General features: G+C 55.8%; 8 protein-coding genes across 14 annotated transcripts; 4 read left to right on the forward strand and 4 right to left on the reverse strand.

Moving 5' to 3' along the window:
* Positions 1–6,802: 6,802 nt before the first annotated feature.
* On the forward strand, positions 6,803–19,515 carry COX5A (cytochrome c oxidase subunit 5A). Its single transcript, XM_075535644.1, has 5 exons — positions 6,803–6,960; positions 14,327–14,443; positions 15,548–15,669; positions 16,986–17,109; positions 19,350–19,515. The coding sequence occupies exons 1-4, from the start codon at positions 6,864–6,866 to the stop codon at positions 17,097–17,099; spliced, it is 450 nt and encodes a 149-aa protein (XP_075391759.1). The 5' UTR covers positions 6,803–6,863; the 3' UTR covers positions 17,100–17,109; positions 19,350–19,515.
* An 8,992-nt stretch (positions 19,516–28,507) lies between these two features.
* On the forward strand, positions 28,508–33,148 carry FAM219B (family with sequence similarity 219 member B). Of its 2 annotated transcripts, none has more exons than XM_075535248.1 (5): positions 28,508–28,735; positions 28,837–28,924; positions 29,519–29,596; positions 29,962–30,010; positions 31,196–33,148. In XM_075535248.1, the coding sequence occupies exons 1-5, from the start codon at positions 28,519–28,521 to the stop codon at positions 31,361–31,363; spliced, it is 600 nt and encodes a 199-aa protein (XP_075391363.1). In that variant the 5' UTR covers positions 28,508–28,518; the 3' UTR covers positions 31,364–33,148. The 2 variants fall into 2 exon arrangements, with proteins under 2 accessions (XP_075391363.1, XP_075391364.1); XM_075535249.1 differs by having other exon boundaries at positions 31,199–33,148.
* A 1,017-nt stretch (positions 33,149–34,165) lies between these two features.
* On the reverse strand, positions 34,166–43,404 carry MPI (mannose phosphate isomerase). Of its 4 annotated transcripts, none has more exons than XM_075535246.1 (8): positions 43,313–43,404; positions 39,767–39,894; positions 38,928–39,157; positions 38,082–38,223; positions 37,609–37,791; positions 35,846–36,019; positions 35,067–35,275; positions 34,166–34,861 (listed from the first exon to the last, which is right to left on the reverse strand). In XM_075535246.1, exons 3-8 carry the CDS (start codon positions 39,120–39,122, stop codon positions 34,640–34,642), a joined length of 1,125 nt encoding a protein of 374 aa, XP_075391361.1. In that variant the 5' UTR covers positions 39,123–39,157; positions 39,767–39,894; positions 43,313–43,404; the 3' UTR covers positions 34,166–34,639. The 4 variants fall into 4 exon arrangements, with proteins under 4 accessions (XP_075391361.1, XP_075391360.1, XP_075391359.1 ...); XM_075535245.1 differs by having other exon boundaries at positions 38,928–39,128; positions 43,313–43,401; XM_075535244.1 differs by lacking the exon at positions 43,313–43,404 and adding an exon at positions 40,374–40,450 and having other exon boundaries at positions 38,928–39,128.
* Positions 43,405–43,498: 94 nt separating this feature from the next.
* SCAMP2 (secretory carrier membrane protein 2) lies at positions 43,499–62,882 on the forward strand. Its single transcript, XM_075535265.1, has 9 exons — positions 43,499–43,642; positions 54,857–54,925; positions 55,245–55,343; positions 56,764–56,881; positions 57,362–57,490; positions 58,165–58,324; positions 59,082–59,183; positions 61,264–61,384; positions 61,543–62,882. Exons 1-9 carry the CDS (start codon positions 43,586–43,588, stop codon positions 61,675–61,677), a joined length of 990 nt encoding a protein of 329 aa, XP_075391380.1. The 5' UTR covers positions 43,499–43,585; the 3' UTR covers positions 61,678–62,882.
* A 385-nt stretch (positions 62,883–63,267) lies between these two features.
* On the forward strand, positions 63,268–70,821 carry ULK3 (unc-51 like kinase 3). Of its 2 annotated transcripts, XM_075535642.1 has the most exons (16): positions 63,268–63,418; positions 64,254–64,394; positions 64,477–64,597; positions 66,305–66,409; positions 67,017–67,160; positions 67,367–67,449; positions 67,730–67,885; positions 67,991–68,096; positions 68,236–68,276; positions 68,522–68,624; positions 68,704–68,768; positions 68,857–68,935; positions 69,085–69,125; positions 69,399–69,446; positions 69,634–69,700; positions 69,808–70,821. In XM_075535642.1, exons 1-16 carry the CDS (start codon positions 63,317–63,319, stop codon positions 69,822–69,824), a joined length of 1,419 nt encoding a protein of 472 aa, XP_075391757.1. In that variant the 5' UTR covers positions 63,268–63,316; the 3' UTR covers positions 69,825–70,821. The 2 variants fall into 2 exon arrangements, 1 of the variants encoding a protein (XP_075391757.1); XR_012780645.1 differs by lacking the exon at positions 68,857–68,935.
* Positions 70,822–76,585: 5,764 nt separating this feature from the next.
* CPLX3 (complexin 3) lies at positions 76,586–80,184 on the reverse strand. Its single transcript, XM_075536031.1, has 3 exons — positions 80,021–80,184; positions 78,659–78,746; positions 76,586–76,804 (listed from the first exon to the last, which is right to left on the reverse strand). Exons 1-3 carry the CDS (start codon positions 80,182–80,184, stop codon positions 76,586–76,588), a joined length of 471 nt encoding a protein of 156 aa, XP_075392146.1.
* A 1,311-nt stretch (positions 80,185–81,495) lies between these two features.
* Positions 81,496–92,140, reverse strand: LMAN1L (lectin, mannose binding 1 like). The gene is made up of 13 exons (XM_075536046.1): positions 91,966–92,140; positions 89,524–89,678; positions 89,296–89,403; positions 89,137–89,195; positions 87,485–87,584; positions 86,669–86,789; positions 85,944–85,999; positions 85,318–85,452; positions 84,867–85,016; positions 83,888–83,955; positions 83,159–83,282; positions 82,498–82,625; positions 81,496–81,625 (listed from the first exon to the last, which is right to left on the reverse strand). The coding sequence occupies exons 1-13, from the start codon at positions 92,138–92,140 to the stop codon at positions 81,496–81,498; spliced, it is 1,509 nt and encodes a 502-aa protein (XP_075392161.1).
* A 5,447-nt stretch (positions 92,141–97,587) lies between these two features.
* Positions 97,588–115,696, reverse strand: CSK (C-terminal Src kinase). 2 transcript variants are annotated; one of them, XM_075535507.1, is made up of 13 exons: positions 115,231–115,696; positions 102,125–102,204; positions 101,742–101,855; positions 101,533–101,645; positions 100,928–101,147; positions 100,188–100,281; positions 99,965–100,030; positions 99,776–99,875; positions 99,601–99,691; positions 99,136–99,209; positions 98,848–99,043; positions 98,646–98,732; positions 97,588–98,459 (listed from the first exon to the last, which is right to left on the reverse strand). In XM_075535507.1, the coding sequence occupies exons 2-13, from the start codon at positions 102,137–102,139 to the stop codon at positions 98,277–98,279; spliced, it is 1,353 nt and encodes a 450-aa protein (XP_075391622.1). In that variant the 5' UTR covers positions 102,140–102,204; positions 115,231–115,696; the 3' UTR covers positions 97,588–98,276. The 2 variants fall into 2 exon arrangements, with proteins under 2 accessions (XP_075391622.1, XP_075391623.1); XM_075535508.1 differs by lacking the exon at positions 115,231–115,696 and adding an exon at positions 108,827–108,848.
* Between the last annotated feature and the right edge of the window lie 20,490 nt (positions 115,697–136,186).

Below are 136,186 nucleotides of genomic sequence, written 5' to 3' on the forward strand. Positions count from 1 at the left end.
TTAGCTAGGTGGGGGTGGGGGAGAACGCAGATTGCCTGGGAGGAACAACAGACTACCAGGATCTGACAATCGGAGGAGGGAGGGGCCTGGGAAGATGCATTATAATATGATCTCCGGGTGATTCTGACAATCAAATAGCTCTGGTGGTGCTGTGGGTCAGGTGATGGGCAGCTGCTAACCACAAGGTCAACCGTTCACGCTCCCACAGCTGCTCGAAGGGAGAAAGATGAGACGGTCGACTTCCATAACGATTTATAGTCTCAGAAACGTCAAGGAACAGTTCTGCTCTGTCCTACAGGGTCTCCAGGAAGATGGGCTTACGAGCTGCCCCCTAGAGATGACACTGGGAGGAGTTACGAGGGAAGACCCCTTAGGAGAACAGCTATTGGGGTGGTCCTCAACCTTCCTAATGCCAAGACGCTTTCATACAGTTCCTCACGTGGTGGGGACCCCCCAACCATAACATTATTTTCATTGCTACTTCATCACTGTCATTTTGCTACTGTGATGAAACCTCATGTAAATATCTGATCTGCAGGATGTATTTTCATTGTTACAAATTGAACATCATTAAAGCATAGCGATTCATCACAAAACAATATGTAATCATATATTATGAAATATTTATTTCTAATGACAAATCAATGAAATGTTGTCTTGAAGCGTGGTGTAGCATGGGTAACAGTCTTCACACCAGGTACTCATCTGCGGATGTATCTGCATGTGGATGGACCCGCCTGGAGGCGGATAGAGGAGCGGTGTCTCAGTTCCTAAGACCATCGGAAAGATGTGTTTTCCGATGGTCTTAGGCGACCCCTGTGAAAGGGTCGTTCAACCCCCAAAGGCTTTGCGACCCACAGGTTGAGAACTACTGAGATATTGGATTCCAGGCATGAAATATTCTAGCCCAGATTCCTGTTTTCTGACAGGATAAAGATAAAGATAGATCTATCGGTAGATTTAAAACGACATATAAATGGACACGGAGAAATGGGAGCCCTCAAACTCACACATTGCTGGTGGAAAGATATGGTGGTCCCTTTGGAGACCATTAGGCTAAGCAGAAAGGCAAACCCACTGCCACCCAGTTGATTCCAACTCAGCAACCCTAGCTAGTTTCTTAGACAGGGTTCTTCTCCTGAGGAAGGACTGAGGGGTTCGAACCACTGGCCTTGAGGTTAGGAGACCAATGCTCACCCCACAGCACACGTGACCATGTGACACTGCTAGGGACACACCAACATAATATAAAGCATGTATCTTCACACAAATGTATACATGAATGTTCTTCTCAACCCGACTGAAAGCAGCCTCCACCAAATAGAAAAACTCAAACGCCCATCAGCTGATGAATGGATGAAAAAAATGAACACATATTCTGCCACTGTAAAAGGACTGAAGGATTGGCTCATGTAGGAATGTGCATGAACCTGGAGGACATTGTGCTAAGTACAGCAAGAAGGCAGGACACAAAGGCCAAGGTGGTATAATGCCACGTATCTGAGATGTCCAGGACCCATCGATCCATAACGGCAGCAAGTAGATTCGTGGTTGCCTAACAGCCACCAGGGCTCCTGGGACTAGTTGTATCAGGGGAATTGGGAGTAGCTGCTAGTGGACGTGGAGTTTCTGTTCAGGGTGCTGAAGTTATTCTGAAATTCAATAACAGTGAAGTGACGCAGCCTCGGCTGATTGCCCTAAGCCACTGAATGGTACACCTTTGAAAGCACACTGAATTTTCCAGGGGATGAATGATACCTTAACTAAAATTATATTATCTATTGATTTCCTGATCATAATAACTTAGAAATTGCAAAACAAAAAACCACACCCCCAAAACCAGCCATCAAAAAGCCTATCAACAAAATTCAAAGAACCCCTGTTACAATAGTTTCCGAAACTCAACTGACTGCCATAGAGTCTATTCCTACTCAAAGCAAACCATGGGAGTCCTGGTGGCATAGTGGGTTCCTGTTGGCTTGCTAGCCACAAGGTTAGCGGTTCAAGGCCACCAGCTATCTACTCTCATACATATTTACAGTCTCAGAAACCCACAGGGGATGTTCTACTCTGTTTTAGAGGGTCTCTGTGAGTTACAATCCCTTCGGTCTCGGTTTGAAAATTCAAAACGAACACACTTTAATACGCTGTGTCTCTCTCCAGACTTTTTTTTCTGTGCACAGAAAAGCGTGGTGTTAAAAAATCATGATAAAATGGGTTCTTCCTGGATTACAAAGTGCCTTTTTAAAATTTCATCTTTGTCATAAGCATCTTTAACAATGGACCAGCTCCTCATCTTGTTTTTTCTCTCTTTTTCTGACAGTTGCCCTCTAGTGGTGCAATGGTTAAGTTCTGGGCTGCTAAGCAGAGGTGGAGGTGTTAGAATTTCCCGAGGAACCCTTGGGAAAAAAGACCTGGGAATGTGGCTCCTGTTAATAGGTGAGCCTAGGAAGCCCAGTGGGGCAGTTCTGCTCTGCCCTACAGGGGTCGCTATGAATCCGCATTGACTGAACGGCACACAATGAGTGCTCCACTGTTCTGGTTGGGGGTGTTGTGAGAAATGTAACAAAGGAACATCCCTACGTGTTGACATTGTGGGAGTGAAGCGTGGCAGGAAAGAGTACCATGAGAGCCCCCGTCCTACCCTTATTTGATGACCTCCCCACAGGGTCAGCTGTGGGAGCTGCCTCCTGCCAGTCCTCTCCCCGGATGGATTCCCAGGTGACTTCACTGTATGTGTGTGCCCCCTCCACGCTTTGACCTTTATTCACAGCCTGCTCTGCCCCGGGAAAAGAACCTCCGGCAATATCCAACTGTGGAAGGCAACCCCATAGGGGCCCAGAAACGGAATGTGGGGTCGCAAAACATTTAGCAACCATAAAAGGCTTCTGGATGCAGAGCACAACGACACAAACTTAATTCAAAGTCAAGCGCAAAATGAACCTGAGGTGTCTCTGGTGGCTTTTGCCTGTGTTGCAGACTCCCCGGAGTAAGGAGTTTTTCAAAGTAGCCAGTGAAGTAGTTAGTTTATTGTGCCAACCTGGCTGATAAACACATGTGGGGTTAATTGAAGGGCAGAGGGATAAATGACTTGGTGAGCCTCACATTTCTGGTTCTCATGTTTCTTGCTTTCTGATGGTTGGACCAGGGTGCAGCTGCCTTAGCCAGTTCCCTGCTTCAGCTGGCAAGGCTCACTTCTTGCAAGATATCCCTGAGGAGAAGCCACATGGACCTACCCTGATGCAGCCCGGGGTTGCTGGAGAGCCGTGTGGTGCTGAGATGCTTACACATTCACTGACTTGGCTTTCCTCCTGCAGTTGGCGTCATAGTGTATGTTTTGTGAGATGGAGGAGGACTTTGTAGATTGGTTTCAGACATATGGGTTAATGTTGGACTTGTGGGCTTGGGCAGTACTGGGTAGGGATGTTTCTTGCTGTGTACTTAACCTTTATATAAAACTCTCTGTTCCTCATGAATTTATGTGAATTTGTTTCTCTAAAGTACCCAGACGAACACAGACAGGGTTTGAGAAGCGCCGACCTGGAGAACAACGTTCCCTGCTGATTGAGCCCTGACTTTGCCATCCATGTCATGGTGTTGGACAGAAAGCACCTCATGTAACCTTTCCAAGAGTCTATTCAGCTGATGACATTGTAATTCCCATTTTATAGATGAGAAATCCAGGGTCAAAATCATGGGAGTCACTTTCTGGAGGGCAGATGGCGCAGGGGCGTGCCATTCTCGCAGTGCTCCCTCTTACTCGATTCCGTTGGCAGACCAGTCTGGTGGTGAGATTCCCCATCACTGGAGGTGCTCCAGTAGGGTGGCACAGGAGATTAAAAAAAAAAAAAAGTAGCGTCAGTCAGACTAAGGGTTTCAGTGGCCACTTCCAGCCTGGTAATGGCAGGATTCATGCAGACCAGCGAAGATGGCGATAGTGTGCCTTGCATGTGAACCTTTACAAGAAATTCAATAGAGCAACAGGTCCTTCTTGGTGCTCCTAAGGTGCCCAGAGGTGCCATGCCACACAAGATAATTGGCTCCGCACCACTTGCCCGGGCGGAGGCGCTGTCCTGCAGCAGGAAGCTGATAGGTGAAGCACCTGGTGGTGGTAAATATCCCAGAAGCACCATATGTACAAATGTGCTTGATACAATTGATGTACAGATTGTTATAAGAGCTCCCAATAAAATGATTTATAAAGTAAAGAGAAAGAGAGAGCTTTAGATCAAGAGGTAGTTATACATCAAGCCAACATCCCAGCAGTGGTAGTTACATAATCTGGTGTCAATTTAAGACTATTAAGAGTGAAGGGGTATGGGGAGGGAGGGGGGAAAAAAAAAAGAGGACCTGATGCAAGGGGCTTAAGTGGAGAGCAAATGCCTTGAGAATGATTGTGGCAGGGAATGTATGGATGTGCTTTATACAATTGATGTATGTATATGTATGGATTGTGGTAAGAGTTGTTTGAGTCCCTAATAAAATGTAAAAGAAGAAAAGAGAAAAAAATTATTAGGGCAAAGACTGTACAGATGTGCTTTATACAATTGAGGTATGTATATGTATGAACTGTGAAAAGAATTGTATCATCCCCAATAAATTGTTAAAATAAATAAATAAATAAATAAATAAAAATATAGCTCCTAGAAAAATTGAAGAAAAAAAAAGAGTGAAGGGGTGGAGTTTAGCCTGTCAATCAGGTTGCAGGTTGATGACCTCATTTGGAGGTGCTATGGAGATAAATAGCTTACTGGAGGCCAGACTCACCCTCCCTTGAGACATTCCTGTTGATAAGCCACATGGACTTACATTGATGGAGCCAGAACCCATGGAGACCCATGCCAATACTGAGATACTCCCACCACCACTGGATCCACAAGACTTTTCACCCACTGGCCTGTGATCTTCCTGAATTCTGGGTCATTTAATGTGTTGCGTGAGTTTGAAGAGGAATTTATAGACTGGTATTAGACATATAAGCTAATATCAGACTTATAGACTTGATTTGAACTGGACTGGGAGGTTTTCTTAATATACAATTACTCTATTATAAGGCTCTTTCTTATACACTTATGAGTGTCTCTGGATTTGTTTTTCTAGTCAACCCGGACTAACACACCAGGCCAGTCCAGATCAAGTCCCTAAGTCTGGATACTAGTCCATAAATCCCTCTTCAGACTCACACAGTCACACACAATGAGCAGAATGGAGGAAAATCACATGCCAGTGAATGCAAAGTCTGTAGATCCAATGGTGGTGGACACATGTCCAGGGCTCTGGCTGACATCAGCATGGCTTGAAGTGGCTTGTGAACAGGAAGGTGAAACAGGACTCCCTCTTTTTCCATGCCTCTCTACCAAGCATGTTGTCTTTTTCCAGATGTTTAAAAGTCAGAATTGACACGACAGCAATGGGTGTGGGTTTTAAACATCATCCCGAGGTTCTAGTCTTGGAGATTTGAGAAATATTCATTGAACTGCAAACAAGTCAAAGCTTCCAAGGATGTCCTTTGATTGGATTGATGGGAAGGGGTTAGGGCAGGTACTTTTGAAAAGTTTTATCCTTTCCTCAGGCATAGCAGCATAGGTCTTAAACTGTACTGCTAACGGCAAGGTCAGCAGTTTGAAATGGCAGATGAGATTCTCTACAGGCGAATGAGGTATTCTACTCCATAAAGAGTTAACCCTCTCAGAAACCCAAAGGGGCAGTTCTGTCCTGCCCTACAGAGCCACTCTGTGACATTCAGTGTGGAAAAGCCACACTGCTAAGGATGCAGAGGAGGGGGGCAGCTGCTGACCCCTTAGGGCGAGGACCAGGAATGAAGAGGGGCCGGATATTTCCATGCCACCTTTCCGTAGTGGTCACAGGCTTAGAGAATGAATGACATATCAAGATGAATGAGACTTTCTCATCAATTCAGGCCTGGGGAAAGTGTCTTAGTACCTGCTCAGGGGCTCAAAGTCACGCTGTACTTCGGAGACCAGGTTAGATGGAAGCAGTTTAACACTGGATCAACCCCATTTCAGAGTGTGCTGCTGCCCATCCAAACCCTTATGCAAGGAATAAGGGTGGGGTTTGGCATTGGGATGTGGTACAAAGTGCAAGCAACGGTATTTCTAAGCCTGTCTCCATATTTGCAAAGGGAACTGTTTGGACCAATTTTTTAATGCTTGCAGGTTTGTGATAGCAGGATAGTTGGTTGCAAAGTCTCTCAGGTGTTAAGTAGTGTTTTTTCCAATTGTTTCCGTATTTTCTACTCGAACCTTGGTGGTAAGCAAAGAAGTGTTCTTTTTTTTAAGATCATTTTATTGGGGGCTCTTATAACAATCTATACATTAAATGTGTCAAGCACACTTGTACATATGTTGCCATCATTATTTTCTAAACATTTACGTTCTATTTGAGCCCTTGGTATCAGCTCCTCATTTTACCCTGCCTTCCCCATCCCACTCTCATAACCCTAAGAAGTGTTCATACTATCATTTGTCGCCATTATCGCTATCGTTTCTTTTTTCAGGAGATACGAGTAGCCCTCCGAGTTGGCCTCGAACCCTACACGACCATCAATAGCACCCTCCTCCAGTTCTTTGCCTCCTGCCATCCTGGCTCTACGGTGGCCGTCGCAGGTCACGCGACCTGGAACGGCCGGAGGGCGCGGCGGCCTGGTTTGTCCGCAACGAGCCGCCGTAGCCCGCTACGGCTGCGAGGCCCCTCCCGCGGAGCGCGAGAGCCGCAGTGGGCGGGCCCGTACGCTCCGCCCGCCGTGCGTCGCTGCGTGAGCCCCGCCCCCGCGAGCTCGGGAACGTCCGCGCGCTCACACCCGGCTTCCCTTCAGCTTTCGCCAGCGTGCCGCCATCGCCGTCATGCTGGGCGCTGCTCTCCAACGCTGCGCCGCCGCGGCCGCCCGGGCCGGCCCTCGAGGCTTTCGGCACGCCGTCCAGGCCCCCGGCCCCGCCGCCGGTAAGGCACCCCGCGCCGGCTCCTGCCCGCGCCCGCGTGTCCTTGCGGTGACCTGGCCCCCGCCGCCATTCGAGGGCAGGCTCCCCCCGCGGCCTAAGTCCTCCCCTTAGGGCCGGCGGTGACCGCGGGCCCTCTATCGCGGCCGCCCCGACTTGTGGGGACTCGGGGACGCGCCCCCGAACCTCCCCTCAGCGCGATTTGGTGGCGCGGGCACCGCGGACCGTTCAGGGTCGGGCGGAGTGCGGCGCGGGCGCTGCGCTTCCGGGCACTCGCGAGCCTTCGGTGCCCGCCGGGCTCCTGCGGCGTGCGGGGAAGGGACGCGTCCCGGCGCCGGCCGCGTGGTCACCTGGCCCGGAGTGGCCGCCACTGGCCTGCAGCGCCCGGGCGAAGGTGACATTGAGCCAGCGGGCGCGGCGTTCCGGGTGGGGGCGGGGTGGCCCCTCTTGGACCCGGGCACCGTCGCCCTGGCCGTCTCGAGGGCACAGTAAGTTACCGTGTGAAGGAGACGCCCGGTGCCTCCAAGGCAGCGTTTCTTTGGGCGCGCGTTTTCCGGGTGTCACCTTCACAGCGGGTTGCGCGTCGCTTTCTATGTCTGGAGGCGGATTCACACGTTTCCTGACAACTGGATGCTGCTGAGACGTCGTGCGATGGGAATGTTATCGTTTGCGGGGCCGCGGATCTAGTAGGACACTGGGGTCTCCCAGCCCGGGGGAGCTTCGTGGGGTGCTTTTCTTGAACGGTTTCGAAGCCAGGCTACTGCAGTGAGGACGTGCGCCGCTCACTCCCGTCTTGTGTTTTGCCTTTCCGTTAGAGATCCGCGCCCCGATTGCACATACCATCCTTTGTAAGGGCCCTCCGATCTTGGCGCGTGACCGCACATTTAAACATCCCGGGAGCTCCGAACAAAGCTGTCGGTTTCCTTTCCTTGGCTGTGGGGGGTGTTTTGTTAGACTCTGCAGCACCGACCGCGTAGGATTGCTCTGAGGCAGGTAGTTAGTGGTGGGGGGTGTGCAGTGTTTTTTGTTGTTTGGTTTTCACTCGATTTAAACGTCTTCTATTTATCACACACACACTCTTTTTTTTTTAAACATTTTATTAGGGGCTCATACAACTCTTATCAAAATCCATACATATACATACATCAATTGTATAAAGCACATCTGTACATTCTTTGCCCTAATCATTTTCTTTCTTTTTTTACATTTTTTTTCTTTTTTTACATTTTATAGGGACTCACACAACTCTTATTACAATCCATACATATACATACATCAATTGTATAAAGCACATCCATACATTCCCTGCCCCAATCATTCTCAAAGCATTCACTCTCACACACACACTCTTGAGACTAGGGTGCATCCTTAAGACCCCGAGGGCCATTTTTACAGAAGAGGAAATTGAGGCCCACCTTGGAAAATTAGCATTCTTTCTTTTCTTAGCCACTGTTAGGTTTGACCCATCGTGGTGTTTTTCAGCATTCCCCCCCCCTTTAATTGTTAAGCTATTGAATTAAAAAAAATTTTTTTTCAGGTAGATTTTGGGAGTCGTTTTTGTTGCAGGTGGAGAAAACGTGTTTGGCAACTTTTAAAAGATCCCTCTTTTTTTAACATTTCTCTCTTGGGGTGTCCCATTGACCAGGCTAAGTGAAACCGATGGGATTTAATTGCCACAAGGAGGCAGTATTGATTACAAGAAGTGGTAGCTACTTTCTGTTACTTGGACCTCCTTAAGCCTCAAGTGTCTCACCTTGAAACTTGGGATCATATTTGGTAATCATATCAGTTTCATAAGTAATACAGTTTAACACCTGACACATCTGAAAAGGCTCAAGAGTGCCTATTTGCTCTATTATACTGTTACATTTTTGCATATCATAGATTTGGGACTTACCACTGCAGGGCTGGAGACATTCTAGTCACTTGGGAACGCCGAAGGACTAAGCTCCTTGACTGAAGCTCTCAGAATTCAAATGATAGCAGGTAGACTTGACAAAGTGGTCTAGGGGAATGGACCTGAGGACTCTGGTTTGCTATACTTAATAACAACTGAAATTCCCCTTTGTTCCGGGAAGCCTTCAACTGTAAATTGGATTGTTTTCCAATAACTAGATGATGATGGTTTTAATTAATGGCTGAGTTCTTTAGTCAGTCATTAAAACCTGCACCTGGCCCCCATCTACCTACCCCAAGAGCAGCGCAGAGGGATACCTGCAAGGGGGTAGGAGTTTGTAAGCCAAGCAGCTCAATAACCTTGCTTTGGAACCTGTCAATGTGCCCTTCACAGTCCTTCCTTCTCGCTTGCCTAGTTGCCCTCAGACAAGTGGCCCAATGACTGTTATGAAAACTTTCAATGTCCTGTAGCGGGAGATCTCAGGTGGATAAATGAAATCTCTGAAGTTGTGCAGTAATGTTTTGTGAAAGGAAGGTTATGTATCTGACTTGTTTTTTTTTTCTAATAATTTTATTGGGGGATCTTACAGATTTTATAACAATCCATTCAGTGATATTAGCACACTTGTACATACGTTGCCATCAACATTTCCAAAACAATTTCTTTCTACTTGAGCCCTTGTGATCAGCTCCTCTTTTTTCCCCTCTCTCCCTACCCTCCCTCATGAAACCTTGATCAATTATGTATTATTATTGTTCATGAGTGTCTTACATTATCTGTTGTCTCCCTTCACTCACCTTTCTATTATTCATCCCCCCCCACCTCGGTGGGGAGGGGCTATATACTGACTTGGTTTTTAGACAGAGCTAACCAAAACTGAAGCGCACTGCCTTTGACTCAATTCCAACTCACAGTGACCTTATACAGGAGTTTCAAGGCCTGTCAGCCTTTGCTGGAGCAGAGAGTCTCATTTGGAGCAACTGGTGGGTTTGAACCACTGACCCTGTGGTTAGCATCCAGTTTTTATGAGCTCCTTCTAGGTAAAACAGTGAGGGGGAATGGGGAACATTAGCTAATGTCCATAAAACAGATGTTCACATTTTCCCAGATGCATCTTATTTTTACTTAAATAAAAATTGATCTGCAGAGATTCCACTCAGGATCAATCATATGCTAGAATGCTGTTCTAAGAGACGTATCTCTGTCCGAAGCTGTCCTAAAGGCCAGTTGGTTCTTTGGTTTTCTCGGTGTGTTTTTATCTTTATTGAGGTATGATCCACGTACAGTAAACTGTACTGTTTATAATGTTAGTTTGAACAAAGGTTACACCCATGTGACTGTTGTGGTCCATTGCTGTTGGGTCATGTGCCTTGTGAGACCAGAGAGCTGCCCCAGAGGGTTTCCAGGAAAAAAGACAGTCACAACATTAGTGATGAAGTAGCAACAAAAAATAATGTTATGGTTGGGGGTCACCACAATATGAGGAACTGTATGAGAGGGTCGAGGCAGTAGGAAGATTGAGAATCACTGGGTTAGAGGGTTGTTTATACTTTGCTTTCTGACATATTACATGTGAGTATTTTGTGTTGTAAGATTTATTAAATATACACGCAGTTTTGATTAAACATCTTCACTTTTCCGAAATGTTGCGGTCTAGAGAGCCATTCTTTTCCTGGCCTTAGAAGGGAAACCATGTGGGCTTCCGGTCCACTTCTGTACTGGTCCACTGCATTCTGGACTTGGGTGGAGGCCTCCTGGAGGTCTCTGCAAAGATTGGAACTTGTGCTGAGCTCCCATGGAACTAATTATAGGTATTTTGTTATGGCCTTAGGATAAATTAAGTATAACAAGACGTACCGTATATACTTGAGTATAAGCCAACCCGAATCTCTGCTGAGGCACCTAATTTTACCACAAAAACTGCATTCAAAATGTGCTGGGAAACTCGGCTTATACTTGAGTGTATGTGGGATAAGTTTCAGGGTGCTTTATTTTTACACCAAGTAGCTCTGGTGGCGTAGTGGTTATGCACCAAGCTGCTAGCCACACGGTGAGCCATTTGAACCCACCAGTTGCTGCTCAGGATAAAGATAAGATTGTCTACTCCTCTCAAGATTTTAACGGCTCAGAAACCTGACGGGCAGTTCTGCTGTCATGAGTCACAAATGACTTGTTGTTAGTGAGTTTATTTTTATAAATTAAGATTTCTATAAGAGGAGATTGATCTTTATAGTGACCATTTATTGAATACCTACCAGGTGACAAGTCCTATGTATGATTTTGCCTATTGATACACACAATATACATAATACACATAAAGGTTTTTGGTATTTACATTTTAGGGAGGAAACAAACGAGCTAATTTCCCAAAAAAAATAGTGATAGAGTAAAGTGTCTGAGCAGCTTGTGTGTGCTGCTTCCGGACACCCGTGGGCAAATCCTGTTCCCTCATCCTGTTTGAGAGGCTGTTGACAGGAACCCTAATTCCCCAGTCCCCGTTCGGCAAAAGGAAAAATGGAAAGGTTTCTTGTAGGGATCACAAATGGCATGTTGACCAGAGCAAAAACTAAAGACCAGAAGAAGCCATTTTCCTTGTGTTATTAAATTCAAATATCTCACTTAGAAATCATATAGCGCCTGTTTGTTTGCTTCCAGTAGAAGTACTTGGGGGTACCCCCCCCCAAACAACAGAATTTCTCCCCAAAAGCTATGTATTTAAATATTTTTAATAAAACAACCATATCACCTTCAAAGTACTCTCATGACAATACATTTGTTACATCTGTGATTCTAGTCTTGGAAACATTTTCAAGCTCAACTCATCTGTTTGAATGGCTGACAACACCTCCATTGTTTTTGTTTTTGTTTTTCCCTTCACCCCTTCTACATCATCAAATCACTGTCCTTTCATGTCCCTCTTCATCTGTGAAAACAGAAAAGTCGTTGGAGTAAGGTGTGTGGGGCAAGAAAGGCATGCTATTTTTTGCCAAAAACTGGTGCCCTGAGATGGCTGTGTGAGCAGGAGCATTGTCATGGTGGCAAAACCAGCCTCATGTCTGCCACAAGTCAGGCCTTTTTTGTCATACACTGTTATGCAATCTTTTCAGAACCTTCAAATAGAAAGCTCAAATAGCAGTCTGACCTGCTGGAATGAATTCCAAATGTACTAAGAATCTACATTTTTGTCCATTCAGGAAGTTGACAGATGTCCAGAACGAGGTTTGTCATCAATCAGCATTTCACCTTTTTTGAAAGGAGAAAACCACCTGTACACATTAGAGCTGCCCTTATAAGCTGTGCTCAACATCACAACAGTTTCTGCCACACACTGTTCTCTTAAATTGGTCATCACAAAAGTTGAGGGTCAGGCGAAACTGCTTTTATGAAAAAAAAATCACTGAGCAGAGAGAACCAGGTGCTTTAACGGAGAGTGAGTTGCTGGATGCTTGCCTGGCAGGAAAAATGCATGGGGCAAAAGCTCTGCCCAGCAGACTGGTTTTTATTGGGGAGCTACCCCCTTGTAGGTCAGAGGCCACGTTCCCCCTTAGGGTATAAGCTGTGGGGAGAAGACATAGTTTGATATGGTGTATCTAAAATAGCCATTGCTTTTTGTGAGAAAGTAATTTCTTTTGAAATAGAAATTAATGGAGAGCATTAAGATTTTTAACAAGTTAATCATGAAAGTATTACACATTTGTTTAAAAGCTAACTTAGACTTTATTTTTTAATTGGTAGTTAATACTCTGCTTATAAAAATGCAGGCAATCTGGGAAGTGTTTTCAGAAAGTTTTCTCCTAAAGGTAGCCACTGTTAATGAAAGTGAATCAAAAAGTCTTCTCCCAGTGAAATTGTTAGCAGTCTTAAGCTAGCATTAGACACTAAGGAAAATAGACACATACGTAGTATTTCCTTTGCTTAATTTTAAAGATATATTTCATATCATACCATAAGGCTTATTTCACTTGCACTACCTGAATAATTTCCCTACTATGACATATGATAGTAAGGTAAAAAGTATTTGTACATCGCTGAAGACAAAATGAGTGCTTAAGCAAATGTGGTGAAGAAAGGTGGTGGTACCTGGCTGTCAAAAGATAGTGTCTGGAGTCTTACAGGCTTGAAGGTAAACAAGCGACCATCTAGCTGAGAAGCAACAAAGTCCACATGGAAGAAGCACACCAGCCTGCGTGATCATGAGATGTGGATAGGATCAGGTATCAGGCACCTAAGACCCAGAACAAAAAAATTATATTGTGAATGAGGGGGAATGCGCAGTGGAGACCCAAAGCCCATCTGTAGAAAACTGGACATCCCCTTACAGAAGGGAAGGGTCACAAGGAAGAGATGAACCAGTTGGTGCAGTATAGCACCGTTGAAACATACAAGTTTCCTCTAGTTCTTTCATGCTTCCCCCCACCCCCACACTATCATGACCCCAATTCTACCTATATTCATATCCTACATTGTCTGCTGTCTCCCTTCACCCATGTTAGGGTTGTTCATCTCCCCCCGGGGGGGTTCGGGGGGGGGTGGTTATACATCAATCTTTGTGATCAGTTCCCTCTCACTTCCCCTTCTCCTCCCACCTTCCCCTTCCCCTTCCCCTCATGGTTTTGGAACTCCCATTACTGCTCCTGAGGGGATTACCTATCCTGGATTCGAGTGTTGAGAGCTGTTGACTGGATGTGAGGTAGAACTGGGGTCATGATAGTTGGCGAAGATGGGGGGAGCATTAAAGAACTAGAGGAATGTTGTGTGTTTTGTCGGTGCTATACTGCACCCTGGCTGGCTACCCCTTTCCTTGTGACCCTTCTGTGAGGGAATGTCCAAATGTCTACAGGTGGGCTCTGGGGCTTCTGATAGCTGATCCTGTTGACACCTCATGATCACACAGGCTGGTGTGCTTCTTCCATGTGGACTTTGTTGCTTCTCGGCTAGATGGCTGCTTGTGTATCTTCAGGCCTTTAAGACCCCAAATGCTGTATCTTGTAATAGCTGGGGACTATCTACTTTTTTCACCACATTTGCTTATGCACCCATTTTGTCATCAGCGATCATGTCAGGAAGGCAGATTGGCAGATTGTCACAAAATGGCAGATTATTAGAACGAGGTATTCTTGGGTTGAGGGAGGACTTGAGTAGAGGCCCAATGTCGTCAGCTACCTCAATGCTTAACATATAAATACGTGCACATAGGCCTATCTTCCTAGCGTTGTATATTATATATTTACATATGTACAGGCCTGTACTTACACCTCTGTACATGTCTTCTCAGGCAGCTAGGTTCTTGAGAGAACGTGTGCGCAGCCATCCCCTGTCCACAGAGTAGTGTTCGTGTCTCCCTGTGCGTGTGTGAGCTGGAACCAGAGAGACTACCATTGGGCTTGCCTGGATACAGTTGGTTCACAGTTGAATGCATTACATAACACAAGTACTAATTTGTACATTGAGTGTTTTGTTTTCTTCATTGCAGCTGTCCAGTCACTTCGCTGCTACTCCCATGGGTCTCACGAGACAGATGAGGAGTTTGATGCTCGCTGGGTGACATACTTTAACAAGCCGAATATCGATGCCTGGGAATTGCGCAAAGGTAACTAGAACGTGGCCATACTTCTCAGTTTTGGTATGGAAGCAGGAATTTCTGGGTAGTCTTCCACTACGTTCTCGAAAACTTGCGTCACAGAGGCTGACTTCCGTGGTGCAGCACCCGGCTAGAGAAGTGTGTGGCTTCTGTTGTAGGTGCTTCCTGTCGGGCAGGGTTTTAATGACTTTTCCCTGCAGGTAATTCTTTGGGGAAAGAGAACTGCCCCGGGCATTTTAGGCTGTCTAGTAGTATCTGACCTCTACCCACGAGAGGTCATTGGCATCCCCTTCCCAACTTGTAGCAGTGTGAAATGTAGCCAACATTGCCAAAAGTCCCCGGGATCTCCCCGGGCTGACAGCTGTTCCTGTGATGTTACAGGAAGAAGGGTTCACCATATTTTATATTTTTCAGATAATTTACATAAATGATCATTTGGCAGTGATTTGAGGTCTTGTTTTCATTCTTGGTTCAGATTTGCCTTGCCCCGTAAACATCCAGTTTTAAGTAAGCTGGGAACCTATCTTTCCTAAGTTGTAAATGCTTATTGAACATAGCATTCTGGAAGACCAGTTCCTAGTTTTAAGCGTGCGAGGATGCTGCCACTGTGACTACACTAACGCTTTGTTTACAGGTGCCCGTGCCCTTTGTTTAATCTTCCAGAATAAATAAAAGCAGGAACCCAACCGCTTCCAGCTTCTGCAGAAAACGCAACGACTGTTTTGCTGCACCCACAGAAATGTTTAATCATCTTGAGTAGAAGTCATGAAAAGAAGAGCAATTCTGCCTTCCCATTAACAGAATCTTAAATTTTAAGATGTGTCATTTTGCACAGAGCCAAAAGTAATCAGACCCAGTCGTTTTCTGCTTGAATGTCCTGAGTCTGTTCTCTGATGTTTCTCTGTAACATCTCCCGATGCCCTCACTCGTCTCATTAACGCCCCGTAAGCATTTCTCGGTGCTACAGTTCCCGCCTTGCCTTCCGAGTTAGAGATGGGAGTTGAAAAGGCCCTTTGTGAAGAGAAATGAACCCATGGTGGTGAGCATGGTGTTTGCACGTAGGTTCGGATAGTGTCACAAGTTAACACGGCTTCTCTTTTCCTGACTTCACAGGGATGAACACACTGGTTGGTTATGATCTGGTCCCAGAGCCCAAAATCATCGATGCTGCTTTGCGAGCATGCAGACGGCTCAACGATTTTGCTAGTGCCGTTCGCATCCTAGAGGTCGTTAAGGTCAGTGGGCGAGTTCATGCTGACGTTGTCCGGGAAGTTTGCTGCTTTTACATTGGTCGGCATCAGCCCTCACGGAGCTTACGATCGTGCACGATACTATTTGGCTTAGTAATTTCATTTTAGAATTTATTTTACGTAATTAAGGATGTCCACTGAATATCCACAGGGATGTTCAGCTTTCTGCTGTATGAGACTTGAAGGTCAGCCGTCAAACTCAGACTGTCTGGTCCCATAAAGATCTACAAAGCCTTGGAAACTATGCTGTGTATAGAGTCACTGTGAATCTGATCAATTTGATGGCAATTTTTGTGGTTTGCGGCTATTGGGTGTACTGTAACATGATTAAAAAGTGTAAAAAATGACCAAAAGTGACAGACACAAAGTGAGCACACACAGTTGGAAAACTGATGCTAGTAGTCTCATTGAAAGCAGGGTTGTCACAGCCTTCGTTTTATTTAAAGCAGTCTCAGCTAATCTCAATAAGATGAGGTGTGCTTGTAAGGATTTTATTTATCTATTATTAAATTGAGGAGACCTAGAATATCCTAAAGGCAGAATAGCAGCTTGACACTTTTTAGTTCATTTGCCTTTTTAATTGTTACCCTGGAGGAACCATGGGACAGTACAGGTTTAACTGTGTGTATGCCCTAGTGAGTTTTCTTACAAACCTCCCTGTCCCAACATACTTTGTCTCCAAGCACCGCTCTGCGTGAAGAAAGGGCGAGTGAAAGAAACTCAAGTCTGTGTGGTGACACTGCCGTATCTCCAGTGGGTAAGGCAGCGAACACTGGGAGGTAATTCAGTTAGGGCCTCAAATTGGAGGCAGATTTTAAAAACTTCCTGTGTTAATTTAATTACTCCTGAAGCCTGCTGTGCACATTTAATTACCTTCACGAAATTCTGTCATCACCGTCTTCTATTCCAGTAGCTTAAGGCTTTAAAATGTGGGGGGAGGGGGGAAAATGAGGAGCTGATGCCAGGGGCTTTAGTGGAGAGCAAATGTTTTGAGAATGATGAGGGCAATGACTGTACAGATGTGCTTTACACACTTGATGTGTGTATAGATTGTGATAAGAGTTGTATGAGCCCCTGATAAAATGATTTTTTTAAAAAAAGGACTTTAAAATGTTTTTCATTCTCAAAAGTGTGTCGGGTACCTACCTTGAATTATTCCTAAATAACTTACCCTCTTTATCGAACGGATGTGTTGACTTACAAGTGGGTAATCTATATTGGCCTCTGCATATTTAAATTCATTTTTGTTAGTAGACACAGCTTTTCAAAGAGCTAAATGTGAATTTTCTCTCTGCCATCAGGACAAAGCAGGACCTCATAAAGAAATCTATCCCTATGTCATCCAGGAACTTAGACCAACTTTAAACGAACTGGGAATCTCCACTCCAGAGGAACTGGGCCTTGACAAAGTGTAAACGCCCACAGGTGAGCAAGCGTGGCCGCGTGGTCGCCGGTGTTCTCAGACGGTGAAAGGCCTTACATGTTTTTGTCACAGTAGTGCCATGAGTGTAGTACCAGTGATGTTAAACGTAAGGAGCTGGTTTTTCTTGGAATTTTTGTTAATTGTCCTCTTACTGGTATAGAGACAAGAAAAGCCTCCTTAGTACAGACTTAGAGTACAATAGAGAATACTATACTGAACCCATAAACCTACAGCCAGGTTTTCAGGTGGTATTTTGCCATATTTCCTCTAGTTACATTCCTCCCCTCAAAGTGCCTCACTTCAGATAGTACCCAAGCCCTCTGTACCCCTGTACCAGGGAGTTGGCAGACGTTAAGGGATGGAATTAGACATGTTTATTGTGAATATTTTAATTTTTCTAGTTATTTTTAATAGCCAGTTTATGTTGTTGGGGACTCTCTGTAGAAAGACAAATTAAATCATGAAAAGAGTCACAGGCTTGTTCAGGAAGGCAGTGAAGTAAGATGCAGAAAATCCTTTGTACATAAGCAGCAGCTCAAAGTTTCTTTAATAAATACTTACGTGGTTGATGTAGCTCTGATTACATGCCTGGCATTGTCTTAAGCTCTGTTACGGTAAGTATTAATGGATTTCATCCTTGTAACAGCCCTGTGAGGTAGTTACTGTTTATAGTTACTCCCATCTAACTGATGAGACAACTGTGACACTTTGTCAGGTAGGCCATCTATCAAAACGCAGCCACCGAGTCACTCCCAGCTCCCAGCAACCCCGCAGGACAGCGTGGCACTGCCTCCGTGGGTTCCAAGGCTGTCCTCGCACAGCTAGTGGTGAGGCCTGCACGTGAGTCCAGGCAGGATGGGTCCACAGTCGCTCCTCCTCACTACTCTTGGCTTCCTGTGTGCACATGTCGTTCATTAGGCTTAGTAGGGGGGTTGCTTTCTGGGACCAGAAGAGGAGGTTTACTTTTAGACTAGCTTTTAAAGGTTTCAATGAAATTATTTAAGTTGCTAATATTAACTCCCTCACAAAATCAAGAGGCAATCAGCCTTGTTAGGGTATTGCTAGTGAATACCCTTTGAAATACTTATTTTTAAAAACTTGGAATTCCAAGAATCTCTGCACTCAGTCTTCCTACTTGTGGTTAGAGGAACTGAGCAAATAGGTACCGGGCTCTGCCTTTTCAAGTTTGCTTTTGGAATAGGGCTTGCTTCATTCCCCCAAATAGCTCATCTTGTAATAAATGGGAGCTGTGTGTATGTGTGTGATTGGTGATTTAAGAGAAAACTAGGTCTTCTAAATACAGTATGTCCTAGTTACTTTAAGCTCAGATGTATGGTTTACATTCCCAAATGTACTGAATGGTTATCTAATCTTTTGGACTTCATCTTTATTATGTCCATTATTCCCAGGAGTCCAGAAGATCTTTGTTATGCCTATAATGACATTTTATGTCCTTAAAACACAAGACATTGCTCCTTGTTTGGGGCCAGACAAGAACGGCCCCATGAGGACCAGTGGTTTCAATGAAAAGATCACAAAGCCTGCGGATGGGCTGTAGACTTGGAGGCCATGTCTGATCCTTTCTGGCTGCAGGGGGAGGAAGAGAATCTAGCTCCACCGCAGCCCACGCTGACTGCTACAATGCAGAGATCAGGCATGCCTCCTCCCACAGCTCTCTTCCTTTCCGCCGGGTGCCATGATGTGTTGCAGTGACCACACAGAGCTCACAGACAGCTTTGCAATCATGGAGGGTTATTAGCCCCACGTCGGGATCAGAAAACAGTAATGACACAGTTCCTGGGCCATAGTACTCCTCTCCTCAGCCAGCAGCCCAGCCTTTCTCTCTGCTGGCTGTCTCAGGGGATCTCCTTGCTTCCCCCGTTAGTCTCTGTGGGGCATGCCTCTGCTCCTCAGCCACTTCAGGCAGGGAATCCGAACATGCTCTGCTTGGTGGCTCTTCTTCCTGGATGTTCCTACTTGTGAGCAGATGCTCTTATACATAGGGGAATGGCCACCCAGACTGACCACTCCCTCGCATAGTCCCACCAAATCATTTGCCGCAAGTTGGAGACATGGATAGAAGAGCCATGTTAAATGTCGCTTCACCACAGTAGGCAAGACTGAGTCATAAAGGGGTAGTGCTGTCCCGCCCCCATTGGCGAGAAGCACTAAAGAAGGCTGTTGATTGGTAACATCTCTGCCTTTATTCTTTCCCAACTAACTCTTTTTTTCTCTCTTACAGGTGGGCTTCCCAAGGATTTATTGGTATTGCTACTTGCTTGTCAACAGTCACCTGGAAATACTGAAAATAACATAATTACCTTTTTGAACCCGTTTTCCTTTATTGAGTACCAAACCATGTAAGAATAACTTGTGTCTTAATAAAAGGGAAACGAGTTTCAACTGAAGTTAAATATTGTGCTGTGTGTTTGAATTGAGAACCAGGAAATGAAACTCCACAGGGGGCCCATCAGAGTCATGGCCTTGTTGCTCAGTGAGCTGAGCAAACCACTTTAATTCTAGAAAGCATGGACCCAGCCCAGCGTTATCCAGTTGATTCCAACCCGTAGCGACCCTCTAAGACAGAACTGCTCCAGCCAGTTTCCAAAACAGACAGACCACCACTCTTCCTTCTCCCACTGTGTGCCTGCTGGGTTCAGGACCTTGGGTCTTCCAGATTGCAACCCAGTGTTGTAAGCAGCGTGACACCAGGGCCCCTCTGACGTGGACATCTGGGGTGTGGGCATAGTAGGGGGCTCTGGTAAGTGATGTGGTAATACTTGTTGCCAGTGCCAGGAACTGGCTGGGGAAGAAATCAGATTGTATACCTCTCCCACACAGGTGACAGGTTTAAACATCACTGAGGTAGTTGGCAGGTGTACTGTGCTGTACCGAGCCAGCCCCTGTGATTGTGTGTGCCTCCACTAGTCCCCGTGCCTCCCTTCCTTCTCAGCAGCGTAGTCTCAGCCCAGGACCCCACTGTGGACATAGCTTCACTTCTTGAGATGCTTAGTAAACACACAAATCGCGTTTTATTTTAGAAGTTCCACAGTGCTGGAAATCAGCTGCTAATGCTGCGACCCTTTCATACAGTTCCTCATGTAGTGACCCCCCAACCACAAAATTATTTTCGTTGCTACTTTATCACTGTAATTTTGCTACTGTTAGGAGTCGGGTGACCGCTGTGAACCCCTGAGAACCGCTGTGCCAGATGAAGGTTTGGTCCGAGTGACTTCTAGCATAGCCCATTTCAACTGCAGCGTCAGGTGATAGAGACTCATAATCTGTTGAATGGAGATGTCTTCCCTCCTGAAGTCATTTCGGAAATTATTAGTAAGATTAAATTCAGTAAGGTTTTACCACTGTAAAGCTGATCCCCGCCCCCTTGCTGGTTTTGAAGTGGCAATGCGGCGGCCGCCTCGCTGTGTTCATGTGTAGTTGGAGACCGCCGCTCTTCAGTCTGCAGTCTTCTTGGCTTTGTCTAGCACTGGGTCCTGTCGTCCACGTGTTATGATTCCCAGCTTGCTAACCACATACTGGACATCACCCAGAAGTTAATTCTTGTATGAAGTAGCTGGCCTTTTGGGTGGGTGGATTTTATTAACGGCTTTTATGTACGTCCCACCAGTAAGGCCTGCCTGCAGGTTTATTCCTTCAGGACAGGGTCGAATGCCCCCCCTGGGTCTCTGGGGTTAAATCTATGAAGGAGCAGACAGCCTCAGCTTTCTCTTTCAGAGGGGCTATTGGGTTCTAACAGCTGACCTCATTTACATACTTAACCACATTTAAATCTAATTTACAAGGTCTGAAACAACTCCTATAGCTAGTTGAAAGCTCCCATTGGTTTGTAGTGCAAAGGGAAAACGTGAGAGTAAGCAAATGTTCTCAAGGTCATAGAAGGTAGGGAGGGACCACAGGTTCATAATTGTCTGAGGCACATAGTGCTGTGATGATCTTCATGTGAGTGGGGAGACCAGTCCCTCACACCATCACGGGCCCAGCAAGCGCAACTGTACTTAAAATACATATATATATATATAAAGATTATAGTAAAGTCAGAGAATAAGAGAGATAGATGGTAAAATAAAGGATTCAGACACATTTCATGGTAGCATGCTCACTTCCTGGATGGCCATGATCTCAGCAGCCAGGTCTGCACACAGCGAGGGAAGAGGAGACTGGGGGAGGGGGGACAAGGCCGGAGAGAGCATCTTTATTGTTTTGGACTGTGTAGGTAGTCATAGACATGCATATTCAGTAGTTCCATACGTCACAAGATGGGTGATAGTCACAGTAAAGTCCCTGAGCTCACAGGTAAGGAAACCCAATACCTGCACTGGGGGAAGGCAGTGAGGGCTGATGGGTGCCCCCGTGGGAGGAGATAATCAAAGGTCTCCCTCTACAGGGAGACAACCATGTGCTCACATGAAGGCAGCAAAGCTGTTGGGGGAGAGTGCAGGGATGACAGTGGTCGGCTTTATCAAACATCTACCAAGCCTTGTACCGTGAGCCATGGAGGTACAAGGGGAGCCAGAGGGAGGGCGGCAAGTTAGGCAGTTGTAACATCAGGTTGATTTGGATACATCTTTAGCTTTGTGGATTTTCATGCCCAATCAAGATGTCTTCGAGGAAGTAGATGGCAAACTGTCCATAGTTGAAAGAAAAGGATGCTTTCACTGCCTTAACTTCGGTGGATAGGCTTCCGCCCTAACAACAGGTCCAGCTCTTCTTTCCCAAGATGCCAAGCAACCAGTAGCTTGACATTGCTTTATTGGTAGTCTGTTTGCAAAGGAGGGAGCTTCAAAGATCTGTGGAAAACTAGAATTCAAAGATAATGGAATTTTCACATGGACTTTCAGATACCTCCTTGTGTACATTTTTTGGTGGGGGTGGCTCAACCCTTTGAAAATAAGTTGCTAGCAGTCCTTCACCTTAAACAGCAGCAGACAAATATTCAAAAGTTAGGAGATTCTCTACAGAACCACAAGGAGCCTGCCTTCAGATTTCCTCAGCTACAATGCTGGCTTTGTAACCAGCAAGCAAGCCAGGAGCAGACTACACTTGGTGGTTTTTATTGCATTCACCATTGCCAGTGAATCAATTTGGCTCAAACTGACGGTCGAACTCCCTCCCCTCTTCCCCTTCCCCCACACCTCTGCCCCATGGATTTGGAGACTAAAGCTTTATGGGAGCAGCCAGCCACATCTTTCTCCTGTGAAGTGCCTATCAAGTCTGAACGCCACCCACCTTGTGGTCCAGTGCTTAATCTGCCTCAAGGGTGCTTTTGTATGCCCCTCCCTCTCACTGAGTTCAGAACAGCTGCCCACCACCTTTTGTCTCCTGTGGTTTCTGAAGCGCAGGTAAGGTTGTGTCGTAGGGTTCCTTCCAGTCTAAATCCACTTGTGTTAACCCCATGTGCCAATTCTGACTCCAGGTGGCCCTGCAGGGCACTGTAGAGCTGCCCCTGTCATGTCTGAGGCTGTGTGATTCTTCAGAGAAGTGAGAACGCCAACTCGACCCATTACAACATTCGACCTGATCCTCTGCCAGCCCATGATCAGTTGCTTGGGTTGTCTGTGAGTATGGGGGTTTTTTAATGGCTGGTTTTAGGAAGGGGATCACCAGGCCTTTTATCCATCTCCGTCTGGAAGCTTCTGAAACCTGTCCAACACCAGCCTCCAGAGCAAGACATGACCAGTGGGTGGTGACAGCTGAGCCGCCATGTTCTCTCCTTTGTAGAAGGGAGTTAAATATTTTGGCAAGAAGAGTACATAGATGATGTGAATTACACAAGGGCAAGCCAAAGCATTAGGAGCGCTGGGGATGCTGTGGGGTAGACACTGGCCTGCTGACTACAAGGGCTTTCCTCTGAGAATTTCATTGGGCAGCCCTTCCATCCGCCCTCTGGCCTTGATCCTGCCCCTTCAGACTTGTTGCTTGCCTAAGGAGAACATGATTCTTGTTTGTTTTTACAAAGGGGGACATGATTTGACTCCTTTGAAAGATCCCAGCTCTGTTGTTTGAGGGGCGTCAATAGAAGATTGTAGATTGGAGGAAGCGTTAATGACATGGAAATACAAGTACAGACACCGAGATGCAGACAGGTTGAGGAACAATAGCTCCCATATCAGTGTTTTTGCTTAATAAAGGTTGCTATGGTTTTGAGGAGATGCTGTTGGACTTACCTCTGTCTCCTTAAAAGGTGCATAATGCCAGTTCTATCTTTATATTGGATCCACCCACCAGGGGATGAAAGGCTGCCCGGAGGTGGGAAATGGTGTTCGCATCCCACTTACCCACTGGCGCCATCGCTGTGGACGTCATCCGCCTACCTGTCAGGTTACAGTGAACATGAGAGATGAGTAAGCCTGTGTCTAATTGTGGTTGTGCTTGGGAAAGCAGCTTAGAGACCTGGCCATCCTTTCCTAAGCTTGACTACTTGCCACTGTAGTTTCGCTCCCTTAGCAACACAAGGTGTGTACCTGTGTGTTCACAGAAGCATTGTCAGGCTGCCGCCTCGTTTTGTTTTCATTGATGGGACGGAGGAAGTGGGGTTGAACCACAGACAAGCAGCTCTGTGCATGGCCTGGCTCTCCACCACTGCAGCCATGCCTTTCCCTCTGCCTGGCTTTCCCCCAGCCTCTTGTCTCTGGAATTAACCCTGCACACTCTGGAAACCCGAAGAATGCCATTTAAGATACACGAGACAGTGGTTTAAATCAGGACAGGCTTTTGAGGCCGACACAGACTCAATGTTGCAACGTTGTGTCTTTGGGCAAGTGAGTTTTAGCCCCTGTGAACCTCGGTTTCTCACATGTGAGGTGAGCTTGCCAGTGCCCCAGAAGCATGTGCAGGCTGGGAAATACCTCTCCCCTAAGAGGGAAGCAACATGGACTACATGGGGGCCCCAAAGGTCTGCTGCCTCAATGATCTGTGCTCTGCCAGTAGGGGAGAAATGGGGTGTCCTGGGGCTGAAACCAAGCTGGTGAGACGAGGCCCTCTGAAATGGACAGGTCGGAGGAGAGTGGTAGAAGAGCAATTTACTGCGCCTCCCAAGCCCACCTGCTTCCTGATGTGGACAAACTAGAATTCTCAACTGAGGATGGGAACCAGGACCAAGGAAGGTTAGGGGATTGGGACTCCCAAGAACGGAAGCCAAGGATGTGACTATTCACTGGGTAAGAGGACCCTAAAGCTAGGGTGACAGTCTTTGCCCTATCATCCCCCCTTGCCCCGCCCCCAGACTGACAACTCCATCACTGAGAAAGAAGAAAAGACTGGGACTCAGGCATGGGAGGTGTTTTGCCTAGTCCACAGGACCTGTCACTTAGAGACGAATAAAACCTTTACAGGGGAGGCTGGGGCTGCGCACCAGGAGTGAGGAAGAGGGTGGTGTGCCCTGTGCGCTGTGATGCTTGCTCTAGAGCTTCGTCCCCTTGCAGCAATGTTTTCTTATTTGGGGCAGAGATGTCATTTGCTTCTCACAGTTTCCTAGTGTGTTAGTCTGGGTAGACTAGAGAAACGAATTCATTGACACTCGTATGTATCTAAGAAAGAGCTTTATAATTGAATATTGAGAAAGCATCCCAAATCAAGTCCATAAGTCCAGTATTAACCCATATGGCTGATACCAATCTATAAAGTCCTCTTCAGACTCATGAGATACATGCAATGATGCGGAATGCAGGAGAATCAAGGCCAGTGGGTTGGAGGTCTTGTGGATCCAGTGGCGTTGCAAGCATCTCAGTGTTGGCAGGGGTCTCAACGTGGCTTCTCCAGCTCTGGAGGTCGGGTTCAACAGGGTCCACGTGGCTTCTCCAGCTCCCAGGGCGTAGCGTTGCGTGTCTTTTCAGTAGAGCATCTCTCAGGGAGTGAGCAGAGAGCAGTGTCTCCCGCCTCCAAGGAGGAAATAACAGGAATTCCCAGAATTCTCAGGAGAAGGCCATGCCCACACAGAGGCCTCATTGGTTACATCTTCATTGACGGGCCAGGCTCCACCCCTTCGTTTATAATACTCTCAAATTGACACCAGATTATGTAACTACCACACCTAGTGAACCTAATACATGGCAAAGAACTCCCCAGGACAGGAGGGTGATCAAAATTTCTTCTGGAGTCCCTAATAAAATGTAAAAAAAGAAAAGAGAAAAAAATGATTAGGGCAAAGACTGTACAGATGTGCTTTGTACAATTGATGTATGTATATGTATGAACTGTGATAAGAATTGTATGAGCCCCAATAAATTGTTAAAAAAAAATTTCTTCTGGAACAAAAAGTTTGGACCACCTAACATCTGAGATGCCTGCTGGACACAAAGATGATTTCAGTTAAAAATCAAAGGGTCGGTGGAGCAGGTAGGACATTCATTCACGTGATAGTACTGTGATCATGACTTTGGGTTAAAATCGGAATTCAAAATGATTAGTTAGTGTGCCCTTGGGTAGTCAGTGTCAACTGAGAGAGTGGTAACTACATTCTTTGACCTCTGTGAGGTTTATAACACCCTATTTTACACAAATAATGCATGTCATTACATTGCCATGCTCCCTCTCCCTGCAAGATAATCTATAACCCGGCTAACGTTCGTTTTCTGAATAGCAGCACTTGTGTGAAAATGTAGTAAATTGGTTACCATGTCTTCAACACGTAGCATATGCCAGGCACCATTCGAAGCACTTTATAATTTAACCTCACAATAATTGCATTCAAGTCAAAATCCGTGGCCACCTCATGGAGATCTAGAGCTATGTGTGTGAAGAGTAAACTGCTGCTTACTCGGAAGTAGATCACCAGGCCTTGCTTCCGGGGATACCCTGGGCGGACTCAAACTTCCAAACTTTGGGCTAGCAACCAACCCAAGCCAAACTCATTCCAATCCAGGTATTCTGACACAGTGTCCCTAGAGGACAGGGTAGAACTTCCCTTCGAGTTCCCAAGACTAAGTATGGGAGTAGAAAGCATCTTTCTCCCAAGAAGTGGGAGATGGTTTGGAACTGCTGACCGTGGCTCTTTGGGCCACCAACTGAGTGTCTTAACCTGTTGCACCCCTTAGGGAAGTCCCCATTTCATGGCTAAAGAGCTGGATAAGATACCGAGGTTAACAGTCATTGATAGAGAAAGATCTAAATAATAATAATCTGGTTTGGGAGGGGGAGAGCAAACTTTTCAAACTATTGTTTCAAGTTCTGGCCATTTTGGGCTGACAGGTGGGTTTTGAGCACGTTTTCTTGGGTCCTAGGGGAGGCCTTCATGAGTTTGCTAGTGAATACACCAAGCCTAAATAACATCGTTGGGTGTCAGGAATAACTGCCCTCTTTCCTGGGAGGTTATGAGTTGTAAATAGGAAGTTGATCGGTGAGGTTTCTGGAGGGGGTAAGAAGACCTCGGTTCTTGGCTTCCTACAAGAAAGAATTCACGCCGCAGTCTGTTTTGTAATCCAAGTGAGTTTTTATGAAGGACGGGAGGTTTCAGGCTTCATAGTCTCAAAAAGAGAAGCGCGCTGGGCTCACAGGTGGTCACGAGCAACCTTGTCAAACAGCGTACCCACACGTGGAGAACGGAGGCTGGAGAGCGCCCGGCACACAGGAGCAGGGTCAGAGAGAGAAGGGTGAGTCCCCTCTGAGTGTGAGTGGGGTCAGATGGTGAGGAGAGAGGCTGTGGACCCGGGTAGGGCGCTGTTGAAGGTATTGATTGGTTGACCCCATTGGGTGAATTAAGCCCACCTGGGCCTAGTTTGGGCTGCCCAGGTGTACCACCCAACCTGGCTTGGGGTCTGACTTGGAGCATGCTCAGTTTGGGGTGGGGGTGATGTCTTCCTAGGTGGTCAATCTAGGGGGCCTGTACAGGCATGGGAGGGATGGCCCGTCGCTGTCTCTAGCTACCTAACAGAGCCACCTGAGTCAGTATTTCTAGAGGTCAAAGACAGCCATTGGTGAGGTCGGCCCCACACGGAAGGGTTCCTTTATGTTCCTGGTGTTTCACAGGCTCCAACCGAAGTCTTTATCTCGCGCTAGTTGGCGGGAAATGGGGAACTAACAACTAACAAGAAGGAAAACGTTCTGAAATTGATTGTGGTGACAGTTGGTTAACCCTTCATATGATTGTACTATTCAACTATATGGTATGTAAAAGCAAAAAAATGATTTATCTTGCTTAAAAGACATCATTCTGGGAGGGGGGAGCAGAGGGGGGGAGGAATGAGGAGCTGATACCCAGGGCTTAAGCGGAGAGCAAATGTTTTGAGAATGATGAGGGCAACGAATGTGCAATGTGCTTGACACAATGGAGGAATGGATGGTGTTAAGAGTTGTAATGAGCCCCCAATAAAATGATTAAAAAAAAGACATTCCACTCCCAGGTGTGGGTGGCCCTGGGAGCCCTAAATTCTATTCTACTAAAGACATCGTCCCAGCACAGGCTCTGTGTGGCTTAGGGCTGCTGACCGGCCCTGTGGCGGCCTCCTGAGATTTGGCGGTTCTCGCAAGGATGCAGGGCGGTTTTCCAGGCGCCCCGAGCACATCCCATGGGGGTCAAACAAGTCAAGAGCCTGCCACAGCTCCCAGGCCTGCCACACACAGACTCCGCGTCCTTTTCACCCTGCTTTCCAGGCCCTTTTTCGTCCCTTGTCACCGAAGGGTGGTGGCACGGGTCCCATTCTAAGATGTGCAAACTGGCCTTGGGGGGTTCAGGCCTCGCCCAGAGACCTCAGGCGCCACGTGCGGTGTGGGGAGAATGGGCGCTGGCGCTCCACGGGAGGACCTGGGCCTCCCTCGAGGCCCTTGACCTCTGCGGCCTGCTGACCACAGCCCCGTCCTCGTCCGGCCACTTTCCGCTCGAGTCGGGGTCCCCCGCGCGGGTCCAGCTGTGGACACTCAGCATTGGCGCGGACAGCAAAAGCGAGCTGGCGTTTAAGACCAGTTGGCGTCCCTTCCACCACCACGGCCTCGAGTCCACGCTGCCTCACAGCGACCCGGTGGGGTTACTGCGACCGACGTTTCTTGGGTGTCCGTCCCCACGTCCGTTTCCAACGGCTGACCTCGGGGTTCGCAGCCCAGCGCCCCAGGTCTCGCCGGCTTTCCGTAAAGACCCGTGTTTGCGTTTCAACCAGAGACGGAGCACTCCCGGGGCCACACTCGGATGCCGGCTCACGGGGTCAGTCCAGCCGGGAACAGGCGCTGACCACTAGTGCACACCGCGGAGAAGGAAGGCTCGCCCCGCTGGAGCGGGGGGCGGGGCCGGAAAGAGCCGCGTCGCGCCTGCGCACAGCCATCTCGCTAAGGGGGCGTCGGCTTCCCGCAGTGCGAGGGCGCCTGCGCTGTAGGGCGTGGCCTCGCTCCGGGGGCGTGACCGCGCGGTCAGGGGCGTGGCCGCGCGTCGGGGTGGGGCCGCGCGTCGGGGGCGGGGCCGGGCCATGGCGACCGCGGAGCCTGCGGCGCGCGCTGTGCGAGCATCGGCTCAGAGACCCCGGCCCGGCCGCACCCCAGACCGCGCGGCCGGCGCTGCGGGGCCGCCTTCTGGTAGAAGCGGCGGCGTTGGGCCGGCCCGGCAGGGCGAGCGGACGCCCGCGGCCGTCGAGAAGCGGGGCCCGTACACGGTGACGCGCGCGCCCTCCATCCAGGCCAAGCTGCGTGAGTGCGGCCCGGTGGGGAGGCCGGGCGGGCTGCGGCGGCCCGGGGCGGGCGCTCGGCGGAGCGGGCGGGAGCCCTCTGACCGGCCCCTTCGATTCCAGAGAAGCACCGGGACCTGGCCAAGGCCATTCTGCGGAGGAAAGGCATGCTGGGCGCCTCGCCGAACTGCGCCGACGCTCCTGGGAAAAGGTCTCCGCAGACGCCGCCCCTCTGCGCCCCGCAGCGCGGAGGCGGCCTGGGTCCTCGGGTGGGGGGCCCAGAGAGATGCCCTCGTTTAAGGACAGCGAGGGTCTCGCTTTAAGATGACAAGGGGCGCTCCCTGGCCTTCAGTATGCGAATATTCGGGCCGGGCTCTGGAATAAGGGGCCTCGAGGTCAGCGCATCCATCCCAGCACCGTCCAAGGGCGCGTCTGGCGGGGCCTCGTCACCGCTGCCCCGTGGGAATAAATAGCCCGTTGTGTGTTTCCAGGGCACAGCAGGTTCCGCAGAGCCGGGTAGGACGTTATCCAGTGCCGCTGCCTCTAACCGACAGATGAGAGCTGGACCTCAGACTAAGGACTTGCTCTTTCTCTCTGCCTTTTATAAATGCCTGACGGCAGGACTTCAGGGCCCCGCCAGTGCTCCTGCAAAGGGGGGTGTGCTTTCCCCGGGCGAGGGAGGAGCTGCAGGCGGCAGGCGGCAGGAGGCAAGTCGGAGCAGTGTGGGCAGCTCTGTTCCCTGACAATCCCCGTGACATGCCTGTGCTTTCTCCTCTCTGCTTGTCTTTCCTGACCTTCCACGCAGCTCAGTGAAATTTAACAAGGGCTACACGGCTCTTAGCCAGAGTCCAGACGAAAACCTGGTGTCCCTGGACTCCGACAGGTCAGTGCTCCGTGCGAAATGCCCCTCGGGAGGCTAGAGGAACTCCGACACCAGGCTGCTTGGTGCCTGTGCTGGTTCCTGGTCTCCGCCTTGGCTCTTGATGTATGTCCCAGGCCTGCCCTCTTTTGACTACGAGCCCTTCCTGGGTGGCTTGGGTAGAGTCTACGGGTGACTCTTGGGTGTGGTGCACCCATGCTTGAGGGAGTCGCCTCCTGTGCATTGCTGGGGAGAGGGACTCCCGCCCCTGCCTGAGCTGAGAGAGGAGCTCTTTGCTCTTGCTCCACCTGCCCCCCAGGCCCCTGGGCATGCTCCACCCTTAGAGCTGTTCCCCCCAGGCCTCCCTGATCTATTTCCTCTTCTCCTAGCGATGGGGAGCTCGAGTCCCGCTACTCCTCCGGGTATTCCTCCGCCGAGGTGAGTCCAGAGCACCTTTCTGGGCAGGGCCAGACTGACGCTGCCTGTCCATGCTGTATGCCAGCCTGTTCTCCCACCTCCCACACTGCCCTCTTCCCCCAGCAGGGGTACAGGTCTCTTAGGAAGGCTGGGGAAAGCCCACGTGACCATAGACCACAAACTGGAAGGGACTTCACAAGTTTTTAAAGCAATCTCCTTGAGACAGCCCAGCCACGTTTCTTAATCTCTGCCCGCTCAGATGCCCTGGTGCTATAGGGGTACACATTGGGCTGTAACCTCAAGGGGAACAGTTTAAAACCACCAGCAGAGGTTTTCTCCTCTCATAAAGCAACCTCCTGCCCGTCCTCACCCCACACACACTCCCCCCCCCCCCCCCAGGAATTACTTTTAGAAAATTCCATGGATTTGAAATCCCTTCTGGGCCTGGTTCCACTGTTCCTAGGCCCCTTCTCCACTGTTAACAGCCAACCTAGTCTCCCTTCTTCTGATTGGCTTCTTTCTGAGGTCAGCATTCCTGCCCCTCTCCCACCCACCCTCCAGCCAAGCTTGCTTCCTTCCTGGCCCGGCAGCTTGTTCCATCTGTGGGAATGCAGCCCCAGCAACTCCTGGGCTGGCCTGGTGGCCATTGGCAGATGTGGAGTGCTGGGGACAGGGCTCTCTACCACGTCTTCTTCCCTGGTCTAACCCTCTGCTGCCCTCTGGAGTTTCTGCCAAAGGGAACAGGGCCAAGTGTGTAAATTGTGTGAAAACCAAGGAAAGAAAGCGTAGCTGAGAACAGGAGGCAGCCTCACACGGTTCCCAGCCTTCATACCTTCTTGGTGCCCAAGGGAAACTGGCAGAGCCAGGCTGACAAGTTCCCCAGCCCTGCTGACACTGAAGGATAGCATGTGGAAACTGCCCCTCACCCTGTGCCATTGTTATCCCCAGATAAGAACCAGCCTGGATTCCCAGAGGGGAAGGGAAGGTCAGGGCATTGACTTTCCTATGATCTGGAATCTGATCTTTGAGTCAGAAGCCTCAGGGTTTAGCGACAGAAGCGGGTCAGCCACCGTGCAGCCCAGGCAGTAGGGAAAAGGTGGCCCTCCCTCCCATGGGCCAGGCAGGCCTGGGGTGGCAGCGGGGGTCGGGATGGGGTGGCACATAGACCCCCAAGCCCTGGTGCCCTGCCCCCTTCTGCTCTTCCAGCAGGTGAACCAGGAAGTGAGCCGGCAGCTGCTCCGGGATGGGTACCATCTGGATGAGATCCCAGATGATGAGGACTTGGACCTGATTCCCCCCAAGCCCATGGCCTCCTCGGCTTGCTCCTGCTGCTGGTGCTGTCTGGGAGACGCATCCTCCTGCACCCTGCAGTAGCTGAAACCCCAACGCCGGGGGCCTGCAGAGGCCTGGAGGCCCTTCATGATTCCAAGTTTGTGGTGGGGACACTACCCCGCCAGCCCCACACTCACTGGGGCACAGAGACTCCCCCAGACAGGTCAGCGACCCACAGAGCCCTTGTCTGGTGCTGCTCGGGCCAGGGGCCCCACCTGGTCCACAGTGGAGTCTGCTGTTTCCCTCGTCTGCTCGAACAACATGGAGAAGCCCCTTGAATAACAGAAGACGGAGGACTTTGGGTTCTTGTGGGTGACAGAGTGGCTAAGAAAACACCCGCAGACATCGTGACCGGTATTTATCCATCCTTAGACTCGGGGCCAGCAACAGCGAGAACCAAAGCAGCCTTTGTGCCTAGGCTGGCTGGACAGTGGCCCCCGGGGGCTGACAGCAGGGAGTTTGGGAAAGGGATTTGATTACTAGGGACCAGATCAGGAACCCCCGGCCCAAATTGTGTCCTCTAGCGAAGGAAGAGGGCCGGCCACGCGCCTGCGGTTTTTGTGGTCACCAGGAGAGGGAGCTGCAGGGAGCATGCTGGTACAGTTGTGTTGCTTTGGCCAAGACTGAGGCTCAGAGGATGAGGAGGGGGGACTAAGGCAGCTCCCCCCAGCACAGGGCCATCTTGTCTTCAACCCTCCTGACCCCTTAGCCAGCAGGGGGCTACTTTCCAGGGCAGCAGAGCCTCTCAGGCTTCCCTGAGTGCTGGGCCTTGAGGATTTGCTTTCCGGTGGCTTCCCCTTTGCCTCACCCAGGATTGAGGGTTTTCAGGCCAAGAGGTATGGCCATCTAAGTGGGCCCCTGCAAAAGGGTGCTTTATGTCCTGCGGTGGCTATGAGGCATGGGCTTCTTATTCTGGTGCACGGGATCTAATTGGAAAACTGACTAAGCCAGATAAATGGGGCCTTGTCCTTGCCAGACCACTGTCCCCAGAGGGGTGACCCTATCAGTGCTTGCCTGGCCCCTATCTTTGTTCTTTGCTCAAATTGGGGGAGGTGGAGGGGCTGTAGGTACCCAGGGGGGGCTGACCTACATGACTACCTGACCACTCCACTGCACCAGGGAGGGGCCAGAGACAGGTCAGCCCAGGAGTCGGGAAGGCAGCTAGGCGCTTATTCCGTTCTGGACTAGGGCCCCATGCTCAGCCTCTGAAGCTGTGGAGCACACCTCCATCCTGACCACCTGGCCCTTGCTCAGGGACCATCTCCAGGCAGAGGTGGAGAGGTGCACCTGAGGACAGAGCTCATGGAAGACTGAGCTAGAGAGGAACAAGTGTGGAAGCCACGTCTCCTGGGGTGGGGGTGGGGAAAGCTACCTAGGGCTCAGCTGCTGTGGGTGAAGGGAGAGCAAGACCCCCAGACCAAGGCCCTCTGGGCACCGTGGCTGTAATAACGCAGGTGTTGGGCTGGAGCGGTCCCTGGCGAGGGTGTCGCAGAGCCTGCTGACCCCATGTGGGAGGCATTTCCTGTGTGGGCTAAGCTGCAGGACCCGGAAGCTGACTACAGCCAGCCAGGTGGAATGGTTCGTTCTTTGGGGCCAACTGTCACAGGTCCAAATACCAACCAAAAAGGCACCAAGGTGCCCAGAGCCAAACTGCCTTAATTCAGGGTGCTGGGTGTCCCACAGGGGAGCCCCCCGGGGAGAAGGGGGGCACCTGAGCTGACTTGACGGAGGAGGCGGCAGTTAACGTTTACATAGGATCCCACGGCAGCCTGGCTCACCCTGAGCTCTGTGAGTTGATGAGAATAAACGCCATCATGCGGCAAGAGCCTGGTGTAGCTGTCGCAGTGGTCATTGTTGCTTCTGCACGCAGCCTGTCGCCCGGCTGCAGCCACTGCGGGGGAAAGCCCGGCTCTCACGCCGGCCGGCCGCAGAGATCCTAACGGACACCCGGCGGGCCTGCTTCACAGGCAGGTAGACATTGCACATCACTTTTCTCTCTAGATGGGCCCTGGTGATAGACCCTTTCCCGGCTGTCACCTGCTATTGTGTCCACTCTGATCGCCAGCAGCTCTCTGGGTCAGGGTGGATGCCCCTGGGGGTTCCCAGACAACTTCACAGAGTGGGAAGCCGCAGCGGGCAGCTGGCAGTGTCGTGAGCAGCTCAGTGCACGCAGCGCTGTGCCAGGCAGCCCTTTGTCTTAAAGCTAAAAGACTTTTGGAGGCTAAACCAAAACCGACGGCTGGCCAGAATTCGCTGAAGCCTGTTTTCTGGAGCTCTGCTATACGAGAGCTCCACAAGGACCATTCAGACCCCACAGGACGGAGCCAGTGGCCTTGGTCTCCTGTCTGGGGTGAGTCGATCAAGGCCAGACCCTGGCAGTCACAGCCAGCTGTGCACCACATGCCAAGGTGCCGTCCATCCTTGGAGAGTGGACGTATGAAGAGGAGACACCTGGGGACCCCCTGCCGGCTCAAGAAAAGGCCATCCTACAAAGACTGTCTTCAGAAAGGGTTGACACGTTGGTGAAGGGGTCAGGTCAGATAGCTTCCGCTTTGCAGGGCATTCTGTCTCTGGCAGCTACTCAGCTTGAATGGAGCCAGTGGCTGGACGAGTGGGTGGGTGGGGCCAGCCAGACAGGTGCCAATCCTGTTGTCAGAGCCAATGAGACACGGGACAGTTGCCCACTGTACTGTCTGCAGCCCTGCTTGTAAGTTTACCGTCTAAGACAGACACTGCTCTCCGGCCCTGACACTCCTTCCCGATAAAAGGACTCTCAGGTCTGTCCCGCCCACCCTCAGGGAGCCTTGGGAGCAAGAAGAAAGCAAAGAGGTGCCACCCAGGGAGAGCTTTCGGCTCACTTCAGGGTCTGAGACAGCTGAGGCAGAATGCTCTTCTGCCTGCAGCCTCCACACCAGAGCTCTTTAATAATTGCTTGACACAGTAAGTGGGCGGTGGTGATGGTGGGCACACTAGTGCACAGCCCTGCTCACCTGCTCTGCTGCTGCTGGGAAGTGGGCAGCCCAGAGCCAGACCCCAGCTCACCAGTGTTCATGACCTAGCCTCATCTTGCCATAGATCATGCGGTCACCTGGTGACATGGGCTGGGGCAGAGCCCAGGTGAGTCTGGCTCAAGAGTGGTAAGAACACAAGCGACTGTTGGTCCTTAGTCGTACCCCCTCAAAGAGGATGATTCAGTCTGGGGCATTCAGTGTCTTTACCTACCCCCACCCCCACCTCCACCCCCATAGTATACTTGGAGAGCGCTGGGCCTTGGGGGGCAGGGCTGGCCCAGACGCGGGGCACCTGCCCAGGCAAAGGCTACTGTAGCAGACAGCAGGCTCGGAACATCAGCAGGTCCTGGGGCACCGTCAGCTTCAGCAAGACGCTCTCGTTGGCCCCAATGAAGAGCACTCCTCCGCGCTGCAGGGGGATGGGTACCTGGACTGTGGGTGTGCTGGCTGTGACTGTCCCCTGCACCACCAGTAGGATGCTGGCAGAATCCAGTGCCAAGACCTTGTATTCCGTGACAGAACCAGGCACCTGGGCAGGAAGCAATGTGAAGATGGTGTACCAGACTCCTCTCAGCCCACAGGGGCCCAAACCAACTCCAAGGGCCACTCCCTCCCCGACTGCTCAGGCTCTGGTCAGCATGGGGCCGCCTCTGACCATGCAGCCTGACCAGGCAACCTGCACATCTCGGCCCCTGCCAGGGTTCCTCGTGCCATCGACACGGGCATCCACTCACCTCCATCCTCATCACGGCGAAGTCGGGCACTGGCGGGGCGTAGATGAACAGGCACGGGTCTTCGGGACTGCGTGTGGGCGGAAAGAGCCTGTCCTTGCTGGGCGTTGGGGTGTAGTTGAGCATCTCACACAGGGTAGGCACGTCGATGAACTTGGGCGTCAGGCCGGCGCGCACCGTGTTGTCAGAACAGGCCATGCACTCCACGCAGTCTGGAGAGGAGAGTCGGCGCGCGCTGAGTGGGAGCGCACCCGGAGGGCTGGGCCCCTCCCCCTGGGCTCCACAAAGCACAAACTGCTGCCTGTCTTAGCTTTCTCGCTGGAGAAGGGGCCAGGAAAGGCAGATGCCACGTTCCAATGCCAGGTAACGGTACCTGCTGTCGTCAGGAGGCAAGTTAGCCCTTGGGGCAGCCTCAAACTCCCCCCGGACTATTCTCCCATGGAATCCCGGGCATGCGCATATAAGCAGCCAGGGGTCAGAGCTGGGCAGCCTTCTGCGGTCATGCAACCACCTCTGGGTGAACGGCCGGGTGAAGTGGAAGGAGAATCATCAGCCTTGAGCGTGGGATGGCTGAGGCCGACCCATGCCTCCTCCTCCTGGAGGCCCCACCATTGAGCATCCGGGCCCAACACCAAGCTGGCCCACAGCAGGCTCCTTGTGGGCCGCTCCCCCCACTGACCCCAGGGATCCTAGACCAGGCCCTTCAAAGGGGAAAAGTTTGTCTCCCCCTCCCTTTGGGCCTCTTTGGGAAACAAGGCCTGAGGGGATACCCTGCAGCTTACCTCCTTTCAGGTAGGCGTGGGGCACATTGGCCTCCAGAAACATGGCTTCCCCCGGCTTCAAGGTGAGCAGGTTCAGGAGGTAGATGGCAAAGCAGCCGATGTCCCCTGGGTACTGCTGATGTAGCTCCAGCAAGAGCTCTCCACAGACATCTTCCATGTTGTTCCCAGCGGCCACTGAGGGTCACAAAGGGCCCAGAGGCCACATAGCAACCCCATGGTGCTTGCTCACAGAGCTGCTGTGCCCTGGGGGACCAGGGCTCCCTGGCTACGAATCCCTGTGCCTGCACAGGTCCAGGGGTCCCAGTGGGCCTGTTGCAACCACACCCCCAAACTTGAGAAGTCTTAACTTTTCTTGATCATCTAGACTGAATAGATGGCCCTTGTCCCCCCATCACATCCTAGACTACACTAATCAGCACAAGAGTCTGGAGTGGTCATAGAATGGGGTTTCTCAGCCTTGGCACCACTGACCCTCGGGTCTGGGTCATTATCATTGGACGTTGTCCTGGACCGTGAGCAATGTTTAGCGCCCTGGTCTCTAACCCATGAGATACCGACAGCAGTTGTAACAACCAACTAATTGTCAGTGTTCCTAGAGCGGGTGGCTCCCCTGTGGTTGAGGACCATTGTTCTAGGGGCTGAAAACCTAGTTTGGGAGGTAACCCCCAAACAGTTCCATATAACCCACCAACCGTCCTCATCAGTCCAGGAGCTCGCTACTTGATTTGACCACGGCATGTCCAATGGCCCAACCAACCAGCATGGCTGGTCACCTCACTTGCAGGAAGTCCTGGAGCCTAACCAGGGTGGGGTTGGGCTCAGCTTGGACTGCAGTGTGGATTGAAGGTGTCTTGGAGGGCAATGGTGGTGGATGGGAGGTGCTTTGTGTGGAGGAGCTGTGTGTGAGGGTACAAGAACCAGCAGCTTGGGGCTCGGAGGGGTCAGTCTGCATCCTGAGACTTGCTGAAAGCCCATTCTTCGAGGCCTGGGGGCACATGCGGGGACTGGGGGTGCAGGTCACTGGCCTGGTGAAAAACCCCGTTTAACAAGTGTACACATCAAGGTAGATTGATGAGTGCCAGGGGCTACCCCTCATATGAGCAGGGGGGTCCCACCCCAGAACTTGGGGCGGGGCGATCAGTTCTCATGTGAGTCCATGAAGCTCTAAGGGAGAGGCACCCAGGCAGAGAAGATGAAGATGACATACAGAGCCCATTAGTGGAAAAGAAAGTTTTGATGGCCTCAGGATAAGCAGGACAGACCTCCAGGGCCTTCTGGAGGGGGCACTGGGGTGGCCGAGCTAAGGAGCGTAGCGCCTTCCTCTTCCGGACCCCTTCCTCTCAATGATGGGAGCTGGTCCTGCCTTCGGTTCCCCACTGCAGGTGTCCAGTCAAGCCAGAACCACAGGTGACGTGACCACCGTCAGGGTCAACTGCTATTCTTTACTCAGCTAGCACAAGGTTGGGCACTTAGTAGGTATTCATGGAAAGGTCTCCTGTTTGAGAACTCTGGGCACGAGGCCTTTGGAGAAAAGGGGTATCCCGTGCTTTTCCTAGCCCCCAAATGTGGCCCATTTAGCTGGAGCAGCCACGGAGCTCAAGGATGTCTAGGTGGGAAGGCAGTTACCGTCTCCCAGGCCGGTCCACAAAAGAGAAGGAACGAAATGCTAAGTCATCGATACTGGATCCAATTGAGTGTCCTATGCCAGGGGGTTCGGGCTCGGGCACTGCGCCCAGCCCCCCAAGGCCTATGACCATGCCCACCTTGCTGGGAGATCCGCTTCACCAACAGGTTGAGCTGCTCCACTACCACCTTCTTCTCGCTCTTCATCAGGTGGGAGAAACAGGTGCACAGAGCCGAGGCCACAGCCTGGGTGTCGAGGTCCAAGCTCTGCTTCAGCTGCATGGCCGCGTGATCGCCGACCAAGAACTGGAATTCGGGCACCCCTGCAAGAAGGCGGGGTCCAGAGTCTCACCAGAAATGGCCAGATGGCAGTGGCTCAAGGGAGGCATCGGAGCAGGCCGCCCCATCCCATCCCATCCCTGCACGCAGGGCTAATGCGACTACACTAACCAGTGATGGCTGGCTCACCACTGGCCCTGTGTAACCCCCACTGGAGCCTGTCCCTCTGGCTCTCAGAGCTGCTCCATTTCTGGGGCATTTGGCCTCTGTTCTCAGCCATCGCTCCCACTCCCCACACATACCAGACCCGACCCGAACGTCCCCGGGACCTTACTCTTCAGAAAGGTCACGATCTCCTCGATTGGCCGGAAACCACACAAGCCCTGAAAGGAGGTGAGGGCAATGGCCATCTCGGGCTTGTGGTTGGCGTCAGGGTAGTGCTCTGGAGCCTGGAGGTGCAGCTTCTCCGCCCGCTCCTGTGGGGTGGCCAGGGTACAGTACCACCTTGTCCTGCCAGCCCCTGCTTCCACCCTGCCCAGTCGCCAGATGGCAGTGACTTCCTGACCCTGGCAACGAGCCCAGACCTGATGCGGAACTCGGGGTTTGGTCCGCCCAGGGCAGGGAGGGCTGGGGCAGACTTAAGAGGTCTGGCCTAAGAATCAGGAAACCCAGCCACCAGGCCAAGTTCCAACATGAGCTCTATGACTTTGGGCCAACCTCTCCCCTCTCTGGGTTTCTGCCCATCGAGAAAGGAGAGGTTTGGACAGAGAGTGGCTTGAGTGGTGACTCAGGGCTTGTGCAGAAAGACACCATAGAAATACTGCTGTGCCAACAGCTAGGTACCTGCTCCACCCTGGAGGTGAACTCTGAGAGAACCGAGAGGCAAGTTGGTGGATGCAGATGAACGAACCTGGGTTGGCTGAGGGCAGCTGAGAATAAGCCGCCTAGGAATGAGCTTGGAAGAGCTTGCCACATACAGGCGGATCAGCTAGCTCCATAAGCCCAGCTGGCCAGAATGTCACCTCGTATCTGGCCTTGAAGAGCTAAATTGGGAGTTGTCAGGTCTGAATTTAGCTTTGGGTGGAGCCTGACGTGGGCAGGATCAAAGCAGCAGAAGCCAGGAAATGGCCATGGCCTAAGCCCTTTGTCCTGACCTCTGTGGCCCACCCCACTCCGGTACCTTGTCAGGATGGGCCTGGATGGACAGGGCGGTTTTCACTGATAGCACTTTGAAGAGGAAGGGTAGCTGGCCTTTAAAAGTGTCCTTGACCTTGGACCCCAAGCAGTCCTGGTTCTCAGCAATCCACTGGCCTAGGGTCTTCTGTGAGATGCGGTTGTCAAGGATCTTGGCATCCCCCCGGGGATGGGTTCCCATCCATAGCTGGAAAGGGAAACACCTTGCGAGGAAAGCTGCAGAATATAGCATCACGCAGCTGCCTGCCCCTGCCAATCACTCCCTCCTCCCCACAGGGCAGCTCCCCAGTCCTAGGGCAGGGACCCCAAGCCTGTTCACACTGGGGTGGTCGCCAACTTACAAGGAAGGAGGCAGCGGGGCTCAAGAGCACCCAGAGCTAGGAGACCCAGACTCAAGTCCAGGCCCTGCCCTCCAACCAGCTGTGGGGGCGAAGCCTCCCTCCTCTGGTCTCCCTTTCTTCCTCTAGCCAGTGAGGAGCATGACACCGGCACCGGCCAGGTCACAGCTGTGAGGGGTTCACATGCCTTCACTGCAGAAGCAAAGCTAATCTCTCCACTCCATGGGCAGCAGAAGGGAACGTTTCAGATGAATAAAAACGCAAAGTGGTCAAAGTCAATATTTTAATGGGCGCAGAGTGTGTACCCAAGCTGAATTAGATTTCCAGGTGACCAAGGAGTTCGGAGTACTCTGGGGAGAAGGGGGACAAGCAAGAATCCCCCCTCATCACCTCCCGTTTGTCCGTCTGCACTGATGTGAGGAGCCAAGCGGGGTCTCTCTGCCTTGCCCACTCCCCAGCACATCCTAGGATCGGCCTCCAGGCTCACCTCTGCATACGGCTTGTCCTCAGAGATGCGGGCCAGTGGGTCACTGCTGGCCAGCAGCAGGGCGACCTCGCTGTTGGATCCTAACTTCCCCCAGGCGTACTGCTGTACCACACAGGAAAGTGGGAACACTGCGGACAGACAGGGGTCAAGCTCAACTCCACTCCTCGGGCCGGACCCCAAGGTCCTGCGGACAAGCTGAGTCTCACTGCGCGGAGGGTCAACTAGCAGGCTTGCGAATTGGCCGGTGGCAGCGTTCTGGAGCTAGGCAAGCCTCCAGATTGCCAGCGGGAGAAGCGCCGGCAACTATCAGCTGCGGACTTGTGCCAACGCGGGGAGAACGGGGTACCCATCCCACAGCATCCTGTCTTGGAGGAGCGGGGTCCCCTTCCCTGAGACTCGCCCTCACCCCCCCCCCCCGCCCCTAAATCCCTCTCCCGGAGAAGGCACTAAAGGACCTCTCCTGGTCGCAGGTTCTCTCTCCATCTCCTAACAGGCACCCATGGGTCTTCCAGGAGCGGGGTGAGCCCGACCTGGCCAACCAGGCCTGGGGGCGTCCTCAGGATGCGACCCACTCCCACGGTAGCCAGCACCCCGATTCTCCGCTCACCTCGTTGAGCTGCCATCCTGGTAACCCCGAGACCAGCTTTCCCACAGCACACGTACGCTCTCCCGGCACCACCTGCGGTCCCGGAGCCCAGAGCTTCATGGGAAATGTAGTTCTTGGAGGACACCCGGACGCAGCCACGCCCCCACCACTGACGACGGCGCCCTCCGAACGCAGGGCTCTTTCTGGCCCCTCTGCCCAATCTTAGCTATCAGTATTAACTCGTTTACCCCTTCATCCAACACACGTTTATTGAAAGTGGCAAAAATCGACTAGAGAGGAAGAGCATGACTTGAGAAGCGCCCGCTCTGCCTTCTTTGGAGATTCCATTCTAGAGCGGGAAGAAGACAGGCGAGGCAACTCAGTGCCATCAAGGGGACTCTGGGTCATGGGCCTGATAGGGCGGAGCTCCCCTTGTGCATTTCCACGACTGGTACGTTTCACGGGCCCAGGAATCCTCATCGTTCTCCCACAAAGCAACTGGTGGTTTTGAACTGTTGACCTCCTCATAGGTCCAAGGGAGGCCCACCACCACCAGGGCTCCTAGCATGTTGAAAGGTGGTGAGTGGAATGGTGCAATGCCAGGGGGGGGTGAGAAGCTGCTCAAAGGATGTGTGCTTCCATGAGGTGAGACTTGAGGAAAGTATGGAGGTGCAAAGGAAGATGCAAACAAACAAACAAACAAAAACAACAAAGAGCAGCTAGGAAACCCAGGAATGTGCCTGTCATGGTGAAAGTGCCTGTCATGATGATGTGTGGCTAGGGTGAGTCAGCAGCTGTGGGGCGGAGGTAGTGAGCAAGGCAGAGAGGACTTGTTGGGGCTTTGCCCTGAGTAGCTCAGTCAGTAGAGGCTGTGTTCAAATCACTGCTTATATCTAAGAGGGAGCTCAGGAGTGCTTGACTGACTGCAAATGCCATCTGCGAGGCCCGTAGCCGCTCTGAGCTTGACCCTTTCCTCCTGTAAAACGGGAGTCCTAGTGCAGGCCTTGCAGACCTGTGTGAGGGTGAGATGGGGTGAAGTGTGGTGCTGCCAGCTAGTCTGCACTCTGATCTTCCTGCCCTAAGTGCTGGGGAGGCGGAGAACGCCGTTTCCTCTTCCAGGCTGAACTGCTCCAGGAAAACACACACACACACACACACACACACACACACACACGTCTGGGAGACCCATTTGGAGCTCAGCAAGGGGAAGTGTGCAGGCCCCTGGTGCTGGGACTTGACTATGGAGTAATCTTGTTACATCCGATGGAGAAAGGCTGTCTCCTCCTGCCCTCTGACAGACGCCTAGGCAGAGGGCAGGCAGTGGGAAGGCCCCAGAAACACAGGGGCCACAGTCCTGTTTTTGTACCCCACTCAAGAGTCCCCACTGATTCCCACAGCCTCTAGGACACCTGTTGCCCTGGGGGAAGAAAAGGGGGGTGCTATTTGCTCTATAATCTTCACTCCAGATGGGGACCTCCACTTTCCCTGAGGTTCCCAGCTTAATAAATCAGTCCATCCTGCAACAATAACAACAGAAGGTTTCACCACATACAAAGGAAGGGCAAAATGACACACAAAAATCTCCAAACTGTGCAGCTCGCCTGTGTCTCCTGTTGTGAACTACCTCGCCCACTTCGTCATTCATTGGCTGTCCTTGGCAGACGCGCATCCTGGGAGAAGAATGGCTAGCTAAGGCACAAGGGTTTCTCCGCAAGGCCCATATGCAAGGCCCGTAGCCTCTCTGAGCTTGAATCTTTCTTCCTCTGTAAAGTGGGAGTCATAACACAGGCCTTGCTGACTTGTTGAGATGGGGTGCTATGGGGTACTGTTGTCACATGACGACCACCACCACCACCGAAATCAGGAGGAGGCTCGTTTCCACATGGTATCCCAACACAGGAGACTGCAGATGGATGAGGGAATAGACACCCCACTCTTACATACACCCCCCAAAAATACACCCTAAGGGAAACTCGTGTTTGAGAACCTCCATCTTCCCATCGCTACCCCTCACTCCTTTATCTTTAGCAGAATCACACCTTACCGCCTAGTGATGACCCACTTTCCTACTCACTGCCATCAAGTGGACCGTGACCCTATAGGACAGGGTAGATCTGCCCCTGTGGGTTTCCGAGAATGGTAACTTTGCGGCAGTAGAAAGCCCTGTCTTTCTCCCAGAGCAATACAAGGGGAAGGGAGAATTAGCAGTCTTATAGGAGTATCAGTCCCAGGTAGGAATGACAGCAGAGAAGAACAAAGAGAGTAAGTATGTGGGGGCTCTCAGGAGCCTGGGTGGCCCACCAGTCTCTGGTGCAGTCACAGGGTGTTGGGAAGACCTGATGATCTGGTTCTGCAAAGATTACTGCTCAGGAAACCCTCGGGACCTGCTCTGCTGGGTCACACGGAGGCAGCGGTGTGACTGACTCAGGCAGTGGATCAGCCATCTCCCTCAGGGCTGAAGGCGCCTTTGCTTCACTCTCATGCAGGTTCAGGTCCCAGCTCAGGCCTGCCACCTCTCTGGGCCCAGGGATCCTCACCCTGAAATGGGGACACTTGCTGACATCAGGGGGCTCAGCTCCTAGGGTCAGCTGCAGGGTCCTGTGTTTCTCTCGGAGAGTAAGAAGCATCCTAGGAGCCTCCTGCTCAGCCACCATCACCAGATCCCGTTCCTAAGTCCTCCGGAGGCCTCTCAGCGAAGGAACTCCAGCCCTCGCTGCAGAAATAGGCTCCCACTGCCGAGGGTCTGTCTACTTCCCCGGGACATTCCCTCACTCAGCAAGGAGGGGTTCGGTGGAGTGGGGTTCTAGGCTCCTGGCTCTAAGCTCTCTCCCTAAGCCCCACTATCCTCAGGGTCTACAGGTTCTGGGAGCAGCGCCCACTTTCCCATCTTGGCGTCCAGGAAGTGAAGGGGCTGTTTCCTGCCCCATTTGGGCGCGTGCACGAGCACGTGAGACACAGACCTTGAACCGATCAGACTGGGGGTAGGGGGGTGGGTTCCAGCTACGCTCCAGGTTCCCCGGTCTCTCGGTGCCAGTAGCTGCCCGCGACCGTGATTCCGCGGCGACCTGGGCGTGGGGGCGGGGCCTAGTCTGTGACGTCACGGGACACGCCTCCTCCCGGAGGACGCTGCGCCTGCGCCTGAACGACCGCCGGGCTCCCGGAAGTGCAGGGTCTCCGCCGAGCGCGCCGCCGGGTCTGGGTGCCAGGAGCTTGCCCGACGGCCCCCGACCGCCATGTCGGCCTTCGACACCAACCCTTTCGCGGACCCAGTGGACGTAAACCCCTTCCAGGTAGATCGTCCGACTGACACCTCGTTCTGGGGCCCCGGGCTGCCGCTCGGGCCTCCGTCGCCCGAACCCGGGGACGTGGCGTAGGAGGGACGGGCGGTCTGCCCAATGGCACAGGAGGGGACTTCGAGGGCTGCCTATCGTTGCGTGTGGGAGGCGGGACTGCGGCAGGTGGCTTCGAGAAGGGCCGGGTCGCGGCAGCCGGGAATGGGCCGGGGTGGGTGAGGTGGGTGTCTTCTCGCCACCAGGCCGTAACTCCGTTCGCTGAGGGATCCGGAGATGGCCCCAGAGTCAGGGAGAGAGGCGACCTCGGCTGAGGGGGGAATGTTGCTTCCGTATCTCGCAGCTTAGGGGAGATGCCTGCCTTGAGACACCTTTGGAGAGGGGGGTGACGGGGACTCGATGAGGTGGGAGCCGTAGGTGGAGCGCAGGCTTTTCCCACGTCTCAGTTTCATCAGAGGCCCCCACCTCTCCCCAGCAGCCATTAGCGTGTAGCACATAGAAAAAAGAAAAAACAAAACTTCGATCGAGTCAATGCCGACTCATAGCCACCCAGAGGACAGGGTAGAACTGCCCTTGTGGGCTCCCCACACTTACTGTTTGCCGAGCAGAAAGCCCCGTCTCTCTCCCGCAGCAGCGTATAGGAAAGCCCCTACCATGGTCAGAAACAGAAGGGTGGGAGGGGAGCCCAGCCTGAAGGATGGCCTTGGCGAGCCTCCCACCCCGTGGGCTGGGGTCCAGCTTTGGATTGGGGTTTTGACCAGATCAGGGCGGGAAGAGAAATGAGGGGGCTCCCAGGATCGTCTCAAAGCACAAATAACACTGGCCTGACCTGTGTGTGTGTGTGTGTGTGTGTGTGTGTGTGTGTGTGTGTGTGTGTGTGTGTGACATACTGGCCTATGAGCTGGTCTGACCTTTGAACCAAACCATCAAGGAAGAGAGCATTTCCTACTTAAAACCCAAACCCTTGTTGGCTCTGAAATGTGAGCACCGGGGCCCCTCTGTTCTCTTTCTATGCTGAAGGGCTGGGTTTCCTGTTAGCCCCTAAGCTCCTCGTGCCCCCTGCATCTTCTCCAATGGGAAGCTTGCTGGTGCTGACTGGTGTTTCATGAACCCCACGGTTTCCTCAGTCAGGTTGCCACCAGGCACGTTATTTTGCTCGTGGGGGCCTTTATTTTGGTCACTGGCAGCTTCAAAGTTGCCCGCAGATGTAGGGGAGGCCCTTGGTGGGATCCTTGCTGTGTGTCAAAGCTTGAGCTTGTCCACCTTGAGTCTCCCAGAGGGACCCGATGAAACAGAGAGGAGACTGAGCCAACAATGAACCCAAGAAAGTACAAGCAAGACGAAAAGGTTCTAAAATCCATAGTGGGGGTCATTGTGCGACTCCTCACTGTGATTGATCTGTTGAATTGTTCGGTATGTGAACTATATGACAATAAAGCTTGAAAAAATGAAGATGAAAAAGAAGGGAGGACTCATCTGATTCTATGTGAACAGGGCATTGAAAGCAGCCTGCGTCTTTCTTGGCCTCAAGGTGACTGCTCCAGCGGGCACCCCGGGCAGTTTTTGGTATCTTGTTCCCTGTAGCATCAGGGGAGGCAGCGCATTCCTCCTCGTAACTTAATGCTTCTTGACCGAACCTTTGCAAGGACCTTGGCTCTGACATAAGGCCGTCCTCTCCAGGAGCTGTGCAGAAAGAACATTTGCATTTTTTCCTCTAGCGGCTTCTGGAAACTGTTTTGCTGTGGTTACAAAACTCTGATACCAGAGTTTGGGTTTTACAAAGGCTGTCGGTAGCTTTGGGGGTATGTGTGATGATCTGCCCCCCCCCACTCCCACCCCTGCCCCTGCAGAATCAGGAATGAAATGTCTGCTATCTGACAGCAGTCACCGTTGTGGGACTGAGTTCTGACCCAAATTAGTAGGCGCTTGAAAGTCGCAAACCACATCCCCAGCCCCAGAAATGATTGTGCAAACTCCTCTGGTAGCAGTAACTTCTGCATTCCGGCAGACACTCTTTCTGTCCGGCAGACACTCTTTCTGTCCGGCAGCCCAGGATCTGGCCCGGCAGGAAGCAGCTGTGAGCCCATGAACAGCAGCAGCATCTGGGAGGGGTCACGTGTAGGAAACAGAGGGCTGGCAGCCTACAGTCCTGGCCTGGGTTTTCCTCTCGGTCATGGAGGGAAAGCAGTAGCTTTGGACTTGAAGCCCCTGAGCTCCTTCTGCTGTCAGGCTGCCCTCCATCTCCTTGAGATGGTTGGGTCTGCTTCCCTGGGGCTACGGGCAGCGGCCACCCTTGGGTGGCTGGGTGTGAAGTCAGCTTCATTTACCCAGGGTGTTGGCACAGAGCTCAGGATCCAGCTGAGGAACTGTCACCGGAAGCAGCCTTCCAAGCAAAAGCAATTGTTCTTCCCTTCACCCCACGGGCTCACAGCTGCTTCCTGCCCTGGGGCGGGCCTCCCGAATTATTGTAACCCCTATCGCTTAGAGACAAGGACAAGGAAATCGAAGTCACCAGCTAATTGGCCACAGGCTGGGGCCCAGACTGACTTCTCATTCCCAGGCTGGAGCTGTGTTCATAAGCGTTTTGGAAGCCCAGCTGTTGGTCCGAAACTTCCTTGGGGCTATTTCAGGCCAGGGGCGAATGCACCACCGAGGTCCTCACACATATTCTTGAAACCACCCGAGTAGAGGTCGCGGTGTGCGTAACACTTGCTCAGTTATTTTTACCCCTGTGTATGCATGCAAGGCCAAGAATTCTAAACCCCCAGCCACTCCAAGGGGAAAAGACCAGACTTTCTACTCCCATAAAACGTGAGTCTCAGAAGCCCACAGGGCGAGTCCTGCCCTGTTCTATAGGTTTGTTATGGTCAGAGTTGACTCCGTGTCAGTGAGTTTGCTCTGTGTGTGTATGATGGAATAGTATAGGCTTCGTTGTGCTCTTTAAAGACACTGCTGCCAGCAGCATGTGCTATCAACTAGGTTGACTCACAGTAGTCCGGAAAGTTGCTCCAGGGGTCTGTGGGACCCACCAGTGACGCCACTTTTCTTGGAGATTGACAAAGCCTGCTAGTTTGTGAAAGGATTTGAGAGATCAGACATTTGTTCGACTTTTTTGACCGGACATTTCTCAAAGTTACTCAACCCCAGAAGCTTCTTTTTGCTGACTCTAGTTATTGCCTCTCAAACCCAAGCTCCCTGCCCTCGAGTCCATTCCAACTGAGGAACACCAGGCGCCCGCCCTGGGGGTGTAGTGAGCTACACCGTGGGCTGTGAACTGCAAGGTCAGCAGTTCAAATTCACCAGCTGATCCTCAGGAGAAAGCTGAGGCTCTCCGTCTTGAAACCCGCAGGAGTAGTTCTACGCTGTCTTATGGGGTCACTGTTAGATGGGAGCTTTTGTGAGTTCATTCCTAGAGTGACTTTAAGGTTAACTCCTTATCTCTGTTCTTTCCTAACCCCCCCCCCACTTTCCCTGATCCGCCATCCCTTCTCCCCACCCTGGGGTCATGTGCCTTGGCAACTGTGGTTCTTGTAAACATTGCTGCCGAGGAAGGGGACCGAGACTGGGGAGTTGTCACCAGAGGCTTCCCAGCCTCCTCGGAGGAAGCAGGAAATCATTAGCCAAGTGTTAGGATTTCATAATCTACCCCAGCACGCCCTCGCCCTTCTCTTACTTTACAGCGCAAGGCTTTGGCCCCTGTGGACGTAACCCCTCTCTGCTCTGGACTGTGGGATCCCTGGCGATGAGTGGTTGAACGAACACTCAGCTGCAAATCAAAGGGTTGGGGGTTCAAACCTACCAGCCCCTCTTCAAGCCTTGGGCCAACGATGAGGCTGTGTGCTTTCATAGGGTCTGCAGCCCTGAGTGGTGCTGTGGGCGGCCCTGTGCTGTCCTGCGGGATCACCACACACCTTTGTCAGCTCGAGGGCAGCAGTTGGGTTTGCTTCCCTTTGGACCCGTTACAGGATTTCTCTCGCAGCCTTGCTGGGAGGTGAGAGGGTGGCAAGGGGTGTACTGTCCCTCTCATTACCCCACAAGAAATCAGGCTGCCCGGGAAAATACCCGCAGGCTTTCTTTCTGGGAGTGTCTGTCCCACGATCTCAGGGGGCAGCCTGGACCAGGTCCTTGACAAGGGCAGCCCATCAGGGTCCCTGAGTCGCCAAATCACACGCTATCACTTTCACACGCTGCCTCCTTGCAGTTCAAAGATAAGCTCAGTGGGCTGGCTGCTTCCCGAGATTTCTCTCTCCAGTAGGAGGAGAAAGTGGGGGCAGAGACATGGTTGGGGTGTGGCAAAGTCCCTGCAGTTTCCTGCACAGACGCTCAAAACACCAAACTGACAACTTTGCCGGGGTGTTGACTGACTCATGACAACGCCCTGCGGGTCAGAATAGAACGGACAGCGCTCACTGCCTGAATGTGTGGGTGCAGACCACCAGGCCTTTCTCCCGAGGCACTTCCGGGTTGCTTTGAACCCTCGCCCAGGGACATCTGCACAGACATTCCACCAAACCAGACTCACTGGCGGCCTGACAGGACAGGATAGAACTGCCCCTGTGGGGTTCCGAGACTCTAACTCTGTTTGGGAGCAGAAAGTCTCACCCTCATCCCTCGGAGCGGCTGTTGGTTTCAAACTACCAACCTTTCAGTTAGGATCCCAACACTTAACCCACTACACAACCAGGCCTCTTTCACAGACACTCAAGGCCTTGTGTCTTTCCCAGAAAGGGTCAACTCCAGCCTTATGGGAGCTGTGAGGATTCTCGAAAGCACCAGACAGACCTGGTATTGAACTTGACCCGGAGCAAGCGCATTGTCTCAAGACATTTGAAAATGGCAAGGTTCGTGTTGTTTGACACTGGCTCGGGACAGCTGCCCTGGGGACCCAGGTCTTCCTGCCTTTCTCTCGGCTTTGGGCAGAGACATGGAGCCAGGCCAGCTGTGAGAGACAGCTGCCCTCTGAAGGTCCCCTGCCAGGAAGCTTCTTTTGGAGCCACCTGGCTCGGGGTAGACCTGTGTTCAGAGCGATGGTAATGATTAACCAGGACAAACAAGGGCTAGTGCCACCCGCTACACGAAGACTGCTCTCCGCTGCGAGGTATCCCTCAGAGATGCACACATGTTTCACTGGGTGAGGGGCATCGGAGTGGGCGGTGGCCTGCCCGAGCTGTGCCCATGGCCAGAGGGCAGAGAAAATGCTCCCTGGTAACTACAAAGCTGCGTGAGCCGGGTCAGCCGGCCACAGCGAGGGGTCCAAGGGGGCCCAGAAAGGGCTGGACCGAGAGAGGAGAGGAAGCCTGGGGAGGGAGGTGGTGGAAGAGGGGATTTCGGTGATGGAGCACCAAGAACAGAAAGTCGATCCTGCATGCCTGCCTGCACTGTACTGCCGCCCCCACAGCCTCCCCTCTCGCCCTCCGACTCCCGGTTCTCTTTGGGAGCCACGAGCCTGGGCCTGGGCCTCATCTGCAACGCTGCCCACCTTGGCTGCTGCGGTAGCATCAAGGACTCCCTGTCCTCCACTGAGGGGTGTCCCTGAATTCTTTCCCCTGTGGGCCGGTCTCACACCAGCAGGTCAGAACCCAACACCCCCCGCAGCTCCTTTCTCCTCCCTCAAAGCCTTACAGTCTTGGAAACTCCCCGGGGCGGTTCTTTGCGAGCAGGAGTGGACTGGACAGCCGCGAGTCTGGTCTTTGCGTCTGCACGCGCCCCCTTGCTTGTGTGCTGCCCCTTCTTGCCCTGCTTCCCCTCTCCTCTGTACTCTCCGGGTTTCCAGGGGAGGAGCTAAGGCTTTTCTGCGGTGCCCTGGTTCCAGGGTTCAGGGTGGAGTGGTTTGTTTAGGGAGCAGGCTGATGACAAGCTGAGAGGAGATGGCGAGGGGCAGGGACCGGGCCTGGGGCGACCTCCAGAGCCAAGGCGGGAGGTCATTCTCCAACAGTTTTACACATCATGGTCTGTGGAAGGGGCCCGGGGTACATGCTGCTGTTTGATGGGTTCTCACGCTCCATTTTAAAAAAAGAGAGACAGAGAAATAGCAATATACATAACACAACCACGTGGAAAATGTGGGAGACAAAATGCATCATGTATCTGAGGACAAGTGAAAACACAAGCATCGCTTCTGGGCTTCCAGCTCCTAGCTTGGTGCCCCCACCCCCACACGTGTAAGGGAGTCTGCCGTCAGCGGGTGACTGCCAATGCACCCCCTCCCTGAGATGCCGCGCGTCCTTGGGACCTTCCAGAGAAAGGTCCCATCACAACTGTGCCTTCCGTGGGGATCTACCGGGCCAGTTCCACTCCGGGTCGAGAGCTCCGCTCAGAAGGTTACAGCGATTGTGTCTGGGCATTCCAGAGGGGTCAGCCCCACCGGACACCCCCAGGGGCTTGTAGTGCAGAAGATGTAAGAAAAGGACAGCCATGTTGCTGAGCAGGGAGCTTCCCCAGGGGGTCTTCTCACCTGCTTGCTCCTCGGACCAGAAAGACAAACGCTGGGAAGCCTCACCCACCCACCCCTTAGCCCTGTACGTGGTGTCTCCAAACTCCACCCCTAAAGGGAATGTGATCTGAGTCCCGGGGGCCAGGCGTCTGCGGGGAGGGCTTGGAGACTTGGCGCCTTCAGAAGCGTGCCCACGTGAAGGAGGGTATGCTGTGAGGCAGGAGCTTCACGTGTTGACGATACTTGTTCAGGAAAGGCGTCTGAGTTCTGCAACAGGTCTCTGTGGCTTGCCCTTGTAGCGGTTTCATTGGCGCTCCATCCACACGTCATACAATTCAATAGTTCCGTCCCACCCAGAAGAATTGTACCATCATGCCCACAATTGATCTGAAAACAGTTTCTTCTTCCTGCTCCTCATTCTTCCTCGTGTAATAATTTTTCACCCTTGGATAACTCTGCTAGTTGTTTGCCACAGTTGCGTTGCTGTGTGTTCCTGTTGGTCTTCTTGTCCCTCCACCTGCGTGCTTTTTACAAAATTATCTTTTGATGTAACAAAGCCTTTCAGGTTTTGTTGCGTGGCCTTCCGAGCTTTGCGCTTTTCTTGGCTCTTTAAGCCATCAAGGGTTATGGGCATGTGCAGAACGTCCTTGTGCTCACTGCTGCTGAGATTGGAGCTGTCTCCGTCCCGCAGCCCCAGTGACGGTAAAGGAGCCCTGGATACCTTTGCAGACTGGTTTTGTCACATTCCCTCAAGGTAGATGCGCAGGTCCCCCGTCAGAGCCCCCAGGGGGACCGGGGCTCTGTGTGCTGGGGACAGTTGCCCTGTCCCGTTCTGCATTACATAGCCTCATCTCCACAGCACGTAAGAGCTCTCACACGTTCCAGAGAGAATGGCTGATGAGGTATTTCTTGAGCTTGCAAGATGGGGAGGACACGCAGCAGCCACAGAGAGCCCAGGGCCTCCCCCGTCTCTGTTACCTCACCCAGCTAGATGGGAATGTGCCCTGGCCCCGAGCCTGCCACGCTCACCTCCTCCTGCCTCCCTCACCGCCCTCCGCAGTGCCTGCGGTCACTGTCCTCTGCGCCCCACAGCCTGGCCCCCAGCACACTTGTCTGGCCTTCCAGGTGGTGACTCCAAGGAGCAAAAGCTGGGCCCTGTTTTCCCATGGCGTCCTACGAGGCCGTATGTCACTGCTATTGAATGAGAGGAACAGCTCGAGGGAGCTTTTTCTTCGTCAGGAACCCAGGAAAGGGCGCTGTCCCACCTGAGTCCTTCGGGCCCTGAGCGGGTCTAGGGTACTTCTCTTGGGTAGGTGAAACTTACCCCTCCTCTGCCCTCCCCTTTAAACAGCGGCCTGGCCCACATAAGAGCCGCGTGATGCTTGCTGAGTAGGAGAACATGCAATGCTGTTGACTTCCTATTTGTGACGGCGTGAAAGCAGATGGGCCCCACCCAGGCCTGTCACCGGGGTCCACATTCACAGGCCCTCTCCAGCTGTCTCATCAGGGAGGTTCCCAAGGACCAGATCTTGGAAGGACAGCCAGCCAGATGGAGCAGCAGTCATTGTCATGGCCACACTCACTGTTGCTCCCAGTCCCCCAGAGCACCTTCCTTTGACTGGGCACCTCCCGTGGCTTTGGAGTATCAGATTGGCAATCGTGTGTCCTTGGAGATGGAATCTGAATCTGCTCTCACTGCCCCTGTCATGTGGGGGCACAAGCTTGCCCTGGTGTTCCTCCCTCACCGGGCGGCTGTGAGATTGAATAAAAAGGAGCTGCAGTGCCTTTGCTGATGAAGATCCAAGATTGCAGCCTTCGGTGGGAATTATAATTCAGTGTCAGGGAAACCAAAATCCTCACCACTGGACCAGGAGGGAACGATGACAAACAGAAAAGAGGGGGATTGTCAAGATTTCATCCTGCCTGGATCCACAGTCCATGGAGGCCACAGACGAGTGGTCACACATGCACCGCACTGGGCGGACGTCCTCAACGTGTTGAACAGCAAGGTGTCAGCTTGAGGCCTCAGGTGTCCCTGACACAAGCATGGCAGTTGTCAGTCCCTCGCACGCATGTTGGATATTGAATAAGGAAGACCTAAGACGAGTGGACACATGTGAACCCTGGTGCTGGCCAGTGCCGCGGACTCCCAGAAGAACAAAGAGTACAACCAGAATGTTTCTTTGAAGCGAGGACGGCGAGACTCTCCTCGTGTCTGGAGAGACAGCCTGGGCAGCGGCCATCATGCTTGGTGCATCAAGGGGCAGTGGAGAGAGAGAGAGGCCAGGGCAGAGATGGGTCGGCACAGTGGCTGCAATGTTGGGTCCAAACAGAGCAGCTGTGAGGACGGTGCCGGAGCGGGCAGCCTTTCCTCTGTTGCACAGAGGGTCGTCATGGGTCGGAACCAGCTCGCTGGTCTGACGAGCCTTTCTCAGCGAGATTCCTCCTCTGTGCCAGGGAGCACAGACACAGACCAGCACGGTGGTTTTCTTAGCCCTCCAGGATGGGGTGGAGCTTGCCCACTGCTAGAGGCACAAAGGAGAAGTGAGTTCATCCCAGCCTAGGGCTGCTTCAAGGCAGGGAGGGTGCGTCCCCCTGAGGCCGGGAGAACACGGACACTGTGGCCAGGTGTGGTGAGCCCGGCACATGGGCGACTCTCCATAAGTGTCCGCTCTCTTGTCCGCATGAAGCCACCCACATCCTTTAGAAAGTCCTCATGGCCTCAGACAGGGGCTACCCACACCCGACGGAGTCCTCTAGGCTCCTGTTCCCAAGCGAGTGGCTTCTGGTCCTGAGGCCGCGGAGAGGAGGAGGAGGGGCCTCTCCCTTTATCAGTGCCTGGCGCTTGCTGGGCAGAGCGGCTAGAGAAAGCAGAGGAGGGCCTCCCTGCACAGACAGGCCCCCAGGGCCACACGGACGGACTAGGCACCCCGATGCATTGACTGCCAGTGGTTGCTAACTTGCCCGTGGAGACAGGCCTTGATCCTGGCGAGGGGCCCAGGGGCCAAGTCTTGAAGACTCTAGAAAAAGGAGGGGAGAGCAGTGTGGACAAGGATAGGCAGCTCCATGCTTCCCTCAAGCCTCCAGAACACACACACACACACACACACACACACACACACACACACGCTAATAGTAAAAGAAATAGCATCTCACCATGGGCCTGGACGAGGCGCACCTTGGCCTGTGTGTTTCTGCCAGCACTTGAAACTGCTACAGGAGCCTGCTGTCCCTCCTGTGGTGACTCAGACTCAGTAACTTGTTCCCAGGCTGGCCGGTCTAATTTCACTGACTTCGGCTCACACACTTGCCTGCGTCCGCTCTGCTGAGTCTAAAGGGGAACAGATATGGAGCCCCATGCGGTCCTCGAGGGAGGCCACCCCATATTCTGGGGAGGCAACTCATGTTGAATCGACATACCACCTCAGGCCAGCCCCTGGTGGCCTTCCAGCCTCACCTTGTCACTGGAAGCCACCCAAGCAGGGAGACTGGCTGCTAGGGAGGGCGTGCCTTTGAGGCCTTCTGCAGGAGAGCTTGGTGGGAGTGGGGGCTTTCTCCCAGAAACGGGCAGTAAGGTCTGGGCAAGGCTGGGCTCTGGGACTTGGGGCCCAGGCAGTTAGTATGTGAAGATGGGGAACCCCAAACCCCATGATCGTCAAGTCAATCCTAAGTCATTAACACCTTCACAGGACAGACTAGAACTGCTCCCAGAGGGCTCCCAAGGCCATGCATCTTTATGGCAGCGGACTGCCTCGTTTTCTTCCCAAGAGTGGCTGGTGGGTTTGAACCCCCAGCCTTTTGGTTCGCAGCTGAGTGCTCCGCGACTGCACCACTGGTGCCCTCAGGGTGGAGAGGAGGCGCTCCCACCTGGAGGCCTGGGACAAGGTACCTCCCCCATGGCACGTGGGACGTCCCCGCCTGTGGTGAGGGCTCTGTGGCATGACCATGTGTCTGAGACCCGGGGTGCCATCCTGGTGGAGGTACTGCTGGCCCTGAGGGAGCAAGGTGCCCAGAACCGGGGGGTGCACCCTTCCAGAGCCCTGAGGCTGGGGTTGGCAGAATCCTTCGCAGCTGGGGAGCTGGCCCTGAACCCTCTGCCTGTACCATCCAGCCCAGCAGGAAGGCCACCTGGCTGAAGAGGGTGGCCGGGAGCCCCCTGCAAGCCCTGGGCCAGAAAGCCTGTCCTCAAGTGGGGATCCAGAAGAGACTGTGTCCTGAGGACATTGTCACACTTGAAGAGCAGGCAGGGCCCCAGGAGCGGGAACTCCGGGACAAGAGCATGGTTCCGGGTTCCCTTGGAGCCCTTGGCTTCCCTGCTCAGGGCCAGTGGGCAGCAGCCATTGACTCCAGAGCCTGGAGCTGCCCATAAAGAACAAGTCCACGCTTTCTGTCAGGGAGCAGAGATGAAACCTTACAGGAAGGTTATGAAGTGAAGAGCAAGTCTTCAGCCCCCACCCCACCCCTGCCCCCTCTCCCACCTAAACAGACAAACCACAAACTGCCATCCACTGCTGGGAGGTAAGCCCCGGGCCTTTGGGCTCTGCGAGGGCCTGACAGGAGCTCATGGTGTCCATTCCCAGCCTCCTTCACAGTGTAAAGCCGGCTCTGGGCTCCTGGGAGGGCAGCAGGGCTGAACCCCCGCCCCCTTTCCCAAGAGGGAGAAGAGATGAGAGCTCTGGTGTGGCACCCTCAGGGGAAGCTGTCAGTGGCCTGCCTGCGGACCCCAGGAGGGATCTGCCTCCCCTCAGTGTCTAAAGACTGCTTTTCCCCCGGCTTCTCAGGATCCCTCTGTGACGCAGCTGACCAATGCCCCGCAGGGTGGCCTGGCTGAATTCAACCCCTTCTCAGAGGTTGGTGAGCATGCGCCCTCTGGGTCCCTGGGCCTGGGCCCCTGGGTAGTGCAGGCATCTCTGAGACACTAGAGGTCTTCACGGAGACAGAGCCCTGAAAGGGACAGTCCTTAGGTGACCTTGGGGGTGGGAGTGAGCGGGAAGAAGTCACCACAGCCTCCCAGTAGGAGCCGTGACCCGGGGCCCTCTCTAAGCAGAGAAGCCTGGCTGGACTCGGCACAGCCCAGGAATGCCCGGTGGGTCAGCAGCTAGCCTGGAGGGAGGGAGGTTTCCAGCCCTGGAACTAGACTTCTCTCCCTGATCTGATTGCCCCACACAGGCAAATGCAGCAACCACGGTGCCCGTCACACAGCCGCCTGGGGGCTCACAGCCAGCAGTTCTGCAGCCATCGGTGGATCCAGCCCAGCCCACCCCCCAGGTACTGTTGCCCTCTCCAGCGAGGGAAGCACCTAGACCAGCAGCCGTGCCGAGGCTGGGGGTGGGCAGAGAGCTCCCCTTCAAGAGACACTGACATGTTTAAAGTGGAGGGAGGGACTGCCTAATGCCCCACCCCCAAATCCCCCACCACCACTATAGCAAAAGCTCCCCAACCGGCTGCGCCCCTGGAGTCTTCAGAAGAGAGCTCGGGGCTCTGTTAAACCGCCCCAGCATCGGCTAGGCTAGAGCCTAGGCCTTGTTCTCTCCTGCTGAGGGCGCGGGCTCTCTTCCGCCTCTGCCTCCTGCATTCCTGCCTGCCTTCCTCTCCTGTGTCCTCTTGCTCCATCCACCGCCTTGCTACCCTCCCCATGGCCCTCCTGGTCTGGGGGGATGAGACCCACAGGGAGTTGTGTATTGCAGCTCCTGCTTAGACAGGCCAGCAGGTTCCTGCCCGCCAGCTTCCTGGCAGGGAGCGAGGTGTCAGAGAGGCAGACGCTGCTAGGAGGAGATAGTGTTCTCAGAGACAGCTACACGCGAAAGCTTTCGAAGGTAGGCCAAGTGTAGATGACATAAGGGAGGGTGACTGGAACCTCCCATGTGGGCAGGGCTTAGACCTTAGTGGGCCCCTGGAGGCTCCCCAGGAGGCACACTTTCGCTGTCACCCTACAAACTGATGTTTGATGTATTCTCTTCAGAAATAGCTAGATCATTCTTCAAGAGAACCCAGTACAAGCAGCTGTAGCCTCCCTTAGACGCAGGGCCCTGGGTTGGAACTCCGGGCTCCTGGGCCACTTCTGTCCAGCTTCTCTTAGTGACCGTACCCAGAGCCCTGCTCAGCCTGGAGAACACAGAATGTTGGGGCTCAACCTGCGGGTGCTGAGAGCCAGGCAGGGCAAGGCCATGCCTCAGGGGCTGCCCTGGGCAGAAGCCAGACCCAGCTCAGGCTCAGGTAGCCCTCAGTGCTTCCCAGGGGCAGAGCAGGGGTGCTTAAATACAAACCCCCAGCTCAGGGCCTCTTGACCACCTTCAGGGGTCCTCTTCCCTCCCCACTAACTGCTTTGCACATCTCTCTGTCACACTCGGCCTCCCCCATCCCCACCCCCAGGCTCTTCAAGGGATGCTTGGGTCTTGGTTTCTGGCTACAGGCTGGACCCTTGGGAGGTCCCTTTCTATTTGCTGTTACCCTGGAGGTCACTGTAGCTGGACGGTGTTAGCAGCTACCTAGCCTAGTGCTCCTGTCTCAGGCTCAGGGGTGAAGGGAGCAGGGGAGGCGGAGAGAAGACTCTCATGATTCTAAGGGGCCAGAGGTATGCCCTTCCTGTGGGAAACTGGTTCCCAAGATGCTCTGGTGGGCCTGGGATGCCCTGCCAGGCTGACATTGACCCTCTCGCGTCTGCTCCATCCCCTGGCCGTCCCTGCAGGCTGTGGCCTCTGCAGCCCAGGCAGGCCTGCTTCGGCAACAGGAGGAGCTGGACAGGAAGGCTGCCGAGCTGGATCGCAAGGAGCGGGAGCTGCAGAACACCGTGGCCAACTTGCACGGTCAGGGGTCGACGGGCTCCCTTGCGGGGCTGGGCTGGGAGAGATTCTGGAGTCCTACAGAGAAGGCCCTGCTAGCACCCACGCCCCATGACAGACACCTTGTCCCTGGGCAGCCTCGCAGAGTTGCCTGAGCTCCTGACTGACTGTGCTGGCCAGCAGTATGGTAGTCCTGAAGGGTGGTGGGAAGGGGGGCTGGGGGGTTCTTTTCCCAGCTCTAAACTTCTGTGATGGAGTGAGGGGCTGACCCCAAATGCCCTGCCTGTTGACATGCTCTGGGCTGCTTGTTAATCACAGAAGTCGCCAAAGCTATTTCACCCTTCGTGTTACACAGTGTCATGCGGCTGTGGTCCCTGCTCCCCTCCATGCCCTGGCAGGACCCCATGCCCTAGTCTCGGAGCCCTGGTTTGGCCCCTAAACCAGGCCAAGGAGTGTGCGCTCAATGCTACCTGCGCCCCATCTTCACTCTCTCTCTGCGCACAGTGAGGGAGAACAACTGGCCGCCCCTGCCCTCCTGGTGCCCCATCAAGCCCTGCTTCTACCAGGACTTCTCCACCGAGATCCCCGCCGACTACCAGCGCATATGCAAGATGCTCTACTACCTCTGGATGTGTGAGTCCTGCCCCGGCGCCAGGTGACGGGGGCTGCGCTTGGAGCTTTTGTTCTCAGGCCGCTCCTGTACTTCGGGGGTGTAGGGGGTTTCCTTCCCACTCCCGCTGACCACAGCCGGCCAGGTGCCTACTGCCAGCCCTGGAGCGGCCCCACCAGAGCAGTGCATGCCACATCTTGCGGGGAGGAGGGATGCAGCTTAGCTAGATGAGCCTCCTGTGCAGTCCTGGTACCAGGCGGGGCCCCCTCACAAGGTTCATGGGAAAACAGAATAAAAAGGCAGCGGAATTTCTCCGTGACTTTCTTGGAGCCGCCTCCTCTGAAGGCCTCCTCTCCTCGGCTCAGAGGCACTGGGGGAACGAAGAAGGCTTCCTATCGCTGTGCTGTGAGCCGACAGGGACAGGAAAAAGAGGGGCTGAGCAGTCCAGGGTTCCCTGGCACCCCGTGCCCCCTCAACACCCAGCTTCCCCAGCCCTTCCTAGAAACTGGGTTTGGCACCTGGTCTTGACAGCCCCCAAACCCAAGTTTTGGAGGGTGACACTGCGGAGGGCCACCTGCTGTTTCTGCAGCTGCTGCCATTGCCTAGACCCCTCTGCCTCCCCAGGGGGTGGTTTGACGTGGGGGATCCTTCAGCCAGCCACCCTGGTGCCAGCCCCTCTCTCCCTGCCTCCCCACAGTGCACTCAGTGACGCTGTTCCTGAACCTGCTGGCCTGCCTGGCCCGGTTCACAGCCGACGCCTCCAAGGGAGTGGACTTTGGCCTCTCCATCTTGTGGTTTCTGATCTTCACCCCCTGTGCCTTCCTGTGTTGGTACCGGCCCATCTACAAGGCCTTCAGGTGGGTGGGCAGGGACCACGGTGGGCAGGTGGGGATCGCAGGTAGCCCTCGCAGTCCTGGAGCAGAAAAGAAGGGTGAGGAAATCCACCTTCCCCTTCGCATCCAGGGCCAGCACGCACCAGGCCCAGGAGCCTGTCCTCACTTCTCGGGGCTCCCACCCCCTAAGGGAGGCCCTGGGTGTGCTTCGCCAGGGAGCCAGCACACTGCTCCCAGGGACCGGTCTGTCCCTCTCACCAACCAGGTGCCTCTCTGCCTCCCCACGTTCATGAGGCCACCTGGAAGCCCCCAAGGGCTTCTGGAATTGGACCTCAGAGATGATTTGTCCAGGCCTGGGAGGCCATGAGACCTGAGAAGAGGGGGCGGGGCGGCAGCAGGACCATCTCAGACACTGCACAGGGGCCCTGGGTTCAAAGCTGCAGCTGCAATCATCGCCTGACCCTACTTCCTCCCTGCATGTTGGGGTTCCTTCAACTAGTCTGCCCTGGTCCCAGCCCTCTTCTCCCTTTAAGGGTCCTGCCTGGTGTTCCTCAGGCCCCAACTAGCTTTGCCTCCACCCAGCCCTATGGTTTTATTATTCGAGATTCAGGCTGTTAGCTCAGTTGTGGCAGTTTTGCTCCCATCATGCAGTGCAAATTGATGCTCTGGGGGATGGGGGTTCCACGGTTGTCCTGTGGGGAGCGGCTCGGGCACTCTGATTGGCAGGCAGGGAGGCAGGCCCAGGCCCCGAGTGACGTATCATTTCCTGCTCTCTCCACAGGTCGGACAACTCTTTCAGCTTCTTCGTGTTCTTCTTTATATTTTTCTGTCAAATAGGGATCTACATCATCCAGCTGGTCGGCCTCCCTGGGCTGGGTAACAGGTGAGGCCTGGGGTCGACAGAGGGACTTAGGCTTTCACCGGGGGCCCAGCCTCTCTTGCCATCCTGCCCCCAGCCCTGCCCACCCACCCACCCACCATGCACCCAATGGTGGGCCAGGCCCCATTGTTGCTCACTAGCAGCCACTTACTGGATTGCCTCACTCCCACTTTCACACTTGACTGCCTCCGCTCCCTACCCTCCTGTTTCCGCAGGCCCCACACAAGTGCTGGGACTCTTGTCAGCATCACTGTGTGTCGGAATCGGCCGCACGCAATGGGTTCTTGGTCTTTGGTTTTGGTTTTCTGACTCAAGAGATGGAGCCAGAGCCTTCTCCCGAGAGGCTGCTTAAGTGGCTTGAGCGCTTCAGTTCTTAGCTCAGAGAAGAGAACTGACAACGGATGTTTTCCTTCGTGCCCGGAGCACAGGGATCCTTGCTCCTGTTTGAAAGCCTGAGCCTGGCAGGACCACCTGGTTTGAGTCCCCTCCCTCCACCACATGGAGAGCCTGACTCACCTGCCCACCCTCCCTCCCTCCAGCCTTTCCTCTCACCTTGCCTTGCTGGCCCGGCCCGTTCTCGCTGACCCATGACCTCATTCCATCGCTCACAAGATCTTGGTAGACCGGCTGTGTATATGATTCATAGCTGCTGATTGCCTCTTGGCGGGGAGTCAGGGCGTGGGTTCTGGTTCTGCCTCGGTCCTTCCCGGCTAGCCTGGGTGCGCTCTGCAGACTCCGCCTCCTCGGGCCATTCTAGAGCCTTCCATGACTGTTTTCTCACTTCACTCCTAGCACCCAGGAAATGGGCAGGTCATAAATGAATGCTCTCATTCCCTCCTCTTTGTCGCCACCTCCGCCGGGGCACACACTGCACTGCTTGTGTCTGACTCTTCTCTGCCGAGCGCCCCATGGTTGGGGTCCCCCATGGTTGGCCGGTGTCCGTGTGTGCTTCCTGTTTATGGCCACACAGTATTCTGCTGTGCAGATGTGCCCGTTTCTCATCATTGTGTTTCTCCATTCACTAACTAATTTTTATTTTTAATAAGTCATTTTATTGGGGCTCTTACAGCTCCTCTAACAGTCTATACATCCTTGGTGTCAAGCACATTTATACATATGTTGCCATCATCCTTTTAAAACATTTTCTGCTTCAGTCCTTGGTATCAGCTCCTTCTCTTTTTCCTCCCTCAACCACCTACCCTCCCTTGTGAACCCTTGATAAATTGTAAATTATTATTTTCATATCTTACACTGTCCGCTGTCTCCCTTCACCTATGTTTCTGTTTATCTCCCTGGGCGTGGGGGTTATACGTCGTTCATTGCAACCGATTCCCCCTACCCTCATGGTATCGCTACTCCCATTACTGTACCTGAGGGGTTTATCTGTCCTGGATTCTGTGTGTTGAGAGCTCTTATCTGTACCATTGTACATGCTCTGGTCTAGCTGGATTTGCAAGGTAGAGCTGGAGTCATGATAGTGGGGGGAGGAAGCATTAGAGAACTAGAGTGTTGTGTTTCGTCGGTGCTACACTGCACCCTGGCTGGCTCATCCCTTCCTTGTGTCCTTTCTGTGAGGGGAAGTCCAGTTGTCTACAGATGGGCTTTGGGTCTCCACTCCAGCCCCCCTCATTCACATTGACATGATTATTTTGGGGCTTCTGATGTCTGATATCTGATCCTGTTCACATCTTGTGGTCACTCGGGCTGGTGTGCTTCTTCCATGTGGGCTTTGTTTCTTCTCAGCTAGATGGCTGCTTGTTTATCTTCAAGACTTTAAGACCCCAGAAGCTATATATTTTAATAGCCGGGCACTGTCAGCTTTCTTCACATTTACTTATGCACCCATTTTGTGTTCAGCAATCATGTTGGGAAGGTGAGCATCACAGAATGCCAAGTTACTAGAACAAAGTGTTCTTGCATTGATCCAAGCCAGCTCCGAGGCCCCACATGCTCCTGGAGGCCAAGGACCTCTTGGCCCTGGGCTCAGGGCTGGCAGAGAGTGCTCAAGTGTTGGGCCAGCTGCAGCAGCCATTCAGAGGGGAGTCCACTTGTCCCCTCTGGCCTTCCTCCCCACCCCCTGTAGTGGTTGGATCGCAGCCGTGTCTACACTGAAGCTTGACCCCCTGCCCGTGTCGATCATCATGATGGTGGTGGCTGGCTTCTTCACCCTCTGCGCTGTGCTCGCCATCCTGCTTCTGAAGCGGGTGAGTTGGGTGACGCAGGCCTCTCCGGCGGCAGTGGGGGCTGCTGTCTCCCACCGGGCTGGGGCCTCCTGGGCCTGGGAATGTCAGGGGCTTCCTCCCAAGCTCTGGGTGGGGGTGAGTAGGCTTAGGAGGCTCACCTGGATGCTGCTCTCCTGCAGGTGCACTCCCTGTACCGCCGGACGGGGGCCAGCTTTCAGCAGGCCCAGGAGGAATTTTCCCAGGGCATCTTCAGCAACAGGACCTTCCGCAGTGCTGCCTCGTCCGCTGCTCGGGGAACCTTCCAGGGGAATTAGCCCTCCCGGCTCGCTCTCCTCCCTCTGCCCCAGCCTCTTCCCACCTGCCTTTGGGAGCCGCATTTTCCAGGGGTGCCTTAGGTGGTGGTGTACCCTCCCCTCCTAGACCTGAGAGGGACTGGCCCTGGCTCTTCCGCCTTCCTCAGCAGTCAGCTCTCCCTTCCACCTGAGGGGAGGTGACAGGGGAAAGGGACGTATTTTTACATGAGAAGGAAAAAAAAGGGTTTTTTCCCTGGTGGTGGTTTGAGAGGGTTCTGTTTTCTCTTTGGAAGCAGTGGAACTAAGTTTATACATACACCTCAACACCACCACCCCCAACACACACACACACACACACACACACCACAGCCCCCAACACACACACACCACACACACACACACCACAGCCCCCAACACACACACCACAGCCCCCTACGCGCACACAACACACACACACACACACACACCACAGCCCCCTACGCGCGCACACACACACTTGGACCACCCTGCTGGAATTTGACCCAGGCTGTGGTCTGCTTCCTTCCCGCCCGGCTGGGTGGCCTTTCAAGGGCTTCACTTAGGAGGAGCTGCAGATTGGGCAGGTGGTCTGCTCTGCCCCCCAGGGTGCTTCCAGAGCCTCCAGCCTGGTCACCCGGCCTCGCCTAGCTCATTGATCCACAGCCTTCTAGGCCCACTTTGTGCCCCGGGCCCTCCCTGGAGCCCCTCCTGCCTGAAGCGTACTGAATGTGCAGTGGTTTGGGACCTAGGGGTGGGAGGGGAGGGACAGCGGAGGACACAATCCCAGGCCCTGCTGGCCTCTGGCAGTCTTCTGGGAGGGGAGGGTCCGCCTGTCTCGGTGTGGTTTGTGGGAAGGCTTCTCATGGGGAACAGCTCCCATTTGCTTTGGTCTCAGATTGTGCTCCCACACCCATCAGCAATATCCATCTTGGGAACCCTTGGGGAGAGCAGGTCAGCCAATCTGGGACTGCACCCTGCAGGGTCTACCCAGGTCACCTTGACCTCCCCGTGGGCATTCCCCAGGAGGTGTGGCACTGCTCAGGGTATGGCTGAGGGCCCTGCTGCCCCAGGGGCCTGGGGCTCACCCTGAGGCTCTAGAGCCCCCGAATAGGGATGGCAGTGATGACGGTTTTGTAAGCCTCCCCCCATGTACAGATGTATATGTTTTATCTCAGATTTTGTGCTTAAATAAAGACATTTTCAGACAAGACTGGCCCTGATGCTTGGCGGACTTGGGGAGGGTGGGCGTGGTTTTAAGGGGTGGGGCGGCCATCAACGACTGGGTGGGGGTGGGGGGGTCACCGCGCCTCTATCTGCCCCCTGGCCCGGGTGCCATGGCAGGTAGTGTTAATACCCTCTTCCAAACGCCCGTTCCTACCGCAAACATAGTCCAGATCTGTACTGGGTGGGGCGGGGTGCAAGGAGGCCAGTTTCTGCCAGGGGGCACTCCCAGGGTGGCCTGGTCTGCCGGCCTCGGCTGACCTGCGCTGGGTGGACGCTGCGTGGGGGCACTGCGTGGAGAGGAGCCTGCGATGCCGGCGGGCGGCGCTGGGGGCGGTGTGGAGGCGCCCGCCTCGCTGCGGCCGGAACCCGGCGCCGGCAACCAGGAAGCAGCAGCGGGGGCGGGCGCGGGGCGGCCGGCATGGCGGGGCCCGGCTGGGGCCCCCCGCGGCTGGACGGCTACATCCTTACCGAGCGGCTGGGCAGTGGCACGTATGCCACGGTGTACAAGGCCTACGCCAAGGTGAGTGCGGGGGCGCGGCGCCCCGGGGTGCGGCTCCCACCCCCCCCCCCCCGACTGGCTCCCTGCGCGACGCTGGAATTGGGGCGCACGGGAGAATTAAGAGCCCGGCTGGGGGCTGGGTGGGAAGCAGAAGAGGTTGCCCACAGCTGGAGAGCGTTTAACTGGAGCGCGCAGCCCCGCGCCTCCGACTGACCCTCCAGGGAGAAGGTCGGAGCTGACCGCCACCCCCAGGCCTGAACAACAAACGCACCAACACACACGCCCGTTCTGCCCGGAGAGGCAGGTGGCCATCCTTGCAGGGCTGGAGACCTGGACCGAGAGCCTCGGTGGCCGTGGCCGAGGACAAGCGCAAGACGAGGATTGGGTTCTGCGTGCACCCAGAGAAGGCTAGGACAGGTTTCCAGAAGCTTGGACCCAGTTGGGCAGAAACAGGGCAGTCGGAGGACACTTAGTGGCTCGCCTGGTGGGAGCGTTGGAATACGGTGACTTTATTGGAACAGAGAGCTGAACATGGGAGAGAGAACATGGGGCTGGTTGGGAGGCTTGGGAGTCTGAAGCCTCAGGCTGAGTAGGAACACTGGTATGCTGGCCTGGCGTGGGAGCCTGGTGCCTGCTGTTGGGTAAGCGTTGGACGCTAACCCCAGGGTCATTGGGTCAGACACCCCAGCTGGTCTGTCAAGATGTACAGCCGCAGACACGCTCTATAGCTGTAAGTTGGGATGGACAGAATGGCTGTGGGTCTGGGGGCCTTGGTCAGAGGGCAGCAAAGTCTTTCCAGCTTGGCATGTGCTTGGCCCCCTTCAAGGCAGGGCCCCCACATCTCATGTCCTTCCAGAAAGACACCCGGGAGGTGGTTGCCGTCAAGTGTGTGGCCAAGAAGAGTCTGAACAAGGCGTCGGTGGAAAACCTGCTGACAGAGATCGAGATCCTGAAGGACATCCGGCACCCCCACATCGTGCAGCTGAAAGACTTCCAGGTGCGAACCCCGGCCGCAGTCACCCCCCCAGAGGGGTGTGGGAGGGACCCCGGTGTCAGGTGGCCTCTCCTTCTAACCACAGTGGGACAGTGATAACATCTACCTCATCATGGAGTTCTGTGCAGGCGGCGACCTGTCTCGCTTCATCCATGCCCGCCGGATTCTGCCGGAGAAGGTGGCTCGAGTCTTCCTGCAGCAGTTAGGTCAGCGCCTCAGCCCTGCCCCAGGTTTTCCGCCCTCCCACCCACCTGCCCCAGGCGTGGCACCTTGGCATGGTCTCCCTTCCTGAGTTTTGGCTTCATCTTTCCCGGGGGCCCAGCTGGGAGAGGACCAGGATGAGGGCCCCCCATCTTCAGGGGGGTGTGGTCATCCAGGCTTCTGCATGCAGAGCATAGTCTGAAGGATCTCATAGACCAGGGGCTCTCAAGCTTCCTCATGCCACGAACCTTTCATACAGTTCCTCATGTGGTGGTGACCCCCCCACCGTAAAATTATTTTTGTTGGTACTTCATCACTGTAATTTTGCTACTGTGATGAATCAGGTGACCCCTGTGAAAGGTTTGTTTGACCCCCTAAGGGGTCACGGCCCACAGGTTGAGAACCGCTGACCTAGGTGCATGGCAGGGAGGTGGGGGGGGAGGTGGGGGGCTTACAACAAAGAATAGGCAAAGACAAGGTTCTGAAGTGAATTATGGTGGTGACTATACAACTCTTCCTGAGAGGGTGAGTGGGCGCAGTGTACGATAGGTGAAGTGCGCACCAATAAATCGGTTTAAATTAATCACAGGGATAAGGTGGGTTCAAAGAAAGAGGGCGCGCTGCCATTGGCATGATACAAGACCCCCCCTGCAGGAACTGTCGGGCCGCCAATGTGCTAGGGAAGTTGGGAGCTATTGCAGGAGCTCAAGTGGAGGACGCACACAGGGACTGTGGAGTGTGGGCACATCAGCCAGGTGGTAGATGCTGGACAGACTAGAACAGAGCAAGGCTTAGGTCAGGGAGGGAGCAGAGGTGCAGATGAGGCGTCCAGACTGAGTGCTAGATAATGGGGGTCTGGGGAGGGAACCCACTCCCATTAGGTTGACTGACTCACAGCAACCCTATGGGTCAGAAAACTGCTCCATCAGGGTTTTCAAGACTCAACCTTTAGGGAAGTAGACTGCCTCGTCTTTTTCTCAGAGAGCGGCTGGTGGGCTTGAACTCTCAACCTTTTAGTGAGGAGCTCGATGCTTACCTCACTGTGCCACAGGTGGTCTTTCCGGGAAGGGAGATGCCTTGAAAATGTGAGTGCTTCCCCCAGGTCCCGAGGAAAATCAGCTTGATGAGAAACTGCAAAGTGAGCGTCCATGCGGTCAGTGGGGGAAGGGCAGCTCGTTGACAATGGTGTGCTTGTTTGGTGCAAGACTTCTCGACCATCCGCAGACCCACGACCAAGTATTTCGCTTGGCTCGCCACACTGCTTCTTCTCTGTTGACCTTGGAGGAAGATACAGTCAGACCTTGTAGTTTCTGGGCATTTTGTGGAGTAGAATTCAGAACGGGGGCGAGGGGTCAGTCCCAGAGCCTCCTTGGTTGTGGGACAGTCTGGTAATGAGTCCTGAGGGAGCGAAACCAGGAGAGCCGTGGGAGGTCTGAGAGCCGGGAATCCGCTTGAGGGCCCCACGTGTTCTGCCAAGGGAGGAGGAAGATCTTAAAAGTGCTGGGAGGGCGCATGGGGACAGAGAGCTTGGGAGGGGACGGAAAAGCGGAGCAGGAACTCTTCACTGAGAGTGGCATCAGTCTGGTGCGAACGCTGGGCCACTGAGGCCGGAAGCAGGGCAGTGTGTGCTGAAAGAGGCTCCGGGAAGCCGACTGAGGCAGGTGGGAGTCGGGCCCTGTGACCTCTCTCTCCCCTTGGGTCCTGCTCCGCAGCTAGTGCCCTGCAGTTCCTGCAGGGACGGAACATCTCTCACCTGGATCTGAAGCCACAGAACATTCTGCTGAGCTCCTTGGAGAAGCCCCACCTGAAACTGGCAGGTGTGCCTCTGGGACAGCAGGGAGGAAGGGAGGAGGTTGGGAGGGGAGTTGCTGGGCAGACAGGGAGCCCTTCTTGCTGAGTCACCTAACAGTGGGCAGTCGGGCCGAGTCACCGGCCGGGAGAGCCTTTTTCTGGCCACCCAGTCTCTGTGTCAGCGGTGTAATAACAGTGGGGTTGGGGTTCAGCTTGGGGTCAGGATTGAAGGCTCTGATTGTGATCCCGTCTGTAGCAGGGCAGGGCATGAGGGTGGGAGGCAAAGGCCCCCTGGTTGTGCCTGGTCACTGAAGTTGAATATTCGCCTCGAGGTTGGAGACCAGAGGGCATGGCATCGACCGGGCTTAGTCGGGGGCAGGGAAGGAGTGTTCTAATCCTCAGCCAGGGCTGCTCCACGTCGCCGTGTGATCAGGGGGCTTCCTGGGGAAGGGGCGCCCGAGGGGCTATGCAGAAGGGAGCCTGTCCACCTGGAGAAGACCTGGGGGCCATTCCAGGGGAGAGAGAGGAACCGGCCTGAGTGGAGGCTGGGGAGTATGGAGGAGGTGCCCAGGGCCGAGGCACTGGAGGCCAGGCGCGGAGGCAGCTGAGCTCTGCGCCGGCCTCCTGCCGCAGACTTCGGCTTCGCACAGCACATGTCCCCGTGGGACGAGAAACACGTGCTCCGAGGCTCCCCGCTCTACATGGCCCCGGAGATGGTGTGCCGGCGGCAGTACGATGCCCGCGTGGACCTGTGGTCCGTGGGGGTCATCCTCTACGGTAAGTGCTCCGGGCCCTGCGCCCCGCCCCTGGGGCTGTACACTACGTCTGTCCTCGGGCAAGGCCGCCCCTAACGGGCTCCAGGGAAAGCTCTCAGCCCCCTCCAGGGCCCCAAGCTTGGAGGGGCACCTGGCCCTATCCCTGGGAGCGGGCCCCGCCAGGTGTGACTCTGCCTCCATCAGTCTCTGCCCTGTTCCCGTCTGCAGAAGCTCTATTTGGGCAGCCTCCCTTTGCCTCCAAGTCCTTCTCGGAGCTGGAAGAGAAGATCCGTAGTAACCGGGTTATCGAGGTAGAAACCGGGTTATCGAGGTAGAAACCGGGTTATCGAGGTAGAAACCGGGTTATCGTGGTGGGTGTTGGGGGGTTGGCCCTGAGGTTGGAGACCTCACGTGCCTCCCTGTCTCTGACTGGTGTGCAGGTTCCTGGCGCACAGGGCCTGCCCCCCAGAGAACTGCATTGTGGGGACAAAGCCCAGGCAGGGGGCCTGGGGGGCCCTCAGGGGTCTCACCTTGGGACTGGGGCGGTGGTGAGTCACCAGAGCCCACAGGATCTCTGGCCCGGCCCTGCAGCTCCCCCTGCGGCCCCCGCTCTCCCGGGACTGCCGGGACTTGCTGCAGCGGCTCCTGGAGCGGGACCCCGGGCGCCGTATCTCCTTCAAGGACTTCTTCGCCCATCCCTGGGTGGACCTGGAGCACATGCCCAGCGGGGAGAGCCTGGCGAGAGCGGTGAGCAGGCGGAGGCTGGGGTCTTCCTGTCCTCCTTGAGTGTGTGTGGCGGGCGGGGGCGGGTTCTAAGAGGCGGCCCCGCCCTCTGGTCTACCTGTCCCCCAGGCTGCCCTGGTGGTGCAGGCTGTGAAGAAGGATCAGGAAGGCGAAGCGGCGGCCGCCTTGTCCCTCTACTGCCAGGCTCTGGACTTCTTCGTGCCGGCCCTGCACTGTGAGTCCCGGACCCGGGGGTCCGCCGGCTCGGCCCTTCTGGAGGGCAGGCCCAGAACTCAGTGCCTTGGGGGCCCTGCAGGGCTGGGAGTGGGGCAGGGCCCCTCCCAGGCTCCTCACCTGAACTCCACCTTCTGCAGATGAGGTGGATGTCCAGCGGAAGGAGACAATTAAGGCAAAGGTGGGTGAGTGAGAGGCACCCCCTCCCTTGAGTGGAAGGGTTGGGGAGGTCCAGGGACCCAGTGGCCAGCTCAGAGTTGGAGAGCTGAGGGGGGGTCCTGCCAGCCCCAGTTCCCCCTGGCACAGTTCCATCATAGGGCAGCACCTGAGGAGGCCGTGGAGAGGACTCGGCGTTGGTGCTGTGAGCGGGGCTTGTGGGGGTATTGGGGGTGGGGCCATCGCCTTTAGCCCCTCCCCCTCCTGCAGGTGGGGCAGTATGTGTCCCGGGCTGAGGAGCTCAAAGCCATCGTGTCCTCCTCGAATCAGGCCCTGCTGAGACAGGGAACTTCCACCCGAGACCTGCTCAGAGGTAAGCCCCGGTCCCCCGCTGACCCACCATGCCCCCGAGGCTGCACCCCTCACCCTGAGCCTCTGTACCCTTGTCTCAGAAATGGCCCGGGACAAGCCGCGCCTCTTGGCTGCCCTGGAACTAGCTTCAGCTGCCCTGGCCAAGGTGGGTGCCCTGTGGCGGGAGTCTGGGTGGGGCAGGGAGAGTGGGATCCTGGTCAGGCTCTGAGCAGCCCGGGTCCGTGTGGCTGCAGGAGGAGGAGGCTGGCGGGGAGCAGGATGCCCTAGACCTGTACCAGCACAGCCTGGGAGAGCTGCTGCTGCTGCTGGCCGGTGAGGCCCCTCCGCCGGAGCCCCGCCCTCACCAGCCTCGCCCCTACGGCCCAGCCCTGGCCAGCCCCGCCTCTGCCACCCTGCCCACCCCTGTCCAGCCTCACTCCAGCTCTAGACACCCTGCCCTCACCAGCCCTATCTCTCTACAGCGGAGCCCCCGGGCCGGAGGCGGGAGCTGCTTCACACTGAGGTGCCCTCTGGGGTTGGGAGGGTGGGGGTGCCTTCTCTTTCCCTTTCACTCTGTGGGGACCTCCTCAGGGTACCCCAAGACTGGGAGTCAGACCTCCCAGACTTGGTCAGGGTGCTCAGACATCAGGGCCATGGGACCCCAACACTGAAAGTTGGCTTCCTTCAGCGGACTCAGCTGGGGAGCCGTTCCCAGGGCCGGGAAGGTTCTGGAAAGTTCCAGGGCGGAGGAGCAGGCCTTCTGTCCCACACTCATGGCCGTGCCTTCCCTTGGCAGGTTCAGGACCTCATGGCTCGAGCGGAATACCTGAAGGAGCAGGTCAAGGTGCGGGCACCGGGCTGTCCCCGGAAGAGGGTTGGTGGGTTCTGCATGTGCCCCACCACCCTGGGTGTCTCCCTTCCCGGCCCTGTCTGCCCTTCATGCTCCTGCTTGCTCACTGGCTGATGGCAGTGGCCTTGGTCCTGGGCCTGGCTGCCATTCAACCCCGCGCTTCCGCGTGTTTGTCCAACAGATGAGGGAATCCCGCTGGGCAGCAGAGACGCTGGACAAGGAGGGGCTGTCGGAGTCAGTTCGCAGCTGTGAGTCCTGCTCTGGGGTCTGAGCCTTCTCCCAGGCTGGGGCGGGTCTGGGGAGGCTTAGGCTCTGCCAGAGTCCCAACTGACCCACCACCTTGTCCCCCGCACAGCGTGCAGCCTACAGTGACACCCGTCTGGAATTGAGGGGCTCATGCCACCCTCATCCCGGCTAGCCAGAAACTGTGGCCTGCTGCAGCATCCTGGGGAGCAGGCTTGCTGGGCGGGAGCCCATACTTGAGAGTCCCCAGTCTTCCTAACCCCCACCTTGTGGGCTGGGAGCCCTGGGTCTTGGCCCCGAGGGTGAGGGCCCAGTACTCCTGGGACAGCGTTTTCGTGTGACCTTGACTTTGGAAGTTGAAGACTCACTGGGCTCTGAGCCTGTCTATCTGTCTGAGCCCCCACCCCAGGGAAATGACAGCATTTCTGAGAAGAACTGGGGCCCTCTGGGGGTTTGGGTGCTGGCCCTGCCCTGTTAGCAGCCAGCATCCCACATTCCCATCCCACCCCTGCCTGGATTCCTGGGGGCTCTTATTCCAACTCTCTTACCTCCTCCCACTGGAACGGGGCACCCAGACCCCTCAGGGACCACCTACCCACAGTGTCTCCTCAGCCTCATAGGGCTCCCCAGTCTTCCTGGGAGCTGACCCTTACCCACCACCTTGGAAGTTTGAAACAATCGAAGCACGACAAGAATGTTGTATATATAGGAGCGGGCAGGTCTGAGAAACTCAGGTTTGGTTCCTGTCCTGGCCCCAAGAGCACCAGGGGAGGGGTCCTCGTTCTCCCCCCTCGGACTTCCTGCTGGCCATGAAGCTGGCCCTGTGCTGGACTTGGGGCCTGCAAGGGAGGATCGTGGGAGCTGCCTGACCCACCCTTTACCTGCAGGAGAATCCGCTTGGAGGTCTAGGGTCTAGGCCCAATTCTGCCCCCCTCTTTGGGCCTGGTCCCCCACCTCTACAGGGGACACTGAGTGACCTGGAGCAGATTGTACACAGCTGGGGCTGCCACCCCAAAGTCCAGCGCCTGGGTGGCTTCTCACCCGTGTGCCCTCGCTTGCCCTCCAGGGAGACCGGGTGTTAAGACTGTATGTAATTCATGGTTTCTTTATGAAATTATTTTCTGTACTGGTCCTTTTCTTCTTTGCTGGGGAGGCAGGAGAGGTCGCCCCTGGTCACAGGCCAGGGGGGCCCCCGGGAAAGCTGGGTAACCTGGGGGAGGACTGGGTGGTAAGGCGATGGTCACATCGGCCCCCTGCCCTCAGGCTGGGGGTATCAGGAGAGGCAGGCTGACCCATGCCACCCTGACCATCTAAGGGTGCGGCAGGAGAACATAAGGGGGTTGGGAGTCCTGAGCTCAGCCCCTCCCCTCTGCAGTTGTCACAGGGTCCTGTGCCTGGGTCTAAGCGTCTGTGTACACTGACCAAATGCCCCTCTTCCCAACCACGGCTCCCCTGGCTCCCACCTCTTGTCCTGGGCCCGAGGTCAGCAGTGGGCCGAAGTAGAGAGAAGGGCATCCTTTGAGGGCCCTCATTCCTCCCCACCACACCCCAGGTTTTGATCGGAACAGTGCTTGCTGGGAGCTCCCCTGGGACTTAGGGGAGGGGGCCCACACCCCTGGGCAGCCACCCTTTGTCCACAGCAGCCACACACAGAGATGCCGAGTTTGCCGTGCACAGAATGGCTTCCAGAAGGCTGCTGACCTCCCTGGAGGCCTTGGCCTGGCCACTAGAGGTGGTGTGGAGAGTGAGAGCCAGAGGCCTGGAGGAGCCAGTCAGCTGCCAAGCATACGTTGGGCCTGGAGGCGGGGGACTGCGGAGTAACCCCAATTTCTTCCTCCCTCTCTAAAGTGAGAATGGGGATAATAAGCCCCTTGCAATCTAGGAGGAATGGATTCGGAATAGCCCAGTGTGATGTTCCGGTCCCAGGAGAGGAACGAACTTCAGACCTTAGCTGTGGAGGCTGCGTGGAAGAGCCTGGGTGGGACCGGAGAGGACTTGAGGGGCGGGAGGACGAAGACCAAGCTGGCAGGAGGATGGTCGAACAGAGGTTGGCTGGCAGACCCCATTTACACAGAAGCACCTTTCCTGTGGATGCGAAGATCTGCAGAGTCGCGTGCACAGTTGCTGCACATTTTGACCCCCCTCCTCTATTACCGTGCCCTCAATGGGCCCTCCCTTCTCCCATGCCTCTCGCTCTCTGAACTCTGCCTCTGGGTCAGTCCCGCCCTGTGGGTCTCAAGTGATTGACTGTTGGAAGTGGTGCAAATCTCCCTGACACACCTGCTGATTGTTGACTGAAAACTGAGCCCACGTCCAGACTTGATGGGGTCCCAGAGACTGACCAGTAAGCCTGCATATCCCACACTTTTTGTGACATCCCCCCATTGCTGCCTTGGAAGAGGGCCTGAAATTCTTGCACATCTGGGGGGGGGGGGGCCGAATGGGCCAGGGAAGGCCTGGAAGCCGAGGCTGGAGAGGGCTCCCTGGGCAGCCACTAGATGAGCTCCAGGCTGTGTCTCCGCCTGCTCACCTGCCAGAGATGAAGCCATCCTGCCTGGGGGGCGCTAGGGGACTGGGTTCGCTCTCCCAAGGGCTCCTGTCTCCCAGTAGCAGAGACCACTGTCATCCAGCTGAGATTCCAACTCACGGTGACACTGTAGGACCTGGTAGAACTGCCCCTGTGGGGTTCTGAGACTGACTCAGCATGGGAGAAGAAAGTTATACTTTCCTTCGTGGGCCCAGTGTTAGGGTGGGGTGGGGTGGTCCACCTCTCAGTTGGCACTTTGAAAGTGCCCAGAGCAGGGTTTAGGCCCACCAGAAAGGCTTCCTGTGCCCAGCCCTTGTTCTGCTCTCTCCTCCCAAGCCCAGAACCAGCACTGGGTCATGCCTGAGCCTGAGTCTTCCCTGTCTCCCAAGAGGCAGCCCTGGGTCCTGGAGTCGTGCTGGGAGCTTGAGAGAGCAGGCTGGACTCTGGAGCCAGCCCGGGGGGGTCCGGATCCGGGAGGGAGGGAGGGAGGACACAGACTCTTGGTTCCTCCTGGCGGCCTCAAGACAGCCTGCTGTCTCAGCTGTCCCTGAGAGGAGAGGGCCCACCCCCGTGGAGAACTCACAGCCACACGCAGACCCTCAACACCCCTCAGTCACACAAACACGGACGCTAACGGGCCAGGAGCACCCAGAAACATCAAAAGCCGTGTGTGTGCTGCCAACTGAAAGGTTGGCAGTTCAAACCCGCCAGCCTCTGGGAGGAAGCAGAAGCAGTCTGCTGTAAAGAGCCTTGGAAACCTGGTGAGCCCAGGTCCCCCCATCCTGCAAGGTTCCTGAGAGGGAACTGGCTCAGCGGCCTTGGGGACAGGGTGATTGGTTTGCTGCTGAGACAGCCACAACACCCAGACACAGCTCTGGCTAACTCCAGCCTTGGTGCCACGGCTTCCCAGACACGGTCAAGTCCACAGGCGCCCGCGCTGGCTCAGGCCTCCGATTCCGTCAGGCTGTGCCTGCTGGGTGGGCACAGTGGCTCCCCTGCTCCAATTATGAGGGGAGAGGGCAGGGGCCCCCAGCCTCACCAGCGCTGTGTACCAGCTGGGTCGTAGGCACTGCCAGCGCTCGGGCTCAGCAAATGAACGTCCCCCAGATGTCCCCGGTGCTTGCCTGGGGCCTTCAGTGTCAGAGGAGGGACCATCTGGCTGTTGGGGGAAGGGAGATCTGCCCTGCTCCCTGTTCACCCTCCCCACTCCTCGGGGGCCAGCTGGACTCAGGAAAGGCAGTTGCTTTCAGCCTGAGCTGGAGGCTCCTTGGGCCAGGCCAGGCTGGGCACCAATCCCCCTTGAAATGCCCTTTTACAGAGCCCGAGGTGGGGGACAGACAGGGAACAAGTCAGAGTGTGTGCAGACTGGGGTCCTAGGCCTGTCTCATCCATTATCACCCCCCCCCCCCCCCCGCCGAACATTCCCAGTGTCCTCTGGGGAGGAGAGAGGCTCAGGGAGGGGAGGGTCTGGGAGACAAATGCCTTTCCCGCAGCAGAGTGCTCTAACTCGGGGTGCTGGGGACTGCGGGAGGGAAGTCTTGGGGGCCAGTGGCTCTCTGAGGCCCCTCGCATCACACTGAGGGGAGCAAGCGGTCGTCTGCTGGGCGGTGGGCACACTGCGGCTCAAGAGCCCCATGTGGCTCTGCGGTGAGATTGGAAATGGCGCGAGCCTCGTGCCATCTTCAGACCACGGTGATTCCAGTGTGTGAAAACCCGTTGATGGCTCTCAGCTCATCCTTACGTTGCCGCGAGAGGCGGGCCTGGCTCTTCGGTCTCAAAAGCGTGCCGACCCCCAATCTAGCAGATCCAGAAATGGAGTCAGGAAGGAAGGGTGTGAGGTGGCTTCCCACACCCTGGAGCTTGTGGGCAGGCACAAAAGAGGGTCCCTCCTTCAGCCATGTCAGCCTCCAGCTGAGCCCACGGGTGCAGCTCCGAGCCCGGAATGCGGCAGAGAAGATGGGACACGGGTGGCCAGAAACCCATGGAGCAGAAGGATGGAAGGAAGGGGAGGCCACAGCTTGGGGGAAGGAGGCGAGACCAGTCATCCATGGACCTGCACCTTCCCTGCTTGCCCATCTCTGCCAGGCCCAGAGCCACCTCCACTCCATTCCAGTCCTGGTTTGGGCAGGCGGGGGCTTTCCGGGGCTCCCCTCTCCTCCCCTGGAGCCCGTGAGTGCTCGCTGAGAATGGGTGTCCGGCACAACCACTGAGGAGAGAGACCTGTCCACTCACATTAGGCAGAAGGTCCCCAGAGGGGGCAGTGCTGATGTGGACCTTGCTGCTGACCGCTAAGGGAGTCCACGGCACCCCCCTCACCCCGCCCAGCCTGAGGCCCTGACTCTGGTCTCCTCTAGCACTGGAAAGGTCAGGGGGTGGTTTTACTCAGTGGCCACCAGGCCCTTCCCTGGGTGCTTAGGAGAGCAAGACAACAGGGCAGCACAGCCACAGGCCTGGCCTTCTCCCTTCTAATGCCTCGCCCTCTCTCTTGGCCTTCTACCTGTCCCACTTCACATGACCTACTAGGTAGGTTTCATGTTCCTTGTCCCTTGTTTACAAAGGAGGCCACCTGGGGAGTTTGCTGTTGAAACCAAACCTTCCAATGGCCCTCCTGCCTGGCAGTGTTGGCTGCCTTCCCCACAGGCTTGGGCAGGGGGGGGTAGGATGGGCGGGGGTGGGGGGAGAGCAGGGTCAGGCCTCAGCCTGCCTTCTCCTGCCCCAGCCCAGGGGTGGCTGGCTTCCTGATGAGCAGGATGAGGTTTGTTCCCAGGAGGTTACAGGCCCAGGGAGGGCTGCAGCACAGCGGCTCTGCCTGCTCTTAATACACCCTGCAGGTGCGAGCTGGGAAGGGCAGATAGGTACAGGTTCCAGGGACAGCTGCCCTCAAGCCCTATCTTCCCCTCCGGAGGGCTCAGCGGCCCCATCCCCCCTTCCCAGGTACATCCCCGCCAGCTGGCTGCCTGGAGCCCTCCACCAAAGAAGCCCTGGTGTCATAGTGGGTTATGTGTTGGGCTACTAACTGCCAGTTCAGCAGTTCAAAACCACCAGCCGCTCTTCAGGAGACAGACGAGGCTGTGTGCTCTTGTAAAGATTTACAGCCTCAGAGACCCAAAGGGACAGTTTTGCCCTGTCCTCTAGAGTTGCTGGCAGAACTGACTTGCTGGCAGTGAGCAGAGGCTGGGCCAGGAGCTCAGGCTGGGCAGAGGCCCCGCCCACCCTCCCCAGGGCACTTCCTGTCACCCAATCCTGAGTCATCGCAACCTTAGAGGAGGACGGGGTAGAACTTCCCTTTTGGGTCTCAGACTGTAACTCTTTATGGGATTAGAAAGCCTCGTCTTTCTCCTGAGGAATGCCCCGGGGGGTTTCAAACTGCTGAGCTTGAGGTTAGCAGCCCAGCGCTTAACTACTGCACCACCAGGCTCCTCCCCAGGGCAATCTCATGGGTCGGCAGCGGAGGGGGGTGTCCCCTGAAACCACTTCCGCATCCAGCACAGGATTTCTGCAGCTCTGGGTTAGGGCACCCTTCCAAGTGGAGGGATGGGTGGGGCATGAACCTCCAACCTCCCGGAGGTCAGTAAAAATGAGAAAGCAAAGCACATCATTTGGAGCTTTTATTTTTCACTGGGCTGGGAGAGGAGACCCCAGGCTCTGGAATCCAGAGACAGGAATGGAGCAGAAATGGGCTGGGCACTGGGCCCAGAAAAGGCTGGGGCTGCTGTTCCATGCCAGCTTCCTCCCTGGTCCCTGGCCCCTCCCACAGCACCACTCAGCCCCCAAGAGCTGCAGCCATGCCAGGAAAGGAGGGTGGGGTCGGGTCTGAGAAAGACCTAGCTCATCATCATTTTACAGATGATCAATTGAGCCCCTAGAGAGCAGTGGCTTCCAAGACCAGGGAAGGTAGACACAAACACTCAGGACTCATGTCCACCCAGTCACCTCTGCATGTCTCTGACTGGTGTCTCGAGGAGCTGTGTGTGTGTGTGTGCGTGTGTGTGTGCGTGTATGTGTGTGTGTGTAAGGATTCCTCTTTGGCTCCTGTCTCTCCACACTGGCGTTTTTGTCCCTCTACATGACTCTTTGTGGGTGTACCTGTGGGCAGGTACCTGGGGCCACAGTCAGGATTGGGACTATTCCTACAGGCTTGGGGCGCCTCCCCAGGGTGAATGGAGGGGCCATTGTAAAGAACAGGGCCTTGGCTCCCAGTTGGGAGGGAGGCACAGTTGAGAAGGGTCCTGGGGCCGGGGTGGACCTGGGAAAACAAAACCCAAGATGGGCTGTGGGTCCCTGGGTGTGAGACATACTCCTAGTCCTCGTGGGCGCCTAGCCGTCCTGTCAGCCCGTGGGCAACCCCAGGGACACGGTCACATCACATGATGTGGCACTTCTCAGCCGACTGCTTGAGGTCCCCCAGCGTGGCCTGGGCCTTGTCCTTGAGTGAGCCAATGTCCAGGCCCGGGAGGCTGGCCAGCTGCCCGAGGACGGAGGCGCTCTCCTCCTCTGTGTCCTCCTCAATCATCTTGGCCAGCTCCATGGGCAGCTCCACGTCCCCACCGGCCAGCTGGATCTGGCTCTCATCTGTCTCGTTCTGAAGAGAAGATGGGGATGGGGTGGGGCATGGAGCGGGGGTGGAGGTCTGTGAGCACCCAGAGTGGGCAGGGCCACAGGGAGGACTGTGAGCTCGCCCCCACCTCCACACCCAGGAGCAAGCTTAAAAGGGAAGATGGGAAAACCCTCCATCCCTCACACGCACTTCTGATCGACCTTGCGTCACGCTGCGGTATGAAAGGCCAGCACAGGACCGAACACCCGCTGTCGCTGTCTGCCGTCACCCATGCCACACGCTCACCCTGTGTCCTTAGCTCCCCTTCAGGGATCCTGGTGGCACGGTGGCTCAGAGCTTGGCTGCTTACTGAAAAAGGTTGGTGCTTACGACCCGCCCGGCAGAACCACAGCAGAGAGACCCCGTGATGACCTGCGCCCATCAAGACTGCGGCCCAGGACACCCCAGGGGACAGTTCGACTCTGTCACATGCATGGGGCCACTGTAAGTGGAATATTGACTTCACAGCACCTGACAACACACCACACCTATTCATCGACCATCTATTACAGGTATCTATTACAGAGCTCATTGTTTTCAAGTCACCCATGAATCCTGGGAGGTGAGTCGTATTCTCTCCATTTATATGTCCATGTGTGTAATCAAAAAACTCAAAACTCACAGCCATCGAGTCATAGGACCCTCTAGGACAGAGTAACATTGCCCATGTGAATTCTCAAGACGGAAATCTCTATGGAGTTAGAGAACCCCGTCTTCTTCCTATGGTGGTTTCGAACTGCTGGCTTTTGCTCCCCGTTGTGGCACCAGGGCTCCTGGTACAAAGCAGAGGCTCCCACCCATTATTGACGCAGGTAACTTATCCAAGGTCACACGACCAGGCCGTAGCGAAGAACTCCTGTCACAATTCCAACAGCGGTGCTGGTTCCTGGCAGGGCCTGGTGTTTCCTTGTCCCTGGGGGAGGAGGGCCAGGGGCTTTCCACCCAGTGTCCTGCTCAGTGGCATCCAAGTCCTCCCTTTGGGCTGCTCCAATGGCAGGAGCTGTGCCACTCACACGCCTTAGCAAGCAGGCGTCTGAGAAGTGACTCTGTTCCTAGCTGGACATAACTCAGTAACATCCCAGAAAAGAAGACCTTCTGGGCCAGCTTCCCTTTGAGGGACTCCCAAAAAGACTGGCACCCTGAGGGGGAGACAAGGCAACCCACACAGTGCCCAAGGATCTGCTCTCCTGATGCAAGCGTAAGTTCAAGGTCCGGAGGGCCCTATCAGGCTGCTTCCATTTCCCCTCAGAGCCTAGCTCCGCTCTGGACACATAAGTAACGCTCAGGAGTGGAGTTGAGAACTTGAGGGGGACAGAGCGGACTCACAAGCCTGTCTGGCACTGCAGTAAGTGCCACAGGGAGCATGGTGACCCCAGGAAGCATTTGGCACCACTCACTGGCTGACTTAGTCAAGTCCCTTAATTTCTCGGTTTCCCCGCCTGTAGATGTGGTGGCATCCGCCTGGTCATGTTATTTGGGGAGAGGGGAGGGTGTGAAGGGCAAATGTCTGGCACAGCAGAGGGTGCTAAAGGCCCTCTCTCCCCCTTCCTGCCTCTCCCGCGTGTTCGGAAGCCTCACTTGCACTCACCCGGGCAGTCAGATCTCTTGTCTTCCAAAGGCCTGAGGGGAGGACTGGGGAGCGTAGACCTGGCTCTAGGCACCCCTACCCTCACCCCCACAGCACCAAGCCCTCAGTTAACCATGAGTGGCTGGGTGAATGAATGCAGGAGTGGGTGAGAGAGGGTTAAACTCTGCTCCCTGTGAACCTGACAGGCTGAGGACTGGGGGTTCCTGAGTGAGCAAATAGTCCAGGGCAGCCTCCATTCCTGGCCCGCTTACCTTGGGCAACCGGTATTTGTCACGGAAGTGGCTCCGCAGCGTCGCCCTCTCGGCTTTCCTGTGTGTGAACTGGGCATCCCGCTCCATCCTGGCGGGGAACATGGGGAGGGGGGCAGAGTCACCCCAGGCAGGGAGAAGGAACAGAGCTTGCCGGAGGGAGAGGAACAGAATGGAGGCGGACCCACTAGGGAGGACAGGTGGGTGTCTGTGCCCTGACCACAGGCGGAGCCCCTCCACTGGGTCGTCCACTGTGTCAGGAGGGCAGGTCCTTCCTGGGGGGGGCACTATCATTTTTGCAGCCTCCTCCCCCAGCACAGCACCCTTTGTGGTCCTCCCACCCACCACTGGATGGAGTTGGCTGTATGGGGTGGTGGGAGGATGTCTTTCCATATAATTCTCTCTGCAGACCCTAATAGATATCCTTCTGGGACTCTGACTTGGTCTGTTTGCCCCTACCCTTGCCAGGCTGTGGAGGGTGGGGGAAAGTAATTGGGGCAGACTTGGGTTCCAGTCTTCTCTCCACTACCACTTTCTGTTTGTCCTTGGGTAAGTCCCTTCCTCCCTGTTCTGTAAATGAAGATAATAGTTTGCAACTCCAAGCACGGTTGTGAGGATTAGGAGAGAATGATGGCTTACAATGATGAGGGTCCCCCAGGTGCCAGGTGCTGTTATAGAAAGAAGACACTTCATCCTATAACAAATATAGGACGTGTGCATTATGGAGCCAGCCTCCTTGGCAGTGCAAACGGTGTCATGATCTCAGCTGTCAACCTAAAATGTTTGCAATTCGGGTTCCCCCAGGGGCATCGTGGGAGAAAGCCCTGGTCCTTTGCTCATGAAAAATCAGTCATGGAAAAGGCTGCTCTGACCCACGTGGGGTCACCAGAGTTTGAGGTCACTCAGGGGCCCTGATCTTTGAAAATTCGTATCTAAATGTATTATTAATTTTTTAATGTGGTAATAACATCCTCATTCTGCAGGAAAGGAAACAGGAGCAGCAAAGCCAGCCACTTGTCCAAAGTCACCCATGTCACAGGCAGTCAGATCTGAGCCTAGGTAACCCCAACTCCGCCCCCACACAAGTAGGTACCCATATACCTACGAGAGTCCCTATGGTGACTCAAAGTGCTAACCCTAGGGTCCCTAGTTGGAAGAACCAGGTGACTAGGACCAGAGAGGATTAAGGGATTACTTGTTTCATCACAAACGCACATGCTGCCAACCCCTACCCCGCCCCCCCATCCCGGGCCCTGTCACCCCTGCCCCCACTCCCTCTGCGTTGCAGGCTGAGAGTGAACCGGAGAGGAGGGGACGCAGGCAGGCCGGGGCTCCGCTCTGTGGGTAGAAAAGGGGCGCACTCACTTGTCTTCCAGCAGTTGCTTCTGGTATTCTTCATACTCCTCCCTGGTCATGCCCTGAGCTTCGGCCGCCGACTTCTCCCCGCCCCCCTTGTCTTCGCCGCCCCCCAGGCTTCCGGTGAGGTTCTTCAGCTGACCGCCCACCATGGTCTTCACCATGAACGCCATGGTCGTCGCCAGCACCAGCGCTGCACAGGGCACCAGATAGCACGAGCCCGGTAGCAGCACGCCCGCGCCGACTTCAGCACTGGCTCTCGGGGACAGCTCCCGCCGGCCAGCGCTCCACTCTCTGCGCCGCGCCCTGCCCACCCCACCCGCGTGCCATCCGGGCCCCGCCCCACCTCCACAAACCCCTCCTCATGGGGGCGGGGGGCATGCACGGGGCTGAGAAGGCTGGACTACGTGCCCGCTCTCCACTCCCGCCTCCCCCACGTGCCTCCTTCCACGCCAAGCTGCGCCCGCCGCTGGGCACTGCTGGCAGTATTAGGGCAGCGGGGATGGGGTCACTCCCCAGAGGAACGGGCTTCGTGAAAACGCGCTTAGAGGCCCTTTTCCTACCTTCCCCTCACTTCCCAGCCTCATGTTCTCATGTGCCAACCTGGTGGAGGGATAAATGGCTCAGTGAGCCTCCCTTTCAGGGTGCAGCTGCCTTAGCCAGTTACCTGCTTCACCTGGGAAGGCTCACTTCCTGCAAGACATCTCCAAGGAGAAGCCACATGGACCTACCCCGATGCACCCCTGGGTGCTAGAGCAGCCGCGTGGAGACCCCTGCCAATGCTGAGATGCTTACACGTTCACTGATTTAGCTTTCCTCCTGCAGTCAGCATCATAGTGTGTGTTTTGTGAGATGGAGGAGGTCTTTGTGGATTAGTGTCAGACATATGGGTTAATGTTGGACTTGTGGGCTTGGGCAGCACTGGGTTAGGATGTTTTCTTGATGTGCACTTAACCTTTATATAAAACTCTCTCTTATACATGAGTTTCTGTGGATGTGTTTCTCTAAAGTACCCAGACTAAGACAGCCGGAAAGAGCACTGAGAGGCAGTACTCTCACTTCCAGATACATTTAGGGACAGAATTGTGTACAAGTGTGACCCTTTCCCCTCCCCTCTCTACCCCCACCCCCTGCCCCAGGACCATAGTCCAAGGTTCAAAGCTATCTGGGTTTCTTGGAGGTCAGTGAGTTCTTGGCCTCCTTCCTTGTAGCTTGGTGCCCACTCCCAGGCTACCTGCCCAGAGGAGGCAGAGAGAGTCCACAGAGCGGAGGTAAGTGAGCAGATGAAAGCAGAAGGCAGGAACGTTACATTTAATACGCTGGGAGTGCCTCCGGAGGAAGCTATGGTAAGAACTGGCCTCCCAGAGGGGACGGAGCAGAGGACACCTTGAAGGTACAATTGACGGAGTTTTCCATGCACCCCACCCCCACATCTGCTTCCCAGTGAGAAGTGGGCATCACCTGCCCTTGCATGGTGTACCCAGTCATGCGTGTGTGCTTCGGGAGAGGGACTGCCTCCGCAGGACCCCCAGAGCCCTGGGGATGTGGGGTGCAGGGCCCAGACGAAGGCTGCCTGTGGACAAACAGCTCTGAAGGATCTTGTCCAGCTCCTGCCTGTTGCCAGAGAAGGAAACAGTCACGGGCTCCCAGCCTTGGAGGCTAAGCCTCCCACGATTGCCCCCCGTCCCCGCCATTCCCTGCCTTCCCTGTGCAGAGACTTTCTAAGGGTCCCCTGGCCTGCCACGGCACATCCCTGACTGTCCGGTTGCTCCAGACTTACTGTCTACCCCACTTTCCTGAACACGTAAGCTTGGGATAAGTCTGTCCTCCTTCCCTCTGCCGGACTCCTCACCCGGAAGGCCAGTTCCTCTCCCTCTCTGCCTTTAGAACTTCACCTCTCTTCTGAGACTGCTCCAGCCCACACGGTCTTGAAATTCCAGTAACCAAGTCTGAGAGCCCCCTTCCCGGGGCCCATAGCACACCCCACATCTCTAAGTGTTCTATGCATTCATCAAACGCCCACCAAGCCATGGTAGCTATCTTCCCATCTCCGTAATTCTCTGCCTAGATGTTTCTCTAGGTACCATATTTTTTCCATGCCTTTTCTCTCGCTGTCCCCTCTGCCTCAAAGCTCCTGCCTATCTTGTCAGGCTGGAGAACTCCTACCCTCCTTAATGACCCGTATCAAGTTTCTCTTCCAGATCTATTCCCAGAGCCACCCCAAGCTCCAGCCAGATGCCTTTCCTGCAGCCCCTGTCACGGCATCGACCGTAGACAGTGTGGTGCTCGGTTCCTTGCGAGTGAGCTGGTCAGTGATGCCGAGGGAAAGGATAGGTCTAGCCTGAGCTCTGCTCCTTGCCAGCTGGTGGACGGGGCAGGTCCTCCCTGGGCCTCGGTGTCCCCTCTCTTACATAAGAATGACTGTCATGCTGCCCAGAACTGGAGATGCTGGGCAGGTGTCGAGAGTTTGGTCTGGGATGGCCCACCTGAAGTGCACATAGCTGAAGAAGCCGACAGTCTGGACCAGGAGGAAGAACAGAAAGAAGCCGGACCGCAGGCATGAGGAGGCCCCCAGCGGCCGGCGAGGTGAGCGGGGAGCCTTGGTTGGTGCTTTCTGAAAGGGAACAGTGTAAGCTCAGCTTCTTAGCCAGCAGTGGCAGTGGGGGAAAGTTATGGACGCTGGGCCATGTGTGGGCTGGGTCTGCCTCCCCCAGGCTCGGGAGGTCTGGCTCTCATCCAGGGAACGTGGGGACGGGCCGAGTGCAAAGCTGTCTCCCCTCTCATGGCCCCATCTGGGGATCACTTGGGGGCCACGGGCAAGGGCAAGATGGGTCAGAGGGCGGTACTGGCATCACCACTGAGTTCTGAATGCTCTGGGCTCAGATCTGGTCATTGTGCATGGAGGGAATTGGACCAAGTGGTCTCGAGGTCATGCTGATGCTAAATCTGAAAGCTGGGACTCTCCAGAGTTCAGCTCTGGGTCCCTGGATGCATATGTGTGCACGCACACACAGACACACACAGAGACTCCGGTGTAGCTGGCAGGCGGCGGGGGCGGGGGGGGGCAGGAGGTACGTGGGCTGCGGCAGGGCTAGATGAAGAGTGGCCAGCGGTCCTCATACTCCCCCAACCCTTGTCTCCTCTCACCGCCAGGTCCCAAAGGTCCTTCTGCAAGAGGCTCAGGATCTGGCTCAGCTCTGAGAAGTGATGCTTGGTGCCCACTGGCAGGTAGAACCCCCGGGTGCCTGAGGCCATGCGGGCGGCTGCAACCCTGGCACCGGGGGCAAGGAGGATGGGTTGCGCCCGCTCGGACTACACCCCAACAGCCCAACCTTTTCCCACAAGGCTCTCTCATAAGGACCCTACTCGGGGATTGGTCTTTTCACCCCAAGTCCTCCCCCTGGGTCTGGGGACAGCTTTTGCTTCAGGCAAGATGCCCCTAAAGTTGCCTGTCTCTGCCCCAGTGTCCCCTGGCCTCTGCATCCCTCCCCAGACCCCAGGGGACTCGGCTCCAATCCTGCCTCCAAATACCACCTGACAAGTCTGGATAGGGATGTGCTGGTGGCGGGAGTTGGGAACAGATTAGGCTGTAGCCATATCCTCCAACCTAAAGACCCCGTGTCCATAGCAGGAAGGGGACCCCTCCCCTTGGGCTCCCTGGGGAGTTCCAGAGCTCTGGGTCGAGGGAGACATTGGGAGGCTCCGGTAAGGGTGAGAGAAAGTCAGGGCTGTCCTCTCCAACTAGACATGCACTTGATGGAATTAAATTCATCCAGCCCATCCCCTGTTGCTCAGAAAATGAAGGGCCCACGGAGAGGCCTGTTCCCCCTTCTCCAGCACCTCCCCCCACCCCCCTGCTTCACCCTGCACCCTTACCTCATCTCCTGCAGGTCCCTGAGTAGAGTCTGCTGCCCATGGAGCAGGGCACGGACCTGGGCAGTGTCCTGCAGGAGAGCCAGCCTCTGCTTTAGGGCCCAGGGCCCAGCCCTCCTCTCCATCCCCAGAGACAAAGACAGTCCAACCTGAACAGGGGGCCTCCCCAAGGACCGGGGACCCAGTGAGTTGATTGAACCCACATTCATGGGGGCCTCGGAGAGTGGCTGCAGCCCACCTCCCATACAATGTCCATTTTCCTTTCCCAGCCTAGTGCTCTCTCATTCCTTGTCCCTAGGCCATGGCCATAGGGGGAACCCCACTAACTAGACAGCCCCTGATGCCTGAGGCCCTGTTTTGCTGGGTGACCCAGACGGGAGGCTGAGATACGGCAGGAGGGCATCCTGAGCGTGGAGATAGGATCAGAGGCTCTGGCATACAGCCCCCACCCTGCTCTCCACTCTAGCAGCCCAGCCTAAGCCGCTTTGGCCTGAGGACACCAGATTAAAACCTAAAGCTGTCAGAGCCCAGCAATGCCCAGGAGAGCCGCTAGCCGCCTCTGCCCAGTCTAACTCAGGCAGCACTGGGCCTCAGGGCCTGAGTCCCTGGAGGAGGCCTGGGCATGTCGGTGGCGATGAGATGAGGATTCTGGTGCATCTGAGCATTAAGCACACCACACGTAATCACACAGGGAGCTACGTGCAAAATCAGCACCTGGTCTGTTTCTGTCCTGTGTAGACTCAGGTCCAGATGCCCGGCGTTCCCCCCGCCTCTCCCAGGGCTCCGAGGGCATCTGCCCACCCCTGATCCTGATCCTGTCAGGTCCACCTGTCCTGCCACCAGCGGCCTCTCCCCACAGTCCCCCTGGCCCCCCAGACTGTGGGAGACTAGCTGCGTGTGGAGAGAAGGCAGCTCCTGCTTCTCCTGGAAGAAGGGAGATGCCCGTACAATGTTTGCTCCAGTTGTCCAAGCGGCCACTCACCCACTCTCCCCCGGCTGTGGCCCCATCTAGGGACCCTGCTTGCTCCCTCCATTGCCTCCCAGCCTGGTCCAGATGCTCAGAGAGGCCCTGGAGAGCGTGCAGGATCCGGCTGTGTCTGCCTAGCATCTCCTCCGGGTCAAAGTGCTTTTCCTCTGTGGAGGGGAGTGGGGGCGGGGCAAGGGCAGGGGTAGAACGGTGACAGGCAGCCTTGGGGGCTGGACACTAGGGCTAACCTTGGGGGCTTCCTGGAGAAGGGGCCCAGAGAGGTGTGGTTCTAGCCTCCAAGTCCCTTACCTAGACCCATGCGCTAGGGCAAGGAGAGGAGGGATCCCAGTGCTGCTTGGATCCGGGCCGCTGAGCTCAGGCCTCCCCCTCTGCCCCGGGTACCCCATGCCAGGCTTTAAGGGAGGAGGGTCCTCCCGTACCACCTGTTCACTTCTCGGGTTCCCACACCTTCATCCTGGACTTCAGGATCTGGCTTTGAAATGATGTCCCCCGTAGTGCCCAGTGCCAGCCTTGCCCGAAGCTCTTCCAGCTGCCTGGCCAGGCAGCGCTGTTCCTCCCCTCGGATGGGCTCGGCGTCAGCCTGGAGGAGAATGACAACAGTTCAGGCTAGCTATGGGGAAGATCGATCTGGGGGTGAGGGCAGCCCCCATTCCCAGAGGCCCTGAGCACCGCTGGTCCCCATGCCTGCTCGGACTCCAGGCCTTTGTGTGAACAGTTCCTTTGCTAAGATCCTTCCGGCTGTATCTCCAGCTCCGAGTCCCTGACCCCTGGCAGGTCAGGGCCTTCCTGCGTGGCCCCTCATCCCCCTGTGCCCCTCCCCACCCGACCCTGAACCCCAGCCAGCTGAGGAAGGCCCGTAGCACAGTGCCTGGCTCCAGAGTCCCTCTGCCCTGAGCACTGCCCTGCACTGGCCAGGCCTGGCGGAGCTCAGAGGCCAGGGGCTAGCGGACACACTGACAGGTCTGAGAGCCCCTGGCCTGAGCAAGCAGACTGAAGAGGACAGAACTGTCCCTGGGCTGCGCCTCCTCCACCACCACCACCCTCCCTCAGCAGGCCTGGAGCTGGCATCACCTCTGGACCCGGCTCCCTCAGACTGAAGGTCAGGAAGGCCAGGACATCATGGTCATCTGGAGGGGGAACAGAAAGCAGGTGCAACTAGCCCCGCCCTGCCCCCCTAGCAGCCCCTCCTGCAGCCCTGGCCTCAGGCCCCTTCAGCCCAGGGAATCTCAGGCTCGTCTCTCAGGGAAGGTGCATGGGGACCAGGAGAGGCGTGTCTGGGGTCTCCCACAGCCCAGGTGGGCACCCGGTGAGTGGCTGTTGCCTTGACAGCAGACCCCATGACATCTTCATCCCCAGGGGCACGGCTGTTCCTGGCAGAAGCAGCCACACAACCACCACCTCCTGGACTGACCCTGACCCTGACCTTGCTACAATCCTCCTCCAAAGTCTCCCATGGCTCCTACATCCCAGGTCTAAAGGCCCAGGGACTGGCACCCCTCTGCCTGCAGCCCTCTCAGCCTCATGGCCCCTCCATCAGACCCCGGCATCTGTTCATTCCCCATCTGTCCCTCTTCCATTGCCCCCATCCCCCAGCCTGAGACACCTGAGGGGCCAGACTGACCTCAGAGGTGCTGGAATTGGACCTCATTTGAGACACTTCACGGAGCTATGACCTGCCTGGCTCACACAGCAAGGAGCAGCCAACTCCACACCCAGAGCTCCTTAGCCGATGAGCTTAGGATGGCTCCGGAGGCACCTCTGCTTTTACTTGCCCTGCAGGGTAGGTAGGCCCTTACCTGCCAGGGTGCTGGTGGAGGCCGAGATGCCAAAGAAACCTCCAGAGGCCAAAGGTAGGGGTCCCACATTGACACACACCTCCTCTGGGTCACTGGGAGTGAGCCCCCGGCTCACGGACACCTGGGGGCGTGGAGGGAGGGAGGGAGTCCCTAGGTCATCGGGTCTTGTCCCCTCTCTCCATTATTGTGACCACTGCCCTGGCGTAGGCTCTCGGCACCATGTTCTATGGGGACTTTTGTAAGAACTTCTTACCTGGTGTCCCTACCTCCAGGCCAGGTCTGTTTAATACAGCGGTTCTCAGCCTGTGGGTCGAGACCCCTTTGGGGGTCGGATGACCCTTTTACGGGGGTCGCTCGATTCATAAGAGGAGCAACATGACAGTGATGAAGTAGCAAGAAAAAAAAGTTATGGTTGGGGGTCGCCACGTGGTGAGGATCTGTATGAAAGGGTCGTGGCATGAGGGAGGGTGAGAACCACTGCCCTCGGTGGAAGAGTGCGTCCCTGGAGCCCAGCACATGGGATACACCCACTGTGACTCCAGCTCCCTGGCCTGAAGGGGTGCGGGCAGTGGGCATGTGCATGCTAAGTGTGCAGGTTCACATGCAATTAGCAAATCCATCCCTTTGGCCTGTCCGTGCCAGGACCCCACATGGTATGGGGACTTGTGTGTGTGTGTCTGGGGCCCCATCTGGTGACCCAGGCACTCGCTTGTCTATGGAAGTCATGTGCACTCACACCAAACAATACCTGGGAGGCCCTCTAATCCCCTGCCCCACCCTGCCCCAACCACAGCTGAAGCCAGAGGGGTGACTCACACGCAGCCTCTGCCCCCAGTAGGTGATCCGTGCTCTGAAGGGGTGTGGCCGGTTCCTGAAGTCCTGGTAGCAGGAACCCAGCACCTGGCTGGCTCCATCCCTGCAGATACTCAGAATCCAGCCAGGCCACCTGGGGCCCAGGCTGCTCTGCCCAGACCTGCAGTTCCACCCTGCTCCCCACCGCACAGCCTGGCCCGGTGTCTCCTTGCCTCAGTCTTCCGTTCCCCTAGCACAGCGGTTCTCACCCTGTGGGTTGCGACCCCTTTGGGGGTTGAACGGCTTTTTCACAGGGGTCTCCTAAGACCATTGGAAACACATAAATATTTCCCAATATATAATTACATTTGTTTTGTGATTAATCGCTATGCTTTAATTATGTTCAATTTGTGATAATGAAAATACATCCTGCCTATCAGATATTTACATGTCAATTCATCACAGTAGCAAAATGACAGTGATGAAGTAGCAACAGAAATAATGTGATGGTCGGGGGTCACCACCACATGAGGAACTCGCGGCATGAGGAAGGTTAAGAGCCACTGATCTAGCAGAAGAGAGCACAGGAAAGCGAGGCCTGCCTGTCTGAGCCATGGGACTGGGAGTTTGCAGAGAAGAGGGGTCAGGGCTTCTTGCGACCTTTCCCTAGGGGGACAGAGGCCTGGATCAATGTTCAAGTGGAGGGGGCCTTCATCAAGGCCCGCCATCTCTTCTCTTCCACTTCAAGGCCCCCTGCGCCTCTGGGTTGGGCTTCTCTGCCTTCCCCCTCTGCCCAGGGCTCAGGCTGCAGCAGGAAACACCAGGTTTGACACCAGCAGGCAGAACCAAGGGAAACAGCCAGGTGGCCAGTGCAGCCACCTCTGGGGAGTGGGAGAAGAGGGGTAGGCCAGGAGGAGAGGTCCTGAGGTCTTGGAGGCACACGGGACACTCCATGTCAATGGCCCAGAGGGAGACCCATGGAGCCCTGGAAAAGCCAGGTCCAGGGCCACCTGGCTGTGTCCTCCTAGCTGAGTGACCTTGGGCTGATGACCTCACCTGCCAGAGCTGAACCCAGCTTCCCTGTGCTTAAAGTAAGCGTCGTAAGCACACTCCTGCACTAAGATAAGGAGCAGCAGCGGAGGAGCGCTGCTCTGCCGGCCGCCAGCACAGGCAGCTCCCCCCTGCTTGCTGAGAGGCACTGACAAACTGGCCAGGTTCCGGGCTGGGGGGGGGCGTGTCACATCACCCCGAAAAAAGGGAAGCAGCAGCTGCCTGGCAGGGCCCAGGGCACGGCCCCTCCTCAGGCAAGGCTGCCAGGCGTCTCAGTGCTGCGCACAGTGTGACCTCAGGCAAGTCTCGTCAGACAACAGGCACTCACCGTCCCCACGTGTCAAGGGTGCCACTTTGACCACCACCGTGGCCTTTTGTGGGGGGGACACAGACCTCAGTGGGATGAGTCAGAGACGAGCAAGGAAACATGGGGTTCCGAGGACCCCCGACACTCAGCTGAGGCAGAGGGAAGCCCATGGGTGGGAGGAGGGTTGGGCTGGGACAGCCTTACTCAGAGCAGGACGGCAGACTGGTCTTGGGACAGGGGCGGGGATGCGTGCGGCCAGGTAGCTGCTGAGCACCTCCCAGCCCTGGACCTGGGCGTGGTGGGTCCAGATAGGTCTTACCCAGTGGGCTCATCGGGGCTGTGTCCCTTGCTGGCCAGCACACGGATGGCAGGGCTGTTCTGTAGGGGGCGGGTTGACAGTAGCCTGAGCTGTGGCCATAGAAGCTGGGGACTGGGGGACAGGCAGGGGGGCAGCAGAGAGGCAAAGACCAACACTCACCTGTGTCCCCCCAACTGAGGAGTCAAAGACGACCTTGATGCCATCCCACGAAGCTGGCTCCTCCAGGATAGAGCCCACGTGCCCCCTGTCCCGGGTGTACCACAGGGCCTGCAGGTCCCCATCCCAGCAGCTCAGGGTCTCTGCAGGACACTGGGACCCCAGATCTGCTGCCAGGGTAGGACGCACCCCCCCACCCCATGACTCGCTCACTTTGATGGGGCCACTCACCAAGCCCTGGGCTCCACGGCGCCCGGGCCCAGTCACCCTGATGTGCATCTCCACCTCCCAGGCGGAGAAGGGGACAGTGGCCTTGCTCCACACGGCGCCACTCCGGTTCCGCATGGACGGGGCTAGCCGCACTTCCTCCAGGCCTGGGATGGCATCTGTGGACCAGGGCAGCTTAGAGCTGGGGCCTCCCCACCCCTCTGGGCCCCCTCCTTTCTCAGTGGCCTGGGCTCCAGGCAGAGACACCGGCAGCACCAGGCCCAGTTGCCCAAATGTTGGGAGGCAGGGTTCCACTGGGGAAACGGGCTCAGAGCCCAGTACAGTGAGGGGCCTTTGTCAGGGGTGGGCAGCAAGGTGGGCCAGCATGCTCACTGGATCTTCACCGCATGTCTGTGGGGCCTGTTTTTCTAGAACCCCGTTTTACAGACAACCCCGTTTTCTAGAACCCCGTTTTCTAGAACCCCGTTTTACAGAAACTGAGGCTCCAAGGGCGGGGCTGGCTCTCAGCTTCACCTGGCTCCGAGTGGGAGGGTCCCCATCACCTCAGAGAATCTGACTAAGTCTCCATTCCACCCAGGAGGGCAGCTATTGGGGAGGGTCTGCCTGAGGGCTCAAGGCACCAGGCTGTGGGCGCTTCGAGGCATGTCACTGCGGCCACATGAGGCTGGGGGCTCCGTGGGAGAGGGGACCTTGGGGACAATCTGAGGTGAAGAATCAGGAAAGCAAAGGTACAGCAGGGAATCCAGCCCTAGGCCTGGGGGGCAAGGATGGAAAGTGGGGTGTGTTTCCCGAGAATGTTCACTAATTGGGGGGCGGGAGGGGGAGAAGCTCTCTGGGGAAGGAGAGCTGAAGCAGAGGCAGGCCTGCCAGGGCCAGGGGAGGGGAGGTCAGAGGCCCCACCCCGACTGGCTCCCCACCCCTCCAACCTGCCAGCCTGGAACTTGGCATGGTGCCCAGGTCTCTGCCAGGACACTCCTGAGGCTGCTTGTCCAGCCTGTTTGCTGCACAGACACGGTGGGGGGAGGGAGGCTCTGAGGCTGCCAACAAGCAGTCCCCAGACCCCTGCAAACCACCCATCTGAAGGCCAGGCGGGTCTGGCACCTGCCACAAGTATGCCTTCAGTTCAGCTGGGGATGGATGGTGGGGCTTCTTCTCAGATTGCCTGGGGTCCCTCGGGCCTCAGGGCAGCCCCAGGGGCTGGGAGTTGGAGAAAGAAAGGGACGAGGCATGACTAGAGAGAGAGCATGTCCCTGGCTGGCTTGGAGCAGCACGCCTTGGCCCTGCCTTGGCTCGAGAGGTGTCTGACTTGCAGGCGTGATGCGCAGCAGCCTGGTCTGCATTACCTCTTGTGAAGGAGGATCAGGCATGAGACCTTGCTCAGGGGTCTTCCTTACAGGGTCTCTGGCGGTGTTGGGTTCTGGTTTCAATGAGTCATATCCTTTCTCTTGTGTCTTCCAGCCAGAAATACAAGATTCATCTGCTTTCTCTTGTTGCTTTGCCTGCTAGGAGGCTCCGAACCAAATCCACAATCCGCCTCTGGCAGGCAGGTGGGCAAAACTAGAAACCTGCATTTTGGCAATGGGTCACATTCCTAGATTCGTTTCATGCCCTGCCCCAAGACCCCAGCCTCATCCTTCTCACTCATGGCCCAGCAAGCTCATTGTCCTGGCGTTGTGCTTGACCCCCTCGTGTCCCCATAGGGCAGAGCAGAACTGCCTCATAGGCTTCCCAGGTAGTCATCTTTCTAGGAGCAAACTGCCACATTGTCATCTGGAGAAGCAGCTGGTGGGAGTGGACCACCAACCTTTTGGATTGCAGGGAGGGGCTTAACCACTGCCCCACCCAGGGGTGCTTCTCCCCCTACCCCCCAGGTGCCTCTCTGCTTTCTGGGTCTTGAAAGTCATCATCAGGTAGAAGGCAGACTTGGAGGGACTGCGTCCTAAGATCCGGCACACAGACCAGCAGGCAAGAAAGCGCTCACGACTGCTTCCACACACCCTCATACAGAGACACTGGGGGGTGGGGGGTGGGCCTTGGGGATAGACAGGCAGCCCCTCTAGGTGGTGCTCCCTCATCTAGTACAGCCACGGACCCACAGGATGAAGCCATGAGTTGGATTTTGTGCGGATCCAAGTTGAGCTGTTTCGAGTGTCTGGGCTGGAATGTGAGCACACGCGCATGTGGGGGTGGGGTGTGGGGTGTGTGTGTGTGTGTGTGTGTGTGTGTGTGTGTGTGTGTGTAACAGGCCCAGAGGCAGAGGAAGGGTGGGCCAAGGCAAGACAAATGGGGGGAGAAGCCCCAGGGGAGAGGTCAGGGTGGAACCTTGGGCACGGGCTGGCATTGGCAGGCCCACTCCCTACCAAGTTGCAGCTTCCCAGAGCTGGCCAGCCCCTGCAGCACTCTGAGGGACTTGGGACACGGCTGGTCCCCACCCCTGCCCCTCACCTCCGTGATGGCTCCAGAAGGGAATGCCAGCCCCAGGAAAAAACAGCTTTGGTCCTTTGAAGCTGAGCTTGTACTCAAACCTGCGCTGAGGCGGCGGGCGACCCCCCTCAGGACTGTGGGCGACCAGAAGCAGGAGAAGGCAGGACACAGGATCTGGACCCACGGGCCCCGGCATTGTGGTGAAGGGATATGATCTCCCGGTGTCCGGGTGGATCCGCAGCTAGAAGGCCAGGGAGGGGCTGCTGGGGCAAAGCCAGGCCAGGAGGGCAGGGGCTGGGCCAGGAGCTGACTTTTGGCACCGTGTCCTCCCTCCACCTCCCTCTAGCACACACATCCTGTTCCTCCCAGGGCCAACCTCAGGCTACGCCTTCCAGACTCATAGCCCTCCATCCTTGACCTGAGCTTGGCCCCTGCTCCCGAGTTCAGACCATCTTTCCACTTTGTCTTGTGGGGGCTGTGGGGTGGGGGTCCCTGGGGTGCACGGGGACAAGCTCCCTTTCAGACCCCTGGCCTCTCCGCCCAGTTGTGGATGGCCTCTCATCCTGCCTTTTTCCAAAGATGCATGCTCCAACTCTGTGGCAGCCATCAACCCTCCACTGCCTGGCCGCCACCCTCAGCCGCCCCTCCTTGGCCCTTCGCTGTAGCATTCAACTCTCCATATTCTCATGTTTCCCTTCAAGCAACCTGGTTTCTGTAACAATAAACTACGGGTTTGTTTGTTTGTTCAAGAAGGGAGTCTTAAAGGAAGCTTGTTTGGAGCTTATTTGTAACCAAACCATGGCCCTCAAACAAAACAAAAACCGTGAGACAATTGGGGGAATGAGAGCAATGGATCCTAAGGAGCTGTGGTCAAGGATTTGGAGTCCCTGCATGGTACAGAGGGGCCCTCGTGTCGCCGCGGTCATTCCTGGGCTGCTAATCGCCAAGGCCAGCGGTTCTGAACCCGTCAGCTCTTGGGAAGAGCGAGGGCTTCCTACTCCCAAGCACAGGTAGGTGCAGCCTCTGAATCTCACGGAGGCAGTTCTCCCGAGTCCTAGTCAGAATTGACTGCAGGCAGTGAGTTTGCTGGTGAGACTGACCTTTACCCCAAAACCTCCCAAGAAAGATCTAGCAACCTGCTGCCAAGGAGCAGCCATCGCAAACCCGAGTACAGAAAGAACAGGGTATGAAGTTGCTGTGGCCACTTGGATGGCAATGGGTTTGGACCAAGCATGGGAGTGACGATACCAGGAGGGGAGGGGGAGTTGGGGGAAAGAGGGGGAGCCGATCACCATGGTCTGCATATAACCTCCTCCCAGGGGGATGGACAACAGGAAAGTGGGTGAAGGGAGACATCAGTTAGTGTAAGTCATGAAATAAATATATATATATATATATAAATTCTCAAGGGTTCATGAGGGGGTAAATGAGCTGATACCAAGGGCTCACGTAGAAAATTGTTTGAAAAATGAAAACAAAAACAAGAGTAATTCTGTCCTGTGTTTGAAGTGTCTCATCTTTGGGAGCGGTACACGCAGGATTTCGGGCTGAACTGGTTCTCCAGTGGTTGGAGGAGTGGGTGGGGTGTTGGCCTTGATCTGACAGTTGTTGAAGTTGATGGTGGTTACGTAGGCATGTAGTATACGGTTCTGTCTACTTTTACCGGTGTGATTTCATAATAAAAAGCTCGTCAGGCAGATAAGCTAACTCATATCGCAAATATTTTCATCCACCTGAAGGTTGGTTTCCCAGTGACTCATTTGCCAAGAATTCTGGATTTTCACTCAGAAGTTTTACTCTATTTTAAAAATTCTCAGTAGGATTCACCGTCTGGATGAAAATGAGGTTGGGAGTGGAAATGTGTAAAACATGCTGATAGGGGGAAAAAGCACTTTCTCAAGTCTCCAGCTGCCCTCCCCTCCCTTCACAGCAGAGCTGTGGGAAGTGGAGTCTGTCTGGGTTTCGATTCCCACTCCTGTCTCCACTGCCCCACGAACACTGCTCCCACAGGGCCAGTGATGGTCTGTTATCTGGGCCCGGTGGGCACTTCCCAATCCAGTTTGCCACACGAACTATCCCTGTACCCCTTTCTGCAGCCATGTCCTTGAAGCACCTGCTCCCTGTACGGACACTTGTCCCCACCCAAGTTCAGGCTCCTTTGCTTGGTGCTGCCCCTGCTGGTCCATGTGTGCTGGTTCCCCAGGGTGCCCTCCTCTTCCTTCTCCACGTGGAACCACGCCCATGGCTTCAAAGCACCACCTACCAGTGTCCCCAGAGTCCCAACTCCCCTGGGGCCATCTCTGCTTGGGTGTCACAAAGACCCCACATTCAACACAGCACCAAATGCTTCTCTCCCCGCATCATCCTCCAGGGATCTGCCCACCTTATGTCAATGGTTGGAATTCCCCTCAGGCCCCTTCCTCACCAGGGAGCTCTTCAGTGTGCTTGTGACAGTGTTACAGTTACCTGGCTCCCAATCGCTCAGTCTGTTTCCTCACCTGTAAATGGGGGTAATAGTTGTCTGAGGTCTTAAACTGGCTCTTCCTGGCTCAGTCACGGCTGAGACTACCAGTCCAAAATTTTAAAAGTGGGTGAACCAAAAGGGGAAAGATTAGGAGCTGATCCCTGCTAGCAACTTTATTTCCTGCTTGGAAAATAAGGGATACGCGATAGGTATTGAAACGGGATCTCTGGATCGGCAGAGTCAGAAACCAGTGTCCAGCTAAAAGACGGCGGCCAACCACTGTGCTTCCTGCGTGTGACCCTGCACAGCTCTGGCAATCATCCCGTTTCCATCAGCCTCCTCAAAGGGCTCACCCTGTCCCTTCTAAGGTTTCCATCCTATCGCACTCAGGAGCTTGGGCCTGCATTTTCCCCGTTGGCATTCTACTTCACCCAACACTTTAAAATTCAAGTCTGTTAAAATAAAAAATCAGGTCTAGGGAAATTTTGCTTGGTTGGTAGGCACGACGGAATTGGTGCAAACTGGCTCTCAGCCCTGCTTTGAAGAGCCTAGATGTGCCAAGGGCTCAGTACAGGGCCTGGCAGACTAGCTGGTCCCCCAAGTCCACGTCATCACCAAATCGCTGCCATACCCTTTCCCTGCCTCCACTCAAACCCCATCCAGGCCAGAGGACCCCCAAATCTTTCTAAAACCGATCTACTCGTCACTCCCCTGCCCTAAACCTTCCCTTGCTCCCGGTCAACATCTCAGCAAGTGACCACTCCTCGGAGCTTAGAGCTAGGTGTGGTCTGGTCCTGGCTTCCTCTACACGCCCCACCTCGCCCCCGCCTCATACTGAAGTGTTACAATTCCTGGTCCTCACTGGCTGTCACACCTTTGCTCAGGACATGTCTCCCCCCCACCCCGCGCCTCCGTGCTAGGAACGCTCCCACGCTGCCCTTGCCCTCCACTGGGTGCCTGAGAAGCCAGCCTCCTGTCTGCTTCACTGGCCGGCAGGAGACACTGACAGACTTCTGGGCATTCGATCTCTGAGCTTCTGAAGGCGGGAGCGGTCTTGTTCATCGCAGTGTGGTCAGTGGCCAGCACAGGACAGGAAGGAGAGAGGAGTGGGAAGAGGGGGAGGTTGGGCCCTGCCCTTACTCTTGTCTCCCACCTGCTCCAATCCCGGCCTCTTTATCCACCCCCACCGCTACGGGGAACAAGGTCATACAGTGGGAGAGGTCTGCGTGGACCCACAGAGCCCATGAACCCCGCCTGCCCTCCCATTCAGTACCACAAGTGTCAGCTGCCAGTCTGTGCCACCCCAGTGACCCTGTGCCAGCCTCACAATGGTTCCCTGCCTCGTGTGGCAGCCAAGGTAGCATTCACAATCCCTAAATGAGCACCCAAGAGTCGGAATTCCTACAGGCACCGCCTGTCTGTCCCCCAACTCCACCCCGGCAGTGCTCGGGTTTCCAGAACAGCTCTACGGAGGCTCCACCACCTAACTCCCTCCCACCTCTCAGCTGGGATGAATCCCTGCATCTGCTCTTCCCTCAGCCCTCCAGCATTTCCCACACCCTCCTCCGCCTCGCAGCCTCTCCCTGCTTCCTTTCAGACAAAGTTCAGGACTCTTCTGCCGGGCTCGGGCTCCCTCCCCTCCCCCTCCATGAGCATCTCAGTCCTGCTCCACCATGAAACAGAGGTTCCCCTGGACACCCCTGACCTCCTGGACCCCCCCTGGTCTTCTCCAGGTCCTTGATCCCAGTGAGCCCTCCCTCCCTGACACCCACTCCCTTTGCTGGGGCTGCTCCCTCAGTCCCCGCAGCCTGGCCAGTGCCCCCCTCCCCCCGGGCTGCTTCCCTCCTCCTCGTCCTTCCAGCATGACCGGGACCAGACTCAGGGCTTCTCAGCTCGCACTCGGGTCTCAGGTTGCTTGAGAGCCTCTGGGTCCCAGCATCTCCTAACAGTTTCAAAGGTAAGCTTAAACCTTGTCCTTTGTCCCTTGACCTCATCTTGTTCAGCAGGGGACCCCTGCCAGCGGCTCCCCTCTCTTCTTCAGGCCACATCCATTATCAAGTTGGATCAGTTTTACTTGGAAGAAGTTCAGGAGTCTGTCTCCTTCCCATCTGGACAAGTCCTTGCTGGACTCTCCTCAGCCACTCTGGTCCTAGACCTTCTCCACGGCCACAGGGAGCGCATTTCACACACAACCCCCTCGCCGTGTCACCCTCTGCCCCACCCCCCACCCCGGTGAATAAAGGCCACCTCCTCCTCTCAGCCCACCCTTTGTGGACACCCCTCACCGGTCTCCTAAGTGCCCCAAACCAACCAGGGTCCAGCTCCCTTCTGGCTCGCTGCTTCCCCATTACCTCCTGCTCACTTTCCTGTCTCTGCTGAAATGCTGCTTCTTCCGGGGAGCCCTCTCTCACCCACAGTGCAGTTCAGCTCTCCCACAGCCCTGAACAGCTGGTACTCATGTGGTCCCATGACCACCCTCCAGCAGGGAGTGCCACGAGCCTCCGTCCTGCTCGGCCAGCACAATGGTCAAGTGACCAGGGGCAGAGTGACCAGGGGCAGCTCGCACGCACCAGGAGACAGAATGCTGGCCGGCTGGACAGAGAGGTGAGGAGGGGACTCTGGAATTGAGGCCCAGCAGCCTGCCTAGTGAGTTCCCGGGCTGGCCCCCACGCCCCCTGTGAAGACCCAGCCTGGCACAGGGCAGGTGTGGGGACGGATCGAGTGTGAGCACGACCTCCCTCCACTTTCCCATCACCCTCCGGGCAGCAAGCCTGTGGGATGGCTGGTGCCGGTGTCCTCTTGGTCCTCCCTCACTCCTGAGCAGGGCTTGCCTAGGATCCTTCCCCGTCGGGTTGGGCTGGGCCTCCTCCCACTCCCTGGCTCCGGCCCTCCTGGAGCTGCAGGCATGCACAGGACCCCCAAGGGCGAAGGGCTGGCCTGTGGAGGACTGGGTGCCTGAGATCCAGCGGCCCAAGGGCCAGCAGGGAGGGGACTGGCGGGTGGCTCCCCCACGCAGACACAGGACACTGGCTCGTGCAGCTGACACAAAGCAGGGGCTCCATCTCCTGGCCGTGCTCCCCACCCCCAACAGGGCAAGCACAACCCCCCTCACAGAGACAGGGGGGCAGGACAGGATGGCACAGTAGGGGGGGGGGGGCGGACCGGCAGGACAGAGGCTCGGTGGTGGAAGTGCCCGGCGGGGCAGCGGTGTCCTCACGGGGCAGTTTATTACAATTCTATCTCACAGGCAGGTGGGCGGCGGCGGTGGGACAGGATGTCCAAGCCCCTGACGACAGCTGCCTGGGCGCATGCAGACAGTGTAACACGGTGAAGCTCAAGCACGGGTGGGCAGGCGGCCGAGGCGACACGGGACACGCGACATGGGGCTGGGACACGGGTAGGACGTGGCTCCCCAAGAGAGGCTGGTGCCGCCCACCTCCCCATCATGGGCAGACAGTAAAAATGAGATTCGTACTTCTTGTAAAATGCCCATGAGCTGGGTACTTTCTATTCTCCTCATCTTGAAAAATAATAAAAAATAAACACACGGGGAAAAAAATCTCAACAAAAAAAATCAGAAAGGAATAAACTCTAGAAGGCGAGACATGGGAGGCTGGGGGTGGGGGTGCTGGCCACGGGGGCACCTGCCTCCCGCTCCTCCGTCTCCTGCCTTCTCAGCCTCTTCAGTGGGTCCATGAGAAGGTGCCCAGCCCAGGCGGGGTCCCTGAGGGACCGGAGCGGGGGGGCGTGGGCTGGGGTGGAGAAAAGAGGCCCCGGCCTGCTGGGGCTTAGTTCCGGTTTGGGCCCAGTGAGCAGGGCATCAGGCCCCCAGTCCTTGCAGGTCCAGCCGCAATGGCCCGGGCGGGGGTCACAGGTGCAGCTCATGGGCCCTGACGTGCTCCAGCTGCTCACGGAGCTGCAGGAAGGAGGGCCTCACAGCAGCTTCCAGGTGCCAGCAGTTCTTCATGACCTCGTAGACGGCTGGCGGACAGCCGTCGGGGGCGTCCATCTTGTAGCCCTTTTCCACCCGAGGGACGACGTCCTTCAAGGGCTGTGGGCAATGGGTGGTGTCAGCCCCGCAGAGCCTGACCGTGGAGGGGACCCCTCTCCACCATCTGCTCCCAAGATCCCCCTCCCTAATGCCTCAGACTCAGGTCCAGCAGATGGTCTGCAGGCTCCGGAGGCAAGCCCACCCACCCGACGGCAAGGCCCGGGCCCAACCAGCGCCCACACTCACAATTCTTGGGTAAGGCACTCGCCCAAAGGAGTAGATCTCCCAGAGGAGGATTCCGAAACTCCACACATCGGACTTGGTGGAGAACTTCTGCCATGTGGAGTGAGCAAGAGAGAAACTCAGTGGTGTCAGATTCGGGGATCACTCGGGGGGCCAGACCCTGCCCGCCCCCTCTGCTCAGTCTCCGGAGGGAGAGCCTGCCCACCTTCTCCCTCAGGGCCTCGGGGGCTGTCCACTTGACCGGCAGCTTGCCCGTGTCCTGGGTGCTGGAGGCCTCCTTGGTGAGGCCGAAGTCGCTGACTTTGGCCACGTTGTCCTCAGACACCAGCACGTTGCGGGCGGCCAGGTCCCGGTGCACAAAGTTGTTGCCCTCCAGGTATTCCATGGCCTCGCAGACGTCTCTGGGGGCGGGCCAGTCATATGCGCCCTCAGACAGGTGCTCCCGTCACAGGGAGTCCGCCCCCACCCTCACCCCAGGGGCTGCTTCACTCACAGCGAGAACTTAAGGAGACTGTCTCCAGCCAGCACCGACCGTCCCCGAGACCGCAGATAGTCGACTAGGCTCCCCTGGAGCGGACAGACAGACCAACGGTCCCTCGGGTTAGACGTGCCCTCCGGCCCTCAGGAACAGGGTGTTTGGGGCTTGGTGACACACAAGGGAGCGAGTGGGGGTAGGGGTGGTCAGGACCCCAATGATTGAGTACGGGAGCCTGCACACTGGCTGCTGGTCAGTGTTCTCACCACACGAATCTCAGCAGGAGGGTATGCGGCCAGGCCCACCCACGGAGGGGCATCCAGAGGCTTGCTGAGGTGGTGAAGGGAGTTGTCCAGGCTCAGGGTCAATACAGCTCAGCGGGAGAGAGGGGCTCGAGGGGCTCGAGGGGCAGGGGCCAGGGGCATGGAGTCGGTGTCTGAGGACAAGCTACCCTGGGTGGGCTGGGGGTGGGTGGCCATGTACCTTGGCCATGTACTCGGTGACGATGTAGAGCCCGCCCTTCTCCTCCACGATCACACCCAGAAGCTGCACCAGGTTGCTGTGTCGGAGCTGCCTGGGGGGAGGGCAGGGCCTGTCAGCCTTCCCATCAGCCCCAGCGGGTGAAGCTCCACCCCACCCCACCCCTGCCCAGACTCACGTCATGACTGAGGCTTCAGCCAGGAAGGCCTGGGCGGTGGCATCATTCTTAATGCACTTGACAGCTACTTTGTTCCCTCGGTAATCCCCCAGCATCACGTCTGCACGGAGACCACGTGGGGGCTGTTTCGGGGCCCCCCGGCCTCCCAGCAGTCCCCCAGCCCCTCTGGGGTTCCCCCTGCCCCCTCACCTCCGAACTCCCCCTTCCCAATGGTCTGCAGCAACTTCAGGTCCTTCATGCTCAGCGCCCAGCCACCTACGGGGAGGGCCAGAGAGAGCTGCTGGGTGGGAGGCAGACTGGACTCACAATGTGTGCCGGGCGGGGGAGGGGGGCGCTCCTTGCCAGAGCCCCCAGGAGGAGGGTCGGCCATCAAAGGCTGGGACTCATGCAGGCAGGCGGCTCTGGCACTCACTCCGGAAGAACTCGTCCTGGGCTGCCACCGTGCCCTCCATGACCTTCGGTTTGATGAGTCGCGTGCAGAGGCCATCGGCATCTGAGGTGTAGTGCTGGGGAGAGGCGCAGGGCACTCAGCACCCCCAGGCCCGCACCACCCGGCGTCCCATCTGTACCCACGTCTGGCCACCAGAGGGCGGCAGAGGCTAGTCTTGCTCCACCTGGAGGGGCGGGGCCGGGGCCTGCCTACTTCCGGCAGAGCGGGGGTGGGGGGTTAGGGAGCAGCACACACTGACACGTAGCGCCCCACACCGAGGTGCTAGACAGACTCTCGGTTGTTGTCGCTACTCCTCTGGGCCTCACCAGTATCCTGAGGCAGACGTGCAGATGGACTAAGGGGGCGCCGGGTGTGGGAGCCGGGGTGGCCTGGGCCAGGAGGCTGGCCTGGAAGCTGAGTGGAGTAAGCTGGCAGGGACAGCGACCTGCTGATGTCCCCCCCGCCACCCCCCGCCACCAACAAACACACACACTCGGGAGTTGTGAGCCTGCCTAAAGGAGGTACTTCTGCGATCAGACAGGCCCCTAACCACTCTGAGCCTGGTTTACAACATGGAACTGGGGTCAGTCCTGGCATGTGTCGGGTACTCCGAAACCAGGGCGCACAGAAGTTGCACAGTGTGGCCAAGGTCACCCAGTTGGAGGGGCAGACGAGAGCCAGACCCTGGATGGCCGGGCGGGCTGGCCGGGCAGCCCCCTCACCTCCACCAGCTGCATGAGGTTCTCGAAGTACACCTCCTCGTCGATGCTCAGCTTGCTGGCGTGGTACATGATGCGGTAGTGCTCCACCTTGCCGTCGCAACTCACGCACAGCGTGTAGTCCCCGGGGTAGTTGGTGCTCTCCCGCACCAAGAACAGGCCCATCTCGGGGGGGCACAGCAGCCGCTCCGCCTGCTCCCGCGTGATCTTGCCGTGAAACCAGCTGGCAGGGGGGTTAGCCAAGTCAGAGGCCCAAGGGCCTTTTCTCAAGATCCTTTGCCTGCCACTCGCTCATGGAGGCACCCCAGGGCCTCACCCGGTGTTCCCATCATCACCCCCCAGAATGCCCCCTTCTTTGGTCCCCTCTTCCCCTCCGCCCGTCTGGGGTCAGTGGTCCCGAGCTGGGCTGCTATCTTCAGGGTGAGCAGTTCAAGCCATCAAGTCGCCTCTCAAGAGAAAGATGAGCTGGCTTTTTGCTCCCATACAGTTAGGGTCTCAGTTCTGCTCTGTCCCACAAGGTCAGGCTGCTCGAAGGCTATGGTGATGGCGGGGAGTTTGGTTTGGACCCACACCTCCCCCACGGTTTCTCTGCAGGGGGCGGTACTCACGGCATGAGGCTGAGCTTGGTGCCGGCCTTCACACCCTCCCGTTTCTGGACGTAGTTGGCTGGGATGATACCCTCACGGCCCACCTTATTCTTGGCTTTGTACCAGTTGGGGTCCTAGAAGGGGGTGGGAGCAAGCCCAAACATAGCCTTAGCCTCTCCTCTGTCCTGGAGAGAATCCACGCCCCAGAGGTGGGAGGGATCTCTGGTTACCTTGGTGACGGCCACAATGGTGAGTACGTCTCCTTTGCAGAAGGGAAGGTCTTGCTCGGCGGTGCCGTGGAAGTTGTACTTGGCAATACATTCTGTACCGGATGGCCAGGCGGCCTGCAGGGCAGGTGACAGGTGGGTGGGCACATCCAGGGACCCCTTTTTACCCATTTGCTCACTACCTCAAGGTCACAGGTCCTCCAGCTTTTGGGGTCCCCCCAGCTGAAAGAGCCCCCGTCCAGTGGCCACCTCTGAGAGTGCGCCCGGGATTCTGCTCTGTGAACAGCTGGGCAGGGACAGAGGGTTGGGCAGAGGGGTGTGGACAGATGGAAACTCCCATTTCATTCCCCAGCTCTGGCCCGCCCCAGCCCTCCAGCACAAGGTACCTGTATCGCTGACATCTTCTCAGGAGCTCTGTGTCCCCGTGTCTCAGGAAGGCTGGCCTGTCACTCTGGTACCATTAGGGCTGTAGGAGAGACCAGGGAGAGCAGAAGTCATTGCCACGGCTTCCTCCTTGGGGCTGGACCTGGGGCAAGGCAGCCTTCTGCAGGCTGGGCCCGGGCTCTGAATAGGGCCATGAGGGCTGAGAGACCCAGGGGCAGACGAGGCCACCAGCCCCACGTTCACTGGGAACCTCCCAGACCTGCGAGAATGGCCAACAGGGGCGAAGGAGGCTGAGAGGGGCTAGTGGCCCGTCTCATCAGCCCTCCAGTCCTCTCCCAGGTTTGCAGGGAAAGCCACTAAGCCTCTCTGGGTCTTCCCTGCCCCTCTGAAACCCCTCCAGGCAGAATCCTGAAAGCTCCCTGCATGTTGTAAGTCCACACTGCTGAGAAAGCGAGTCTGCCAAGAGACACAAGAATGTCCCGTCCCCAGTCTGGAAATTACCCGGATGGCCCAAGAGGCCAGCAGCCTGTTTGTGGGCTAGTCAGGAAGCAGACCCGTACACAGGACTAGCATTCTGCCTCAGCCCCAGTGAAGCGGGAGCGGATACAGAGCCAAACACAAGGCAAACACGGAGCCAGACGCAGGGCCGGCGAGGACACTGGTCGTGCAGTCAGGTGACTGTGCCAGCCTGCTCCCCAGTGGTGCCCTCGTCGTCGTCACTGATGTGAGTCCCGGTGGCGACAGCGGCTGACCACCGGTTAAGCAGCTAACTGAAAGATGGGTGCTGTGAGCCCCTGTGGCTCCTTGGGAAGGAGCACTATGGAGGAAAGGCTCGGCAGGTGTCAGTGTCACCTGCGGCACACTCCGACGACGACATTTTCCTTTGGGAAGACTTGCTTCTGCAGCCAGTGGGATGGAGATGGGGAGCGGCGAGAAGGGCACACGGGAAAGCCTGTGTGGGAGCCCACGCCAGTGTCCTCCACCCCAAGCAATCTGACAACAAAACTCCCTTCCCCAAAAAGCCACACCAGCCAACACACACACACACACTCTGGAGAACAATTCCGTCACACACACACACACCCTGTAGAACAATTCCGTCACATATACACACACACACACACACACACACACACACACACACACACACACACCTCCACCCCTCTCTGGAGAACAATTCTGTCACACACACACACCGGAGAACAATTCCGTCACACACACACACACACACACACAAACCCCACACACACACCCCCCACCCCTCTCTGGAGAACAATTCCGTCCTTCCATGAGCTTTTGAAGCGGTTCTGTACTTAACATGGGTAAGGACACTGACTCAGATGGGACCAGGGCCTCGCAATGCTCATGTATTGGTCACATGCACCTTATTCCCACAGTGTGAAGAGGTCTGGGGTCAGTGGCACCAACATGAGTCCCTAGGCCGGACCAGGCAGGTGGCTGGGGCAGTAAGTGAGCAAGGCCTGGCTGGCCGGTAGGTGGGCTTCCCGGAGGAAGAAGGGCTGCAGCTGGGCTCAGACAGGCAGCAGGGGGTGTGGGCAAGGCTGCAGGAGGAGGAGGCAGGCGCAGCCCCAGTAGAGCCGTGAGCTAAGCACTGGACTGCTAACTGGAAAGCTTAGTGATCTAACCCACCAACCTCTCCTGGGAAGGAGGAGGAGGCTGTTCTGTAAAAATTCAGTCTCCGCAGCCCTGAGTTGGAGTCTGGGATGGAGGCAGGTGTTGCTGGTCCCGATGCAGATGGAGAGGACTCTGCTCCTTGGGGGCCCCAGGACCCCGGACATCCTCGCCAGCGCCCTGCAGGGGCAGTTTGGGGTGGGTCCACATCAACCTCACTGGGTAGCAGGGGATTCAGTTCAAGTGTCAATGAGAGGAACAAGGGGGGTGGGGTGGTCCAGGAGAGCGGAAGCTGTCAGGTCTGGCCACTGCCCAAGCCTGGAAGACACACCCCTCCCAGGACTCGCACTTGGTCCTAGAGGCAGCCTGGCCTGGGTTTAAAAACTGCCCTGCTTGGTGCAAGTGACTCCACCCCTGGGAGCCCAGAGGGTGAGGGCAGTCTCCAACAAGTGGGCTGTGGGGCAGAGGTGTCTGTGTTCTTGAGTGTGCAACAAGACCCTGGGTTGGAAAGTGGCTGGTTTAGGCCTGGCATGAGAGCCCCTTCCTCTTAGGGCTTGTAGCCCTCCAGCCCCGAGGGTAGCCTGGATACTGCCCCCAACCCTCAAAACACACACACACACACACACACACACACACGACTGAGCCCAGGAGTCGGGGACCCCATGCCAGGGGGCAGAGGGGAGTTCTTCCTACCCCTAAGTTACATCAGATGCTGAAACTGAGGCCCAGAGAAGCTGAACGGCACACACCTGAAGTTACTCAGCAAGTTACAGGAGACAGTTCGCATCGTGGCCCCACTGGGCTTGGCTGGGCCTTCAACCTTTAGGCCCTTTGGAGCAGGTCCCTGCCTGGTCCACAACCGCATGCCTCTCCCTCCTCTCCCAAAGTGCTGCCACGGCAGGAGGGCGCGGAGGTTGGGGCTCCCTGAGTCACCCTCCCAGCTGTCAGTCTGCAAACACTCCCTTCCCGGCCTGCAGCTGCTATGCCCGCCTCCCCGTTGACTTGATGATAATAATAAAATAATCACAGCCCTGTTTTCTGAACACTTACTCTGTGCCAGGCCCTGTCCTTGGCACATACGGATCATCAGCTCCTCACAGCCACTCAGACTGCTATTACTCCCACTGTACAGAGGAGGGCCTGGAGGGAGGGCCAGAGAGGCCAGGCGGCAACCCGAAGTGAAGTGTCACAGTGCGGGTGTCAGGTTGGGACAGGGGCCTGGCCTGTGGGGCGGGGGGGACGGAGGGCCCTGAACAGTGCAGAAAGCGGAGGTAGGGGCCTTGGAGGCCCTCCAGTGGTCTGGGTGAGCTGCAGGTCTGGGAAGGCTCGGGGGTGCTTTGCCCTTCCTCTTCTCTGTGCTGGCTGTGCCCTGGGGACCTGGTGAGGACCACAGCTCCCAGGGTTGTTTCGAGGAGCGGCTGGCTACCCAGGTGGCTGCTCCCTGGCCAGGCTATGAGCCTTTTGCAGGTCCCTCCCTCCACAAGACTAGGAGGGTCTCTCAGAGCCATGCCTGGGGTGACCGCCTCTCCCAGCAGGTCCGAGGCTGAGCCGGAGTTCCAGAGTACAGGAGCAGACTCGTGGCGATGTCCTGTGTGTCCGAGGCGGGCCACGACGGCCCCTGGGGCTGCCCTCTGCCAGAGGGACATCACTTTCTCCCGAGGCGCCTTGGTGCACATTCAAGCCTCCAGACTTTCAGTGAGGAGCTGGGCCCTTCAGGGACACCACACGTCAAAGTACAGAACCCCAAGCCCGTGCCTCCCCGCCCCCATCAAGTTGGCTCTGACTTGTAGTGACCCTCCGGGACGGAGCAGAAATACTCCACAGGGCTCCCAAGCAGTCCATCTTTCCAAAAGCACACCGCCTCGCCCTTCTCCTGCAGAGCGGCTGGTGATTTCAAACAGCTGACCTTGTGGTTAGCAGCCCCACACCTGGCCCGCTGGATCTCCAGGGCTGCTGTGACACACTGGGGCCTCCACAGCCCTGCCTTTCTCCGGAGGCAGCACACAACACCCGTGCGGGGAGCCAGGGGCTCCGGGTTGCCGCCCTGGCTCTGCCACTGACCTGCTGCGTGCTCTTAGTCAAGATGCTTGCCCTCTCCAGAAACCTCATCCGGACCTCATTTCCCACCTGCGGTCCTCAGGACACCTGTGCCCTCCCCCTCTCCCTCCGGCCCCTCCCACAGGGTCCCCACTCTGCCTTCAAGGCGCAGCTGAGGAAGCGCTCCTGCTACACACGGTCCCAAGGAGAAGGGACCAAGCGGGAGACCGGACGGTGGGTAGGTGGGTGGATGGGTAGGTGGGTGGGTGGGGCAAGTCAACACATCACCAAAACTCAAAACCACACTCACAGCACGCCTACAGGGCAGGGCAGGGCAGAACTGCCTCTGTGGGTTCCCGAGACGAACTCTACATGGGAGTACAGTCTTTCTCCCAATCAATCACCAAGCACTGACTATCCCTCCAGCTGGGGGTCCCCACCCCTTTAGGGGTTGCCTAACACCGTATTGTCGATGGTTTTAGGAACCAAGACAGCGCTCCTCTATTTGTCTCCAGGCGGGTCCGCTCACATGCAGATGTGCCCAACTACAGGGTCACCACCATGATAAGAACTGTATCAAAGGGTCGCAGCAGGTGTGGACTGCATACTAAACAAGAACAGCTGCTGGGGAAGAGGGGCCAGTGACAGCTTGTGAGTACCAGCCTGCCCTCAGCATCTCGGTAGACATCCCTAGCCAAGTGATCACATCAAGCATCGCCAAGAATGGCACAGGCAGCCCCTGTGCCCCACTGGCTGTGATGAACTGAGATCAACGTGAGTCACCTGTGCTGGACCCCAGGGCTGCTCCACCCCAATCCCGGCAGCGGTTATACACTCACTGGCACCGAGTCGATGCCAGCACATCGTGACCTGGGTGGCTCAGTGGAACTGCCCCTGTGAGTTTCCGAGACTAACTGTTTACGGAGTAGAGAGCCTGTCTTTCTCCCTGGGAGCAGCTGGTGGTTTCTAACTTCAGACCTTGTGGTTAGGCAGGTCACACAACCACTCTGGCACCAGGGCTCCTAGGTAGGAGCAAGCCCTCGGCACATCCTTAACCGCTGGCCTGGAAGGGGAGCCAGCCAAGGCACAGGACTCCCTTCTCCACCCCACCTGTGATTCTGGGTCGAGGAAAACCAGATCGCTACTAACAAAATCATGGGATTAATACGACTTCGGTTACGTGATACACACTCAAGGTACCACGCCCTGAAACCAACGCTCAAAGAGAGCAGCAGAAAGAAACCACAAGACCAAACCATCTCCACCTGTGCGTGCCCGCGTGGCAGGGTGCTAAGATGGGCGCCCTGGGTGGAAGAGACCGGGCCAGCGCCCCACTAGCATGTCAATTTTCCCACAGGTTTGATATGCTCACACGAAGATGGGGAACAAGGAACAGGCAGGACTGCATGTTCTACCGCCACTGGTGTCTCCTTCCGCCAGGGGACTCAGACACAGACAGACACACACACTATCTCAGATCTACACAGTTATCTGTGGTACGCACACGTCATATCTACATGGGTTATCATGTGTGGGAAGAAGCAGGAAGTGAAGCTGTTGTCTCTGGGGCCTGGAGCATGAGGTAGGGACAGAAGCACAAGGAAACTTGTGTTTTCACTCCATGTCAGCTATTTTGGCCCGTTTGAACTCAACACAAACATCCCGTGCATCTCCTATCACCCCTACCCAATATAAATACAGTAACTTAACAAGCAAACAATCAATCACCTCTCCCAGGGGCCTTCCTTTGCCTAGCTGTGCTGCCTACAGCAGCCTCCACAGCCTCTCGTCCTCCCGGCGCTCCCACAAGCCCTAAATAGGCTGGGCCTCCGGTTTGGGCACACTGGGGGCTCTGCAGGGAGAGAGTTGGGCCCAGAGTGGCTGCTTCATTAATAAGTGCCACCTGGCTGGATGGGTTATGGATGGATGGGTGGGTGGATAGAAGGACATATTGTGGTCCCAGGCCAAGGTCTTATAACCGATGGGATTATACTGAACCCCAAAGGGGCAGCAGCTGTCACCCACCCCCGCTAGGGACAAAGGGGCTCGGGATATGGTAGGGCCAATGCTTCACTTCGACTTCCTGCTCCAAACCCTGCTCCCAGCAGCCCTTGTGCTGGGGTCCCTGGAACAGGCTGGGCATTGTGCCCAAGTGCTGAGGTCAGTGGCCGCAGCCTCAGGCAGGCCTTTCTTGGGAGCCCAAAATGGCGTGGGGCCGTGGGGGGAAGGGAGGGGAACTGGGAGCCCAGAAACATCCAGGCTGCCCCTTCCCTATCCTGGGGGCAGCTACAGACCCCAAAGGTAGGCACGTGCTGAGAGCCAGTGTGGGTTAAGGGGCTCCTGCCCTGCCCTTCTCCCCAAATCTCCTCTGTTTAATGGGGCGTGGGAGCTTTCAGTAGCTATTTACACACAGCTAAAAATACCCACTGAAAATGGAAGTGCCTGAGAGACCTGGGGGGACTGGGGCCTTGGCCCCCAGAGACACTGCCCCGCCACAAGACCCAGCTGGACCCTCCGGGGACAGGGCAGTCACTGGAGGCCACAGGCACTGGCAAGGTCAGCTTTGCCATCTTCTCTCAATGTTACCAGAGCCCTCAAGAGCCACCCCATTCTTGGCAGGTTGTGGACGGGCAGGAGGTGGAGGTAAGGGCTTGGCTGGGGCAGAACTCTGCCATCGGGCTCTCCTGTGGCCAGTACAAGCAGGGCACCAGGGACCCCAGTAAAATGCACACCTGGTTGCTGTGCTCCTGGCCACCTGCCAAGGCCTAATGTGCTCAGTGCTCCAAACTTGGAGAGAAGGGGCAACGGGGTCGGGCTCCCAGGAGGCAGAGGGGCTGTGCAGATGACAGCTGTGGTAGCCCACGGGGACAGTTCTCCTCTGTCCTGCAGGGTCACTGAGAGCCAGAAGCAACTCTGAGAGCCCAGAGTGACACTGGGTGATACTTGCCCCAACTCACAGCAGCCCTGCAAGGACAGAGCGGAGGTGCCCCCAGGGGCTTTGGGGATGGCATTTTCAGGGGAGCGGCCAGCCTCACCTTCCCTGAGGTGGACCTTGCAGTTAGCAGCCCCAGCGATCGCCCCGCAGCTCCTCCAGGGCTCCAGGCGGGTGGTGCAGAAGTTGGGTTAGGGCTGAAGAGAACTCTGGGTGAAGGTCCCTGCAGGCTTTGAACCGGCCTAGAGGTTCCACACAGGTTACAGGATTAAGTTTCAGGTCTGGGCACCCTGAAAGGGCAGTGTTCCTTCGGAGGGTGGGGTGCCCACCAGCAGCTGGGCTGGTTTGGCAGCATTTGAAGCAGCCCCACCCCTGATGCTGCAGCACCTCCCCTGGCAGAGAGCACCCCCTGATCCCAGCGCCCAAAGCACCCCCACAAAATAGATGTCTCAGGGCTGGGGAGGAAGCCGAATTCACAAGCAAACCCTCACAGATGCCTAAACGCAGATTCTGGAGGGGCTGGATGGAGGCCTTGCTCTGAGCCCTGCCTCCAAGCCCTAGCCTATCTACCCAGGGGGCACTCCTGGCCCTCAGCACCCTCACCCTAAGAGGAGAGTTTAAAGGCTGAAACTTTTCCCCACTAGTTATGATCATTCACTGGCTTTTTTCCTACCCCCAGTGGTTCAGTGGGACCGGAAATCCTGTCTAGCGGTTTGGGAGAGGTGGGGGCTAGGTCAGAGGAGGCTATTGGGGGAGCCCCTCCCCCAGCACCACGGCTGCTGGAGGCTGCTGCTCCTGGCCCAGAAAGGTTTCTAATTACCGTTCAGGAGCCTAATTACCACCACAGGCTGAGGCTGGGCAGCAGGGCCTCCCTGGTCTCCCCAGGGTCCTCACCCAAGTTTCTGCTCCCCGAGAACTCCCTCCCCCCTACACACACATACACACACACTCCCGGCTGCCTTTATTTGCATACATTTTACATAGGGCCTCTGGGGACCCGCCTCCAACAAACCCCAAGAAATCATCATGTTCTGGACTGAGGCCCGGAGACCCACCAGTGGTCCAGAAGGGCGGTTCCCAAAGTGGATGACTCCGCCCCCAAAGGGAGGGGATTGGACGGATGCAGGGGCTGCAAAAGCAGATGCCCATCCTTTATCCTGGATCCTGGGCTACAGCACAGCGACAGGAGGATACTGTCACCTCTTTCCTGAAACAAGTTTGTGAACCTCTGGTCTAGAACTTTGACCCCGGGTTCCTGGTCCCCCGTCTCTTGAGCTGGGGCTGGCCGAAGGTATTATGGGACCCCCCAAAAGGACACACACACTTGCTCTGATGGAGGGGGCCTGTCAGCAGCCTTCACCAGGAGGAGCATCTGTGACTGTGAGAATCTATGGGAATGAGTGTCCACTGAGCCGCCTGCTGTGAGGCCAGTGTCTCAGGCTCGGGTCACTCCATGTCCCAAGGGCTGAAGTAGGGGCTGGGGACGAACCTTGGCCAGGTTAAGAAACCTCCCCCTCTCCCTGGACCCAGCCTGCCTGTGCAAGGAGCCAGCCGGCTGGAGGCAGCCAGGCTGGGTAGGTGGCTGAGGGACAGAGTTTAAGTCGGTCTGTGCCCACTCCTCTCCAGTCCACTGTACCCTGCCTTGAAGAGACAGGCCAGGAGCTTGTCCAGAGCCACACTGCAACTGGAGAAGTGGAGGGCAGCCCAGGGAGGGCACAAGCTCCCCAAGTTTAAGGTCCTCTGCTCCCCACTTCTTCAAACGGATCTTGATTTTCGTGTCCTCCCCCTCCAGGAAGCCCTCCTGGTGGCCCCAGCCTACACGCACAGCACCAGCTTTGAACTCCTACGGGCCCTGTCAGGAAGCCAGAACCTGGCTGGGTCTTCATCTTCCCTCTTGTGGCCCTGCAGAGTGGACAGCACAGTCCGCCAGGCACAGGGCTGGCTGGGCGAGAACCAGAGGACACCCACTCAGGCTTTCCAACTGTGCTGGGCAGGCCGGGGTGTACTGGGGTGCCCCTCTACTCCTCCTTCCTTTGGCTCCTCCTCCAGGCCCGACGGGGAAGCTGCGGTCGGAGCACGGCCTCGCTGCAGCGCCCACAGCTTCTGTGACAAGAAGCTGCCCCCCCTCGCAGCACCTCCAAACCAGGAAGAGAAACCCAGCAGGCAGCGGGGCGGGATGGACCGCCTGGGGCACGCCTGCCCTCAGGACTTGCCAAGGGGAGCTCCTCAGGGCCAGCGTGGACAGCCCAGAAGAAGTCACTTGGCCCTCTGGGCCTCAGTTTCCCCATGGGAGAAATGGGATTCTCCTCTGGGTCCTGCTAGTCCACCTGGACTCCCTGCAGCCTCCAAGTCACGCTGCTGCCCTGAGCCCGGTAACCACACCTGGAGGTGGAGCGCTCGTGGCTCCTGGGGACCTTCCTGAGGAGCAGGGGTTGCACCGGAGGCCGGCCTCCCTCAGCCACGCAGGGAGCACACCAGCTCTTCCTTCGCCAGCTCTGTATTTTTAGGTCTGAATTTGACTTTAATCATTACTTAGCGGATTCTATTTCCAGCCCGCAGATGAAGGGACCCAGAGGAGAGGAGGAAGGGAGGCCATGCTCCCGCTTGGCTTGGGGGCCTTGTGCTCCTCCACCCACTCTGTCCCCCAGGCGGGATGATGGGGAGGGAGGCTGAGAAACACCCAAAGGGTTCCCCTCAGGCTGGCCAGCATCTTGGGGTGGACTCCACCCTCTGAGCTCAGCCCAGCCCAAGCTGTGGGAGAGGAGAGCGGTTGTCATGCCCATGTTCCCTGCCCCAGGAGCCCGCAGGAAGGAGCGCCCCACAGCCACACCTCTGTGCTGAGGGGCCTTTGCAGTGACTGGGCTAGTCCTGGGCTGCCTGTGGGTCAGCTGGGGCTGAAGTCTCTAAGGCCCAGGGGTGCAAAGTGGAGACTAGTTTTCTCCTCCTGCCGTAGGGCAGCCCCAGGAGACTGGTCTCCACAGAAGGCAGAGCGCGGGCCAGTCACAGCAGCACACTCAGGCTAGACCTAGGGGCCGTGCCAAGGGTGCTAGCCCAGGAAAGGCCCCCAGAGGATGCAGACCTTCCGTGTGCCCTGCCAGCACCCAACTGGGAGGCTCTAAGCTGCTCCAGCTTTCTTCCCCCTAGGCACCAGGAAAGGGAGGGAGGGAGAGCTGGCCTGCCTGCCCTAGGGCTGGGGTTCAGGACATTTGTGTTCCAAGCCAAGGGAGTGAACAGGGCTCTATTCCCACCAGGCAAACACCAGGCCGGCGTAGGAAATGGCCAAGCAGGGAGGCAGGAGGCACAGGTTGTGGGAGAAGAGGCCTAGCCAGGCCAGCTGGAGGCTGGGAGACCGGAAGGGGGTGGGGGCGGGGCCAGGCCCCCGGAAATGAACTGGTCCTAAGGCCAAATCGGCCAATTATGAGATGGAGGATGGGGGTGCAGGGTGGTGGGCCACTGCAGCCCACAACCACCTCAGAGCCAGAGGGCTGCAGATGGGCTTGCGTGGGGCAGGGACCACCCCTCCCGCCCTGCTGTGTGGTACGTTGAGGTAACTTGTGGTGCGTGCCCCTGCCCTAAGGTCCACTGGGGTTGTGGGAGGCATACCTATGGCTATCAGGGGCTCCCACTCCCCCAACGCGGACCCACTAGCCCTGACATACATGTGAAAGAACGTCAGCTCAGAGGGCCGCTGACTGGCCCAAGTTCTCTCCGCTCAGGACTAAACGGCATGGCGAGGCCTGGAGCCCATGCGGTGTTGATCGTCTATGGCAGCAGTTCTCAACCTGGCCATCACGGCCCTTATGGGGGTGAACGACTATTTCACGAGGGTCGCCCGATTCATCACAGTAGCAAAATGACAGTGATGAAGTAGCAATGAAAATAATGTTATGGTCGGGGGTCACCACAACATGAGGACCTACATTAAAGGGTGGTGGCAGTAGGAAGGTTGAGAACCGCTGGTCTAGGGTCTGCTGGATGCCAACATGTTTGCTTGGTTCCAACACCCATGGGTGCTTTTGAGGCCGGCAGTCACGGCCACCTCGGGGGTGACAGCTGGAAAGCACACACCAAGCCCAGGGACAGGGCATGGCTCAAGTTTCACAGAGGAAGGTACTGTCACGTTGGAGGAACCCCCCAAAGCTCCATGGCATCAAAGTCAATTAAAACCACACTCTCTGCCGTCAAGTCAATACCGACTCACGGCGACCCTCCAGAACGGGGTAGAAGTATCCCGTCCCTCCCCCGGCGGGTCCCAGACGGTGACTCTTCCTGGTGGGTAGCGCTACCGGAGGAACAGGTTAAGAAGTCAGGAAAAGACTAGGAATGCTCATAGCAGTGTAGCCAGGTAAAGAAAGAGTGGGCAATGCGTGTTTCTTTTTCTAAATTTTGGAGTGCTATTTTGTAACTCCCTAAATCCAGGAAACTAGTCCGCAAGTTCGAGAGTAATTTTCTTACAGAGAATTCGCTTCCTTGAGACCTGCCTGCCCTCCTGATGTGGCCTTGGTATCCGGGGTCCCTAAGACCATCTCTTGTCGCCCCCCCACCCCCAAAGCCGCTCATTCCCTCCTTCCTCCTTCCCAGGCCCAGTGCCCTGGTCTCTGGGTACCAAGCCTTTAAATTCCCTCAGACATGGAGCCTTGAACCGGCCGGGCCCAGGCTGTCCGTCCATCAGGCCACGTATGTAGCAAGGCAGCCATGTCACTGTGGACCAGCCCCTGCTGTGTGGCAGCTCAACCTCTCTGAGTCAGTGTCCCTTGCAATGGCGCTAGAGAAATGTGCTCTGGCCGTTCTGGTCTTTCCTGGCCTCAAAGCAGTGGAGGGGCAATCATTTTGGAGCTGGAGTTCAAGAGACAAAGCACCCTGTGTCCCTGCACCTGTACTAACCCAGAGTCAGACTCTCTTCCACAAAGACCCTGAGGCCCTGGTCCTCGCCCTCACAGCACATAGTTAGCGGTTTAAAAAAGAGAAAAAGGCAGCCTCTCCAGAGCCCCTCGGACTGGAAAAGAAGCCAGAGTCAAGGGAAGAGGGCCTCCTGAGCTAGCACAGCCGGGACCCCCTCCAGTATCAAGACAACAGCAAAGACTCGACACCAGGGGCAGGTCAAACGGTCAGCAGTCCTCAGGCCCAGACATGGACTGGGTCAGCAGCCTCCAGGGGTCCCCTTCCTCCTCGAGCAGGAGGATCCAGCTATACTCCCAGCCTCCCTTCTGCAGCCTTGACCAGTTCCCGCTGCATACACACTGAGCTAGACATGGAGACCCCAGGGTGTGTGGGGGCGAAGGGGGGAGCATGCTGGGACAGACCCTGCAGTCTCCCTATCCTGACAACGCTTTCATACCAAAGGTGCAGGGCACTGCCTGAGGTGACAAGAGGTCTCCCACCTTCTCCATCCTGACCCCATTCCAGTTCGGAAACTGGACATGCTCAATAGGGCTGAGAAGCTGGGGCTGGACTGACCACTAAGCTGTTGTGCTCTATGCAGGCCAGGGCATCGGTGCCTCCCCACATCCACGGCACCTCCTGCCAATGGGACCAGCCTGCGGCACCAAGGAGCAATCCTGGGCAGCAGTGCTGATGGTCCCAGGTCCCTTAGCCCAGACCCCGGCAGAGCTGAGCCGGAAGCCCTCCCTCCTCTGGGGCCTCCGTGGAGGAGCCCCAGCATGTGCTCCCGCCACACAGTACTTCCTGGGCCAGGGTGGGGCCTCATGTCCCTGGGGAATAAAGGTGCCTGCCTGACTCCCCTTCACCCCTAACAGCTGACCTGTCCCTGTGAGAGACCTGAGATGCTGGGGTAGCAACTTCCCTGCACACCTCAATTCCAGGCCCACACTATGGGCAGGGGAAGTCACCCCCTAGTTAAGCTCCAAGGATCAGAGGGCTGGACACGCCCCTTCCTGACACCTGGCGAGGGCCCTGCAGAGACTAGAATGAGCTGACCAGGCTGGCCGGTGGGGGCCTGGTGTCACCTCTACCCAGGAGCAAGGTCTGCTCAGTTGTTCCACTCATGGGTCAAAGATGCCCGCTAGGGCTCAAGAGGCCGAGGGTCACAAGTTCAGTCCAGGGACCTAGACCTTCGGCAGGGCTCAAAGGAGCTGGCATGCCCTCATTGAAGGGCCAGGGAGCAGGGCCCCCAATCCACCCACCCGCTGCCCGACACCCCCCTTCTCACCTCCAGTAGGCCAAGACACCTGCAGGGAGGTACTGGGCAAGAAGGAAACGCTCCGGGGCCCAGGACTGCCCATTATCAAGCGCCCTAACCTCTGGGCTCCACCCGGGACCCGGTGTGCCCTGGCACTGGTCAGTGGGGCTCACGGAGCGGTCTATCTCGCCCACTCCCCTCCCAGTCCGGTTCTGACAGACTGCCCGGAGGAGAATGCCAGCCCGGGAAGGAGAGAGAGCAGGGGTGAGGGGGATGGGAGTGGACCCGACAGCAGCGGCCACCCAGCTCCCTCCGGGGGAGGGGGCACGCTCAGACGCCCGCCTTCTCCAGGGCAGCGGGGCACTCACCTCTCTCCGGGCACTGCGGTCCAAGCCACCTCGCCGCGGGCGGCATCAGCGGCCTGCGGGGCAGTCCATGCGGCCGGGGGGGGGGGGGGGGGAGGGGAGGGGCGCGGGAGCCCCTGGGGGTGCGGTACAAAGAGGGATGGGTGCGGAAGGAGGGGGAGGAGGGACGGCCCGCCCGAGGCGGGGGGTGGCCGCGCGGCCCGGGGAGGGGGGGAGCGAGGCGGGGGAAGGGGGCGGGAGGGCGTCGGAAACAATGTAGCCGGCGCGGCCCCAGGCAGAGTTCCGCGTCCGAACGCCGCCGCCACGGCTCGACTTTGGGACGTCGCGCCCGCCGGCGGCGGCCGCTCGGGACGCTCGGTCGGGGCCCGCGGGGGCCCCCTGCGCTCCGCGCCCCGGGCACTCGGGCGGCCACCAGCCGGCGCGCGCGGGCGGGACTCCGGGCAGAGCAGGGGACGGCCCCGACCGTGGCGCGGCGGAGCGCTCTCGCCGCGCGGACTCCACCCCGGCACGACCCCCGGGCAGGGCGCGGGCGGGCGGGGCGGGAGCGGTGGGGCGGCGGCGGCGGCGGCGGCGGCGGCGGCGGCGCCCGAGCTCGGCTCGCCCCGGGCTCCGCTGGGAGGAAGCTCGCAGGCCTGGCGAGAGGAAGCGCGGCCCGGATCCTCCGCCCGCGGCAGCGCGCCTGCGCGAGGGGGCGGGGCGGGGCCGGCGAGTGGCGCCCCCTGCCGGGCGCCCGGCACGCTGCGGGGGGTGTGTCCGCGCCCGCGCCCTGCCCCCACCTGCCCGGGCCCGCCCCGGAGCCGCCCAGAGGTCCGGCCAGGAGGCCGACCACACAGCCCCGCTGAGGAGTTCAGCAAGAAGACCTGGAGGGTGGGCGCCGGGGGCCCTCTCCTAGAGTAAGCATTCATTGATACATCCGCAGGCACATCCGAGGGGGGCGGCCGGGGGGGGGGGCCAGCAGGCTTCCTCAAAGTAGTATGGCCCGCGGGCCACTTGCGGCCCACCGAGGACATTTATCTGGCCCGCCGGGTGCTTTTGCCCCCTTCGGTTTTTTTTACTTCAAAATAAGATACGTGCAGTGTGCATAGGAATTGTTCATAGTTGTTTTTTTTTTTTTTAACTCTAGTCCTGCCCTTCCAGCGGGTCTGAGGGACAGCTAAATGGCCCCCTGTTTAAAAAGTTTGAGGACCCCCTGGGTCAGGCCCTTTCGTGGGATCCAGTAGGGCCCCTTCATTGATGGCAAGGTGGGAGAGAGAATAGGCTAAGAGACAATCTAAGAAAAGCGGTTAATAAATGCAGAGAGATGATGTACAAGGTCCACGGGAAGCAGATAAGGAGGGCTGATGGGGACACTTTGCTGATCTTAGGGCACCAGGCTGGAGAAATCCCTGAACAGGACAGGGTGAGTAGCAGCTGCTGGGACATACAGGCAGCTCAGTTTGGTGGTGGTGGTTCGCACTGCTCTGCGGGTTAGGGGGGGCGTCCTGAGAGAGGAGGGCTGGGCACGCAACAGGGGCAAGAGAGGTGACCAAGAGTTTTGTGGCCCTCTTTGGGACTCTTATTTTTAGCTTGGAGGCAATGAGGAAGCTGTTAGTGGCTGTGTGACCTTGGGTAAGTTGCTTGCAGCCTCTGATGTCAGCTTCCCTATCTCATCAAATGTGGGCAAATAATAGCAACGTCTTAGGGCTTTTTGGGGGAGGAAGAGTGAGCCTGTTTCTAGGGCTTAGTGTGCAGTGACAGGGACCTGATGAAAGCTCACTGAAGTGTCGCCTCTTATGTCTTTGATTAGGAGAAGCAGGGAGGCCACCTGCTCTGAGCCACAGACCAGTGTGTGCTGAGGTCTGACAGAGGGGTGGGTGGTGAGGGGTGCAGTGATAGGGGAGATCAGGGCACCATTGTAGGCTGGAGGAGTCAGGATGCTCCCTGGGGACTGGGCCAGGTAGGAAAGGTCAGGCTTGGGTACGGGCAGAGAGAAGGTGGCATTCCCAAGGGAGTGTGTGTGTGTGTGTGTGTGTGTGTGTGTGTGTGTGTGTGTAGTGGGGTGGGAGCGTCAAGGCTTGCTGGCTGAGGCTTGGAATCTGGAGTATGGAGGAATATACTCTGGTTTCTCTTCAAATCGTATAACTCTTTCGCTTTTTACATACACACACACACAAATATGGAGGGATCAAGAGAGTGCGGAACACTGAAGGGCTCTTAGAGAGAGCCAGTTGAGGAGACATGGTGGTTACAGTTTGCAAGGACCCTGGACCCGGGTGTGCCTCTCAAGTAGCTCCTCTGTCCCACTCCACCACCATCCCCCCTCCCCGCGGCTAGCATTTCAGGAAGGGGACCCCGCTGATGGAAAGGAAAGCAGTAAGACCATCCTATGATTTGAGGCATTGCCCAGTGAGGCTGAGCTAGTTCAGGCTTGAGGTCAGATTTCAAGACAGCTGAACGCTGGCTCAGCCACTTAGTTGCCGTGTGAGCTTGGAGAAGTTACTGTGGGTCTCAGAGCACCATTTCCTCCTCCCTAAGATGAGGCTCAGATCTGCTAACCTGTGGCATACCTCAGCAAGATCAAGGCCTTGAGGTGGGGTGGGAGGGTGTTCAGCAGGTGGAGGCTAAGAGGAGATGGAGGGACTTAGGATGAGGCAGGCTGCTCAGGAAAGCGCTTCCACTGTTCTACAAGGGCTTCTAGAAGGGAGGGCTGACATCTCTTTCCCCTCCCCTGGCTGAATGGAAGAAAAGACTGTTGGGACTTGTGAACAATGCCCCAGTCCCCCATAGGGGTTCATCACCAACCTTCTCCATCCCCCTGGCCCAAACACATTTGACTGCGTGTGAACCTGTAGTCCCATAGATGTGTAGTTTGAATCCTGGCTCCACCTCTTTGCAGGCAGTAAAACATTTAATTTCCAGGCACTGAAGATAAAAACAGGGACAAATCTAAGGCCACCTCCTCCCACAGGACTCTCTGTCCTCCAGAGCTGGGCTTGGACTTGGGCTTGGGCTGGCTGGGGCTCCGCTCCCTCCGCCAACTTTTGAGGTAGAAAACCCAATCCTGCCCTGCACAACACTTTAAAAAATATTCAAGAGCCATAACTATATGTTTTCCCAAGCAAATGAAATCACCATTATCCGAATAACACCCTTCAAGTGGTGCTACGGTGGTTTTACTTTCACTTCCGGCTTTATTTCAGAGCCACACATAGGCCCCGCACCCCCAGGGCCAAGATGGCTCTGTCACCGCAGTTTGCCCAACCCGACTCTAGACGCTTCCACTGCACTTCTCATGCATTCCTCTCGTCATTCGGGAGCTATTTATCGAACACCTACTAAGTGCCTGGTGCCGTGCCTGGGTGGCAGAAACAAACAGACAGGGCCATTAGACTGTCATGGGAAGGACACCCAAACCCATCGCCCGGGAGTCCATCCTGACTCCTAGGGACCCCGAAGGACAGGCTGTCATCTTTCCTGAAGCACACAGTGGCTCATCCTGCTCCTGGGGACTGATTGCTGGGTTCCATGTGCTGACCTTTGGGTCAGGAGCTGAGCACTTCCCTGCACCACCAGGGACCAGGCAAAGGAGATTGTCAGCCTGAAGTAGGAGAGGGACAGACTAACCCCAGTGTCAAGGCCCCAGCCCCAGGGAGGGAGAGGCACTGAGGAACAGGTAGGGGCCAGGTCTCTTCGGGCCTGAGTTGCAAGGATTTCACATCATTAGCTATTGCAGGACTTAAAGCAAGGGAGGGATCTGATCTGAAGCATGCTTTATTTTTTTTAATTTGCATTCAAGAAAACCTTTCTCCTAGGTTTGATCAAATTTTTATTAAAGACTTTCATTTTTTTTGCTCGTCACACACCAATTCTAAAAATAAGAAAGAAAATACAGCAATTACAATTCATACCCATTTTGTTTCATGTCATTGACTGCAGTCCCCACAAGGGAACGTAGTCAGTCAGTCATCCCACTTCCTCCCTGCCTGTCTCCTCTCCAGTCCTCCTTCCTCTTAACCCTTCGCAGTTTGGTCCTTGGGCTGACCTTTTGATCTGGAATGGCTGAGAAATGAACTTATGCCAAATGTGGCTGGAGCTGGGGAACATTCCACTGAGCAAAAGAAGCTGATCTCGGGACAAATATCGAATGCCCTCGCTTAGGTGAAAAGACAAATGTATATAGAACAAATATGGTGGTAAGCGGGGGGGGGGGGGGGCGGAGGCTGGCAGGGAAGGAAGAGGGTTGCCTTGCCAGGAAGGCGGGATGCTTGCGGTTGGGTTCGGCGACCAGAAGTCAGGGTCCGGCTCTGTCTGGGTCCAGCATGTGCGCTGGCAGAGTGTGGCGCTGTCGGGCGGGCGGGAAGGGCTTCTAAATGCAGAACTCACTGCCGTCATCGTGACCCTGTGGGACAGGGTAGGACTGCACGTGTGGATTTCGAGCTGGTTAACCATTTACGGGAGTGGAAAGCCTCATCTTTCAAACCAGGGGCAGCTGGTGGTTTCGAACTGCTGACCCCCGTGAGTCGCAGCCCAACACACACACACAAAGAATAAACACAAAATGAACAAATCAGTCTTGGAAGAAAGACAGCCAGTTGCTCCTTACAAGCCAGGATGGCAGGCTTCGTTTCACTTTGGTTTTTGTTTTTCCTTTTGCACTTTTGGGGACCAGCCCTTGGAGAAAGGTGTCATCCTTGGTAGAGCGTCGAGGAAAAAGAAGTCCCTCGAGGAGAGGCTGTCACGGCGGCTGTGCACCCTGGGCTCTAACCGACGGGCGATCTGAGGCTGGCGCAGGACAAGGCGGTGTGCCAAAACTGGGCACCGGCACTGGGCATGGCGTCATCCCATTGCTTAACCAGCAGGTGCCCAGCTGGGTATTGGGGTCCTATGGGCAAGTTGCACAGCTGTGAAAAAATGAATTAACACGAGTTACAGAAAAATGTAATCAAGAACTCACAGCCACGGAGTTGATTCCAACTCATCGTGACCCTACACGACAGGGTAGAACTGCCCTGTGAGTTGACAAGACTGTAATTTTTTTTTGGTGGGGGGTTGTGTTCAACACCATCTGTAATACTTTGTTAACATTCAAAACAAATTTGATAGCTGTCCAATGTGATCTTTTAAAGTTATGAGCGTAGTAGTGTAGGACCAGGCAGTGTTTCGCTTGGTTACAGAGGGTTTCTCCATGAGTAGGCAGTCCCAGGGCAGCGCCAATGCAGGGCTGTGACTCCTTACGGGAGTAGAAAGGCCCATCTTCCTCCTGTGAGCAATCTTGGTCTTGAACCGCTGACCTTGGGGCTAGCAACCAGTTGCACAACCACGGCACCACTGGGGCTCCTCTAAGTGACAGGGACACTGAACACCATGGCAAAAAATTCAAAAGGAGCAGCTGCTGAGACTGCTTTATGTCCAGCCATCCACCGCATGGGATTTGGTTCAGTGGTGTGCAGGCTCAGGGTCCCTTCACGGGGCTCCGTCCGATGGACCAGCCCCATAGTGCATTTAGTACTTCTGTTCACCTCTTAGTTCTTGCGTAGCTCTTGGGGTCTTAAAAGTTGGCAAGGGGTCGTCCACTAACACGGGGTCCCTATTTGTCTGGAGCAACAGGAAACAGAGAGGGCAGTGCTTTGAACCCACTGGCCAGCTCTGCAGGAGAACCACATGTCTGTCCCTCCATAGGACTGCTCTGCTCTGACGTAGATGTGTCTCCCTGGTCGTAGGTGGGTGGGTGGTTGGTTTGAGTGGTTTGGTGTAAGGAGTCTTGGTGCCCGGTGGTTAAGTTGACCGAGAGTCTGGCAGTCCGAGCCCCAGTCACAGAGGAGGGAGAGAGGCAACAGTCTTCTGACAGCACTGGGCTTGTTTGTTTGGGGTTATTGTCCAGAAGACTTCAGAAAGCAATTTTGGTTTACGGTTTAAAAATGATCCCAGGGCCATCGTTTCTACCCTTGGTCCCGCTTCCGTGGCTCCAGGAAGTCTGGATTCCTTGGGAATTTGAAATCTTATTCTAGAAGGAAAGACTGCCAAAGAGTATGTAGAAAATGGAACTTCTCCACAACAGTTTTAAAGGACCTGGTCCTGCCCTCCTCCTTTCCCTTTGGATCCTGGTCAGGAATCTTTGATTTGGAAAGGTCTCTCTGGTGTGCTGCTAATTGCAAGGTCAGCAGTTCAAACCCACCCGTTGTTCCGTGAGAGAAAGACAGGGCTTTCTACTCCTGTAAAGAGTGACAGCCCCGGGGTCGCAAGGAAGGAACAAGTCAGTCACGGTGCAGCATAGTCCCAACGGAACACACAACATTCCTCTAGTTATTTATTTTAATGCTTTCTCCGCGCCCCCCGCCCCCACTATCATGACCCCAGTTCTTCCTTACAAATCCGACTAGACCAGAGCATGGACACTGGTACAGATAAGAGCTCTGGACACACGGAATCCAGGGCAGATTAACCACTCAGGAACAATAATGGGAGTAGAGATACCATGAGGGTAGGGGAAAGGTGGGGGGAGAAGGGCGCGAAACGGGGAGCCAACTACACAGAACAACAGAAACAAATGTGGGTGAAAGGAGATAACAGATAATGTAAGATACGAGAATGCTAAAAATTTATAATTGTTCAGGGGTCCCCGAGAGTGATACCAAGGGCTCGAGCAGAAAGAAGATGATGATGGCGACATATGTACAAATGTGTTTGATAGCATTGATGTGTGAATTGTCAGAGCCCCCAATAAAATGATTTACTAATTAAAAAAAAAGTGACGGTCTCAGAAATTCTCAGGGGGCAGTTCTACCCCGTATTCTGGGGTCTGTGCTTGGGCACCGACGCCCCCATGGCAGTGAGAGCACTCGCTCTTGTTCGGGGTTGGTGTTGGGAGGGAGGGGTCGGGAGGACAGAAGAGTAAAGGCCAAGAGCCGGGAGAGGAGGCTGGTGCTGTGGTCCAGGCCAGAGCTGATGGGTGTGGGCTCCCTTGGGAGTGGTGGGGACAGAAGAAGGTGAAGGGGTGTCGGTGAGTCACATGACAGCTGCTGGTGACGGGCTGTGTGTGGGTAGTTGAGGTCACAGGAGGAGTCAGACTTTGCTTGCTCAGGGCAAGGGCGGTGCTCCACCCTGAGATGGGGTATCTTCTGGAGAAAGACAAACATGGAGGTGGGGGGGGTGGGTTGGCAACTGATGATGAGTTGCCAATTAGCCATGAAGGTCAAGTTGGTTCATAGGCAGCGACCGAGGCTCAGAACGCAGAAGAGCTTCCTTCCCTGGAGGCCCACCATTGGGTTCAAGTCAGAAGACTCCAAAATAGGGAGCCCAGAGCAGCCTCCCTGCCCACTTGGCGAAAGGAGCTCCTCAGATGAGGGTCTTGGGGGCATTGAGATCTTGAAGGACGTCCAAGAGGAGCCTTCTTGGCTGAGAGCAAGACCGCCGGGCACATAGGCCGGGCACAGACCAACCTGGTAATCGTGGGTTGGGGGCCTGCAGCCCAAAGGTTAAGCACTTTAATGGCCGGCCTGGGCTCCCAGGGTCCTTGGGAGGAAGGGGAGGGCCTGCCCTCCCTCCCCCAGCTTCCTTCCCTCTCCTCAGCCTCTCTGCTCAGAGATGACAGTTTAGAGAAGCAAGCGTGAAATAGCTTGACACCCAGGCCTGCTGGGCAGTCCCCCAGGGCTGAAAACAGGAAGCCAAGATTAAAGGCAGATTTTCAGCAAAGTCCCCTTCCACTTCCTGCAAAGCAGGTGCTGGGCTGCAGGCGAGGGCTGGGCCTGCCCCCGCCCTGACAGCATCTCTGGGTGGGAAGGCGTGGGTGCCCGCAGCAGGGCCTCGGTGCAGCTCGGGGAGGAGAGCTGCTCTTTGGCTTTCAGTATCCCATCAGGGAGCTTCTGCTGGGCCCTTGAGGAGCGAGTGAGACTCTTCTAGAAAGAGGTTGGGCAAGATGGAAAACACAGTGCCTGGGAAAGAAGCCCAGTGGGGACACAGACAGGGTCTGGGGGCACCTGGGAGGCAGCAGGCCACGTGGAAAGGGGCCAAGTGAGGCACGGGGATCTGGAATGGATCCTACATCCCTGCTGTGGAATCTCACTGGCCAGTAAGGGTGGGTGGAGCCATGAAAGCGGTGGCCAGGGAGACTTGACCAGTGCTGAGGGCTGAGGGTCCCTGGGAAAGGCAGGAAGCAAGCAGGGTCAATGGAGTGGGCATGGTGGCATGGCTCTCTCAGTGCTGAAGACCAGTCCCCAGCTGGCCGGTTGAGCTGAGGAGCAGCTGTAGAAAGCACAAGGGATTGGGGGCCAGTTCAGGGGCCTCCCCCTGACCTCTTCCCCTTCCTGACCCAAATGTGGCCTGGAGTCCGTTGTGTACAAGTGGGGCCCCCCCGGGCAGTGGCAGGGGATGGGGCTGCCAGCTGCATCCCACTTGGATCCACTCCTGATCCTAGTATTCTGAGCCCTTCTTGATCTAGCCCAGGTGGGACCAGGAAACCACCTTTTACTACCGAGCACCTACCACATGCCAGGTGCTTTGTCATTATTACCGATGGATTTCCAGCTGCCTTCTGGTCCCTTCTGACTCAGAGTGACCCCCTGTGTGGTGTGCAGTGTTGCCAGAATAGCCTGAGCTCCACAGAGGGTTCTCAGTGACTCATGGTTGGTTTTTTTTTGTGTGTTTGTTTTTTTCCCCAGAAGCAGATCACCAGGCCTTTCTTGCGAGGCACCTCTGGGTGAGTTCCAACCACACACCTTTTGGTTAAGCCACAGATCCTCTGTGCTACGAGGGATGCCTAATAATAACATCCAAACCACATTCACTGCCATTGGGCCCAGGCTGACTCACAGCAACTGGACAGGGCAGGGGAGAGTGGTCCCCTTGGGCCTCTGAGAATGGGCCGGCTTTGTGTTTCACATGGTATAATGCAAATATTTTAATGAATTTTATCCTTCTTAAAATACATTGATAATGAGGATTCTTATGAAAACATCTATGCCCAATTATCTCCTAACTCAAAAATACTGAATTTAATAATAATACTGAATTTCAAGAATATATTTAGAATTTTATAGGAAGGAAGCAGAAGTTGGAATAAAAAAATCATTTTATTGGGGGCTCATACAGCTCTTGTCACAGCCCATCAAACATCCATTGTGTCAAGCACATTTGTACATATGTTGCCATCATCAGTTTCAAAACATTTTCTTTCTACTTGAGCCCTTGGTATCAGCTCATTTTTCCCCTCCCCGACTCTCCCTTGATAATTTATACTTTTTTTTTACATTGACTGTCTCCCTTCATCTACTTTTCTGTTTTCCTTCCCCCAGGGAGGAAGTTATATGTAGATCCTTGTGATCAGTTCCCCCTTTCTACCCCACTTTCCCCTTACCTTCCTGGTATGGCTACTCTCATTATTGGTCCTTAGGGGTCTATCTGCCCTGGATTTCCTGTGTTTCCAGCTCTTATCTGTACCAGTGTACATCCTCTAGTCTAGCCAGATTTGTAAGGTAAAATTGGGATCATGGTAATGGGGAGAGGAAGCATTTAAGAACTAGAGGAAATAATAATATATGAATGATGAAGGGTTCATGAGGTTGGGGGAGGGAGGGGGAAAATGAGCAGCAGATATTACGGGCTAAAGTAGAATGCAAATGTTTTGAGAATGATGATGGCAACAAATGTGCATATGTTCTTGAGAAAATGGATGTATGTATGGATTGTGATAAGAATTATACAAGCCCCCAATAAAATGATAAAAAAAAAAACTAGAGGAAAGTTGTACGTTTCATTGTGGCTACATTGCACCCTGACTGGTTCTTCTCCTCCCCGTGACCCTTCTATAAGGGGATGTCCAGTTGCATATAGATGGGCTTTGGGTCCTCACTCTGCACTCCCCCTCATTCACAATGATAAGATTTTTTGTTTTAGGGTGCCTGATCCCTGATCCCTTTGACACCTCGTGATCACACAGGCTGGTGTGTTTCTTCTATGTAGGCTTTGTTGCTTCTGAGCTAGATGGCCCTTGTTTATCTTCAAGCCTTTAAGACCCCAGACGCTATCTCTTTTGATAGCTGAGCATCATCAGCTTTCTTCACATTTGCTTATGCACCCATTTGTCTTCAGCGATCCTGCTGGGAAGGTGAGCATCATGGAGTGACAGTTTTAATAGAACAGAATGTTCTTGCATTGAGGGAGTACTTGAGTGGAGGCCCAATGTCCATCTGCTACCTTAATACTAAATCTATAAATATATGCACATAGATCTATATCCCCATCATCATATATAAATATATTTACATATGTACATACCTGTATTTAGGCCTCTGTAAATACCGTCCATTTGCCTCCAAGTTCTTTCCTCTACTTCATTTTACTTTCCTCTTGTCCCGCTATCATGATCATCCTTCATTTGAGTTTCAGTAATTGCACTCGGTTCCATTGCCCTTGATCAAGCCCTACCAGGCCTCCTACACCCTCCTCACTACTGATTTTGGATCACTTGTTGTTCCCTTGTCCCTGGGTTTGTTAATACCACTTCCTTTCCCCCACTTCCCCCTCTCCCATGTCCCCCCCCCCCCAAACCTTTGGTCAAGTTGTTTTCTCCTCCAGATTGTTTATCCAGGCTATCTTATCTAGATAGATCTTCAGAGATAATAATATGCACAAAAACAAGACAGAGCAAAACAATGCAACAAAAAAACAATGATTGGGGAAAAAAAAGAATAGCCTGTAAATAGTTCAAGGTCTGTTTGTTGACCTTTAGGAGTATTTTCCAGTGGAGTCTGATGGGGCGCCAGGCTCTGGCCCCAAAGTCTGTTTTTGGTATTCCCTGGGGACCTTGTTGCTCTGTTCCCCTTGCTGTTCTGTTGCATGCCCTTAGTGTTTTGCCTCGGTGTAGTGGGATCAGATTGGGTGGAATTCCCACACTGTGTGTCCAGTGTTGCCCCCTGTAGGGCTATGGGTCAGTGAGGGATGTTGTGTCTCGTAATGGGGCAGCCATAAGATCCTCTCTGTGGATTGGCTGCTCTGAGCAGGGATAGCGTCCTCAGGGCTTGGTGGGCCAGGATGTGCTCCACTCTCTCTTCCTCCCCTTCCTTTGCTCCCGTGTGCTCTATCAGACATGTCCCTCTCTCTGAGCTGCAGCTTCCGTGCTGTCCTCTGAAGTGAATTCTTCTGTGGGAAGGAGGAAAGTTGGACTTCTTACGAACATTTTTTCCCAAGACCATGTTATTGGGAGCTGATATAGAAATCATAGCAGTCCATAGTTCCGTCGCTTCAAGCAGTATTGCACAATTGCTACCACAGTTTCAAAGCATTCTCATTCAAAACATTCTTGAGCACATTGATATCAGCTCCCCTTGACCCCTCCTCCTTTGAACATTTAAATATTAGCAGAGTCACTCATTTTACACTGCACACATGCATACAGTTTCACTCGAGCAAATCCATTTAGCCAGACGTTCCACATCAGTTCCCATAGATTTTAGTCCAAACGAATGCACTGACACAGAGAAAGACTTATATTAGTCTGGGAACTTTAGAGAAACACATCCACAGCAACTCATGTATAAGAGAGAGTTTTATATAAAGGGTAAGTGCGCATCAAGAAAACATCCCAACCCAGTGCTGCCCAAGCCCACAAGTCCAACATTAACCCATATGTCCAACACCAATCCCCAAAGTCCTCCTCCATCTCACAAAACACACACACTATGATGCCGGCCGCAGGAGGAAAGCCGAATCAGTGAACGTGTAAGCATCTCAGCGCTGGCAGGGGTCTCCACACGGGTGCTCCAGTACCCACGGCTGCATCAGGGTAGGTCCATGTGGCTTCTCCTTAGGGATGTCTTGCAGGAAGTGAGCCTTGCCAGCTGAAGCAGGGAACTGGCTAAGGCAGCTGCACCCTGGTGCAACCATCACAAAGCAAGAGACCGGAGAACTAGAAAGGCGAGGCTCACTGAGCCATTTATCCCTCTGCCCTTCAGTTAACCCCACTTGTGTTTATCGGCCAGGTTGGCACAATAAACTGACCATCTCAGACTGTCACTGTTTATGGGAGTAGCACGGCCTGGGTTTCTCCCACAGAGCCCCTGGTTGTTTTGAACTGCTGACCTTGCAGTTAGCAGCTCAAAGCATTACCACTACACCACCCGTGCCTCCTCCTAAGGAGTGCTAACATCTATTCCAGTATTTACGACACTCCTATTCCAGTATTTACTACGCTCCGGCACTTTGCTTGGAGAGTTTCCTAGAAAGTGAGTTTTGACTCTGTTCCGATGGTTCGAGAAGTCACCAGGTGGCCTTGTGGCTTCATGACAGTGACCTCAGGAGTGGTTATTGGGAACTGGAGGCCCCTCCCCCCCAGGCGTGAGGCAGCCTGGGGCCGCTTCCACCCAGCGCAGGTGGTTACCCAGCCGGAGGCGGGGCTGGGTTCTGCTGCCTGTAGTGGGTAGATTCTGAGCCGAGGCTGTGACACAGGGTGTTGGGTGGGTTGGGGGTGTCAGGAACCCCTGCTCCTCACCCTCTCAGTCCCTATCTTCCTGGAGTTCCTCATTGGGGGGGCGGGGCGCAGGTGGTAAGGCAATGAGGAGTTTCAGGAGGATGTGCAGGGCCGCTTAGCTGAGGAGCACATATGTCTCTGGCTCAGTGGTCAGATCCTTTGGCGGAGAGGGGTGGGAGGCCGGCAGAGGGGCAGCAGGAGTGGGGCCCTGGGACATATCAGATCTGCACTTTCAGATGAGATGGTCCCTTCTGCTTCCCTGTGGAGGACCGGCCTTTTGGCCTTGGAGGACCACAGATTACACCCACCCTCCCCCACAGCCCCCTTGTGCTGTGCTCTCCCATGTTCACTCAGGGTCACTCCCCTTGCCCCTTCCTGAGGATTCCCTTCTGAATACCTGGCTTAAATGTGGGGGTGAATGAAAGAGGGACATGAATTTTGGAAGAAAAAATGCATTGCTGCTATTCAAATTGCCCAAAGGTGGAAACAACCTAGAAGCCCATCAACAGATGAATGGATTAAAAAAAAAGTGGTTTATACATAACAATGGAGTAGTAACAGATGAATAGATTTTTTTTAAAGTGGGGGAAACTGATTGTGGTAGCAATTGTACAATTCTATTTGATATGATAGAAATATGGAATGATGTATGTACTAAATCCCAAGTAATTTTTTTTTAAAAGTAGGTTAAACATGGCAATGAAGAGATATGAAGCCCTGATACAGGCTACAGCAGGGGCGACCCTGCAACCATTCTGCTGAGGGAAGCCCGCCCATCACAAAAGTATGTGAGTATGTGAGGTCAGTCACAGGAACTCTCTAGAGTAGGCAACTGGTCAGAGGACAACCTTCTGTAGTTAAGGGACCAGGGGGAGGAGGGAGGGGCAGGGGGACCAGGGAGTGGAAGGAGGCCTAGGGGGGCCAAGGGGAGGAGGGAGGGGCAGGGGGACCAGGAGAGGAGGGAGGAGCTGGGGGACCAGGGAGAGGAAGGAGGAGCTGGGGGACCAGGAGAGGAGGGAGGGGCAGGGGGAGGAGGGAAGGTCAGGGGAACCAGGGGGATGAGGAAGGAGTAGGGGAGCCAGGGGGAGGAGGGAGGGACAGGGGGAGGAGGGAAGGGCAGGGGAACCAGGGAGAGGAGTGAGGGGCAGGGGAACTAGGGAGAGGAGGGAGGGGCAGGGGGGCCAAGGTGGGGGGAGGGAGGAAAGTGCCATTGCTTCATTCTCACCCAAGGTGTTTTCAGAGCTGGGTACTACAGTCCTGGCCCCACTGGGCTTGACTGTGTGACCTTAAGCCAAAGCCATTTTACATGCCTGAGCCTCCACTTCCTCATCTGGAAAGAGAACCAGTTGAGAGCTCAGTGCAGGACCGGGTTTGTTTCCCTCAGTGCCACATAGGATCACAAAGGGTGGGAACCCCCTTCATGGTGCTCCACAAAACCCAAACAGGGAGGGAGCAGGGAGCCCTGGTGATGTAGTGGGCTATGCCTTGGACTGCTAACCACCAAGACCATCAGTTCGAAACCACCCGCTGCTCTGTGAGAGAACAATGAGGCTTTCTACTCCCATAAAAGAATCAGAGTCTTGAAAAACCACAGGGGCAGTTGCACTCCATCCTGTAAGGGTTGCTATGAATTGGAATCGACTTGATAGCAGTGTTCGGCTTGACTGGACACTGGGAGCTGAGGAGCAACCCCACAGGATCCTTAGGATGTTCCAGGGGATGATGGAAAGCCAGGGCCTTAGCATAGCACTTTGGCACAGGCAGACTTTCACTCACTGGCAGTTAGAACACATTTCCCCCTTAACTCCTGAAACAGGCTTTGCTGTCAGTCAATCCCAGCCGACTGCATCCTCCCTCCCCTGCTGCCCTCTGAGCCTTTAGTGGGCTCCTCCAAGGTAGGTGGGACCAGGGCTTCTGTCTGAGTCTGAGCCCGAGCTTACAATTTAACCCTGAGTCACTCATGGGGTGGGGAAGGTGCTGACCACAGCAGGTGACATCCAAATGGTTGTCGATCACATTTTTGTGTGGTGTTTCAGCAGAAATGTATCCTTAGTAAAAACAAAACCAATGAAAAAAGCCCATCGGACAGTTATCAACAACCAAATCGGCTTCCATCCACCCAGCTTACATGCCTCAGCGGGCTGGACGGGAAACGTCAATATACTGTTGGAACCTACTACTGAGCTCTGAATGTAGCCGTCATTACCACCACCTTCCTGAGACCATTGGAAATCCGCGCTGTGTCACCGGCCCATGCGGGGCTGTTGCTTCCCCAACTGCTGCTGTTTTGAATCAAGCTCTCCCTGCTGTGGAGTCCATGTCCTTCCGACTCACAGTGACCTTGTAGGACAGGGTAGAGGAAGGAGGGGCAGGCCTCTGTGGGTTTCTGAGACTGTTGTTGTTTTTCCTTTTTCAGCTGAAACTCTGTTTTATGGAAGTAGGAAGCCTCATCTTGCTCTCTAGGAGTGGCTGGTGGTTTTGAACTGCTGACCTTGGGGCTAGCAGCCCAATGCCTAAACACTAAGCCATCTGTCAGGGCTCCCGTTGTTTTTAACAGTCATTGATTTTGTTATATAATCTGGTATTTTTGCTACACTATTGTGGTAATTAGTACTTGTGAACCCATAGCAATTGCTTTTTTGGGGTGAACAAAGCAGTAATTAAAGAAGAGGAAGAATAAGCAAAAATGGCCTCTGCCCAGTTACTAAAAAGGTTGACATTAAGCATGTCATTCATTGTAGGAAGATTTTACAAACGAATTACCATAGTTAATTATCCACATAATTGTTATTCATATGTTATTAATATATAATCTAGGGTATTACATTTAAGCGATTTACAATGAGACTATGACAGATGATTCTATAATTAAATTGGATAATAAACACTACTAAGGATTCTGTGTGGGCGGATATCCCTGGCCTGGCCGGAGGTGTCCGTACCTTGAACTAGTGACACCACCATGTGACCCGAGAACCCTCATTCATCTGCTCACTAAAGATAGAACCACACTTACCACGCTGAGCTTGTCTGTACAACAGTGGTTCTCAACCTGTGGGTCGTGACCCCTTTGGGGGAGCCGCCTGACCTTTTCACAGGGGTCGCCGGATTCATCACAGTGACGAAGTAGCATTGAAAATAATGTTATGGTTGGGGGGGTCACCACCACATGAGGAACTGTATGAAAGGGCCGCGGCATGAGGCAGGTCGAGAACCGCTGGTTACAGACCCTGGTGGGATCCGGAGCTGCCGGGGCTAGGCAGGCCGAGGGCGACCCTGACAGTCTGCCAGCTTGTCACACTGTGGTGTCTGGCCTGCTGCTGTGATACAGGAAGCTAGGCTTGGTGTCGGCACTTCCAATATCATCAGGGTCTCCCCGCTAGAGAGGTCGCAGACGAAGACTGACTAGAAAGAAGCTGGTCAATGGAAACTCCCTGGATCACAGCAGAAGAGTGCTGGAAGGTGGTTAGAACCCCAAACACCCACTGCCACCCAGTCGATTCTGACTGAGGACCACCCGAGAGGACAGGGCAGAGCGGCCCCTGGAAATCTTCAGCCTTCTCCCTGGTAGCGAGGCTGGTGGTTTCACACCGCTGACCTTGCGGTTAGTAGCCTGGCCAGTAACCTCTATGCTAGGGGGACGCCTTTACTAGGTCACAAGGCACTCGCAGTGCGTAGTGACCACAGACAGTGGACCTGAGCTTATGCAGGAGAATGAAAGCGGTGTAGGTCCCAGCAGTGGTTTGCTGTTACCCGTGGGCCTGCCCTGAGCGGGGAGCAGACTTGCCGGTAACAACGGAGAGCCCCGAAGGCCTAGTGGGGTATGTGTCTGTCGGGCTCACGGAAAGGTCGGCAGTTCAAAACCACCAGGTGCTCCATGGGAGAAAGAGGAGGCTCTCTACCCCTGTAAAGACTTGCAGTCTCAGAAACCCACAGGGGCCCCTTCCATTCTGTCCTAGAAGGTCAGAGCCCGCTCGATGGTAGCAAGTTGAACAGCAACAGAGCTACCCCGATTCCCGCCTGGCTTCAAAAAGTCCTGGACAGGTTGAAATTTCTCCATCAAGGCTGCCCGGCGACCTTCACCTGCCGGATGTCATCTTTGAGCTGCACCGGCCTTGTCCCCCCAGGCTCTAGCTCCCCCGCTCTCTCCCCGGCAGCCTCTGCTTTGCCGAGTTGAAGCGCCAGTCCGCAGTGTTCTGGCCTCCTAGGGCAGTGGGCCTCAACCTTCCCTGGGCTGCAGCCCTTTCATACAGTTCCTCATGTGCGGGGGACCCTCAACCACAACATGATTTTCGTTGCTACTTCATCACTGTCATTTTGCTACTGTTATGAATCGGGCGACCCCTGGGAAAGGGTCGTTTGACCCCCCAAAGGGGTCACGCCCCACAGCTTGAGAACCACTGTCTGGGAAGAAGCCATGAGGGGCCCTGGGGAAGAAAGGCGTGGTGATGAACTTGTGAAAGCCAGGCCTGTGGACAGGGCTCTGCTCTGACACACATGAGGTCACCGTGAGTCACAGGTGATGACAACTGGCAGGGCTCTGGACGTGACATGTGAGTTCATTTCTAATAAATGACTAAATTTTCTCAGGCAGGGAACGGAGAAGGGAACAGATTGAACAAAGACACAAACAAGACATGGGTGTCAGAACCTCCTAATTCCCCCCACCCCCACCCCCGTATTGGCTCTCGTTAGTTTCTTCTTCAGAACTGAAACCCACGGTGTTTAGCTGGGCACACAGCAAACCAGAACAAACACTTCACTAAGCACTGGGGACGGGGACAGTCCCTGAGGTGCAGAGGCTGGAGGCCTGGCCCAGGGCAGGGTTGGGGGCGAGGGGGGAGAAAGAGCTGGAAGTCTCCCTGGGTGTGGGCTCTCAGAGGAGAGTCACGGGGTGCTGGCCACCTTCAGATGCAAATCACATGCAAATCCTCCTGCCCAGGTGTGAACAACCTGTGTTCAACACCTGTCCTTGGCACATGTCAGATAAACTGTAGAAGGACCCTTTTGCCTGGCTGTGACCATGAGGTCAGTAGTTCAAACCCCCCAACCGCTCCTTGGGAGGCGAGATGCAGGTTTCTGCTGCCGCACAGATAGATCTCAAGCCTCGGAAACCCACAGAGGCAGTTCTACTCCGCCTTGTCCGGTGGCTATGAGTCAGATGTGTTTGTGTTGTTTCAGGTGAGTGGGGTGGAGTTCAGTAGGGGAGAGAATCCTTCCTGAGCTGAGGAAAGTTCTGGAAGTTGTCCCTGTGATCCAAGACAAGGAGGCCTGGAAATGCGCCTTCCCTTTGGTGGTTAAGCCCCTCAGCATTTACCCTGTTTCCTCGAAAATAAGACAGCATCTTATATTAATGTTTGCTCCCAAAGATGTGCTAGGTCTTATTTTCAGGGGATGTCTTGTTTTTCTATGAAGAAGAATACGGTACACATTGATTGTTTTATTAAAAGATACCTCACACTTTCTGTCTGCTCTGGCTGCGCTGCGGCCAGCAGTGAGCTGCCCTGTGGCTTCCGGCCACCACAGTCCAGAGTTCAGAGTTATGGTAGCTTCAGGGGGGGCCTTGTTTTTGGGGAGGTCTTATTTTCTGGGGATTCCCTGTTTTGGGGGAGGTCTTTTTTTCTGGGGATGCCCTGTTTTGGGGGAGGTCTTATTTTCGGGGGATGCCTTATATTTCAGTGAGAGGCAAAACTGTACGTAGGTCTTATTTTCGGGGAAACCGGGTAGATGGCTGGGTGAGCAGGAGCTCTCTGAGGACCCAGGTAGCTCCTTTTCCGCCGTCTCTCCAGGTGCAGCGTAGAACCTATGAGGCCGGAGTTCTCTGGGCTTCCAGCTGACTTTGCCACAGTAAACCCCACAGGTCTCAGGGATCCCGTTCCAAGCAGATCCTCATCTTATTTCCCTGTTATCCTTCCTCATCCATGCTCTCTAGACCCCCAGCCTTCATCACGGTCCCCAGGAACCTCATCCTGACATAGTGGTTGCCCTGCTGAAGGCCCAGATCATCCCCCCATCCCCCTCCAGGTAGGACCAGCTCTGACTGGAGAGCTGAAACTCCTGTCCTCTAGAGACACCCCACCCTCCCATCCTGGGGCCACCCTTGCTTTTGGTTTCTGCAGCTGGGTGCCTTCAGCTCCTCCCTTCTCCCACCACCAATCAGAAGTGAGCTGGCTGCCTCCCAGTGTTTGTTGAATGACTAAAGGAGTGAGCGGGGTCTGGGTAACGGACCACAGGCCTGTCGTGGCCGTGTACATGTGGTGCTTGCAGTCAGCGAGAGCGCGGGGAGGGGGTGAGGTGGGGAAGCAGTGCCCCGAACATGGAGACTCTTGGAGATGGCTTTTCTCTAGCAACTGGGAGCCCAGGGGTGCCCCCTCCCCCTGCTGGGTTCTCTTCAAACCCCACTGGCAGTCAGATCCTCACTGTGTCCACAGACCCCTCTTCCTCGGGCACCTGCCCTTTTCTCAGCTGAGTCTCCATTTTTCCTGGAGATTTGGTGAGCAGCAAATTATGTTTTGCTTCCGCTAGCTGGCGGGTTTCTTTTGTTTCTGATGTAAACTCAGATGGTGTGGTGGTTATGCTTTGGGTTGTGATCCCATGGCTGGCAGTTCGAAACCTGGACTGCAGGAGAGACTGGGGCTTTCTTCTCCAGCCTGGCAGAGGGGCACTATGAGTCAGCACTGGTTTGAGAAGGAGCCCTGGTGTTGGGGAGAGGCTGTCTGAGTCCTGCAGGCTCTCGGATGGTCTAGCTTACAGCGTCGCCTTGTGTTGGAATCAGTCCCAGGGCAGTGGGTTTGCGTTTGGGCTGGTGTCCCCTGCCCATCATGGCGGCGGGAGGGTGTGGTAAGATCCTGCTTAGAAAGCACGCGATCCGCAGCAGAGATTAGACAGAAGTTGTCTTCCCCCTGCACGCCCGCCTTCGATTGCCACTGCCCTTTAGAACCGGGTTTCTCCCGGACGCCCCGGTCTGCGGGTCAGCAGCACCTCCTGGCGACCAGCGCAGACGCCAGGGGAAGGGGAAGCCGGGCTGGCGGCAGGGCAAAGTCCCAGGGCTTGGCGGCAGCGGGCACCACGCCCGGAGAGCGGGCACCTTCGTCTCTGGCGCAGGTTGGCTGGCAGGATCCCGGGCAGGACTCGATCGGTGCGTCCAGAGACTGCGCAGACCCTCCCCGTCTGGGAGCGGTGCAGGGCGTGTGCAGGGCAGGATTGGGCAGCCGCGCTGGCCCAGATGCATGTGGGCAGGGCCCTGCCAGCTCTGGGCACTGAGGGCAGCTGGAAGGGGAGGAGAGAGGCCACTTCCGGAAGGCGTGGGCTAGTTGGTCATTCTTTTACAGTGAGGCAGAAACTCGCCTGCGCTTTCAGAAACAAACCCCTCAGAACGCCCGTCCGGTTCTGGAAAGGCCTTTCCAGATGTGGTGGAGGGGTATGGGGGCGGGGCAACCAGATCAACATCTGGCGGCAGGACGCTCCGGGACCCCACCTTTCCCCAAGTAGCTGCTCCCTGATTCCAAGGCCATAGGATGGGCGGGGGCAGGGCTCCGCATTACCGAGACCAGGGTTTCTTGAGTGAAGATGCACACCTACTATGTGCTGGGTATTTGATGCTAGCTCTTCAGTTAAGCAGAAGCAAGCATTTAGTTCTTACCTGTATGGGCGGGGAGGTCCCGAGAGGGGGCCTGCCCCTGGGCTGTGGCAGAACCACCCCCAGAGCCTGGGCCCCTTTTCCTGCCTCCACCACACACATATACCCCATCCCATCCCGGGGGTCAGAGTCACCAGGCACAAGGTCCCAGGTCCTAGATTTGACTGGCAACGACAGGGCTGCCAGTTCACGGAGGTGTTTCTATCCAGCCCGCCCATCCTTTGAGAGGCCTGCAGGTAAGGGCAGGAGGATCTGGGTGCCGTGGTCCTGAGCCCCCCCAGGGAGGTAGAGATGGGATCCCAGGTTGGGAAAGAAGCGCATGTGGAGGGGGCAGGCTGGCATCTGACTTGGCCCAAGCTCTGTGTGGGTGGGTGGCGGGTCTGTAGGGGAAGTACTGCCCAGTTGAGGTGTCGTACACAGATGCGGGGAATTCTGCAACCTGTAACATGTCAATGACTGCATCAACCTGGGCAAGGGGCCTCATGCTCTGGTGTCCCCCTCTGCCCAGCAGGGGTGCTCTTGTCCGCACAGGTTGCTGTGAAGGGTTTGTAGGGGCAAGCAGCCGAGCACACAAGGAGCGCTCAGGACCCATCGGTCCTTCTTCAAGCAGATTTCAGGGCCAGCTGGAGTCCAGACATGTTTGAGATGCTGGGATTTACGTCCTTCCATCCAAGATCCCTGAGAGAGAGAGAGGAGGCAGGAGGGTGTGTGTGTGTAGATTCTGAGAGAACCGGCCACCCCTCCCTCTGTGCCTGCCAGTGCCCTGTAACCCTTGCCAGTCCACCGGTCTCTCGGGTGAAGCAGTGTCAGGAAGGTGAGGGGTGGTCGGCCATCAACGTCCCCCTCCCCAGTGCTCCCAGCACAGAAGAGACGACGGG

Source organism: Tenrec ecaudatus, chromosome 17 (assembly GCF_050624435.1).
Source record: "Tenrec ecaudatus isolate mTenEca1 chromosome 17, mTenEca1.hap1, whole genome shotgun sequence".
Taxonomy (NCBI): domain Eukaryota; kingdom Metazoa; phylum Chordata; class Mammalia; order Afrosoricida; family Tenrecidae; genus Tenrec; species Tenrec ecaudatus.

What these genes read in the sequence shown, in the direction of transcription:
- COX5A (XM_075535644.1), top strand. Translation starts at nt 6,864, where the DNA reads ATGCTGGGCGCTGCTCTCCAACGCTGCGCCGCCGCGGCCGCCCGGGCC. An exon ending in GGCCCCCGGCCCCGCCGCCG is followed by an intron (nt 6,961 to 14,326) that starts GTAAGGCACCCC and finishes TCTTCATTGCAG; the next exon opens with CTGTCCAGTCACTTCGCTGC. An exon ending in GCATCCTAGAGGTCGTTAAG is followed by an intron (nt 15,670 to 16,985) that starts GTCAGTGGGCGA and finishes CTCTGCCATCAG; the next exon opens with GACAAAGCAGGACCTCATAA.
- FAM219B (XM_075535248.1), top strand. Translation starts at nt 28,519, where the DNA reads ATGGCGACCGCGGAGCCTGCGGCGCGCGCTGTGCGAGCATCGGCTCAG. An exon ending in CTCCATCCAGGCCAAGCTGC is followed by an intron (nt 28,736 to 28,836) that starts GTGAGTGCGGCC and finishes CTTCGATTCCAG; the next exon opens with AGAAGCACCGGGACCTGGCC. An exon ending in GTGTCCCTGGACTCCGACAG is followed by an intron (nt 29,597 to 29,961) that starts GTCAGTGCTCCG and finishes CTCTTCTCCTAG; the next exon opens with CGATGGGGAGCTCGAGTCCC.
- MPI (XM_075535244.1), bottom strand. An exon ending in GAAGCGGATCTCCCAGCAAG is followed by an intron (nt 36,020 to 37,608) that starts GTGGGCATGGTC and finishes TGTGACCCTCAG; the next exon opens with TGGCCGCTGGGAACAACATG. An exon ending in TCGCCGTGATGAGGATGGAG is followed by an intron (nt 34,862 to 35,066) that starts GTGAGTGGATGC and finishes CTTCCTGCCCAG; the next exon opens with GTGCCTGGTTCTGTCACGGA.
- SCAMP2 (XM_075535265.1), top strand. Translation starts at nt 43,586, where the DNA reads ATGTCGGCCTTCGACACCAACCCTTTCGCGGACCCAGTGGACGTAAAC. An exon ending in GCTCTACTACCTCTGGATGT is followed by an intron (nt 57,491 to 58,164) that starts GTGAGTCCTGCC and finishes GCCTCCCCACAG; the next exon opens with TGCACTCAGTGACGCTGTTC. An exon ending in CCCATCTACAAGGCCTTCAG is followed by an intron (nt 58,325 to 59,081) that starts GTGGGTGGGCAG and finishes CTCTCTCCACAG; the next exon opens with GTCGGACAACTCTTTCAGCT.
- ULK3 (XM_075535642.1), top strand. Translation starts at nt 63,317, where the DNA reads ATGGCGGGGCCCGGCTGGGGCCCCCCGCGGCTGGACGGCTACATCCTT. An exon ending in GTAGTAACCGGGTTATCGAG is followed by an intron (nt 67,450 to 67,729) that starts GTAGAAACCGGG and finishes CCGGCCCTGCAG; the next exon opens with CTCCCCCTGCGGCCCCCGCT. An exon ending in CACCCGAGACCTGCTCAGAG is followed by an intron (nt 68,625 to 68,703) that starts GTAAGCCCCGGT and finishes CCCTTGTCTCAG; the next exon opens with AAATGGCCCGGGACAAGCCG.
- CPLX3 (XM_075536031.1), bottom strand. Translation starts at nt 80,184, where the DNA reads ATGGCGTTCATGGTGAAGACCATGGTGGGCGGTCAGCTGAAGAACCTC. An exon ending in AAGCAACTGCTGGAAGACAA is followed by an intron (nt 78,747 to 80,020) that starts GTGAGTGCGCCC and finishes GTTCCCCGCCAG; the next exon opens with GATGGAGCGGGATGCCCAGT. An exon ending in ACAAATACCGGTTGCCCAAG is followed by an intron (nt 76,805 to 78,658) that starts GTAAGCGGGCCA and finishes TCTTCTCTTCAG; the next exon opens with AACGAGACAGATGAGAGCCA.
- LMAN1L (XM_075536046.1), bottom strand. Translation starts at nt 92,140, where the DNA reads ATGCCGGGGCCCGTGGGTCCAGATCCTGTGTCCTGCCTTCTCCTGCTT. An exon ending in TGAGGGAGCCGGGTCCAGAG is followed by an intron (nt 85,453 to 85,943) that starts GTGATGCCAGCT and finishes ATTCTCCTCCAG; the next exon opens with GCTGACGCCGAGCCCATCCG. An exon ending in AGGACCTTTGGGACCTGGCG is followed by an intron (nt 82,626 to 83,158) that starts GTGAGAGGAGAC and finishes GTTCCCTTTCAG; the next exon opens with AAAGCACCAACCAAGGCTCC.
- CSK (XM_075535507.1), bottom strand. An exon ending in CCATTGTGGCCGTCACCAAG is followed by an intron (nt 101,646 to 101,741) that starts GTAACCAGAGAT and finishes ACCCCCTTCTAG; the next exon opens with GACCCCAACTGGTACAAAGC. An exon ending in ACCAAGCTCAGCCTCATGCC is followed by an intron (nt 101,148 to 101,532) that starts GTGAGTACCGCC and finishes CCCCCCTGCCAG; the next exon opens with CTGGTTTCACGGCAAGATCA.